Below are 144,179 nucleotides of genomic sequence, written 5' to 3'. Positions count from 1 at the left end.
TGTCTTTTTACTTTAACACATTATGCCCTTGTACTCTATATCTGCATGTGTAGTGACCTTGTACTTTATCTAGTGATTATGTGTGTGGGGGGGAGAGATTTAACGCATATCGCATGTCTTGTGCACATGGATACTTCTTACTATTGCACTACGTAGAAAATTTGTGGTATTTCATGTAGAAGTGGTAATAGAACACAGAGGAAACTCAGATCATGTAGTATTCACACTCGAATATAAAGTGTGAATACAGCCTGATCTGCGTTTCTTCTGTGTTCTGTTACCACTTCTACATGAAATACCATCAATTTTCTACGTAGTGCAATAGTAAGAAGTATCCTCGTGCACGGAAGACAAGGGCGGTCTCATGTATACTATTACCAATTTATGCAGTTTCCAATGTCTTCCTTTGACACTAAATTTACTTTGTCAGTTGTCGATATTATTTCCTATTTTGAACTTATATCTAATGTCAAATTTGTTTGGCAACACATTTATTTATGTTCAGGTTGATTTATTTTTTCTTGGTTCTTTCTTCTCTTTTGCAAACTCATAAAAATGTCAGAACTTTAAAGCATTCTTGTCCAATAGTTTCAAGTCAATAGTTATTTAAGTAAAGAACATGTAGTACGTGAAATGTAATTCTTCAATTAACAAAATAAAAAAAGAAACCTATTGAACTTGAAACTGAACATAAATGGAAATAAATCAGGGTATTAACATTTTTGTAATGCCGTTGAAGACGATGCATTGCAATTTCTCGCTGGTAAAATAAATTTCATCAGCAGATAAAATTTTAATCAAATCGAATTGAGGTTAGTTATTCTCGTGTTTTGTCCACACAACACATATATGTATATCATATGTATAATGTACGTAACATCTAGCCGTTGTATACGTATATTATCTATATAGGTTTGGTATAGATTACGTACATTATACGTATATCAGTAGTTTAGATGTCCACCTTTGTGGTGTATATTATATATATATATATATATATATATATATATATATATATATATATATATATATGTGTGTGTGTGTGTGTGTGTGTGTGTGTGTGTGTGTGTGTGTGTGTGTGCTATGAGCAAAGCTTTACGTAGTATATTTGACATTTATATCAAGTAGCGAATAATCTGCTATGTTTTCTGTAATCGGTCACGAAAATAGTTTTGAAAGCCTACAAGTTGTCTAACAACATTTACATGAGTAGCAGTGCTCCCATCTATTGTACTTATGTAATAGGAACTTAGTGCAATAATGTAACAAGCAACAGACTATTACAAGCAATGGCGTCTGAACCTTGACGCATGCGCAAACTAGTTGCCATACACACGATCTATTTAACGTATATTTGCTACGGATAACATCCGTATATTTTATGTATGACTGTCTACGCCTTGTGAAAGGGCTAACACCGATTTAAAATATATAGATATTATACATGATAAATCTACGAAGCTATGAATCTATCTACCTATATAGGCTTATCTACCTATATAATATACGTAAGGTGTTGTGTGGGTGTTGTATTTCGATAACAATCCACGTTTTTCGTCTTCTGTATAATTGTATAACTTAAAATTTCAAAAATTTTACGAACCGTGGATTTTCCCATCCAATGTTTTGATAACAACACCACTTCTCAGAATTACTAGGTATGTCATCCACATATTGTCCGGTGACACATTTCATAAATTTATGCGCTTCTTGTTTAGATGAAGAGATATGAAGTGTGCTTTGCACATCCAGATTATCATGCGATCAGCTTCTAAATTTTCTTCAATTGATCCACAGCAGAAAAGGAAATAAATAGTTCTGCAGGTGTCTTATTGCTATCAGTATTAACCGAATTATTCACATATTTTGTATACTATTTAGATATTTAACCCACTCAGACTGACGCTCATCACATTATAATCGCACAAGCTGATAAAGTTCCCTGTTTCTTATTTCAACGGTGTCATTTTCTTGTGAATTTTGCGGTAAGGTCTTCCAATGTTTGATATTCCAGGGCTGTGATGTTACGGGGAATTAGCAGTTATGTGAAATTCTTTACAACATATTTTATAATTAGGTTATTTAGTTTCTGCACATCGATTACAAGTTTGAATGTCTTATGTAAAGTCCCGTTTTATTTTCTTCTAGTAAAGATATTGATCTTGCAAACGACAAACATTTTCTGCTTATCAAAATGTCAATTTTCGTGAATTTTATCTATGATCACATTGGGTAGACGTTAAAGCACTACCAGCAATTATCCTCTTCTTTGGGCATTCTTAACGAAAAGTATGGAATTTAAAGTCTCTATTGGTTTTATCGGCATTTAATTTTGAAATGAGAATTTCCCAATAGGAATCTCTCTTCTGTTGCTTCCGAACTTTATCCAAATCAATATCTTTTAAAAACAGTTATTATAATACTTAAAAACGTCTTTACTTTTCGAAACGATCTGTAGTTGGTTTAATTTTGTTGTACTTAACATCTCGGTGTTCTGAGGATTATTATCCAATTTTTCACAATCACATACCCCCAACTTATCCAGTTGCATTATACATTTTCCCGGATGTTAGGTCAATTTTTAGGACTGTTCTCAGTTGTCTTCGTCGTTTCTCCTTCGAACTGTAGCTAAATTTATTATCTTACTAAGACTTTATGAAACAGTTTACTCCACAATATTTGCTAAAGAGATTAGTCTGATACAGAAACAATACTTACAGTAAGTAAAGTATGACAAGATGAACTTAACATTGATATCGTTTGGCGATTCGTAGAAGAATATCAGAGTCTGTTGGTGAGGAAGAGCTACTGTAATCCTGGATGCGATTCCACATGAGAATGTGGAAATTCTAAGCTCACATCCAAGCAAGATTGTCGACAATTTAATTTTACGCATGACTAATATACAAGATTACGAAAGACCAAAAGGATTTAACGACATAAATAGAGACAGTGAGAATAAAAGAAAATTTCCAATAACATCTCGGATAAACTTTGGAAAGCTCATAAAGATGGATAGTACGGTGCACACGGATACAAACGATTTTATATTGGTACCACGACATAGATCAATATTCCGGCAAATACTCCGACCTACAAACTCTGGTATGTAACAAAAAAAGAAATTAGAATAACGATAGAAGTGGATATAATCGACCAGGAAATTGATCCAATCGTAGGGATTGGAGGAATAGAGAACCATCAACTGACACTAGTTAATTTTGCAATATCCGTTGCATGTTTTCATCTGTTTTCCAAGGTAACCGCATTGGAATGGCGACTATTGTACAAGGAGTAATGCTTTGTGTGGCTTTCCTTTCGACGATGTTTCACGAGATGTCGCAAATATTACGAAATACATGTCAAAAAGGGCGAATACTTTTACGTGGAGTTGCTAACATGCGCAGCAGCATGTCCTAGTATTCTGTACTTGCAACAGAGGTAGAATCGTTCAAGTGCAGTTGCGTATGTGCGAGTGGCATAAGGTGAAATCACTACCGTAATACAGAATCACGCCAAATGTAAAGTGAGATCTATCATTCTGAACGCAAAAGGACAGAATGTAGTTGACATCCATCGGGAATTGTGTGTTTTATTTACGGACCGACAGTGATGAGTAAAGGGAAGGTCAGACATTGGTGCAAAGAGTTTCGAAAAGGGCGTTCAAATGTTCATGGCGATGAGCATAGCGGAAGGCCTAGTGTCCAGACGAACAACCTAGTGAAATGCGTTAACAAGAAAGTGCGATCCAATCGTCAGTGCACAGTAACTAAACTCGCCAAAGAGTTTCCAGCAATGTCTGCGAAAACGGTGCATCAAATTGTGACTGACGAGCTGGGTTATCACAAACTGTCTGCGAGGTGGATGCCAAAAATGACAGACGCTCACAAAGCGCAAAGAATGATGGCTGCACCTGATCTTTTGGGCCACTGGGGGTAGAACGGGGATTACCTCTTTCCTCATACAGTGACCAGAGATGAAATTTGGATATCGTACGCCGCTGGAGAGTCGAAGCAGCAGTCAATACAATAGTGGCACTCTGGTTCTCCTGAAGTGAAGCAATTTAAACAAACAGCATCAATTGACAAAATCATGGCAACCGTGTTTTGTTACCAAAAGGGTGTGATTCTTGTGGAATTCTTACCAGAGCGAGCAATTACAGCAGAAATGTATTGCCGAACACCGAATAATCTGCGACGTGCCATCCAAAATCGGTAGCGAGGAATGCTTCGCTCTGAAGTCCTTTTGATTCATGACAACGGCGGACCACATACAGCTGCTCGTACTGTTGAGACAATTCAAATATTTCGTTAGAAACTATTTAATCGTCCCCCTTATAGCCTCAATATTGTCCCTAGCGAAGTGTTTCAACGATAGTAAAGTACTCGAGACATCAATTCTGTACATGTTGCACTCTCAGATGGCAAATTTTTACGCAGAAACCTGTGACACAAGACTAGAAATGTCTGGAGGTTCATGGTACTTACGTCGAAAAATAGTCAAGGTATGTACTTGAATATTAATCACAATAAATTTCTTCTTCTATCATTTTCTTGTTATTTTTTATGTCGTTTTTTTCTTACATTCACCTCGCATTAAGTTATTTGGAGATCACACACCCTTTTAAGAGGACAGGCTGGAGTTGACCATGTATGGCCGACCTCGCGGAATACTCGGACGCTTTGGATAGAAAGAAAAAGACTAAAAATCAAAATTGGCAGCGAAGGTAATGGTTGTACAGTCCGCAGCAAAAACCCTGCAACATGAGCATGTAAGTTTATTGTGAAACTACGTCTAACAGCGCAGGGAATCAACATAACGTCTAAGTGGCACGAATCACGCCAGGAGAAACCTCGTCGTACTTCTTTGCACACTTGTTTTGAAGCACAAGACTTCGTCTTTGCACAATAAACTTACATGCTCATGTTGCAGGTTTTTTGCTGCGGACTGTACCAGTGAGAACATAAGTATTAGTTAATTTCAAGTTGGGAAAATAAATAAACAACATATTAAAGAAGGTAATGAAATTGGGGATCCAAAGAGTTTAGTACAATTGATTACATGAAAAGTATGTCATGAAAATGTAGAAATGTTCAGCGGTTGAATAAAGACAATAAAAAATGGTGTACATGTTAAGATAACTCATAATAGTTATAGATAATCACTTGCGAGGATTGCACCCAATAGACACATATTAAGTGTGCTGGGATTAAGGATGAGGATTACGCAAAAATGAGCGATCCGAATGAGGAGTGGAGATACGGGAATTGCCTCCCATTAATGCGTATTGATATATTAGGTAATGAGGAACAGAATGGAATGGAATTTTCACTAAGTCAAAATTATTTAGAGTCATTTAGAATATAGGATGTTGACTACCCACAAGCGTCGTCGGATTCCACATCTAACCAGGAAGTGAAACAATGGTTGATGCAGAAATTTAATAAGATTACTTTAGATTTTCAGACGGCAGTTGAAAAACTACAACAGAACTTAACCAATCTACGTATAGAGTTTAAGGGACAACGTAACGAAGCTGTCAAAAGATTAGAAGATGTCATTGAAGAACTTCAAAGGAGAGAGAGACAACAAATAAGACAGAAACCTTTGAAGATCAGTTAACAGAAGTAAAACAGAATCAAGACATGACCGAACAAAAAGTTGAAAAATTGATAGTTGATGATTCTAATCGAAAGAAGGAAAATTATACCACACGAAGAATGAATCTGAAAACTTCTGGTAAGAAATACAGAAAAATTTTGATAAGTTGCATGAAAAAATGAAACTGACTAAAATTGAGAGAAGACAACCTAGAAATTCACCTGAACTGGGCCCTATTTTAAAAAGGATCATTAGAGTACCAATGGTTATGAGTACATCTCATCTGGTGACCAACCGTTCATGTATCACATTGGAACCTAAAAAACTAATAATATCATCGAATTAACGAGAAAAAATGCAAACTTATATAAAATATATAGTCATTGTCAAAAGTCTGAGCATACTACTGATATTTCAGAATTTTCTAAACAAAATACGTAGTATCCATAAAAGCTTCTGTTTGTTTGACTTGTTTATCAAAATAAACATCATTGATGACATAAGAAAACGAAAATAAACTATCCAATTTCCATTGAGACAAATTCATTGAGGAAGTTTGCGTTCATTGAAGTGTCAACCCTGAGCCTTGATAAGAGCTTTACAAATCCCAAGCATTTGTTTGATCAATTTATTCAACTTTTGCGAAGCAATGTTCAATATTTTTTGCTGGAAGGAGTGGTTTCTTTGCTGCAACCCTACTCCAAGATCATAAATCTCCAGGCTTCCGTCGTATGTGATAGCGATTAAGAACGACTCTTCCATATTTACAGGACAGTTAAACGTCTATTCAGTTTGCACGTAGTTCTAATAATCTCGTCCGGGCCACTGTAGCTTAGTGGTAGAGCGTTCACCTCTGATGCATGGGGTCCCTGGTTCGATTCCAGCTCGCGCCGAGTAAACTTTGTGGTGGACAAGCACGGTGTGCGTGGGTTTTCTCAGAGTTCTCCCGTTTCCTCCCACTTTCTTCATTCCACCATTTCATTCATTTCTCATAATCACCTTCTTCTTTAGCCTAGCTAGCATAAACGTCGGACGTAAAACTAAAAGATTTAATTTTTCTAATGAATTTGTCCTTACGAGAAGTTGTTATTTCTGGACGACTAGTTTGTTCCGGGAAATATTTACACCAGTTTATGGCTGTCTTTCAAGAATCCGACGCATTGCCCCGACTAATATCTGCAACTATTGAACAATTGTTCGCACAGAACAGCTCTCTTTCCTCAAAATAACAACTTGAGCGCGTGATTCGATACTTAGTTCACAGTTTTCCTAACGCATTTTATGGTACTTCTACGTTCTTTAGACTAATTTACTAATTCATGCGAGTGAAAGCACCACGATCGCATGCAGCACATTCACACTCACCTTTATTTATGTACGATTGAATAACACACACACACACAATTGTTTGTTATAATAAACAAATAACTAGTGATAAGGGTTCATACAAACACAATGTGAGTGACAAGAAGAAGAAAGGAGTGTTCAGATTCTGCAATTATATATATATATATATATATATATATATATATATATATATATATATATATATATATATATATATATATATATATATATATATATATATATATATATATATATATATATATATATATATATATAGCAAGAGGGTGGTCAAAAGGACTTCCTGAAGACAATCATGATATCGATGGCTAGGAAATCGAACTCAAAGAGATGTGAGGATTGTTTAACTATCAGTCTCATATCACACACAGCAAAAATTTTGCTTCGAATTCTGAACAGAAGGTTGTATGGACGAACAAATGAAAACGTTAAGAAGAAACACTTTGGGTTCATGAGAGGTAAGGGCATAAGAGATGCAATTGGATTATTAAGGGTGATCGGCGAAAGGATTATAGAAAAAGGGAAAGAGGAGTATGTGGTGTTTGTTGATCTAGAAAAGGCTTTTGACCACGTGAATTGGGAATTGTTGGAAGTTCAGAAGGTTTGTTGAAATCGAAAGATCGAAGACTCATAAGAAACTTACATATGAACCAACAAGTACATGTTAGACTCAGGGAGGAAATAACAGAGGAGAGTGTAATTGGAAGCAGAGTTCGACAGGCATGGTGTCTCTCGCCAACAATATTTAATACCTATCTACAGGGTGTTCATAAAGTAACTATGCAGTTCATAACTTGCTGTATTTTATTTTCCAAAAGCCATATTAAACAACTGACATTAACTCGAAATTAAACTTTAATGTCATGGAAGTTATAAGAGATGCTGGAAGTGATCCCCTTGCACTTGAAGGCACAGTTACACACGTTTTCGCATATTCTTGCAGACTTTATACAACATGGCACTGCATAGTTAATTCTGATCACGCCATAGAAGAGTTAGTGGAAGAGAGCCTACATAATGAAGCGTGCGTAGTCCTGGCCCCCCACCATCACGCAATTCTTCGAAAACAATTTCAATCGTTTCTACTTCGTTTGCTCCCATTTGCTCCGCAGTAGCTCCGTTTGCTCCCTTACCGTTAACGAGAAAATGGAACCTTAAAGTGGGGGCCAGAACAACGTCGTCTCAGCCCCCTCACCCTACTAAAAAAATCGCTGAGGGAAACGGATGGTGGCATTCGTTTGTATTTCGTTTGCTCCCATTTGCTCCGCAGTTTCTGCGTTTGCTCCCCTACCGTTCACGAAAAAATAGAAAATTAAAGTGGGGGGCCAAAACAACATGCTCCCATCCCCCTCCCCACCCAATAGCAGAGAGAAACGGATGGTGACATTCGTTTGTACTTCGTTTGCTCCCATTTTCTCCGCAGTTTCTCCGTTTGCTCTCCTACCTTTCCCGGAATCATTTGCTACCATTTGCTACGCAGTAGCTCCGTTTGCTCCCTTACCGTTCCCGAGAAAATGGAAATTTAAACTGAGGGGCCAGAAAAAGGCAGTCCCAGACCCTCGAATTAAAAACAGTCACACAGAGGAACAGATGGTCGCTTTCGTTTGTACTTCGTTTGCTCCCATTTGCTCCACAATTTCTCCGTTTGCTCCTCTACCGTTTCCGGAAAAATAGAAATTTAAAGTGGGGGGGGCAGAACAACATGGCCCCAGCCCCCCCCCCAACCAATAGCAGAGAGGAACGAATGGTTACATTCGTTTGTACTTCCTTTGTTCCCATTTGCTCAGCAGTAGCTCCGTTTGCATCCTTGCCGTTCCTAAGAGAATGGAACTTTAAACTGTGAGGGGCGAGAAAAAGGAGCCCAGGAACTTCGAGGGGCCAGAAAAAAGTGATCCCAGCCCCTCGAATTAAAAAAATCACAGAGAGGAACACATGGTCGCATTCGTTTGTATTTCCTTTGCTCTCATTTGATCCGCAGTTTGTCCGTTTGCTCCCCTACCGTTCGCGAGAAAATAGAATTTCCAACTGGGGAAGCCAGAACAACATGGTTTTAGCCCCCCACCCAAATGGTAGAGAGGAACGGATAGTGGCATTCTCTTCTAATTCATTTGCTCCCATTTGCTCCGCAGTATCTCAATTTGCTCCCCTGATGTTTCCGACAAAATGGAATATTATACTGGTGGTTTAGGAAAACGTAGTCCCAGCACCTCGAATTGAAAATAATTTCAATGAGGAACAGATGGCGGCATTCGTTTGTTCTTGGTTTAGTTCGCGGTAGCTACGTTTACTCCCTTACCATTCCCGAGGAAATGGAACTTGGAGTCTAGAACAAAATTGTCTCAGCATCCCACTCAAATAAACATAATAACATAGAGGAGCGGATGGTGGCATTATTTTGTACTTCGTTAACTTCGATTAGCTTCCCAGTTGCTTGGGTTGCTCTCATATCGTTCTCGAGTAAACAGAACTTAAACACGTGATCTCAGCCACCCTCACAACTTATATAATCGCACAGGGGAGTGGATGTTGGCTATATCTCGTTTGTTCATATTTGGTTCACAATTGCTCTGATTACTCGTCTACTCCACTTGTTGTTAAGAAAGAGGAATTTTCAAGCGGTTGGTGTGGAAATGTGATCCCAGTCCTCAACCTCCTGAAAATCGGGGAATAGTAGGGAAGAAAGTGAAACAATTCCAGAGCAATTCGGGGCAAATCACGCAAACAATTATTTCTTACAACAATTTTTAGGAGAGCAACCCAAGCAATTGGGAAGCTAATCGAAGTTAACGAAGTACAAAATAATGCCACCATCCGCTTCCCTATGTTATTATGTTTATTTGAGTGGGATGCTGAGACAATTTTGTTCTAGACTCCAAGTTCCATTTCCTCGGGAATGGTAAGGGAGTAAACGTAGCTACCGCGAACTAAATCAAGAACAAACGAATGCCGCCATCCGTTCCTCACTGAAATTATTTTAAATTCGAGGTGATGGGACTACACTTTCCTCGGCCACCAGTATAATGTTCTATTTTCTCGGGAACGGCAGGGGAGCAAATTGAGAAACTGCGGAGCAACCGTTCCTATACCATTGCGTGGGGGGGCTAGAACCATGTTATTCTGGCTCCCACAGTTTAAAATTCTATTTTCTCTCGAATGGGACGGGAGCAACCGGATAAATAGTGGATCAAATGAGAGCAAAGGAAGTACAAACGAATATGACCATGTGTTCCTCTCTGTGATTTTTTTTAATTCGAGGGACTGGGATCACTTTTTTCTGGCCCCCCGAAGTTCCTGGGCTCCTTTTCTCTGGCCCCTCACAGTTTAAAGTTACATTTTCTTAGGAACGGTAAGGATACAAACTTAGGAACTGCGGAGCAAATGGGAGCAAATGAAGTACAAACAAATGTCGCCATCCATTTCTCTCTATCATTTGGGTGGGGGGCTGGGACCATGTTGTTCTGACCGCCCCCCCCCCCACTTTAATTTTCTATTTTTTCGGGAACGGTAGTGGAGCAAACGCAGAAACTGCGGAGCAAATGGAAGCGAACGAAGTACAAACGAATGTCACCATCCGTTTCTCTCTGCTATTCAGTGGGAGGGGCTGGAACCATGTTGTTCTGGCCGCCCACTTTAAATTTCTATTTTTTTTCGGGAACGGTAGGGGACCAAACGCAGAAACTGCGGAGCAGATGGGAGGAAACGAAGTACAAACGAATGCCACCATCCGTTCCCCTCAGCGATTATTTTTAGTTGGGTGGAGGGCTGGGACGACGTTGTTCTGCCCCCCACTTTAAGGTTTCATTTTCTCGGGAACGGTAAGCGAGTAAACGGAGCTACTGCGGAGCAAATGGGGACAAACGAAGTGCAAACGAATGCGACCATCTGTTCCTCTCTGTGACTGTTTTTAATTCGAGGATTTGGGACTACCTTTTTCTGGCCCCTCAGTTTAAACTTCCATTTTCTTGGGAGCGGTAGGGGAGCAAACGTAGAAACTGCGGAGCAAATGGGAGCAAACTAAATACAAACGAATGTCCCCATCCATTTTTCTCTACCATTTGGGTGGGGAGGCTGGCACCATGTTGTTCTGCCCCTTCCCCCACTTTAAATTTCTATTTTTTCGGGAACGGTAGTGGAGCAAACGCAGAAACTGTGGCGCAAATGGGAGCAAACAAAGTATAAACGAATGCGACCATCTGTTCCTCTGTGTGACTGTTTTTAATTCGAGGGTTTGGGACTACCTTTTTCTGGCCCCTCAGTTTAAACTTCCATTTTCTTGGGAGCGGTAGGGGAGCAAATGCAGAAACTGCGGAGCAAATGAGAGCAAACAAAGTATAAACGAATGCGACCATCTGTTCCTCTGTGTGACTGTTTTTAATTCGAGGGTTTGGGACTACCTTTTTCTGGCCCCCCAGTTTAAATTTCCATTTTGTCGGGAGCGGTAGGGGAGCAAACGTAGAAACTGCGGAGCAAATGGGAGCAAACGAAGTACAAACGAATGTCACCATCCGTTTCTCTCTGCTATTGGGTGGGGGGGCTGGGACCATGTTGTTCTGCCTCCCCCTTTAAATTTCTATTTTTTTTCGGGAACGGTAGGGGAGCAAACGCAGAAACTGCGGAGCAAATGGGAGTAAACGAAGTACAAACGAATGCCACCATCCGTTCCCCTCAGCGATTATTTTTAGTTGGGTGGGGGACTGGGACGACGTTGTTCTGGCCCCCCACTTTAAGGTTCCATTTTCTCGTTAACGGTAAGGGAGCAAACGGAGCTACTGTGGAGCAAATGGGATCAAACGAAATACAAACGATTGAAATTATTTTCGAAGAATTGCGTGATGGTGGGGGGGTCAGGACTACGCACGCCATAATGAAGACTTAATTTCAGGAGGAGATAGAATGATTAGGTTATACGGTTTATACATGATATGGCGCTTGTTGCGGGATCTGAAAATAAGATCAATAAGATATTAGAAAACTTCAAGAAGGACTGCGAAGAATGAGGAATGAAAATAAATGTGAGAAAGACAAAAGCCATGGTAATTGGAACGAAGCAGTCGGTGTCAAATATAGAAGTAGGAGGAAAGAAAATAGAACAAGTGTCTCGTTTTCGATACCTGGGGAGTATTGTTAATAATGATATGAAGTGTGAACGTGAAATAAAGGCAAGGATAGGAATGGTGAAAGAAGCCTTCAGGAAGAAGAAAATACTATTTAATGGGACATTGAATAAAGAGTTCAGAAAAAGAGTCATAAAATATGGAGTATTATACTGGATGGGTCAGAAACATGGATATTACGCAAAAGTGATGAAACATGACTGGAAGTTATCGAAATATAGATGCTGAGAAGATTGAAGAGAATTAGCTGGGTCCTGCGGAAAACGAATGAGAGGGTGTTGGAAATGGTGGGGAAAAAGAATAATTTTAGATATTATTAAGAAGAGGAAGAGAAACTGATTGAAACGTTAGCTAAGAAGGGACTGTATCATAAGGACGTGCAGGAAATTCAATTGGTCCCCTACGTATTATCCACTGGTCTGATACGTTTTGACCCAGATATATACTTATGATAGTACGGTGGATCACCATCTTGTTGGTAATAAAATCTGTCATTATCGTACATTGCATGAATGGTAAGGAAAAAGGAATCAGCAAGCAATTATAACAAGTACAAGCAGAATGTTTTATTTAGTTTCAGATTTATTTAGTTTCCTAAGGTTAACGATCTGGATACCACCATATAATTACTATAATATTCTTTTTAATTCTCTTTATGCCTTCATATGTTGGACTCTACCATCGAATATACCGGGACTGGTGACGTTGTCCTGTAATTAAGTTCTCTCGGAGGCGATAGAGTGTGGTGACTTCGATGTTACATAACAGCTTTTAAAAAATCAAACTTTATTAAATGATTTAGAATGTTATTCTATCGTGCCTTCCATGTGCAGATTAACAATATCGACGCCAGGCCCGTAGCCAGCCCAAAAATGTAGGAGGGGGCGGTGGAAATCAGGAGGGACACAATCCAAACATATTATAGTTCATCATGAAAATTTTAGGGGCCAATAAAAATTTAGAGACCCAGTCTCCCGTGCACCCCGTGGATACAGGCCTGTCGACGCATAAAGGTAATGAGTTAGTGACTGTTCACATATATTAATATGCAAAAAACTCTGCTCGACCTTTACTTACTTAAAACTCTCAGTCTATAAGCGACTAGATATGTTTGGACAGTTCGAGCCTGAGAGAGGTAGCGAGCAAAGACAGGCAAGTAGCAGAAAGCCTTAGAATATTGAGGAGAGCATTCAGTCAATATGACTTTAAAAAAAAGTTACAAAGTGTATATACTGTATGAAGTTAGAGAGTTTATATTGTATTTAGTTGCTCTTTTATGGACGATTACGAACGTTAATGACATTTACATTGACTGTTATCTCTATCTTACTGTTTTAAATAGAGACGTATACACATAGTGAACTCCCTAAAATAGCATGACCAGATTTTAGTGAGTAGAAAAAACGGGACACTTTGCAAACTGGCAGGATTTGACAACCAACTTAATCATTGTTCTGTCATTATTCATCCCAGAGAAGAAGATGCCCCTAAGTCTTCAAAATAATCGTGAAGTTTTATTTATTTAATATTATTCCAATTTTAATTTTTACATTACCAGTTAACAATTAGCAGGAACCAAGATAAGGCGCATCCACTGTCACTCAAATGCCATATTTTTATATGACTGAATTCCTTGTAGAAGGCTTAATTCCTCTTTTTTTTAAAAAAAAAAAAACTGTAGAAGACAATACTACAAACATCTTTAAGACGGCACTTATGATTATACAACGTAACTACTAGCAGAAACGAGACAGTTATCATTTAAAAAAAATGACATATTGCATCCCATTTAGATTTTTCTGGGCACACGAGGCAACGTTCTGAAAAGGGGATAATCAAATTAAAAAACGGGACGTTTGCAAAGGTGGATATAGCCTCAGGGCTAGCGGAGCCTAGGTCCCCCCCCCCCCCAGTTTTTTGAGTGACAAAGATAATTGAAGCTATTGCTTGTAAACTCATAGTCTGAGTTCTGGTGGCCCCCAGTTTTTACCTTCTAGAACAGCCTCTGAACGTCTGGTAAACTTACCTTAGAATGAGTACTACATTAGAAGCAGATTTTACTCTCATTTTATTTTTGTTCCAAGTATTGGCACGCAGATTCTTAATCAGCAGCCATAATCTTTTTAATTTCTTTCTACAATGTAATAGGCAAGAATGTAATCCATACTGTATAAGATAGTATGGAAAATCTCTGTCGTAAAGCTTATCAAATTTCCTTTTCATAGAACATCTTGACTTAGTTTCTAATGTAATTTAAATTCAGTTTGAATTATTTTTCTTCGTTTCCTCCTGAAGTATGTTGAAAATATTCCACAAATGGTGAGAAGACTGTGACATTTGTGTGGTATAAGATATCGTCTCACTTCCATTGGGATTGTACACTATTCAACCAACTGGAAAATATATAGCAACAGCTCAGTGGATATTCCAGGATGATATATGGCCTTTGCGTCCTTTTGCAGCATTATCTAGATGGAAGATATTTTTTCTCATTCTCTCTCTTCTTAAACTCTCTTTTGGAAAGTACTCGAAAGAACTGACTTTCCTCTCCTCTGTGTAAATGACAGAATTTTATGTTTTAACTTTAGTTTTATTTAAAAAGAAAGAAAGAAGAAAGAAATAATACCAGTGAAGTGTTTTGGATGATTTTGTCTACTATAAATCTACAAACCAAACGTAGTTTTATTTTTTATTACTTTTTTATGTATGTTTCTTATATTGACATATTATGATTAATATCTACATGTTTCTTATAAATCACAATAGTATAATATTCCAAGGTGCAGCGAAAGGAATAAATCAGCAGTATTGCCAATTTTGTCGCATAAAATAACAAACCGCGTATCATCTTTATCAGTGTCGAACTGAGAGCTATAGGGCCCCGGCAGGAGCATCATTTGGAGGGTCCCATCTTCCCTTTCCATGTAACATGTAGGAGCCTCACAAAGTACACTAAGTTTCACCTTCTTAATTTGATGCGATGGGGTGGAGGGTACTTTTCTTCATAAAGCTGTCAGTTTCATTTATGCGGGTAATGGGCTCCCAGGGTGGGGACCTGTTCTCTCTCTTTATGATGTTGCAATAACTTTACGAACGACTAACAAAGGGTCCCATCAGAACTTATAAAAGTCAGTCTCATTTAGGCGTCCATGGCGACCCAATACACATTTAGACAATATGATGCTGGGATCCCATTCTTCATATTGTTGAAATATATTCTTACTACGCCACAAACAAAGGACCCCAAACAGGACTTTATGATACTGTTAGTTCCATTCCAATAATGGGTCCCCAAGAGTACAGTCAATGCTGGGGGCCACTGTATATCGGGTGATTCCGTTAGTCCGTACCAGGCCTTTAAATCGAAAACGGTCCGAGATATGTACAAACTGAAAAACACGTACCCCATTAGTTGCAAAGGACAACAGAGCGAAATAAAAAGTTTCGTCCCAGGGTCCCCCGCAGGGTCCCAGACGGGGTCCAACTCAAAATTGTCAAATGGAAAGAGGGGTCAAGTGGTATATAGCTTGAAAGCTCTTGTAAAAAGAAAGAAGCTACAACAAGTCCCGATTCTCTACGATCACCCTATGCAAAATGGCGGCGGGTCAAAATCAGGAGCGTCATTTCAGATTTTGCTTGGGGGGGCAAAACCCCTCGATATAAGTAAAATTTCGCGTTTTTCACTCATTTACTACTACTCTATTAATACAATCTATGTAAATCTCAAACTTAGGGGGGCAAATGCCCCTCCCTGCCCCCCCTAAATGACGCCCCTGAACAAAATGTCATCAAAATGTGCATTGAAAACAATATGGCCACCCCTATAAATCTGAAACGGGCAGCCAGACGGAAAAACTGAAAAACAAGTGTCACATGATGTTCAAAGGACAACAGATCGAAGTAAAAAGTTTCGCCCCAGGGTCCCCCGCAGGGTCCAACTCAAAATTGTCAAACGGAAAGAGGGGTCAAGTGGTATATCGCTTGAAAGCTCTTCTAAAAAGAAAGAAGCTACAACAAGTCCCGATTCGCTACAATCACCCTAGGCAACATGGCGGCGGGTCAAAATGTCATCAAAAGTTGCATTGAAATGAATGTGAAAAAACACATATTCCACTGGAATTGACGGTAAAATTGCTGCACAGTGCCGGTACCCCTGGAGAGTTGTGGTGTTCATCATAAAAACACATCAGCGAGTGGTGCACACAGCCGAAATATTGAGTCAATAACACTAGTCGGTCGGGAGAAAACAACTGTTTTCACTTTGCTTGCACAGAATTCTTCGAGATGTGGAACGAGGCAAGCATGCTCTACCAATGTTTCCTGCATCTGTTTTGTAAGAGGTCTGGGTTTCTTCCCAGATCTTGACCTTGGTGTCCGCACAGGATGTGTGTTTGAAAGCCCTTTGTCGGTAGTTGGGATGTTGCTTCTTAGGGTGGCCTCTCCCCTCCCAGACCTCCGACACTATGGGATCAAGGAAATTGAACACTGTATCCTCCCGACTGACTAGTGCAACGGACGAAATATTTCGGCTGTGTGCACTACGCGATGATTTGTTTCTATGATGCACACCATAACTCTCCAGGGTACAGCAATTATACGGAACATTCCCCTGGGACATGTTGTTTTGCACCATTTGCCCACATTCAGTCCAGAACCCAAAACGGCGGTATAAATAGATCTGTATTCTGGACTTGCCGTGTGCTATCCAATGACGTATAAATCTTGCCAATCCCCGAGTGTCACACTGCGACCCTCTCCGCGTTATTGTGTTATTTCCGTTCGAGATTGCATGTTCCCCCCAATTCCCGACCTAGGTTTGAATGATGTCACAGCCTGGTTCGTCTGTATACCTATCTTAAGCTCAGTGTTTCTCAGTAACAACAGGCGAATAATTGGATTGACGCAAGGTTCCAGCCCTGTCCTTACCTGCCCTTTTCTTCCCTATGTGTCGTGTAAAAGTGAAATTCATGAGACATTAATGTCGTGAAACGTATAACTTCAAATGAAATACCGAAATGAATAAACATACACATCTTTGATAACGATTACTGCAACTGGATTGTGCTGTTTGCTGGTTTATGTTTGTTGTACAAAACATACGCCTTTCAAGAGGAACAGTCGAAGGCAACCTTGAATTGAAAGGCACGAACGTGAGGTACGCTGGAACACAGTTTGTTCCAAGTAAGTTGAGCAGGCTTTGGTGAAGGGTCGTTAGTACGAATTGTAGTGAAGTATTTGTGCTGTGCAAAAGTAATACACACTACGAATTGAAGTGTGTATGTATGTGGGGGGGGGATGAGAGAGAGAGAGAGAGAAGGCTTCCATTTCATTGTAGAAGATGGCACGTACTACACTAATATCGTGTGTTAGTGCAGTGTCGGCTAAAGATAGCATTGTATTGGAACAATGCCATATACGAACGGGGAGGCATTTGACATGTTAATGGTGTTAGGGGAATGTAGGCAAAACTATAGAGCTGCAGCCCGAATTTATACCGCAAGGTTCCCACAGCGACAATCAATTTCCCATAATGTACTTCGACGGTTAGCAAATCGTCTGAAACAAACAGGGCGCATACCTCCTCAATATGGGAGTCACAAACATGCATGGGCGTCTCTGGCGGGGGGACGGGGGGACGCGTCCCCCAATATTTTGAAATACGAAATATTCAATATTTTATTTTAATTTAATTTATTTAGATACTCACTAGCAGTTAGATCATTTCCTTTGATGTCCCCCCCAAATTTTACATGCCAGAGACGCCAATGCAAACATGCTCCAATTGTAGATGACAACGATGTCGTTATTGATGTTTTGGCTGCTGTCGAAGTACGTCCTAATGCATCCTCAAGAGATAATGCCCGGGATCGCGGAATTAGTCAAACAAGTGTATGCGTATATTGTGGAAGCATAAACGCCACCCTACACAATGCGCATTATTGGGCTGCGGAGAATCCGCACTGGACACTACAGATCGACCGACAAAGACGTTGGAGCATCAATGTGTGGGGTGGTATCATTGGAACACATGTAATTGGGCCCTGGTTTATTGACGGAAATTTAACGTCGGCTCTGTTCCATCAATTCTTGACAGAACATCTACCGCAACTGCTGGAAAACATCCCACTTCATGTGCGGCGTAATATGTGAATGCAATTGGATGGTTGTCCAGGACAAGCTGTTCGTATATGGACTCAACAACCAAGAGATGGATCGGATCGCATTTGAAACTTTAGGTCCCGTCTCCATATAGCGCCGCTGCTGAAAAGGGACGTTGAAAATCTTAACAAATAAACAATCAAACAATAAACAATTGTTATAAACGTACAATTGAATGATACTGTAGTGCACGAATGTGATATCTAAATGAATTGGTTTAACTCGTTAAATTAAATGTAAGTCCTGTTACGGTTTCGTTTTCTCTTCGGGTACCCAAACCGCTCGTGTTAACGGATTCCAAAATATGTAAACAGAACAATAAACCATCTTCATATTTTATACCTTGTCTTTATTCCTCCATTTAAAGTTACATCAAGATTGTCTTCGTGTTCATTTTGCTAGGTCTATAAGGCGGGGACGTTATTACAAAATAATAATCATAACGTCATACTCTTCTCATGTTAATTTTTGCTTACAATGCAACTGCTGGAGCCTCAAATCTATACGCCTATTCCAATTTAGCACACCAGAGTAGATTAAGTGTAGAGAGAACCGGGTACGATCCTTGTGTTCAGTAGCCGATCTTGAAAGTAAAAACTGGAGAGGGAGGGGGTGTCCGTATTTTGCCATGTAAAATACGTAATTTGGACTGCGTTTTGGTATTTATGACATTAGTGATTTTCTAGTAACGCAGCAAAATTGGGGGACCAAGGCCCCCGACCCCAGCCTAGATTCGCCACTCTTTGTTCAACCATTCTGAGTGGCTTTCTTCAGTTTCACAAGTTGAATGCCAAGATGGTACCTCTATAAGCACTCTGGCCGCAAGATCGCCTGCATTTGTGTCTGAACTTTAGTCGTCGGATGTAATTAACTCTCATAATGTAAACAGATTAAGATGTCCCAAATGCATTATTTGTTGAAACTGGGTGGTGTGAAGAAATAGTCAGGTGCAAATGAATTCAATGAGTGAAAGAAACTTTTACAATGAGTCCAAAATGATCTATACGAAGAGCTTTACGTAATTTGGAAATGTCAACACTGTGTGGTGTGTTTTGCATAGAAAATTAAATATGAAACTGTACATGTACAAACTACTGTTAGTGCAAAAGTAATACCCTCAAGACAAAGACGAGCGATTCGAGTTTTGTTGTACATTGCTAGCCATTGAATTGTGAATTTAATAACGTTTTGGACGAGGCAACATTTTATACAAATGGGAAAATAAGTAGCACAATTATAGAATTTGGGCAACATAAAACCAACATAACATTGTTCAACATGAACAAGATTCTCCAAAGGTTGTTTTGTTGTTGTTTTGTAACTGAAGAGCCCTTCCCTCAGATGTTGCTGAACCTAAATGATATTATTATACACTGAATAAGAGAACTTTGTCTTCAGTTAGACGAGCCACCCTCCATATTTTCAGCGTGATGTTAGAGCATATTTGAACGCAGATATAAACTGTTATTGAATTGGTCGTGGTGGATAAACTGACCCATGTGTCCTAAAATGATCTCTTGTGATTTTTATGGGGTTATGTAAAAGATTTTGTGGTCCCTATATATCCTCCCCGTACCGTAATCGTCGGTGGACCACCGATGGGCAACTAGCGACATCTCGCCCAACAATGGTGTCCCCGCAGCGACCATCCGAGGAGGCCCAATTTCGCTTTGAAAATTATACCACCAGCGGCAAAGACGCGACAAAACACCAATGAAGCACAAAATTACCAAATCTGAACTCTCTAAATTAGTTTTCTGAATATCTTATAATATACCTCCAGTTAGCCCGCTTGAATTAAATGATATCTAATTTCTACATACGTCTCCTTTAAATCTGTACTATCGTCAAACTACTTTAGGTCTGCGCCTTAACATCGCGATACTGTATGAATAATTGATTAACCGAAACAAAAGTTTAAGAAAAAGAGCAAGTTTCTGATTATCTTACTATAAATCTCGAAATACCCAGTCAACTCTAAACAATATCTCTAAAAATTTCTCACAAGCACCTCTTTAGATTATTATCCGCATGCTGAAATTGCTTGGAAGAATTCTGAACATTCTGAATATTAGCCATAACATTCTGAATATTAGCCATAAGAGTAGCATTTTGAAGTTTTGGACATAGATTGACCTTGGTTTTCATCATGTTACTACGACTAAATTGTTCGCTATCTTTCATGGTTATTAAGGATCAGTATGTGCCCCTATGATGGGTATAAGGTGGGCCAACCTTGTGCCTCCCGTGTATTAAGATGGGTGCTTATATTACTATACTTATGTATTTTCATTCATTCATTCAAATATGTAATATTCAAATATTTTCCATATTCTTGCCGATCGAAGAACGGACATTTTAGCGAAGTTATAACGAAGACTTCAATGTTTTATAAAACAGATCTATTAGTTTAAAGAAACAGCTCCCACTACTTGTACCCAATCAAAGTCGTTATTTAGGTGAGGGGGAAAATGGCCCCTACTTAAATTCATGGAGTTTTCGTATAAAGTTATCACTGTATAGATAGTTTTATAAAAGTTTTAAATTCATTCTTTAGTTATATGAAATATGACTATTTACTAGTAAAACAAAATTTCGTTTCTAGCTGAAATTCTAAAATAAATTCTTTTAAGTTACTTCATCTCTTGATTTTGTTACCAGTTTTAATCTTAATACCGTCTCATTAAATAGGCTGGATACAAAACCTGTAACAACCCTTAAAGATCATTAAGTGTGCAATTTATTGCAGCAAAATTACGAACCTCCCTTTTTTCAGAGCTCTTGTCTGCACATTCATCAGTGCTGTCATCTACAGAAGAGTTGTACATGATTCGTTTACTCTCCGGGTGCTCAGTCGATCTTTATCTGCTGCTGGAAAGTCCTCCGAGAAGCAAGGAAAACAACAAGTTGCAGCTCATTTAAGATGCGCAAAAAGAGTTCAATATTTTCTTATAACAAAAGTCTGCTTGAGTATAAGGGTTAAATTCAGGTTCTGAATTCGTTGATATAAGGAATTTACAACAAAAGAACGCTGAGAACGTACTAATATTGTTCAAGTTGCTACTATCTCATCAAAAAGTACAATAAAAATAAGTTCTTATTTAACTTTACGTGTAAGTAATTACATTTCGTTACTAATGTTATTAATTAACTAGAATATGAATATGAAATACAGTATACTGGGGAATATAAATATGATTTTCGCCAGAAGTGCCCATTCCCACAAGGAATTGGACGCAACCTCCCAAATTTACCATTCTCCCTCTCCAACTTTACTTACGTATTATGTCATCCAAATTTACTATTCTGTCCACAAATCTACCATTATTTCCTGAAATTTACTCTTCTCCCCAAATTTAACATTCTCCTCCGAAATTTACCTTTCTTCCCACAAACTGACCTTCCCTCTTTTTAAATGTACTATTCTCCCCCAGAAACTTTCCTCTCCCCTCAGACTTACCATTCTCCATTCGATTTTACAATTTTCAATGAAAAATTATGGCTAGGGATGGGCACGAGCCGAGCTAAAACTCGACTCGACTCGGAACTCGATTCGAATTCGACTCGAGTTTCGAGTTGAGTCAAACGTAATTTTCTCGAGTCGAGTTCCGAAACGATTTGCTCTTTTTGAGGTCGAGTTTCGAGTCAAGTTTGATAAGTGGCTCGCCCGTTTAACTCGTTTTGAAATCATGGCCCGATTAGCAGTGGTGGTTTCTCTTAATGTTTGCATGTTTGTACAAACCTCCTTCCAATATTTTCAATTTTTATTTATGATAAATAACTTTTTTCGTTTTATTGTCAACACCATCTTTTCTTTAAAAAGTGCGTTTGAAACGGGGCTGGCTAATAGCTATCTTCTTGGAGAGGGGCTTTGACAAACTCCCCAGCTGGGCCACTGTGGGGATGCGAGGATCCTAATAGTGCCTCATAGAGAGCTATATGTTTCCAGATCTTTTGCAACCAAGTCTACCAACAAAAACAACTTTTCCAAAACAAAACGCTTTGGAACTGGAAATTCTCCACCGTCTTTCCCCCTGCAATATTGGTTGACCCGGTTCTCGCCTGAACGGGAATGGTCCGCTCTTCCAAGTCATACTTGCACCTTGCCTAAATGCGAGATTGTCAAGTGGTCGTTAGCTATTGGTTCTGTCAACCAAGTAAGGTCAAAGCAGCTATGGAGACAGAGGCGACCTCTTGAAGAGTGAAGACAGATTGAGGGTGTCAATATTTTATATTCTCGTGTTTGAATGGGTAGAAATTTGGCAGCATAGAGAGAATGTTTTCCTTTCCATATGTGTATGGGTAAATGAGAAAGTTGGAGAGCAATTTTTTTAGAAAAAGAGCGTTAATGGAGGAAGTGGTGAGATTTTAAAGAAGACTGCAAGCCCTGTCCTCAACTCGACTGACCAATGTCCTCGCGTCTTTCTTCACTTTTCTCTTCCGCCTACTATCATGTACGCCTTTGGCTGCTTAAATAGCGGCTAGCATACCTCTTACTAAAAGGTCTTTGAGAGGAAGTATTTCGATCGTTTTTTTTTTTTTTTTTTTTTTTTTTGCGTAAATTAAATCACACCGGAAAAAATCATGTATTTGAAGTCAGACGGGAGTTACGATCAAATTGTCGAATCTGTTCGTAGTTTGTAGTGTTGTGTGTTTGTGTGCGTATGTCGGTGTTTATTGTTCATCGGAATATGGTTGATGTAATTGCATAATTACGTGTCTGTCCCTGATATACGTGAAGTGACAATGAATTTTCCTGGGGGAGTTGCTGGACTTCCACCAGGCACCTCTCCAGGTGGCGGATAGGGGAAAGCCCACCAGATATGGTGGGTACTGGAAATTTCCGGGGTTGACCAAAAACAGCACTGCTTCCTTGTAGTTAGTGGAGAGATCCACAAAGACTAGGGGAAGAGAACCCCGACAGAAAACGCCTGGTCCTCCAGGTTGGGGGTTGTGCATAGTGCTAACGACCCAATCACAGAAAAATATAATCCGTTCAGAAACAGAAACCAGAGCCTCGGAAAAATGGGAAGGATTCAATCGATAGGACTAAGAAACGGAAGAAGGATCTGAGTATAGCAACATGGAACGTCCAATCAATGTTAATACCAGGTAAAGCAGAAGAAATAGCACGAGAAACAGTCATGAAGGACATAGATGTTATAGCATTTCAAGAGATAAGATGGGCAGACACGGGAAAAATTATTAACGAAAATTACACTATCTACTACAGTGGAACACAAGGAAAAACCGGTCAGTTTGGTACAGGCTTTATGATAGCTAAGCATGTCAGAAATAACGTACTACAATTTACACCCATAAACGAGTGATTAAGTAAACTAAGGATGAAAGGAAGATTCAGAAACATCACCATCGTAACAGCACATTCCCCAACAAAAGACAAAGACATGGCAGTGAAGGAAGACTTCTACGAGAAACTAGAAGAGACGTGTAACAGGATTCTCAGATACGACATAGTACTAGTAATCGGAGACTTCAATGCAAAAGTAGGAAGAAGTGATGCACGAATCAAAGTTACAGGAAAACATTCACTGCACGAAGAAAGTAATGACAATGGCAACCTACTCATTCAGTTTGCAATAGAGAACAATCTCACAATTAAAAGTACATGCTTCCCTCACAAGAGAGTACATCTAGGAACGTGGGCGTCACCGGATGGCACGACGGTCAATCAGATAGATCATGTTCTCATTAACAATAGACATTCATCTATAATGGACACAAGAAACTACAGAGGATACAACTGCGACACAGATCGTTATCTGGTCAAAGCTAAACTTAGAGAGAAGATATATATGGAATTGATATATATACCTTGTCCACCACAAAGTTCACTTGGCGGGAGCAGGGTTTGAACCCATGCACCAGAGGTGAACGTTCTACCACTGAGCCACCGTGGCCCGAGCCAATACTGAATTGTACTCATAATGTCAGTAGCGCAGAATTGTTTGGTATGTTTCAGCATTCATGTTTCCCTGAACTAAAACACGAGAGCCAAGATCTCGAAAAAGCAGGACCACACCATGATGCCACCTTCGCCGAATTTCACTCCGGGTGCGATACAGTCCTGTAAACAGCATTCTCCGTGCACACCCACACACGTCCATCGGATCGTCTTATCTGGTAGAGCGATACATCACTCCACAGGACGGATTTTTATTGTTCGTGAGTCCAATGGCGGCGTTCCTTGTACCACCGTAAACGACGGGTCGCGTTGTTGGCTGTGATACATGACTTGTGAATTACTGATACCATGGAAACCAAGTGCGGTGATCTTCCAGCTGATGGTACGATTGCTTGCAGCGCTATCGGAAGCTAATCGAAATTCCTGTGCCATCATCTCCAATGGACTTTTCCAGTTTCACTATACTAGTTTTCAAGCATCGACGGTCATGATCTGTTAATATTTTTGCTTTAATGGGCCTAGGCTGGCATGTCATAGCCCCCTCTTGCTTCCATTTCATGATAACATCACTCACTGTCGTCCATGTATCTGAAATTTGTTGGAAATCTTACGTGTCGAATGTCTAAACTTGTCGGCTCCAATGATCATCCCTCCTTCCACCTCACTAGTTCGTGCCGTTTGTCCATATTGACTACTCTGAACCAACAACGTCTTTTATAGGTTGTATGACGTGTATGAATGATCCCAAATATTTTTTTAGGGGTGTCCGGTCACGAATAGCAGCATACATATCCAGTCTGTTACAAAAAAAAAAGCACCACTTTGAAAAAAAAAACAGATGTATTGTTAATTCTGACACTATTTTATTTTATGTTTATTCTCACACTATTTGTAGGTCTTAACCACATTCATATTGAGTACAGACACACCAAATGGAGAGCATCTGAGCTACTGTAACACAAAATAATGCTCTGATTCTCCTCAAACTTAAAGGTTGTTGGGAACATCAAGTAGATACCAGTATGTCACGAAATGGCTTTTTTTTAAATAGCAAATGTAATGAAACCTTTGCAGTTGTTCTGAGTGATGCTATTTTTTGTGACTAACTGTATATATATATATACGTGTGTGTATGTGTGTGTGGCGTTAAACCTTCATGGACATACACTAAACGTTAAAATTAAGTGAAAGAGATATTTGGGGAAAAGAATGAAAGCCTGGTGCAAGAACATCAGTTGGATACCCTACCAAAGACGGAATATTAGTTTTATTATATTCCTTTAATAGATATCAAATAGACATGGTACTTCGGCAATTTATTTGTCGTTAATCAGGAATAATGTAGTTAATCGTAATGTAAACAACTAACGTTTAACGTAATCGACACGAAAAGAATGCAAAGTCTGTTGTGCATAAGTGACTAACGAGCGTGCTTTCTGTCCTTGTGCTTCAGACCAAACCAAAATAATCAGCCAAACGAAAATATTAATTTTACTAAAAATAAGAAAATACTATTCGAACTTTTTCGTATTTATACCAGATACTTTAAATATCACCATCCGCTTTTCTTTACCCAAAAGTACTGTAGAACGAGATTTTCACAATATAAAGAAAACATGACAGCAGTTATACCGCTGTTAGCTTTAAAGAAAGTAACGAAAATATATATCCTCTACATGAGTGGAACGGTCATGAACTTCGTGACCCGATCATGAAACTTCGTCACCAACACAGAGAACTAGAGTGCATTTTCAAATATAAATCTTTCCTGAAAGAGAGAAATATATATCATAGTGTTACTCCTGTTTGGACGCTAACGGCCGACGACGTCCATATTCTTTGTTCTGCAGCCATTAATCCATTGGGTTTGAACTGGTCCTGGGTTTGAGTCTCTGGAGGACGACCTATAATTGTGGCTGTCAACTTGTTCTTACCCGTGGTTCGAAATGCCCGGAATTTACGTATGCAACATAGTACCACTACGGAACACCTCCAATCATACAAAGAAAAAATACATTACCTGGACAACGATCTATTGGCAATTCTAGTTAAAGGAAATAAAAACATGGCACACAAAAATTTCCAGATTACCAACATCAAATAATAATACAAAATTATTTAACGACTTCCTATGAAATGCTGTTTTATCATAACTGACTTATATAATTTCACGTTTTCACTTTTCATACTGTTCCACACTATTCTCCAAGGGCCAAGGGAGGGGCATCTTCTACGGAATTGTCTCCTGGTAAAAATGCAATTGTAGATAAGAATTCTCTTACAATATATAATATTCTTAAGATGCTACTTACTTCTGAATTCACAGTACATCACAGTTGGGTAACCATTAGACTATAACCCAATCCTAGAATGATGTTTTCGGCGTGCACTTCATTATGTTCTATAGAAGGGAACAGCAGTATGCTTTGTTCTGTGGCTACGACGAACTAAAGGGATTTGGTTTCTCATCAATGTTCACCAACAGATTTTTTTTTCCTTTTGAACATAAAAAATACATCTTTCCCTATGTTGTTTGTATTGTCGGGGACAAAAGAATATATGGAACCAGGACGGGGTGACAAATCAATTCAAAATTAAGCATAAAAGTTAGGGTTATCGTAAGAAGCTCCACGGCGCCGCTATCATTGGTTAGCATTCCATGAACCAGTTCCAAAACAAACGAAGCCAGTACTGCACCAGAAGAAGGCTCTCCTTTGTGTTTGATGTACTGCTCGCGGCATCGTACATCGGGAACTGCTACTAGCTAGTCATAGCATCAATGTAACTGTGTATTGTAAGCAGCTGAGCCGTGCTCAAGAAAAACTCAAAACTTCTGAATCGCAAAGGGGTCCTCCTGTTACATAACAACGCTAAGCCCCACATGGCGTGGATCCAGGACACTATTCTACGCCTTGGATGGGAAACACTATTGCATCCGCCATACTCCCCGGACATTCCACCATCCGATTATTTCCTGTTCCGTTCCTTGGATAATCACTTTAGAGGACACCAGTTCAAATCTCTAAAAAGAGGTGCAAAATGCACTTGATACCTTTTTCGCTTCACTGCCCACCAAGTTCTACCGCGATTGAATCTATGGCCTTCCAGAAGGTTGGCAGAAGGTCGTCGATGCTGACAGGATACTTTTGATCTTCCAGGTACGTCTTAGGTGCCATATTGATGTTCGAAGGTGGTGGTGAAAAAGCGATAGAACTTTCTTGGTTACCTTTACAACTGTAAAGTTAACAGTTATGTAAATTTGAGTTTTATCTAAATGCAATATTCTTCTAAGGTACGTATACACATACCAAAACCAACTTCTTTTTCTGACATGACCTATTTCGAGTCAACTTACGCATAATTACATTTTCCATTCAACATACGGACTCCAATAGGAGTGTATCGCTACTCAAAGTTTCTTTTTAGTGAGTGTTTGTGAAACTTCAAATTTCTTGTGTAATAAGTATCGTAAAAGCAATCAGTATCATGATAAATATTCTGCTAATATTGACAGGTCATTTGCCAAACTTGGGATCGTCTCATTCACTATGATATTCCACTTCCTACTCGCTTTTATGTAAGGATAGCCCTCTTTAATATCGCCCATTATAGCAACGTTTCTTCCCCTTCATCATTCACGCAATACATTAGCAACACAATTCCCTCTCAACTAATATTGTAGTCAGTTCCTCTTCTTTTTAGAATTCTCCTTTAATATGGCGTTTCGCGTGCTCTTTGCGCGTGGTTCTGAGTTCGAATCCTATCAGGAATACCTGCCTCGCATATAAACCACAGTAAATCTCGGAGCTGAAAATTCCAAATTATCCATCGCAACATTCCAATTCCGTTTCGTTTCTCGATTCTACTCCATACACCCATTTGGAAAATGTCTATTTCCACACACACCCTTTTCATCTTTCTGAGCAACAGGATGCAGCATTGCATACCAAACATTTCATAAATTGAGTTGGTTGTGAGTTTAACGTCCCTTTCAGCAGCGAGTATATATGATATCGGACCTACTGATTAACGTGGAATGAGAACCACATAAGATTTCATAAATTGTTTTCGTCACTCTTCATTCAGCCACCTAGAATATGATTCTCTGGTAAGAGATTCTTTCTACACATTTATCTCGTTCGCATTTCATATTTTCATTAGCAACAGTAGCTACATATACTAAAAACTAGTTGCCTTTTCTACTTTATCCTCTTCCTACTTACGTACAGTGTAAGATAAAAGTAACTTTCCTTCTAAAATCGTTGTTTTCAAATAGAAATACCCACAGAAAAATGGTTTAAAAAAATGCGAAAAGTGTAAGACCTGACGAACATCTTGATTATATCGTGTTGTTTGATGTTTGGTTGTTTATTGTGTATAAAGCAGTACTGCTCTCGCTTTGCCGATATACAGACAATATATCACAGGATGAAGCACCCCTTCACTTTGTTGTATTGGTGAGGAAATTCCTGAACCAGCGTGACACAACAAATCATCTGACCTAACACTATGTGATATTTCACTTTGGACTATCCTGAAAATTAAGAGTGTTGCTCACAAACAGCAGGATCTGTATCAGTTGCTACAATTGATTGAACTGATGAAAGAGCGATTGAATGGTAATCAAAAGTTCTATTGTCATCCGAAAAAATGGCTCTTTACTTCGAAAAGATTTCCTAACGCAATGTGCAATAAAAGGTTAGAAATGTCCTTTTTATTTCTGATTTTTGAGGAAAGCGAATTTTATTCAACTCTGTATTTGACACGGACAGTTTCTTTGACGACTTTTAAATCTTCAAATTGAAAATTTTCTAAGCAAGTTCAAATTGGCAAAGTATGACATTCATGGTATACCCATTTTTTTAAAACAAGCGGTATATTGAAATTTTCATCAACAGAAATATAAAACTGTTTCATTAATTTAGTTAATTTTCATTTAAAATTAATCGAATAAACGTTTTTATTTCTTTTTAATAAAAAAAATCAATGTATTTATAAAAGGACAAAATCGTTTCCCTCGCACTTTGTTGAGACGCCCATAATAACATGATCAGTTAACATTTCGTATATTTCATGCAACATGCTACATTCCACATAAAATTTGCAAGCTGATCATGTAGCTACTATACTGGACCAATGGCAAAGTAAAATACATTAGTAAGCATTTATAAGAGTTCAAAAAAAAATCTTAATTTGGAAGTTACTCACTACTGCTCTAGAAATACCTGGACTCTATTATTTCGATCTTCTTCATAGATCTACAGGTCAAACAACCAAGATATACGCCTGCCAATGAAAGAACAATCTTCAGCGATCATCGGAAATACTCTGTTTCCAGAAATATATGCGCTGCACTTCTATTTCAATGCAATGAGAGGTTAATTCGGCCCACCTAATACAATAAGAAGAATAGAGATTGCCCAAATATGTCATTTATTCTATTGGCCGAAAGTTGTATGTCAAAACGTTTGTTCTTTCAGCGTCAGACGTATGGTACTCAATTGCACCTACAGTTTTTTTTTTTTTTAATTAGATTTACTTTTTATTAATATCTTGTTCAGCCAGAAGATTTCAATCTAAATAAAATTCCTGTATACAAATTGAAGGTTATGAACAATCAAAATTAATGAAAAATGTAAAAAATTTATTTACAAATATATATATTTTACACTCGCATACAAACTCCTTCACTGACGAAACTCTGCCATAAGCAGCACTCTGTTCCCTGACGTTAACTATTGCCAAATCTTTCCGTACTGACTGAAATTTTATTGTTAATGTTATCAATAGTGATTCTCAGTGTACATTTTGGTGAAAACACCAAGAAACTTTTTTTAAGGAATTAAGTTAATTATGTAAGTCCCTTGTTTATCCAAATTACCCCTAACAAAATTCCAAGTTTGGTCCTTCGTCCTAATGTAATACGATTCGAACATGTGTCTTTCCACGACTGAAGATGTATTGTGTAAGCTTTTCACATCTTTAGTTACATATTTCAAACTCTATAACAGCCATAATAAGGCTAAACCACTTTCTTTGGTGCCTCCATTGCGTTTCTTAATTCTACTTCCTATATTTCTTTTGCTGATATATGTATATTACAATTATGTACATCTCACTTTCGTACCAAAGTTGACCAATTCATCTACAAAATAGTTTCTATATCCTGTAAGCGACTTCTCTATTATTTTGAGTGATTTAAAGGAGACCTTGAATCCGTACGAACGTGCTATCTTCTTAAATCTGAAAGTTAAACTTTTCCAAAAGAAATATAGGAACCTGAATTATCTCCCTCCTATATGCTGTCAACAGCTTCAGAACTTCTTGATGATAATGAATGACTGAACGGTGATCTCTACTAATTTTTCTCGTGTGTTAAATCTTTATCTGTACACAATATCCTTCGATCACTCTCACACGCAAAAATCCATTTGCGTTAGGTCAGGTAACCTCGGCGGGCAGTGAAAAGGTCCCAGCAGACCAATCTACCTATTGGAAAATTAGTAATAAAGATATTGATGTAGATTATGCGAAGCATGCGCTGGCGCTCTGTTTTGCTAGAAGATTGATGACAATCGAATTCCTCTAGCAGTCCTGGCACTTCATCACTAGGAAGTGCGAAATAAGCTGCATCGGTCCAATACGGAGCAGCGCAACAGGACCAATAATCTCATTATCAGTAATCCCAGGTCAAATACATATCGAAATGCGTTCTTGACAATTTGCCACTGTGATAGCCGTAGGATTTTTGACATTCCAACGATGTTCGTCAAGACTGTTATTGGTCCATTTCGGATGAATGTGGTTTCATCGGTGAACAATATGATTGTGGTTTCATCGGTGAACAATATTACGATTAGCCTATACCATGTCAAGAACTGATGCTCTGCAATTTACCAAAAACCGTGCTCAAATTAGTTCATTTCTTCCGAAGTTACTGGAAAGTAAACATATGTGAACGGAAAGAAGTGTATTTTTGCTGGTGACTCTATAATTTGAAATTAGCACCGGTAATTGAATAATTTTTCGCAACTACATTTGTACATATATACTTAGCGGAACTACCGTATCCAGTACTTGAATTAATGTACATTACTGTAGCCAACGTGACAAGTCCCACGGCAACACATGCATTCTTGGGGAAAAAGCAAGGTATATTTTCATATTATAGAACAGAATTTTATGATAGGGTTTTTGGTTAAAATCAGTGTGCAAATAAATTTATTGATATTGGACGGGAAGGGGGGGGGGAATAAACTGTGGCTCAACAGGACACAAAGTCTGAAGGGATATACAATAATTCAAAATGACACAATGATCCCCCTTCTCCAACACACAGAAATACTCTGTATGATATCTGAAATTTATTAAATCAATAAACTTAAAAATAATAACCCCCTAAGTTAAATACAGTCCATATATCGCCTGGTGCAGCCATTCAACCTTTCTCGAATGTGTTTAAATATAGGCTAGAAAGTATCTTACATTGTGTGTGTAAAAAGTAAAACTTCTGCAAATCCATACATGACTTCGTTGAACGTAGATAGCACAACGTCGTCAATTAAATTCACTTCCGACGACGAACGTAAAGGTATGCGGATAGAATGCAAGTTACAACTATACACACTATAAAATAGTTAAACTCGGCAACGGTGAAAACATAAGAAAATAGTAGGTTATGTATACTGTGGTGATTGTGAGTATAAAATTAGAAGAAGCCAGACGTAAATAGTTTACATCTTTCATTTCGGTATACAACCAGCAAATTAACTTTACATGAAATGACAAAAACTAATGGAATTTGACAATATATTCAACACGGAATGGGAAGAAGGGAACAGGCATCCCTGGTAGGGATGATTCAGTTAGTTCCTTTGACGGAGGGGGCTGAATGGGAGGGGACGGAAAATGTCCCTAATCCCTCCCGGTCATTGGCACTTTGGTTAAAACAAAGTGTTAAAATTTCTTCAGAATATTTTTTTTTTTTCCTGAAACTGATTTCCAGATTCATCCATCTAGTACAACAAAGTGCATCTCTAAAACAGTTTTTAATCATCTTTACATTGACTTTCCACTCGAAAAAAAATTACAATGGAAACATTTACGTCTTAGAGGTACACATCACAGTCTTTTTCACTTGCATCACATCACCTACATTACTTGTAGGTACCTTGAAGTTTTTAACCATTATATTCAGTAGTATAATCCAAACCGGGGCTAACCTCCGTGGAGAGTTGAAATAAAAGTAATGTTGTCTTTGTTTTGCAACTGATAATCCAATTGACCCTGGAATAAAAAGAAAAATTTACGTTATTTACTCTGGCAATATTTCCCATTCTTAATAAAATAATCAAATAATAATATATGTATTCCCTTATCTCTTACCAGAGAAGAAGTCAGGGTAAACCGGAAAAAAAAAAAAAAGCTTAGCAACAGCCAGTGCAAGTAGTTCTCCCATGGCTTTTCATCCGAAAAGGACGAGTTGAGAAAGAAACAGAGAAATACTGTTTCACCCTGGTTTTGGGTTGTAAATAATAAAAAGCACTCTGTGCAAAATGCGCACGGTAATTATAATAATGTAAAGTTACATTATCTTAGCATTATACATCAAATCCGTTATTTGCTACCACAACCCTAGCCTTGCACAAATCAACCGTGCATCTCTCACACTTCAACTGCTTCTCTCTTTTTCATGTTCCAAGTGCCATATGCAGATACAGCGGGGGACACTTCTAAATGGTACACCTTAGCCGTAAATCTCCATATGGCTGTACCATTTAGAAGTGTCCCTCGCTGTACAACTAAATGAACAAAGAAACAACTTAATAGAACTATATAAAATGCAATAATAAGGATTTTATATGAGCAAGAATTCGTACTACTAGCCTTAAGTGGTTTCACGTTACAACATATAGTAGTAAAAAGAAGGGTGACTAGATTGACAATCGAAAAGTAGTAAACAAATATAATAGTATACGATAGTTTACTGCGTCGGCAGTACACATTTCCTTATTTCAGTTAACGTTAACCTTAAGTTACTCATTTGTTTTTGTTAAAAAGAAAAGTATTGAACAAAAGTATTCCAGGAATTCTACACAACTAAATGCTTTCGATGAATGACAAAGTGGTTTATTTTTATGAACGTAGAGTTAAATTTCGGCTAAAGACTTTTCTTTTAAATCGATTTACGGAGCGTGGGATTATTTTAAGGAGTGAGGGAAAATTTAGACCGGCACGAAGGACTTCTATTTAACTTGGTTAATCACTGTCGTAAGTTGAAAAAAGAAACCCTTCCTACCTTACCGAAATCTCAAGTCCTTCTCAGTAAAAACAATAGATTGCAAAACAATGGTTTGTGATTGTTTTCCTTCCCTAATCTTTTGAGGAGTATTAAAAAACACAGCAGTTCACTATTCAGGAAAAGAGTGCCTGTGATTTAAAATGTTGTAAATAAAGAATGAACCATTAAAATATTGCAAATAAGTTAACCCAGAACATTTCGCGAACAGAACATTTTTAGAAAGAAGGACATTTCTCTATTTTCTAGGCGACTTGACAACACGCAGGACAGCTCTTTGAAAACCAGTAATGTACTGCGAAAATCAGTATGTCTGGTCACCTTGGTAAAAAGTGTACCACTCCGCTCATTTGACATGCTGGATATGGAGAAAATTTTCATCGAGTAGTGATCTCCGTTACATTGCATTAAATTACTAAATATTTAATACTATTTTTTTGACTTTTCAAGTGACAAATAGAACAACTTGTTTATTTTCAATTTCTCTCTAATTTTTATTTATGCAAAATAATAGCACTTTGATGTGAACTGAGATTTCTGACCTGTCTAGTTCTCAAGACAGAATTACTTACGTCACTTAGTACCATCCCAGTGTGACTTGTAATTTACGCAAGACATATGTATTGTGGGGTGCTGAAAAGCTCTCGGTCCTCTCAACTTGCTGAAACTTAAGAATTCTGTTCTCTGTAATAGTACAGCGGCCCTCCACAGTAGGTTAATGTGTAATGGCTTACAATTCTAACATATTTTTTCAGGTCATGAATTAGGTCATGTCTGTAGGAAGTGAATTTGCAATTAGCTCCGAACTCTCACGAAGTTTCTGTTCCTGCAGAAGATGCCAGACGAAATAAATGGATGTATGAGACATTGTATAACAAGTATCCGTTATAGGTCTTCAATAATGACAGCATTTGAACATGTTGATCGTGTGCGAGATCAAATCAACCACTTCTGATTTTAACACTGATCGCTATGGGGTTGAAACGGTACTAGATAGAGAAAGGCGGTTTCCTGGAATGATTAAGCCCCTCAACAATATATTTCATCTCCATCCTTAAGCCTCTACTAAAACTGGAAATAGTACAAATTCATTTCTACTTTTGGTTTCAATATTGATCTACATAAAGCAGAAATGCTGAGATATAGCAAGAAGCGGTTTTAAGGAATCGATTTAACGTTCTAAGAATAATAGGTACCATATTCTCTCTCAACTCTCTATTCAAACTGGAAGTGACAGAAATCAACTGCTTCTGGTTTTAATGTTGACTGTTATACAATGAAAATTGCAACAGATAGCGAGAAGTTATTTTCCATAATCAGTTATGCGTTCTATGGATATATTCCACCTTCACTCTAATCTCTCTACTAAAACCGGAAGTGGTATAAATCTACTATCTCTTTCGGTTTAAATAATAACTGAGAAAATATCACATCATACAAACCACACTCATTCACGTGACACTACTTGTTATATCTATCTATCTATCTATATATATATAGTTTTATTTCTAAAAATAAAGGTGCCGGTACGCTGGACTTTCGGTTTATAATGATTAAAAAGTTGCATACCTTTCAGGGTATAATAATTATTAATATTAACAACAATAATAATAATGCCCAGCAGCGTATCACTGAAGTCTCTTAAGTAAAAACTCTTACGTATATATATATATATATATATATATATACAGGGTGCGGCACGTAAAACCGGCCCGTCGTAATACTCTGGTATATTGTGTTTTTGGCAACACTTAAATAATCTACCTTCCTACCAAGAGATGGCGTGTCGGGGTCTGATCGACTTACGTGACCTGCAGCAGTCACGTGCAGCCGCAGCCAGTGAAACTTGTCGAAACCAGTTGAGAAAAAGGCCTCGTTGTGTTAAGCCGGGTGAGTGTCAGTGTGTGATAATGCCGTATTCGATACCCGAACGTGTTGCCATTGTTGAAGGGTTCATTCTCACTGGATCTTTTGTGAAAACAAAGAATTTGTTTCGGGAGAAATTTCCAGGACGTTCTGTGCCAGCAAAAAGCACCATTCAGGAATTGATTGAAAAATGGCGGCGTACAGGATCGGTTCAAAATGCTCCCAGGAACAGACGACCATCTGTCTGCACACCTGAATTAAAGATGCAGGTGGAGGAGATAATGACAAGAAGTCCTCGAAAGTCAACCAGGAGATTGAGTCAACAGGTTCATGCGAGTGAGAGAAGTTGCTGACGTGTTTTAAGGGGACTGAAGTTAAAACCGTACCGGATAAGTGTTGTGCAAGAACTGAAGGAGCCTGACCTGCAGAAGAGGGTGCATTTCTGTTCATGGCTGTTGAGCAATGTTGCCAGTGGTTTCTTGGATCCACTAATGCTCATCATGAGTGACGAGGCGTGGTTCCACCTGTCTGGGTACGTAAATTTCCAAAACAACCGGTATTGGTCGACAGAAAATCCACACGCAATCCACCAGGTACCCTTACATGATGAGAAGATTGGCGTTTGGTGTGCCATTTCCGCCACACGCGTTATTGGGACCATATTCTTTGAGACGACAGTGAACAGTGACGTGTATATGGGAATCCTGGAGGAGTTTTATACACACTTGACCGAAGAGGAGCGTCAGTTATGTTACTTTCAGCAGGACGGTGCAACATGCCACACATCAGCTGGATCATTGTCCCTTGTGCATGAGATGTTTACACCAGAGAGGACAATCAGCAAAGGCTTGTGGCCCCCTCGGTCACCAGACTTGTCCACGTGTGACTTTTACTTATGGGGACTGTTAAAGGGAAGAGTATACGAAACAAATCCACACACAATTGAAGAACTCAAGACCAGGATCCAGGATGTCACCAATAGCATTACAACACAAGAACTGACAAGGGTATATATGAATCTCCTCAATTGTGCTCACATGTGTGTTGAAGTGGGCGGAGGACACTTGCAGCACCTGCTGTGAAGGTGAGTAGTCATATTCAATACATTACATTTCATTTTGTGTTCACTTTACGGGCCGGTTTTACGTGCCGCACCCTGTATATATATATATATATATATATGTATATATATATATATATATATATATATATATATATATATATATATATATATATATATATATATGTAACGATGTTTTAAAAATGTCTGATTCTTACATCTTAATTTTATAATACAATAAACGTAATGATAATCAGTATTTCTTAGTGATTTATTTCTTGCTTTTTTTATTTCTTCTTTTTGTAAACGAGTAAAAGTAAGCTGCTATTGTTTGTTTTTAAAATGCATCAAGAGTTCCACAAATACTGAATTTCAATAACAACACACATACAGTACATTCTTCACATAGTGTTCTTCAGAATACTAATCATGCTATCAAGGTATTCCACAAACCTCTACTAAATTGATGAATAAACTTTACGAAAAAAAAAATTAGGGGATGTTTTCACTTAATCCTCTTCCTAGTAATGAATAAAAACAATTAATTGGATATATTAAAATAGGAACAAAGCAAAGTCTCCTCAGCGGAGAGAGTGCAGAGGTGGAGCCCCAACAGAATTTTTGTACTGGCTTTCAGTTTAGTCGAACTTCAGCGACAAACAAATTTGTTAGGATTATTTCGTTGTCTCGAGGTCAGTCTATTCAAAATAGGTCGGTTCAGTACCTTTATGGTTTACATTACCCCGTGAAAAGGAATGAAAAAAGGGAGATGCGAGGACGTGCCAGCGAGAGAAGGGCCCAAATATTTCTAGTCCCTGAATACAATTAACTGACTTCAAGAAGGAACAAAAATTCGCAACTCTTTCTGTTGAAAGGAAAAAAGGAAAAGGAAACAATATAAACTCTGATTTTCAATACAACTATATATTTACTATTTGACATTTTCGAGTTTCTCGTCAACCTCTTTTTAAGACAGAAGAGAAAATATTTCGTTCTCATTAAAAAGGTGTCGGTACGCCGTAACTGTATATAGACAGATATACGTGGGTATATATTCAAAATATAGATTTTGAGATACAAATGGACTAGACCACAAACAACAACTATTATTATTTGCAAACACATACAGTAGTCTCTTAGTTGCATAATAAAAAAAGAATAAAAGTCGGCGTTCCAAGTATCTCTTGTAGTTGCTCATTTTGGCTCAACGCGTAAGTCATATTCAGTTAAATATTAATACTAACAAATATCTCCATGTGTTAGTATGGACAATATTTTGCGTTCTTCTTTCTGCATTTTCATTTAGAATTCGTTTGAATTCGAAGTTTTGCACGTAATTCGAACGTCTCGTATGGGCATCTTAGGGAAGTATCCTCACCCCTTTGTCTTCCATTCCATCTAAAAGCGCTAAAATACGTTTTTAATTATTTTAGGTAAAAATTCCAAATTTCATGTCTTTAATCTTAAGGGATTCCTAGATATGGATATATTATAATAATTTCAACCACTACTTCTCTTCTTTACACCTCTTTTCTTTCCTTCAAGGTCAAATATCACAAAACGCTGGAACATGTATTTAGTTATATTTTAAGTAAACAGTCCAAATACCAAATTTCATGTTTATCAGGGATTACGAAATATGGGCATATTATAATAATTTTAATCTGTTCTTTTTTCTTGCTCACCCCTCCTCTTCCCTTCTAGATCAAATATTAAAAAATATGATTAAAGTGTCTAATTATTTTAAATGAGAAGTCCAAATACCGAATTTAATGTATCTAATCTTAAGAGACACCAAGACATAGGCATCTTATTGTAATAATTGTCACTCTCACCCCATTTTCCTTCTCACAAGTCCATGTACCAAATTTTATTTTTCTAACCTTCAGGGATTCGGAGATATGGACATTTCAATATAATACCTACTACCCCTCTTTCCCCCCTCACGTCGAGTTTCCAGAAACGGTTTGGCCAGACGTTAACCACTCATTCACTCATGACTTCTCCTTTTATATAGAGAAATAAATGAAGTAAAACATAATGATAAATAACAAAGACCATACCAACGGATTGTGGAATAATAGCTACTTAAATGGAACTGAATAGGATGATAAAAATCTTGTGGTAAAACAAATGAACGTACAAAGTGTATACCAGATTACCATACAATCCAATCCTACTGTATTTTCTATAATATTAACTTGAGCATAACGATCAATAAATGGCAATTAGTGGAAACATGTTACAAAGGTGACACAATCAACTTTTAAAGATAAAATAAAGTAAAACAAAGAGTCATTTTCTTTTGTTATAGATAGTTTTGTTAATAATAGAGACTACACTTACTGTATAGTTTTGTTAATAGCAGAGACTACACTTACCATATATCGTGGTGACGTTTAAAAGTATAGCTAATTCTGAGTGAGAAAAATAGAGAACTAACATAATATGATAATTACGCTTTATCATCTTAACAAGATTTGATACACTGACACACATCACCTAGTAAACCATTGCATCCGTAAATAAAATAAATAAATAAATAAATAAATAAATAAGTAAAAACTTTTATTAGTCATTAAGTCAGGGTGCCAATGGCGACCAAATATTTTGGTTTGGAAATATGTATTTACTCTTTGTTTGCCTACACAAAAATGGCGATCAAACACTCCGGTTTGGCAACTCGAATCAGCCCTGAAATTTAGTGCTCTAAATTAACTTCTTTTACGAGATTTTTCTGTAGTTGAAAAATAGGTTTAAGTTGTTATCCTCACTAGATTCCACAACCAATCCAATATGTATTCAGTTTGCTTTCGAACCTTATTATTTATTCATTACTTGTTTGCGGTTACGTAAGATTTTTTTAAATATCTATGAAATACATATTTATTCATGGTGTACCACAGTGTGCGAATTGAAAAATTTTCCCAGGGGGGGATGAATTTCACCCATATGCGCACCCAGTCCTCCCACACACACACACAAACATATATATATATATATATATATATATATATATATATATATATAGTGTGTGTGTGTGTGTGTGTATGTGTGCGTCAGGGGGGGAAGTACAAAACAGTTGAGATGTGACATCTTCCATAAATTTTTACTCAAGTAATATTTAGGTTAGCTACGCAAAGTAAGAATTGTTCCCTTTTTCTATCTTATCTTTATGACCATTTAAAAATACTTCAGAGGGGGAAAACGTTATCCCTACCAGGGATAAAATTTTTCTTCTCTAGGGTGGGAAAGATTTTTGTCAGGGGGGGAAATCCCTGGCATCCCCCCGCCAATTCGCACCCTGGTGTACCACTATATCCCTTATTCTCAACAACCGAAACACAAGAATTTAATTTCTTGATACAAAATCTTATTTAATCGAACAAAGTTAGTTACTCGAACAACTGTAAACTGACATGCCTTTGCAGTACGTTAATATGCGCTATTTTAACCTTCCTATTCATTTTTTATTGACGCATTGCCTCTAAAATTAGCAACTGCGAAAGAGCTTGGAAGGCCAGCACGATTGCTTATCTTAATTATAATATGAAAGGCACCTTAATTATGCCATCTTAATGAAGAGAAAGTATTGATACTCTATTCACTCATTCATCACTCTCGAATTCAATACAACTTTACAATGTTTCTTACCATTAATTCCCAATCAGCATCATTCACTAATACCAGGATGCCCGGCCGCCTAGCAAAAGAAAATTAAAAAAAAAACTTCAATATTATATGCTCACACGATGTACAGATAACGACAATGAAACAGAAGAAGTCACAAATTAAGCGAAAGTGCAAACACTTTTAGACTCTGAGGGCAAGAAACTCCATCATTCTTCTATTGAAATGGAAATATCTGTTAATGAATATAATTGACAAATATTGTTTTCTATTTACAAAAATTATGAAGTATTTCAGTTGCACTAGATTTCATTGTTAGAAGATTCCAGAATTGTAACCTTTAGTATTTCTTTTTTTTATTTTTTTATTTTTTTAAATTTAATTTAATTTTTTATTTTTATTTTTTTTACAATAAGCCAACCACAAACGGATTTCACCACTTTCATATAGGAGCCATCATGCACACCTTTATATAACTCATACATATCTAATCAAAGGTATTCCCTTACTTTCAGACAAAAACCACACAGAATATTTTTGGATCCCGCACAAATCTCAACTCATTCAATTCAATTCATTTATCTTCTTTACTACGTAATTCATTTCTCTTCTTTAAGCGCTATATTTCCTCAACAATATTGCACACTTCTTTCACTATTTTAGTCGTCTCAGCTTCAAGCTCATTTAGAAAGATCTTTATTTTTCTGTCTTCAGGTTCTTCTGTTTTTATTATTTATTTATTTATTTATTTTCCTCTTCTCGTTGTTGGTTTCTTGCTTCTGCAAAACGAATATGACCATTTCGTGTAAAATGACTTATGGACAATTTCTCAAGACAACAGAAGCTATTGAATCGTACACAAATCTGCGTGCTACTATAGTTTGTTCTTTTAATTATCTGCTACACATTCCGTGTTGATTGAAAATCCTTTTTTTATATTTGAATTTACATCAGAAAGCAATTAAGAAATCAGAAACTGCAGAATCCCTTAAACCTACCGATGCCAAATAACGCGCGCATACTTGGCCCTTTCATGACATTCTAGAATTGCACTCTTATGTTCATCTGCTACTTTCGAGACTTTATTAAGACAATTATCAAAATCCACACAAAATAATCAGGGTCTTTCAACAGTTGAATTAGTTCACTTCTAAAGTATGATGATAATTTATAAACTAAAGTGTATGCTAGTTTGTCACGTTGAAGCTGCATTTTCCCGGCACCTCACTGTCTGGGAACATAAGTTTGAATACTTTTGACATCTTTAGTACGCATTAAGGTATAGTAATTCTGCTTTCGTAATTGAATACGCCATAGTAATTCTGCTTTTGTAATGCTACCTTTTACTACGAATCCTGTAAACTACTTTGTGTCATTCTCGAACTCGTACCCCACTTGCATCGTAGAATAAACATTGGAGCAACATTATCAAAATCACAGGAATTGCATATCATGAAACTTCGTTACTTCCACAGTAATTTAAATCGCAAATTCTAACCATTTCTTTTTCTTTCCTTTTATTTCACTACGAACTGCGAAATAAACCTAGTCTTTGTTATGTATTTTTGGAGAGGGGTGCTAGCAGGGGTGGCTCTATGGGAAGTATGCCCTTAAACACCCGAAAGTCTTTATTCTCATCCCTCAAAAAATCCATTACAAATTTTTTTTGCATCATTTTTAATGTCAGAATAATTTTACAATAAGAATAAATAATATATATTTTTTAAACTTATATGAATGATTAAATATGTGCCTACAAAATTAGTTCAGGTATCCACTGAGAATTGTCCAACACATACGCTGACCTGCAACTATATCAGCTATTTTTTAAACTCATATAAGCATTTCAGAAATAAACCTTCTTACGAATTAAAATATATTATAATGAAAACACAGAAGCTTACATGCGAGTAACTGTATTCCAAAAATCCCTTCATTTGTGTAATAAACTACCTTCACTTAATTCAAGACAGGAAACTCCGATGAAATCGAAACTACTATCCATTTCATAAAGATAGGCCCCTGACTTCGCGGTGCTGCCGTGACGTCCAGTCATAACTTATATTACATTGTCGTACCTCGTTGGAATTGTTGGAATGTTGTCTTTTCAATACTTAAGACATACAAATTTTCTTTGTACTGTGTAGTGAGAAAAAAATAGAAATTAATGAAAAAGTGCGTATTTTTTCGTACTTTTTTGGTAAATCAATGTTTATAGGACTATATCTCGGAAAGGAGATAACATAAAATAATTTCCTGTGCACCATATGTAGATGCATATGTTACCTGTAAGTTCTGAAAATTTCATTACTGAACACGTAGTAGTTTTCTTGTTATTCAGTAAAAAGTGAGACATCATTATCTCTGAATTGCTGCGGTGTATTAACAATCTTAAAAAACTTTTAGAAAGATCTTAAAGTAGCTTTTTCAACCAAACTGTTTTGACTTGTTTTAAAAGATAAACAATCACAAATATGACATTATGATTTTCTCAGCTTTGCGCCCTTCGCTATCGCAGTTTATACGGAGTGCTACGTTGCCACATTTTCCTGGCGCGTATACACTCTCAGACAGACGGGTAGCTATTTAAACTTGTCACGCACACTGTCCGGCACTTTTTAGATATATTTTTAAAATTTTATGTCTCCACAGATTTTAAACCAATTTCTTAGAAATTAACAGGATATACAGAAAATGTGCCAAATGTTCAAAATTAGAAAAGCGAACTCTTATTTTGTTTGGATTTGCATGTGATGGTCTTCGAAACTTTGTTGCTTTTTGTCAGTTTTTCACTTACTGCACGCAGTACAAAATACACTTGCACAGAAACAATTACAAGCATAAACTTTATTATATGATACAACCTTAGTTGATATGTAATATTGAGTTTACACTTCACAGAAGATCTGTTCCACCACTTGACAGACATACTAATAGCTCTTGCGTAGTTGATTTGTAAAAATCGCGTAAAGCTGGCTTCCGTGCAAGGCTTATGTGAAAAACTAGTGTAAAAAGTTCCTGGTTTTTAATTAAAGTAACACGCTTTCATTTAGAAAACAAAGATTTTTGTTTTAGTATTTTTTCTTTTTCTCAATCTGCTGTTTTGCGTATTGATTCATAACTTTTACTACTATTCCTGGGAGAGCTCATGTAGTTTGGATTTCACGTTAATCAGTAGGTCGACGTCTCATATAGCCTCACTGCTGAACAGGACGTTCAATTCAAAATCAATTCAACTTTTTTTTAAAATATAAAACTTCATCGGTAAAAACAGCTGAAACACTTTATATGCGGAATACTCTGTAGATAACCCAGCATTTTGATCAATTCCCGGGATACCACTAAACAGGGGTTTTGCATTTACTTGAATTTTATCGCTCCAAGCTACATCAGAATCTGTCTTTGAATAGGAACGACACGTTTTTTTTTTTTTCTCTTTCCCGGCGCAGCCGCAGGTTCACTTGAAACAGAGTTACTATCTTGTTCACTCCCGAATACGCCACTGAGCACAGAATAATCAATGTCATTACTATTCATTACTAACTCATAACCGTCTGAGTCGGAGTCATTCATCAGTTCTGCAATTTCATTATCGCTAAAAATTTTACCTCTTCTTTTTGTAATACCGCCGCTCGTAAAGGAATATCCATATATCTATATATATATATTAATCAAAAACCACGACATATACTAAGGAAAATATAAATGCCCATTCGTCCGTCTCATTGCAATGAACCCATATGGTGTGAGTGATTGTCTAAGTTTTTGACGCCTACGAACCGAAGGGAAGTGTTGAAGGCGTAATCAGTGCAACGTGATTAGACGCAAATACAGCCCTCGTCACCTACACATTGCATAGTTTTCTTTCGTTGAAGGAAAACAAAAGACCCATTCTGTGTTATTGTATACATTCGGCAGGGGAATTGATCGCAGAACTTGGGTGAACACGTGATTGCCAAGGATACATTTCTTTTTAACCTTTAACATGTTCGTAAGCTGGAAAGTGTGTATACTGATAGATCTTGAGGTAAAAATGGAGCCATTGTTAATAAGTGTACAGGAAGGTAACAGGAGCAGCGATGAGTCAACAAACCCATTACGAAAGTGAATGAAGTAAATAGATTAAGAGATGAGTTTTTGGATGTTTTACTTCAACGTTTTATTTCGATTAAATTGAGATGTGTAATGCATTATTATTATTTTTATGATGTTGTGAAAGGTTATAATAAATACTTTTTCCTATTACATTCTTATGAAGTAAGCTTCGCGCTACAAGCTTCCTGAACGCGACAACACTGCACGACAGCGTTGCCGCACTTCCACTTACTGTATGCTGTTTCTTCATATAAGCGCGGGGAATTTAAAGATTGGGCTGCAACATGGCTCACCGCTTAACGCAGAGAACATGTTGAAGTAAAAGAATTTTTTTAAAAAACAAATACTCTACAACTAAACCCTTTTTTGTTAATAGTTCCAAATATTTGGAACACTAGGCTTCCAAATTTTCGAGCAGTGTTTTGTACGTTTCTCTAACTACCATGGTAAAGGAGATCAGAGCGTCGCACATTTGTTTTAATTACACAAAAAGTATCAAGTGATGAAAATTGAAATTCTCACAACTTACAGTTAATGGATGCATCTACATATTGTACACAGGAAATTATTTCACGTGATCTCTTTTCTGAGATATAGTACTATAAACATTGACCTACCAAAAAAGTACGAAAAAATACGCACTTTTTCATTAATTTCTATTTTTTTCTCACTACATAGTACAAAGAAAATTTTTATGTCTTAAGTATTGAAAAGACAACATTTCAGGAATTCCAACGAGGTACGACAATGCAATATAAGTTTTGACTGAACGTTACGGCAGCACCACGAAGTCAGGGGCCTATCTTTATGAAATGGATAGTAGTGGAAACGAAACAGGAAAAAGGTTAGAAGTGAAAAATGCCCAAAGCTCCAGACCATACGTTCATCACACACCGTTACTAGAAAACTGCCACATAAAAAAACAATCACTCAACCACATTTGAAATGGTCTTAAAATTTTCATTTTTAAATGTTCTTTAAAATCTCTTACTTAGCAAATTGAAATTAACTGACTCTTAGCAGAATCCTGAGGTTTTTTTTTCTTTCTGATTTCTCAAATTCTCTGACAATTCTCAGTTTTCTAGAAGTGTCGCAAGCTGGTCATACATACGCCATCCAAAAATGCATATTTCAGTAATATGTAACGAGTGCGCAAGGGATTCCACCCAGGACATATGTCCCAGATATGCTCCCAACAGACTTTTCAGATACGATCTGATTTAAAAGGTGGGGCCGAAGTAAACGAAAGGTAAGCTTGACAGCAGTAAACACGTAAAGCATTGGCAATAAATCTGAAGTGTTAGGGACTGTCAGTTTCATGGTTTCTCATGTTCGGATTAACGTGAGCTTATATATTTCTCATACCAACTATGTTCATCATCAAAGAAGAAAACAGGAAAACAGAGGTGGCAAGATCACAGTAATACAAAAGAATGTTAAAAGACTATAGAATAGTATAACACTAGGGTGGGTCGTTTTGCCACTTTTTTTTTTTTTTTCGGAACGAAATGTAATACCTGGCAAAAGTGGCCCACCCACATGGACATTACAAGTATAGATTTTTTTTTTCAAATCAGATAATATCTTCTGTGAGAACTATTGCCTCAAAGTTTCAAAATTTCACTGAAAATTACAAAAAATACCAAAATTGTTCATGAATTTTAGTTGTTAAAGTAAACATATTTTTGGATTTATATCTGCCAGATGCTATGAAAAATGACATTCAAGTCTCAAAATGCCAGTTATATGCCCCAGAGGTGGGATAGGGGTGCCTCCTCTGGGACCCGAAAAAGGGGGCAAATTCAGTACAATCAAGCGTTTCTACAGCTATTTTCGTCCTTGTCTTTTCCTTCTACTGGTGGTTCATAGTGGTAGCAGAGCATCGTTATTTTTCACCATGACACTCCCACCCCTCCACCTCACAATACTGCAACGCCCTTCTGTCCCGATCTGCGTAACTCAGCGTCACTATCAGGAACGAGCCGGATACGCTTCAAATTGGGCGCCATTTCTCAAGCGCTATATTTGGTTACTGTTGCCTTCAGCTTATATGAATTGGCCGTTACAGATAATAGTTTGCTAAACACTATTTTCACAGAAAATTCTGTATTTCTTTTTTAAGACAGTCAATCTTATTTATTATATCACAAAAATGACTTCAGTGACAATGAAGCAGACCTTGAAGAGAAAGCAGAGGAAAGCTCTTCTGAAGAAGGGACCAAACCCAGAGACAGAACATCTAAACCGAAGCTAGATTTGACTGAAACTGCTATGATTGCTCAGAGATACAATGCAAACGAAAGGGCTGCGGCACATATAACATCAACTGTGCTTCAGTCAGCTTTAAAGACTGGAATTATAACTTTTCAACAATCTAGCAACATAACTCTGCTTTTATTGTGGACAGGAGCAAAATAAGGCATGCGAAACTTAAAGTCGCTCGGAATTTAAAAGAACATTCTAGAAATGATGATCCCACTAAAAGCCTATACTTTGATGGTCAAAGGGAAGACAGAAGAGCACTTATCACTTGTGGCTGAACCTAACTCTCAATACGTTGGTAACGTGACACCATCCTCTGGCTTTGGCCATGACGAGACCGCGGCTATTTTCGAGTACATCATGAACCAAATCGAAGGTGGCTTTGATGAAGTTGAGGTTCTTGGATGTGATGGAACAAACACTAACACTGGTTGGGAGGTATTCGTCGAAAATTAAAGGAACTAACAGGCTATTTGTTTCTTGCATTTTAATGAACTGCCTTTCCGAGCTCTGTTCACGAATATTGGCGCTAATTCAAGCCCCTATTCTTACACAGGTCCCATAGGTTCAAACCTATCTGACTGTGAAAAGCTTCCAATGGTGTAATTGAAACCAATAAAATGTGACTTACCTCATCATAGTCAGAAGAGCTCAGAAAACTCAGTAAAGACCTGTGATACTTATCTCAAGTCTCCCATTGCTAATGGTCCTTGTCACGTCTTTGAGAACTTTCACAGGTCTAGATACTTACCAAATGAATACCAGGCTGTAATCCGTTCATCCATTCAGACGAATGCATTTCTCGCACTCCCAGAGAATGTTCTTTTCGCCATGATAACTGATGGTCTACTTGCTGTCCGACAAGATGTATTACATAAGATTCTTAGTGCTCGAAAACACGAAGCAGAGAATCTTCATAACACTATTAGATATAATATCATTTCCAGACTGAATTTTGAGGCGAAAGATAACACTGAAATGATCTTTTGGGAAAGCACTGATGTTTCAATAACTGTACCAACAGTTCTAAAGACGGTATCAAACAAATAGCCCATGGACAAACTTTCACTTTCTAACAACACTGTGCCAGAATAGTCCTCCACCCGCACGATGGCAGTAGAACGGATAGTGAAATTAGTCACTGAAGCAGCCTCCCGAGTATGTGATAGTGATGCTAGGGACGGGATGATCAGGTCAACCTTACTTTCTAGGCAAGCTGTGTCTAAATTGCAATCAAAGTCCCAATTTGTGAAAATTGTTCCTGACAGTGACGAATTGGTTAGTTCATCCATCCCTATATATGGTTGGTTGGTTGGGTAGGGCTGGCGGAGGAGCCTTAGGTGCAGCCACATCCACGTGGTAGACGCTTGAACAGGCTATATGACCAGGTGAGCGAGGACCTGCAAAACCGCTTTAATGTACTGAATTTGCCCCCTTTGCGGGCCCCAGAGGAGGCACCCCTATCCCACCTCAGGGGCATATAACTGGCATTTTGAGACTTGAATGTCAGTTTTCATAGCATCTGGCATATATAAATCCAAAAATATGTTTATTTTAACATAACTAAAATTCATGAACAATTTTGGTATTTTTTGTAATTTTCAGCGAAATTTTGAAACTTTGAGGCATTAGTTCTCACAGAAGATATTATCTGATTTGAAAAAAAATCTATACCTGTAATGTCCATGTGGGTGGGCCACTTTTGCCAGGTATTACATTTCGTTCCGAAAAAAAAGTGGTAAAACGCTGCACCCTAGTATAACACCTTCCAGCAATTTGTGTATGTGTATTCTGGTAATGTTAAGGATTACAACATTAAGAGGACTATTTTCTTCAGGTATCAATTTGCGCAGGAAGCGTTTAACAATTACGGTAAAAGTGTATATATATCTACTTTGAAAATTTTTGTACTCTCACTGTAACTGGAGTAAATGAAACTACATAAAACAGAGATGTTCATACGCTAATGAACACTAAAAGCAAAGATTACTCCAACGTAACAGTGCCTTCCACTAGCGTCCCAGATTTGTAGAATATGGAAAAGGGAAGAGTTACACCAAACGTTAATGTTTACAGGAAAAAAGATATGGTTATGAAAAGTAGTACAGGTACACAATATTTTTACATTACAAGGAGTTTAATGACCCATAAATGATGTAGCAAATTCGCTAACTTCATCCAAACCACTAATTGAGAACTATTGATATAAAAACTACTTTTGTCGAAGCAGATTTAGTAAAGAACACAGATGAAACTACAATACGTGAACATGGTAATTACCTGATACAATTCCATGAAAATATTAATTACTTACACAGTTTCACCTTGGATGAACAATTCTGGTCTTTCTTTTAATAAGTTATCCTTGATCCAGAAAAGAAGTTTCTTAACTGTCCCTGAAAAAATAAAAATAAAAAAAATACTTGCTATGTGCTTCAATAATAATAAAGATACAATTCACTACAAACTACTAATAAATCGCATCGATTTAAGCGCTTGAGATCAGTTACAGAAAACCTCTTTTCTCTTGACTTTCCATTGACACATAAGCAATATTAGTAAATATATTTCAAAGGTTTAGCTATGATCATCACAGCAAACGCAAAAAAAGTTACAAAAAGAAAGTTACAATAAATTACGGAGTATGATAAAGTCGCATACAAATAAATATTTAAAATTGATGGCTACTGGAATATCGGTAATTGTTAATGTGAACCGGAAATGGAGTTATGTCAACATAGACGGTTTGACAGTGGGTGGATTTAAGGGTGTATTACGAGTAACACACCAAAAGTACGTGCCGTTTTGCCATAGTTCAAAAACTAATACGGCTAGATTAATATAATTGCGCCTTAAATAACCTTGGTCTTTACAGCTTAACTGTGCAAAATTTCAAGCTTTTATGTTCGTTTTTAATATAGCCTATTCACCTGTGAAAGAAGCCTTTCTTTATACCAACCTGAAATGACAGATTTCTCTATAGAGGTGTTTAATAAGTGATTTTATCTACATGTTGTGGAAAAAGTGTCGATATTCATATTCCAGTTGAAGTACGCCTGTTGGGACAGTTCTTGCTAACCATACAATGCAGACGTAGACACGGAAATTTACGGGGAGGGGAGGAGGTCAACTGAAGATCTTCCAAGGTCCAGAAGCTAAATTTTTGCAAAAAAACCTCCTGTAGAGGCCTCTCATGGACAGGTTAGCCACTGAAGATATTTGTAATATTATGGGATTCTCTCATTGCATCACGGAAACAAATTTGACAGATGACCTGAAGTTGATAAGGTCGGTTCACGTTAGGGCCCTCGACAGCTGTATGACGAGAAGATTGTCTCCCGGATACAAACGTCGAAGCAATCTACAATTCATTCTGTTCCCAGTGACTTCTGTTTTTATTTATTTTTTTTTTTTTAACCGAAGGATTCACTGCGAGGCAAAAGTTAAGTCTATAAATGCCCCGGAAGTATTATTTTCCAGTGTCTAAAACATACCCCCGAAAAAGATTTCTCCGATGCTTTAGATAGTAAATACAAAGATTCCAATGGTATGTAGATGTGAAAGAGAGTTGTGTTGAAAAGTGACGACAAGATTTCAGTAAATGACACGTACTTCTGGTTTGCATGCTGTGGGTTAGAAGTATCGCAACTACCGGAATGGTGGAAAGTATGTTTTTTTAGTGACGGGTGTTGGAATGTTAAACTGGTATTGAATGTAGATTTCTGTCTTATCTTTGATGGACACGTGGAGTCTTTCAAGGGACTCGTTCCTTTAATGAGTGCGCGGAAGTTGGAAAACCTTACAAAAATGATGTTGTGGTGGATCTGACTAAGTGATATGTATGGGATAAGCAAGACTCAATAATTTCTGTAGAAAATAGAGATTAGCATGATGTGTAACAGAGTTCAAAGTAGAGGATATTAAGTGACTCTTTTCTTGTTTCTGGTGAAGTTTTCTGCATGAATGAGTTGTTTGCTGGTAAGTCTGAGAGAACCGGTTTGAAGAGGATCTTATAGAGCTAGTTGCAGAGGAATGATGTGGTGCAACAGATACAGATCCCCGAATGGTTTAGGCAAAGATACAGAATGTTTTATGTAGTGAGAGTGGGAGCTCTTGAACTAAAGGTATTGTATACTGTTGGTAGCTTTGATGGATATGTCAGTCTCGAAACGTCCAACCAAGGAATGTGTCTGCATGATTGGAGAAGGACTAGGTGCCTTTGATTGGATAGCTGTTGTTTAGAAACTGTAGAAATAGTTTCAGTACTGATTCGTCTACGAGTCGATGACAGGGGACAGATTGCAGTGATGAATGGGCACTTGTTGCTCCGCGCATTCTATGAATATGTTGCTGTATGATAGAGCAATGGGAGTGCTCTTGATTTCGGTCACACTAAGTAAGCTGGAATTATCTGGGATTTTTTGAATTTCCTTTTTTAAAAGGTTCAGGACGTTTTTAGTAATGTATCTCAAGGGCACTGTGACCGTGGATAAGTGTGATATTGATGTACAATGAAGTTACATTCACAGAGACTAAGAAGGTAAGTTCGATGGAAAGCTAATAATGAATACGTAACGATCTTTTAAAATATGATAAGAAAGCCTGGACGTGTAGTCTCAAGAAAACCAAAGGCATGTGATATGGGAATAGTAATTCTAAAAACATGGAGCTTCCTGGGTTGTCAGGTTTGCAGACTTTAAGAGGAAGAGAAAATTTAGGAGTAGCGTGTGTCTTCGAAGTAGGATGCAAGATGATGGATTGAGACAGGCCCTCGATGAACCATGATTCATTACGTAAAACTGGACTCTAATGAGGAAATCAAAGTTGTCTAGACCAATGGTTCTCAAACTTGTTGTTACCGCGACCCACGCTAAATATTAAAAAGTGTTTTGTGGCCCACCTACTTTTATTCAAATACACATGTCATTCTAAGTAATAGTGGTGTATTTCAAACCAATTAAATTTTGTAAATCGTATTTCTGATTTTTAAATAGAAAGGTAACACTATTCCCAACGCAATGTCCTACCCCGTGACAGATTTTGACTCACCCATTCTCTTTCCACTCTAACCTAGCATCACTACTGACTCTTCACCAGGGCAGGGCTCTGAGTAACCACTTCCTCTTCACTTCATTAACAAACCTTCCAATTTTCATTTCCTGTATGGTACTTACTTAACAACATACGTTTCTGCATCAAAATAAAATTTTCATAATTAAAAGGACAAACTTCTCGCGACCCACGATAAAAAAAAACTATCCACGACCCATACTTTGAGAAACACTGTTCTAGACTGCTGACAGCTATCTGCGAAAATTCGAAGTTCAATATCATTTATTGAATGATGTATAAAAATTTAGAGGAGCAAAAGTGAGTACCTATGATTTATATTCTTCTAAGAGTTTTACAGTACAGTATTTATTTTTATCCTGGTAATACTATCACTTGATCGGCAGTCAAACATGGTGCCCATCTAAACATTTCACCCTTACTTTTGTATTCTTTATTTTTCTCTTCTTTTCTCTCTATTTCTTTCCCTTCATATCTGATGAAACTTTTTAGCGAAAGGAGCTATAGTATACTTTCTAGTATATGTGATTATATTTTCACTCCTTATTTGCCATTCATTTTCTTCTCTTGTTTAGGGATTCCTTTGACCTTCGGAATAGAAATAAATAAATAAATAAGAAAAAATTATTATAGAATAAAATGATAATTCACTAACAAGGGAGGATCATGAAGTGGCTCCGCTGAGATCCGAACGAGACAATTGTATTTGCATTTGAAATATTATAATTAGATGAATTCCAAAGTTATACGTGCCACCGGGCGGAATATCGTGAGTTACAACATATTTTGTAATGTATAAGCTACAAAGCTGACAAAATAGTTTGAACTGGGCAGGCACGTAGCCAAGGGGAGGGTCCGGAATCCCACTTCGAGACCAAAAATGAAAAAATTAAGGAAGGATGAAACAAAATGAAATGAGAAAAAGAAGGATCAGCGTTAAAAGTAAAGTAAGTAGTAAAAAAAAAAAAAAAAAAAAAAAAAACCTACAGGAAGCTTTTGGTTACTCTTTCTTATGAGGAGATTTGTAACACTTGCAATACATGGTGGCGAGGTGAGCGAGATATCCTGGAAAAGTCAGGGAATTTGAAATTTCAAGAAAAGTTACGGAATTCTCAGAATTTCTGCTACTAATCAGGGAGATTTCAAGCTTCCGAAAGCATAGTTCTGTTGTGTAACAGCGTGGACATTTTTTATCATAATTTTTCGTCATCACATCCTTGCTGTATCAAACATGTTATTTCAAAATCAATTTTCTAGTGCTCCTTTACCCTGTCATTAGGAACCGACAGTAGCTGACGGAATAATAAAAGCAAAAATTTATGTGGAAAGAAAGTTGTGTTAGCATTTGGTTCAACAGGGAAAGGAACGCAGATATTGTAAAATATTTTACAAGACATTATTGAGTATGTACTTTTTATAATAGTGAATATGTATTTTTTATAATAGTTGAGGTTATAATGAAAGGAAAATTGTTATATTTGAATAAACAGAGGAAGGGCGTAAATAGTGTAAAATCTTTTGCAATACGTTTTTTTATATTATTTTACTCGAGATTTCTTCATAGTTTGTTATTAAAATACTTACCAACATATCCTCATTTTATTGTCCTAACAAACCAATATACGTCGATAGTAAAGTAGTTTACATCGATAATTTTAAGGTTGCCAACTCTTTCATATATATGCATACTAGCAGCGTTCACCCCGCTTCGCTGCGGTCACCCCGGAACGCAATAAACTTTGTTACTTAGATAATTTTTACTTTTTCGCTTTCAAATTGCAGTAAATGTTAACATTATAGCGCCTGTCATTTATGTTAACCCGCCGAGTGACACGGTCATGCGGGTTGCATATAAATACGTTTATTTTTATACCTATGATGAACTAACAAAGGATTTGTACGTTATGGACACTTGAATGGTCAATTATCTCAAGACACTGGTAATTAAAAATTAAAGTGATATGATAAAAACCATCTAGGGTCCAAATCCTAATAACCCCCCAAAAATGAAAGAAATTGGTTCAGCCGTATTAGCGTGATGAGCTAACAAAGGATTTGTGCGTTCTCTTTTATATAATAGATGGCAGATTTTGTTACGACTTTACGGCTATTATGAATGAATAAAAAATGCTTAGATTTAGAATATTTTATTTTACAAAACATCGACAAAATGATTGTAGAGTACAGAGGGTCTTATTTACAGCTATATTTTTTACACCTTTGGCTGCAGCCTAATAGATATTTTAATGCATATTTTCAAGATGCATAAAAATATTTTGAAATCCCTGCCAGATTAAAGTAACATTTTGGCGCCATTTCTTTTAATTACGCGAGACATAATTCCCGGATTAAATCAAATCAGGAGACGGAATGTATTTTATGAATGTATGTATATTGGGATTCCAAATACTGTTGCCAAGAAAATAATAATATACAAAAATGTAGTTACCTGTGTTCTAAATCGTATTCCTTATTTAAAATATAAACTTACATGGCTCCTTCTCTATCTTCAAGACTACTTCATGTCTTTTAACTTTATCGAAGAGTAATTCCGCACCTCCACTGAAATAAATACAGAAAAATTGATAATAACAATGAAAGAAAGTACTACTTGATTATGTTTAAAGATATTTTTGATACGACTAGTTGAACCCAAGGGTAATATCGACTACCGTCATATATATAACTTCTTATGATCATTATGCATTCCCTTAAAGATGTACGAAGTGTGTAATTTAAAGATTAATTTAAAAGATCAGCAGTTATATTACACCGTTGATATATTTGTGAGAAGTTATTGAATAATATTCCAAATGAAGGCAGTTTAGAATTAATATGGTTCTGATTCAGGCTTACTGGATCAAACTGAGTTTAATGTCCACTACAGCATGGCTATAATTAACTCATTATTTTAACAATAGTTATAATTCTAATCCATTTAATGGAAACAACTGGAGTTGGAAACACGTCAGATGTCTGAGTTGGCAAACATGAGGCGGCAACAACAACACCAGGTAGTTGTTGGTGGTGTGTTAGTGTAAAAATCCGTACTTTGTGAGAAGAAGTAGAACGACAGTGCAATGAACAGAGCAGACGGTAAGAGTGTAAAATGGGCAAGGATGTTATAAAATAGAAGATCTGCCCATACAACAAAATCGTGAAGCCAAACGTCACAGCTTCGCCACACCTACTCTGCCCATTCCGCGCCTCTAAGATCGCAATGATTCGAGCCAACAATCATGGCGGAAGGGAGAGTAGCCAATCAGACGATGTTCGTTTTTTTTTTCTTTCTTTCTTCATTGAGTTCATATGATGAGGATACGTATGGGCAGATCCTCTATTTTATAACATCCTTGAAAATGGGCGACTTTTCTGATTTCCAAAGAATACAAATTGTTGGCGGTCGGTTATGTGATAACAGCGTGATGAAAGTGGCAAGTCTGTTGGGAGAGTCACGAGGAACAGTTTCCAAGGTCGTGGTGCCCTAGAAACCTTACGGCAAAAAGAATAAAGTGGCCAAAAGAAAACACTCAAAGACAGGTCCCGCCAAGCATTAAAGTACATTGTCACTCAGAACTTCGTGCGACAGAGGTGTAAATGATGGAGAAGCTCAAGCAGCATCTCCAGGGTATCTACTGAGTTTCATTTTCAAAATTTCCAGTATATTCAGTATAACTATCAACAAAATTCCAGTACCTAATATAATGATTTTTTTAAAAAAGTTCTTTAGGAATAATAATAGGATGATTTCAAGTTTGTAATTGTTTCACCATTAAAAGAATATTTTATTTTAATAAATTTAGTTAGCTTTGATTTTTTTGAAATACAATGATTTTTTAACATTTTTTAATAGGCCTTCCAACTCCCCTCACAGCCCTCCATTCCATCCATTGCTTTAAATGTCTAATTACAAAATGTATACAACTCTTGGTTTGGAAAAATTACAATTTCAATGGATATAAAATTGTTTCTAAGACTAATAAAACAATTGCAAAAAAGTATTGTTGACAAATTACCAGTTTCATGATTTTTCTAGTATGTGGACCAAAATTCCAGTATTTCCAGTATCAAAATTACATTCCAGTATAATTCAAGAATTTCCAGTATCAGTAAACACCCTGATCTCTCACAGCCTGCGTCGACAATTACAGTCAGTTGCGAATTACATGACATGAACATTTTGTGCCCTGTTGCATGGGCGGAACTGCCGATAAGGAACCATAACGCTTTAGCACGACGCCAATGGTATCGCGAATATACAACATGGACCGCTAGTGACTAGAAACGTATGATATGGTCGGATGAGTCAATGTTCACCTTATTTCAAATCACGGGCGCCCACAGAAGTATATGATCTGCAGTCTCTCTGTCCAAACCGTGAAACATGGTGGTGACTCTGAGATGCTGGGGCCGCAATATCCTGGTTTTGCCTAGGTTCTGCGCTCACGCTTACCGGCTGCATCACTGCTAGTATTTATATCGACATTTTAAGAGAACATATAGATCCTACGGTGTGCAGATGTTTCCAGGCAATAACGTCAATTTCAGGATGATATGCGCCCATTCACACAGGTGGGGGTGTTAGGGCGTAGTTTAAAGAACATTAGAATGAAGTTGAAAACCTTTCCTGGCTCGCCTAATGCTTGGACCTGAACGTAATTGAACACCTGTGGTTCGCTTTGGAGACGAAAATCCGGCGCAATTTGCGTCTCCAACTCTCTTACGGAACTGAATGCGGAATGGTGTAATATTCCACCTGCCATCATTCACGAGCTGTGTGACTTCATTCTACGTCGCATCAGGCCGAAATATGAAAAGATGCTATATTAATTTGGCAAACTGTACTTTCTTTAGGTGTTTTCATTGAATTGATAATTATCTGAATATACATAAATATAAGAATTCTTCTTCTTTTTTCTCTATTAGGACATAAAAAGGCAATTCAGATTATCCAAAAAAAAAGGGGGGGGAATACAGGAATGGGCACAAAAAAGAAATTGTATTTCATTATTTTTATTACTATAGTTATAGAACAGCAGCAAAGCCACACTAAACAACCAAAGTGCTGTATGCCCAAGAATATCCTATTAAACGCCAAACGTTTCAGTTTGCGCAGTTTGCGCGCTACGCCAAACCTAATAATAAAATCACGCTATTAGATGTCACTAATTGAGCTGTCACTTGCCTGTGTAATGAAGTCGTTGAGTAACTGAATAAACACGGTATAGAGTTTGGGGTGAACGGTGAACAAAGGAAGATTATATATATATATATATATATATATATATATATATATATATATATATATATATATATATATATATATATATATATATAAGCTTCTTGAGAAAAAAAAATGTGTTTTTCGGGTTAAATATATATGAAGCGAATTGATTGCATTCGTGCTTTTTAGTGACAACCTAGCAGCACAAATTGGTTTGTATTATTTGGACATTCTTAACTTGTAATGCTGAAGAAAACCTAGTTCGGGTTAACAGAATATATATATATATTTGCACGAACAATCGTTTTCATGGGATATCAGATTGGCAGCATATTATCAACCTGTACATCGTTATTTCCTAATGGACCAAAGAAATAACACTCTAGAATATATTAGGGACTTATTTAAAGCCTGTGAAATAATAATATAATGTTGTCCCCATATTCTCTATCTGCATGTAAGTTTGTCTCCGTATTCATAATCTCTACGAGAATCCGATCACTCAATGAAAAAACCAATTCTATCTGGAAATTTAAAACAAATAATTCCACATAACGTCACGGACGCTCAACGATATCATCGTTAAACTTTGTCCGTGATTGTACTTTTAGTTCAATATTCTTCAAAGGACATTCAACGAACAGCGAAAGGAAATGATGGATATTTCAAAACTAAATTGTGATTAATTAATGAATTCTTTATGTGTAAAACTGCTATGTAATTCCGTCTTTGAAATCGTTGAAAAGCACTGAAGTCAGCTAGCTTTCACAATCAACGTGTAAGATCATGCATTGATAAATATAATGACGTAAGTGGATTTCAGAGGTTCACGTCTTTACATATTTCACCTAGCATCGAAGAAATATCAGGAGGAACACCTTGTTACTAGTGTGTTATATTATTCATCTGGACGACATCAATAAGCAGAAGGTGTGTACCTGTTTCATATTTGTCAAACCCTAGTCATAAGTCAGTGCTTGGGAAGTTTCAAATAGACAATACTGATCAAAATTACACACATTAAAAACATTCCCCACAAATCCTATTCTTTTATTTCAACCGAAAAGATTAATCACGTATATTGGTGTACAAAATTATCGATGTTTAGAGTATTAAGAAAGTTTGGTTATCACTATGACACCTCTTGCATACGTCCCGTTCTATGTAAATCATAGATTACTCATAGCATAACCGCAATAATACCCTTTCCCAAAGCCCCTACATCGGGGACGCGGCAGAAGTCCTAAAAGGCAGAAGTCCTAAACGGCATTAGACTTAAAATGCACAAGTCCTAAAAATTATTTCGATTCACAAGTCCTAAATGGCAGAAGTCCTAAAAGGCAGAAGTCCTAAAAATCATATCGCGGCAGAAGTCCTAAAAATCATACCGAGGCAGAAGTCCTAAAAGGCAGAAGTCCTAAAAATCTCTTGTGGCGCTACCATCGCGTCCGTAAGAAGAATACTGTCAATTTGTTAGTCAAAGTTTTAGATATACTGTTTCATATTACAGAACCTTAGTTCTCACAAGTTATTTGTATAAATACATATTGTATCGTTCTGAAATAATAAATAAATAAATAAATAAATAAATAAATAAATAAATAAATAAATGAAGCCTATTGTCCTTTCTTACTCTTTCCATGATATATTTCTATGTTGACAAAATTTTAACTTTCTACCAAATGTGATTCCCAGATCTTTCATAATGTCTGTTTTTCTCTATTTCCACACCATTGATTTCATATTAGTAACATAATATTGTGTTTTAGTTATGTACGTCATAAATTTTGCTTTCCTTGTGTTGTTTTGAAGTAAATTATTTTTACACATATATTTCTTGTACATAAGTCTTTCTATAGCAAATAATTGTCATACTCGTAATTAACTACTCCTGGGATACGGCTGTTTCGGTGTAGGACGTTTTGGTGGAGGGCGTTTCGGTGTACGGATTGCTCGGTGTAAGGACGTTTAGGTGTGAGGCTGGTTCGGTGTAAAAGTTCTAATGTTTACACCGAAACGTCCACTCTTCAAAATGAAAATTATTCGTTAGGGAGAAATAAATTCACGAAGTAGAATATATAAATTAATAAATAAAATAAAAATCAAATGTTTCTGTAATTGGCAAGGATTGCTTATTTATAGTGAGTCCCCTCGCTTCACTCTATGTCAGAGCTTCTTATATCCTGAAATGTTATAATTATTAATTGATTGGGAAAACGTTTTACGGTAATGATATATAGTAAAAAAGTGTGTGATGCATAAACATTGTGTACGCCACACACACCTTATTACGGCAATAACTGTGCACAAATCGCAAAATGCTGCACAATCTTTGAAAGAAAATTTTCAAACACAGGTGGTTTTTCTTCCAATAACCGCTTTTATATCATGCATACCCAATAAGATTAGCAAATCTAGGAAAAGAAAACTGATTATGAATCAGTGATGAGATCTTAATTATATTATTACGGAGATGTAAATTCATGTTATAGTTGTAGAGAAGGACAGTGTCAGAAAAATGTCTCAAGAAAATTTTTAACGGCCTAAAGAACACAACAAGAGGCTGAATCCTACCAGTTGTTCCTGCAGAAATTGTTTCTATTATGAGTTACTCTTTTGTTCTTAAAATAGGTCAAAGTTGAATTGTGACCACTCCAGGAAACTAATAACAAAATGGACTTTGCATTAGACGCTTGAAGAAAAATCTCTTGGAACCATGATCTCACAAGACTTGATGTTAATTTTTCCGGATTTGATGCTTTTACAAGGATATCTTCAAATTTAAAGAGGTTGTGTTGGACTATAAGACCAAATGTTCCATTGTTTTCCTACAAAACAATTAAAAATGGTGATAACAAAACACTATTTGCAGAAATTAAAGGCTGTATGATGTAGCTACGAGTCATAGAATTTACTGACTGTACCACCCTTTCTACTGTTTGTGTCCCTGTAAACACTAGAGTACGTCCCGTCTGCATTTAAAAATTAAACCTATTGATCAGAGTTATAAATATTTTATATTCCAATATGTGTTGCCTCACATTCGCGACAAATGCATTCGCATTGGCTTCTAACTTTTTGGCTATAGATTTAATCAAACGTCCTGTTAAAATAAGTACAAAAAGGGGTTTCAAATCAGTCTGCACCTTCTCTCAGTAGCCCCTGCCAATTATAATTGTTCTTGGCTAACTGCAGAACATTTCAAACCAGAAGACTATTTGTAATTGTAATCATCATATTGGATCCGCCAATTTGAATTTTGTAATTTCAACGTCAGGTTCTGAATCACCTGTCCTAAAACCTCCTTGACAGTAAGCTGGTCGTATCATTTAATCTTCTATTTTAATGATTGCTTTCTGTTTATGCTTGGAGGCCACCTCTAACGTTCAAAGAGTGGTTTCTACCCTTAAACCCGCACCATTGCCAAAAATAAAATTTAAAAAAAGTGACGATTATTTTTTGATATTCTACAAGTATGCAAAGTTTCATTCAAATCAGTAAATTACACTTCCGTAAGTCTCCTTGTTAGTGCTGTTCAAATGGAAAAAATGAAATGAAATTTTGAGTTTTACGTCCCACGGTTATGCCGGTTAGGCTAAAGGAGACGGTGATAATGAGTAATGAATGAAATGGTGGAATGAAGAAAGTGGGAGGAAACGGGAGAACCCCGAGAAAACCCACGCACGCGGTGTTTGTCTGTTCAAATGGAAAAAATAAGTTAATTGGCGGATATGAAGTCAGAACAAAGAAAAAATACGCCGATGTTACGAAGAGACTGAACAACGTTTGTGAAAATTACAAATCTGACGATGTGATTACAGTCTTAAAAGGAATTGTGTACAATTTTATATTCTTAGTTGAGTGATTCTATGTAATTATAATTTTTTCAACAAAATTCCTTTGAGTTGAGATGAGTTGATTCTGAGTTTAACGTCTCGTTCAGCAGTGAGGCTATATGAGACGTCCACATACTGATTAACGTGGAATCCGAACCACATGAGCTCTCACCGGAAATCGAACCCGGGTCTCCCACGCCAAAAATTCCTTTGAGGAATTATTCAGTTTGTATATATTATTACTGTGTCTCAGGAACTTTGTACAATATATTTATTTCAATTTAGAAATAATGCTGAATATTTTGCAGTAAATTTGATTATTATTCTATAAAACTCGCCTATGGGCATCTCTGAATAGAAATTATTGTTGCGAATGGATTGGTGTTGTATTATCATCCTGTCTCAATAACAATGAGACTCAATAACAATGTTAATCAGTTTACACTATTCCAGAGTGGCTACACTATGACACTTCATGCCTGTTCATTACAAGCATATGATTAATGCAATCAAATATTAGGCTATACACCGAAACGTCCTTTACAGCAAGTGTCCTTACACCGAACCGTCCTTACACCGTAGCGTCCGTACACCAAAACATCCGTACACCGAAACGTCCTACACCGAAACATCCTACAGCGAAACATCCTACACTGAAACGTCCTACACCGAAACATCCTAAACCCTTACTCGTTATCATTATTAATAATAATTTTAGTGTTACTAACATAGTTGTTACCGTTGGAATTTAATACGTTCATATTGGTATTGTGGCAACTACTTAGTACTGAAATGCTTTATCGAATATTTAAGTCTGTAGTTTGTAGCAGGGTGGCCATAGAAGTTAATGGTTTATAGCCCATAGTGCGTCACTGAAATTTTAGAGGATCTTTGAAAAGCAACTTAATTGAAATTAATGAGAAATATATATTTAAAATACATTTATTTAATACAAGAACATTACGTTTAATCAATTCCGCAACCATGGTTGAGGAAGGGATGTATTAAAGTACGAACCATTGAAATAGTGCAGAAGCAATAGCTCAGTTTTTTAGAAATATATATATAAATGAAAGTATATTAGAATGTAACTAACTAGACTAGAAATGAAAGAATCTAACTATATATATATAAATGGAAGTAACTATATTTGTAACTTAACAACACTTGAACCACCAGACTGATCTCGACAAAAACTTTCAACATAGATGAGGTTCGGGCCTGAGATGGTTTTATCATTTCACTTTGAAGGTGCAACTTGGAGGAAGGAAGTGCGGATATATATTAAAAATTATCGATCTTAGTGTCGAACCCATAGTTTTCGGGGTTGCTGAGATAAACACTGGCATCTCCGATGAAGCTTAAATTCTAATTCAGCACTGCAACTTGGGGGAAGGAGAGGAAGACAGGGTTTGAAAAAACCCGGGTTTTTCTGAAAAAGCCCAACCCACCTGGGCCCATATGGGTTTTTTCGGGTATTTTCGGGTTTTATTGGGTTTTTTCGGGTTTAATTGGGTTTTATCAAAATATTTCAATGTCTTTGGGATAAAAGTGTTAAAATGTGATGTATATTTCACGATTATCATTGTCACAACTTGCGACAATTTTCTATTCACTGCTGTTTTGAAAAAATGGCCGCCATTTTGAAATTTTACGTTGGATCATCGCCAAAATATATACAGCTAATTTAGAGTATCTCGTGCTTTTACTCTAAAAATTTCGACTTAAAAGACCGAAAATTGCGTTTTGTAGCGTGCATATCCGCTATTTTCAAAAAAATAAGTCACTATTTTGAAATTTTACGTTGGTATGCCGCCAAAATCTATACAGGAAATTTAGTTTGTCTCGTGCTTCTACTCTGAAAATTTACACTTAAAAAACTGGAAGTGATTCCCTGCAGTAAGTGTGGTACAAGCAGACGAACGAACAAATACAGATTGAATCATCCCAGAAGCCTCAGTGACGTTTGCCAAATATGAACACCAAATAATTTAACAGCGTAAAATAAATTGCTTTTATTGTTGAAGTTCACTTTCGATACCTTGTGCGATCAATTACGGGAATTTCCCGAGCACTTGTTGCAAGAGGGATCTTCCCAGAAAATTAATTTAAGACCATTAAGAAAGATATAATTCATATTTTATAAAATAAACTACTTTTGGCTTGCTGGGGGCTCTGCCCCCAGGCCCCCGACTTTGCCCGGCCTACAGCCTTGCATTTCTTATCTATCGCCCTTTGCATCAACAGTGAATTTCGTGAACTTGCTCTTCATATTTCCTGAATCTGCCTATCTGGGGGCATCGTTCCCCACACACTGTCTTTGCTCGGCCTACGGCCTCGCATCTCTTGAACCCACAATTCTATCATTTCTTTTTTTATTTCAACTATTTAAAAGATAAGATTTCGTATCCCAAGAAAACGCCCATTTAAATAACAAGGGAATTTCTTCACCCTTTAGACCCCTAAAAATATTTAAAATATTCACTTTTGGCTATTTTCCGTCGGTTAGTCCTGGAATGCTATAATCATGCGAAATTTCATAATTCTAATCATGCCGGAAGGGCCTAAACATTTTGGGGTGTAGAAGACGTCCCATACAAATAACATGGGGAAGATTTTTCAATTCCCCATAAAACCACTCTATGGTTGGACATTTTTATTTCTGATGTTTCACTTAGGTAACGCTTACGAAAACGTACAAGCATACCGAATTTCAAGACTTTATTCCAATTCTAAGTACCTAAAAGATAAGGTTATAAGTTTTTTTTAAAAAAAAAGCCCATTTAAATAACATGGGGAAATTCTTCATCCAATCTTTAGACCCCCTCAAAATTAAAAATATTCACTTTTGTCAATTTTCCTCTGGGTTTGTCCCGAAAAGCTACAATGTCAAATTTAACCATTGTAGCCCTACAGGAAGTACTCAATAATTTGGGGGGTGTAAAAGGTGTTCCATATAAATAACATGGGAAAGATTTTTCAGTTCTCTATAAAACCACTCTAAAGTTGGATTTTTAAATTTCTACTGATTTACTTAGGTACTGCTAAGAAAACGTACAAGGATACCGAATTTGAAGTTTTTATTCCAATCCTAAGTACCTAAAACACGAGATTATAGACCCAAAAAAAGGCCCATTTAAATACCATGGGGAAATTTTTCATCCCCTTTTTACACCCCCTAAAAATTAAAAATATTAACTTTTGGCAATTTTTCTGTCGGTTAGTCCCGGAAAGCTACCATCATGCCAAATTTAATCATTGTAGCCCTACAGGAAGTGCTCAATAATTTGTCAGCTCATGTAGTTTTATATATAGTTAGGGTGTTTCAGAATGTCTTAAATGAAATTAAATATCTTCCAGCATAAAATACATAGTTTTATTGTTGAAGTATTCAGTTCCGATGCTTTGTGCGTTCAATTGGGGGAATTTCCCGAGAACTTCTTTCGGGACGTTTTTTTTTTTTTTCCTCCTCCCTCGAAAATGCAGCTCCCTTTACTGTACATCAAAACTTCCACTAGTACGAAAGTTCGAATTCAACACTTGAAATACCTAGTAAGCGGTACGTAGTTTGGAGAAGTTTTACGCTTTTGTTGGTGTTGGTTCTACAGAATTCTTATTTGAAGAGTACCTACAAATAACTGCACTGAACTGTTGTTGTTGGAAAACTAAACTTTACTGAAGAATACTTGTGTTACCATCAAAGGTAAGAAATAATACTAATAGTTTTACTAATGCACTACATGTTTACTGGTAGTACCGGCATCTATGGCTTTAAACGCGTCAAACGTATGAGGGACAACGTCCCTCGGCGTCGCCGAGTTGGCGAGCACACTATTCACGGAAAGTATTTTCTAAAATATAAAATTGCATTTTTTTTCTTTCAAATAGGCTACAAGCATAATCCATACATTAATTTGTTACTTAATTATCTCAGTCTAAGGTAAGGTTTTTTTTATTCATTCAGTGCATTCAGAACTTTATAAAGGTCTTATAAAGGGTTGAATGTTGTGCACCTTAACGGGAAAGCATTCAATTCGCCCATGGAAAGTCCAAAATCTGATAAAAATCACTTTCAATGTGATCACCTTGGTTGTATCAATAATATATTAACAAAAAGCTCAAAAACCCAGATGGGTTTTAAGGTGGGTTTTTTCAGGTGGGTCCAACCCGAAAAAACCCGGTGGGTTTTTTCGGGCTGGGCCCGCTTGGGCAAACCCTGGAGGAAGATGTATAAAATGATCGAAAATGACCGATATTAGTGTCGAATCCCTAGTTTTTAGAGTCGGTGAAATGACCAGTAACATTTCCGATGCACTTTAAATCCAAATGCATCCCTGCAACTTGGAGGCGGATATATATATATGATCCAAAATGATCGATACTAGTGTTGAATTCATGGTTTTTGGGGTCATGAGATGAACAGTGACACTTCCGATGACATTTAAATCCAAATTCAGCACCGCAACTTGTGGTGGGAGAAGATGTGGGTATATAAAAATGGGCGAAAATTGTCGATATCAGTGTCGAATCCATACTTTTCTGGGTGGCTGAGATGAACAGTGACACTTCCGATGCCGTTTAAATACAAATTCAGCCCCCATTATTACTCCTAAAAGGAGAGGATGACATGTAATAGTAAGTGAAAATGACTGATACTAGTGTCAAACTCATAGTTTTGGGGTCCCTAAGTTCACTGGTGACAGTTTTGATGCTCCTTATACAGAAATGAAACTATTCTCCCCGTGTGAAGAACGGGTATTCTGCTAGTCTTTAAGAATAACGAACGGAAGTTTCACATGTTAAATTCTTTAATATATTTGTCGCTGCTCAAATTTACGCACTTATACGGTGTATGTGTGTATATGTAAAGAAAATCCTTTCTCTTTTTGAGTTCTTCGAAAAGTATACAAATAATAAAGAGGTATTTTTTATCAGAAAACTAAAAAGTAAAATTAAAAGATGTTGCTTTTTTGCTTTTAATATATAAAAATCATGCTCCCCTAGAAAAATATGCAGGCTACACCCCTAAATGACTATGTAGTAATTTCTGCAAAAATGGCACAGGGCCTAAAATTTAGGTCTAGTGCCTATATTTTTAGGACTTGTGCCGTTTAAGACTTATGAATGTCACCCACTGTATTGCATAATAAATGTTCTTTGCTCAATTTTAAATTTACTGCGTTCTTTATGTATACAGTTGGTATTTAATGTTCACTCGTGAAATGTCTAGTGAGCTTTTGTCCTAATTAAGTAAACTTCGATGGATTTTTATCCTACTCTTAATAAAATACGCTCCGCACAGTATATATTGCAATTCTGAATGTTTGCTTGGTTTCAGAAGTCTGGTAAAATATGCTTTTTAAACATTTTTTATTATTTATTTATGTTTGTTTTAGGAATTTGTCTTGGGATTCTCCTCCATTCGAAAGAAACAAATTTCTTAACTAACTATGTAATTAATTTTTAGAATGAAATAGGTTGTATTATGTAATTCGTGTATAAGTGCAGAACAGATAGTGATAATAATAATCTTAGTAGTACAAATATAGCTGTTACTGTTGGAATTAGATACGTTCGTAACATTATTGCCAACTAGTTGCTGCATCGTCCCAATTTCGTGTGGTGGTGGCGAATTTCAGAACTAAAGCAAGTGAACGAAAAACGCACAAGTCCTAAATGGCAGAAGTCCTAAAAGGCAGAAGTCCTAAAAATCATATCGCGGCAGAAGTCCTAAACGGCAGAAGTCCTAAAAATCATACCGAGGCAGAAGTCCTAAAGTGCAAAGTCCTAAAGTGCAGAAGTCCTAAAATTTAGGTCTAGTGCCCATATTTTTAGGACTTCTGCACTTTAGGACTTCTGGATGTCACCCCCTACATCTTTATTACAGTACACTTGTACGATAACGGTTCTTATAAATACAAGGAAGATTCACTGATATAAATTCTAAACATTAGTTCTTCGCCACATACATACCTATTGCTACATAAACGATAGCAATATTAGGGCAGGTTAACTTAGAGTACGCTACATTTTGCAAAATTTACAGGTACTCTGCGGCACTTAATTTAGGTATGTTCTAACGGAGTAATATTTCTGTACAGTATACAAGAACTATATTTTATTTTATGAGTGTAGCGTTACAAGTGTGAAATCATCGTAAGTTATATAGGAACTCGGATTACAAAAAAAAAAAAAAAAAAAAAACTTTTAAATGCAACATACAAGCACTAACATGCCCTACTCTACAATCCTTAACGATAAAGCTGTCCGACAGGAAGAAAAGTTGTTTTCATTACTCTCCCTTAAGCAAATGTCCATGGGGTATCACACACCTACACCGTACTGACGCATTCCCGCGCGCACGTTACAGCTTCGCCCTGCCCTGACTCTGTTCGATAGCATTCGTGTTTTCTAGTAGCCACCTACCATCTTTTTCTTACATTTTACTTTTTATGGCACATGTCCGGAAGACGCATTTATATGCAAATCGTGAAAGAATTCTAATTTTTAACAAATATTTCTAGTGGTTCTCTTTAATTTTATCTATGCTAAGATGGATTATAATTGTTTAACGATTCTTTCAAGTAGTGTACTTAACTTGCACGAATACAATATAATAATAAATAATATAATTAAAGCTTTACATTTATAAAATAAGATCACCTGAATTCCAAAACTAATTTCAACACTTCATCGTCCGCGGCCATACTTCTTCTTTTTCTATGTCGTCACAGTCTGTGGCCCACAGAATATAATGTTTTTAATTTCTATCATTATTGTGATTTATGCAAGTAGAACGAATGATCATAAATTAAATTTGCATTTCTCACTATGACGGTACGGAGTATTATTTTACATTTGAAAAAAGAAGGAAATTTCGTGGTTAAAAGCATAATTCAAAACCCATTATGGCGGTTAAAAAGGTTAAGCATATTGGTCAATGTTTTATTGGTTATGGAATCACAAATTTAATCAAAAAACATGAGCGTCTGTGATTTATTCTGTGCTTAGCTTCAATGCAAGCTTTGTAATTCGTGTGTAGTTCATACACATTGGAAGATTTTTATTTCAGTTGCTGCTTGAAAATGTCGAATTTGCAGTCTACGTTAGATTTAAGGGTTAGGAAGTTACTCAAGAAGAAAAAAGGTACGTAAAAAGTTGTTTTCAGAATATTCCAAAGTACATATCGGGCACGTAAATTTACTTTTTTGGGAAATAATCTGTGCTTATGTTAGGTGAATTAAGCTATGTAGTAATTGAGAAAAAGTGTGTAATTAAAAATAAGCATCTGGTCAACTCAGATATACATGGCATCAGGTAAAGGTGAACTGTTTCATGCTAAAGAAGCATTCAAGAATATTATGAAGAACCTTAGTGATGATGTGTCAGAGGAATTCCTGCTTTGGATTGAAGAAAAGTGGTTGGATTCAAGCAAGTTAGATCGTATTTTTAAAGGGGATTCTCTGCTCTGTGAAATTGCTGAAAAACTCAGGGAACAGTTACCGTTCGAGGCAGTATTACCTTCTGAAAACATTGTACCACCATCTGTAGGAGAGAATGCGGATTGTGCTACGGAGCATACAGTTCACGTTGATGCCTTCTTGTATGATGATGATATGGTCGACGAGCTTTGTGAGCAAGGCAGATTATCAAGAAATGTGTGTAACAATTGTGGTTCTACAAACACCAAACCCATAACATATATTTCGCATTCAGCATCGAAAGTAAGATTACGGTACATATTTAAGGCTCTTCTCCCTCCTCTTGAGGGCCAAATTATAGTTGACGTTGGATCTCGGTTAGGTGCTGTGTTATATGGAGCATATGTTTACAGCAAGGCCACGAAAATAATTGGTATTGAAATGAATAGTGATTTCTGTAATTTACAGAGACGTATTATAATGAATTACAACTTCCAAGACAGGATTCAAGTGATTGAAAGTAATGTTTTGAATTGCAAAGAGATTGTTAGTACTGGTGACGTAATTGTGTTGAATAATTCATTTGAATTTTTCCTACCCACTGAACAACAGGTTGAGATATGGGAATTCCTGAAACAACATGTTAAACACGGAGCATTCCTTGTAACAGTGCCGTCTTTGTTAAGTGTTGTTCAAAGTCTGAAACTGAGCGTGAACTTATCTGAGTGGGTTGAAGAAGTGCCCTTGTACAATACTCATGCACTAGGTATTTCAGACTGGCAGACGGAAATGGATGAAGTAAAGTTGTATCGAGTGTTATAATTTCGAAAATATGAAATTCCTGAAATAAATAACATAAATTTGTATCAGGTTCGAACATCCACTTGTTTGTTTCATATTGTAATTTCCAAATTTCCTTTTTTTTTATTTTATTTTATTTTATTTTATTTTTTTTTTTCATATTTAACGTAACACGTTTGAGGCATATGACAAATTTATAAAGTTTACATTAACATATGAGATTGATGTTCTGGTACAAAAAGTAGCATTGCCGTGCTATGTTTACAGTGCGAAAAACACACATCAACCCTTGTTAACTGGTCAGTCTGGCCAATGTTTAGTTGGTGGGGCTTCTGATTTGTTTGAATCGAAAAAATGTTACAATTTCGCTGATTTCTGTTAATATAAGTTTAAATATTTTCTATTAAGGTATTTATTCCGAAGTTAAACGGCCGCCTAGTTTTTGGCTAAAAGCGTAATATTTGGTTTCTTTCTGTACCGAAGTTTAATATTTAATTCACACAGTATTGCCGAACGAGCGTCAGCGGGTGAAGGCGGGTTGGAGCCCCGCAGGGCACGTTGTTTTCTGTCTTTATTACAGCTAAGTGATAAGGGAGATCTGTGTTTTAGAACCTTGCCACCATGCTGGGTATGTTACTTATCATTACATTGAACATTGTAACTTTCTCGCGTTTCTTTACAGTTATTTGCTTACCACATTTTGTACGATTTATTTTTAGATTTATTAAGCCATGACTTTTACTTATTTGGTCTAGGAATTAATTCGTGCGGTTGGTACGCACACATTGAAGCTGTAGTACAAACACAAAATACATAAATACCTTAAGAAAAATATTGTCCATCGCTAGCCACCACTTTCGCCCATCTGTCAGGCAATGTACGGATTCCATGGCGAAAGAAGTCCTCATCCTTGGAAGCGATCCAGTCAGAGACCCATGTTTCGATATCTTCTGAAGAAGTAAACCGCTGTCCAATCAAATCGTTGTTCATGCAATCGAACAAGTAGTAGACCGAAGGAGCAACGTCTGGTGAATACGGCGGGTGGGGTAAAACTTCCCATCCGACATTTTCTAAATAGGTTTTGACCGGTTTTGCGACATGTGGGCGAGCGTTATCATGTTGAATAATAAGTTTATCATGTCTGTTCTCCCATTCTGGTCGTGTTCTGGCCAGAGCTTGCTTCAAACGCATTAATTGTCGTCGATAACGTTCTCCATTCATAGTTTCACCCGGTTGCAGCAGCTCATAGTACACCACATCTTTCATATCCCACCATATGCACAGCATAACCTTTGCACAGTGAATATCTCGTTTTGGTTGTGATGGACCTGGTTCACCTGGTTTCACCCAGGCCTTTTTTCGTTTAGGGTTCTCGTAATGGATCCACTTCTCATCACCCGTAATAATTCGATGCAGAAACCCCTTTCTGCTCTGTCGTTGAAGCAGCAATTCGCAAATGGTTTTTCGTCTTTCAACGTCTCTGTCTTTCAATTCATGTGGAACCCAATGTGACATCTTTTGAATCATTCCCTTGGCTTTCAAGCGTTTGGAGACTGTTGTTTGATCAACGCCTAATGCTGCTGCAAGTTGTTCCTGCGTTTGACACGAATCCTGCTAGAGCAATGCTGTCAATTCTTCGTCTTGAAATTTTTTTGGCTGTCCAGCTCGCTCTTGATCTGCCAAGCCGAAATCACCACTTCTAAACCGTGCAAACCACTTCTGACACGTTCGCTCAGCTAGAGCAAGGTCACCATACACTTCCACCAAAATACGATGACTTTCAGTCGCACTTTTCTGCATGTTAAAGTAATGCAGCAGGACACCCCGCAAAAACACTTTATCAGGCACAAATTGCGCCATGTTCACTTAACTACAAACTGGTGTTGTTGACGCTTTAATCCACTGCCCTATACTACGAACGATACGCGATGACAGGGGTTTGCAACACATGTGTGGATACACGGAACTGTGGGACGCTCCGTTCGTTGCGCCATCTCTTGTCCACCCGCACGAATTAATTCCTAGACCAAATACTTTTAATAGATTTTCCTGATTATCTTACTGTTTCACAAACTGCCATAATGTTACCTCATTTCCAGGGTTGTGTGTCTGTATACCTGCAGTCATGTTTACAAAACAAATGCTCATTACATTCTCACAATCCTACCATTTAATCTTGCTCCAAGTAGTTCTCTCCGCTTGCCAAATAGTTCCATGTTTAGAAGTGCTTATATAAGAAAATAGACACAATTTTCGCACACCTTATACATTATCAAGCACAGCAACAAGCAAATTATTAATTCTTGCCGGTCAATTTTTAAAATTTTGCTAGAAATGCACGACGAACTTTGGAACTTAACCCTCAATTAACATTTGTCTTCATCTATACATTTGCCTGGCTTCATCTTAAACCAAAGTCTTTGCATCTTGTGAGCGTCATGTCAGATTGAAACTGGAGGGCTAGAGTGAGGTGCATCCATAGATTGGCGCATTGGCGACGATGGGTACACTTAAAAAAATTTCTATGTTTCATATTTTTAAGTATGATTGCGGTTCGTTCTCGTAATTGAAAGTAGTGTCATTTTCGTGTATGCCCAAGAATACCTATACCTGATTCTAATGTAAACTTCACTCTAATAGATTTATTAAAATTGTTGTAGTGTACTTTCTATCACACAAAGATCTAAAACAGGGCGTAGAAATTCCAGTTGTCATTGGCGACCAAACTCTCTGATCTGACTATTGGACTGGACCTGAATTGTGATTCCCTGATCCAAAAAGTGCAGAACAGCGGTACGAAAGTTTATTCGTATTACTTTCGAATTACATCTATAATTCTTGAAATCGTAGCATAGTACTATTACCGATACGTGAACAATTTTTGTTCCTGTTGTCGTCAGAGTAAGAGGAATGGTACGGAGAGTAGTTTTGGTCTTCGAGAAGAAATCGAAGCAGACATTCGTAAATGAAGATGAGATTTCGATGACACTTGTAATTTGAGACGGTATCGAGACATGGATTCAATATATTTTATTCTCTTTTCAATCATTTAAGTTACTCACAAAGCATATTGACAACGTATATCGAAACCTAATTTTGTAAAGCAAACGAACAAAGTTTCATCCCCCGAACATTATTTTTCTACGTAGTTCAGCAATTCTCCAGGGAAAGATATGTCTGAAAATTCATACTGTTCTAGTACAGTTGCTCATGTAGGTAATAGTACGGCCAGTCCAGAATAAAGTAATCCTGTTATACTAAAAATTCAACATAATATTTAAGTAGCAGAATACAAAAAATTTATGTCTCTAGTTTGTATGACAATAGTGGAAGGTCAGTGTTACCAAAGAAAAATAAGGTTGATATGAAAACGCTGGGTGGGATAGATATTTATTTGTTTCCTTACGAAACCGTATAGTGGCAAGCAGTTTTGTTAATGGTTGCTTCACCTTGAAGTTTTAGAAAATTGAGGCGAGCTATTGTGAAATTTACGCCCTTTAAAATGATCTGTCTGTCCGTGTCGCACCCGGAACCAAACTTTACTAAAAGTTTTGTTTAGTCGAAAACAAATAATTTAAGAGCAAATTACATGAGAATGAGTTTTAAGACGTTTCAAACCTACATCAGTGTCTTCTCTCTCTCTCTCTCTCTCTCTCTCTCTCTCTCTCTCTCTCTCTCTCTGACGATACTGTTAATTGTAAAATAAGGGTTCCGGGTGTGACATCTTGGTTCTATGCGCTTTCTTTCTTTTAATTCATAAGATTGGAAAATAATTTGAAGTCTGAACGACATAAACATTCGAAATAAACCCAACCGTGATTTTTGAGGGTATTCATTATAAGTGTTTCATATGGATTAGCTAGGGATGGATGAAGATTTCAGGTCTCGTTCGGAATTAAATTATTGATAAGTTTCAGAGCAATATGAATGTAATATAGGTTAGATGCTGGGTTCAATTCTGTACGGCAGGCTTACTGAAAGTAGCTTTTCTTAAAACTTGTACATCACAGCAACTTGGTTCTTCTTCGAAGCTTCCCACGGCAAAGGATCAGTTGACGGGACTGTTAAAAGATCAGTTTGGAATGCTGTTCGTTCAGAAAAGTGCAATGTTGGTCACGCAAATTCTAATGAGAGATGTTTGCTGCATTCTGGTTGCGAAAGAAGAAATTCAAGCCTGCAAGGCAATACTCAACGAACGCTGGAAGAATCTGCACCTAATCGAAAGTTTGAAGACGCTTCACGTGTTGACAAAACCTCCCTTACTGTAGGAAGAACTATTAGTTCCCCACCCAAAACCCTTGTTGTTTCCTCTCGTTCTTCCATCAGAGATGTTTCGACTTTGGACCTCGCAGATGTCTACTCAGATTCTAACTACGAGTCAGGCGATTAACTTGAATCTTGTTCCATTCCTTCAGGTGGAACATTTAGACGTACTACTTCGGTAGTTCGAAAATAAAAGCTTTGAATATTGAGATTTGAAACCTAAAAAATCTTCATTTTTGAATTAAAAATTTTTGATGAAGTTACTGATGTTCACCTTCAGTTTTTTGTTTGGATAGAGGTAGTTTCAGATCTGAGAACCATATATATGTTTTTGGTAGTTTCAGATCTGTGTGCTTTTTGTCTGTTCGTAAACAGTGCAATTTTTCTAAAATCAGATATTTTCAACCCAAGATATCTCAGAAGGGACACATATAAGAAATCCCACATTTGCACAAAATAGACGATAGTTGTGTAGTAACAGTGATTACAATTCCATCACTGAAACTTTTATTAGTTTCTGAGTTATTATATTTTTCATCACTGACACGTAATGTCATTAAGCACTATGATGCGTAGATTTAAACTTGTAGAAAAAGTCAAAATAACACAGTAGTAATGTTCATTAACAAAATTACGATTAATTTATGAATCAACTTTTATTTTATTTATTATTATTATTATTATTATTATTATTATTATTATTATTATTATTATTTAATTTTCCTACTACTGCTACGACATCAGTGATGTAAACAGTTGACTAATTTCTGTACAAAGGTTTTCACTAATACTGAAGCTATGACCTGTAGCAGTTTTGGATTCTGTTTGTGTTAGTTTCCATGTGACCTTACTGATTGGCACCTAAACTTTGTTATTCTTAAGAGATCGGAAAAGAGATTCTTGAGCCATGAGGATGGAAAAAGTGAAGAAAAAGATCGTTATTTTCCTGACTGATATCTTCAGTTCTTCCAATCCACCATTTCTCGTCATAACCGCAGGCTACTGTATCATTTATTCTCTCCCATGACAACATATTATGTCCTGGAAGTACTGAAGTACTGCAGTCAGTAAATTTTCCTGATCGTAAGTACTCATAACGTCTGATTTGGGTTTTAGTTAGAGGTACAAATCTATGATATGACCTGGTATTGACAGTTCGTTTACAAATAGCAAACCTCTTCTCCAATGTCTTGTTTGATTGCATTTCTTCTGATGAAACATAGATAAACTGTATGCCTGACATATTATCCACATAAAACCTGTACATGTGTTAAAATTTGATTGTCATATGGCCCCAGAGCAGAACAACAGGTGACGGTGCGACAATGTCGCAGAAAGAAAATGCGGGCTGCACAAAGATTGGCTTACCGCTAGACGAAAATTTCTGCCTCAGCAAGATTGTCTACACTGTAAATAAAAGTTGCAGAAAGATTTTCTTCTCCATAAATAGAACACGATTCACAACACTTCAACGTTTCATAGTTATGATAATGTACCGATAAAACTTGGAAAGCACGAAAGGAGAGAGTGAGCGATGAATACAGTCGCAAGTGCTACAGTGCATGCAGTCGAGTCGAGACCCAAGCGGACAGCTGTCCGGTGCCGGGATACTTGCTGAGCCATTGCGCGTTGCTTGGTAGCGCTGCCGTCGCGGTTAAACGTAATTGTGATACTTAGAAAATGGTTACCTCAGGACGGTTTGTGAAAGCTGGGGGTTTCTAGCAATATGATTAACCTCCCTATAGCCAGTGATTTTTCGTTTGAGAAGATTGACACAACTGACATGTTGGCTTAATCCAAATAAATGGACCACCAGCTCGTTACAAGGGAACAGGAAATTTTTGAAAATGGCTTTATGTCAGAAACATGGTGGTCAATATCAGCTATTTCGAGCCTAGTTCAGGAGACAAATTAATGTCCAAAGAGGTGCCATTCAAAGTTAAAGAAGGATTCAAGGAGACTTAAATTCATCTCGATGGTTTAAGATAAAAAAAAAAAAAAAAAAAAAAAAAAAAAGTTTAGAAAAATAGAATTGTAAACACTTTCTTGTTTTTACGCACTTGAGAATTTTACATTATAATTTTATTACGCCATTACTAAAATGCTTGCAGGAAGTTTTTTGAATTTTTCGTAAGTCGTCGCAGAAAGTTGAAAAGTGTTCTGCTTTGGGATCATATGGTTGCAAGCTTTCCTTGGTCACTGCTTTCTTTGTCATATCACGAATCCCGTCATACGCATTTTTGCCATGTGAGGATGCAAAGAAATTCCACTTGACCTCAAAATCAGACTTTTTTCATATTGGCTACTGGTACCATCACTAATATGTATGGTCCAGTATCGCATCAAGCGATTTCATTCTGTCATCAATTGATTCAAGATTAAAATATGTCCTTCAGTAGTCTGATGTTTTTAGTACTCTAATATAGCCTATATTTTACCTCCAGTGCTACTTTCTTAACTACTTTTACGAAGTACTTTTGAAAATATGTGTATTGTAGGCCAAGTTGTCGCTTATTATACGTAAGCTCTTGCAGTAAATCTTGTCATCTTTCCTGTAGTAAAACAAATATTTCTTGTGGACTGGACCAATGGAAATTCTTAATTTCATCTTGTATGATTAAAGTGAAGTTCTGTGCGAAATCACATAAGGTTAAACAAACATTTGCTAACTTTCCTTTAGGTCTTTCAAGTATTTCATCTGAGCTTTTGCAATGAAGTGATGATTTTCCAAAATTATCAGTTTCTCAACTAATTCCGCAACGAATTCATCAAGGGGCATAACTTTCGTGATCAGTTCTGCTCGATCAGTACCTACCCACTGCTTGAAAGTAACATCATCTGGAAGATAATCGCTGTCCCTGTTTAACAGTTCCAAAAGAAATTCCTTTTCTGGCTAGAACTCTCATTTATCAAGCATACAGAGTTGCATAGGAAAAGTTGTCAAGTGTCTCCACAGTTGGCATCAAATAATTTCCTTCTATCATAAAGTGGTTCAAGTTTAAAATATGTTCTCCAGTACTCTGATGTTTACAGTAGTAATCTAATCCTTACTTAAAATAAACCATTCTAATAAAACATTTTGTACCATTTCAGTTCTATTGACGAGTGTCTGTGTTAAACTGTTCTAAATAATTGATGCGTATTCTAATTTGTATCTCATCAACAGTTTATATGCAGTATACATGGATCTGGTTGACAAAAAGCAGGCCACTGATTAAACAGATAACCAATCGTTGTCTTCGCTTCGTTACACATATTCTGTACGTGTTCATTGAAACGTAAGGAACTGTCAAACATCATTCCAAGATCTGTTATAGTATCAACTTTTCTAGTATTTTGTGTATGTCATACTCTTGGTTTTTTAAACAATTCATATTCATTCCACTATCTTCACACCACATAATAATTCTATTTAGGTCTTCTTGTAACTTATTATTATCCTGAATATTATTTACTGTTCTCAAAAGCTTGATGTCATCATAAAGTAAATATTAGAATGGTGTAAAACTTGGTAAATCATTAATGAAAATGTAAAAAAGTAATGGTCCCAGTGGAGAACCTTGAGGAATTCCGTTGCTAATAGTGGATGAGTCTGAGAAATAGGTTCTAGTTTTCATTTTATATGTTCTACCAGTCAAATAACTTTCAAAAATTTTAGGTACGAAGGAAATAGTCTCATAGTTGATAGTCTCTTTAAAAGTAGTCTATGATCTACAGAGTCAAAAGCTTTGCTCATGTCAATGTGTATAACATTTATCTACAACCTTTGTTTCCATGCGTAGTAGATGTAATCTGTTATTTCATAATTACCTTTAACCTGGCAACAATCACAGTTACCAGTGGATTTACCTTTATAAAAAACATGCTGTGATTTGTGCAATAATAATAATAAATCGTAATGTTTTGGGTCTGTATTGTGTTTTAATTTTTTTACACGTGGAAACAAATAAATAACTTTTACACGTGGTTAATAAATAACTTTTTTCTTCAATATATTAATATTTTTAGAGTTTGAGTTGGATATTCTGTCTATGTATACTTGTAAAATGTTTTGTTTATATACCATTACCTAGCAACCAGAGTTTGTGTGATGTACGAAAAGAAAGATGGCTGTAGATCTGAACTGAACTGTAGATGTGAACTGGAGCAGTATATCTTCTTTACATATCCCCAGGTAACCCTTAAGACTTAATGTGGTTGCTATCTCTTCAGTGAACCTTTTCAAACTCAAGTTTTCACGTATATACGGTAATAACATAAGAACACTTGAGTGTGTGTATATGAATTTCTTATTTAACAAAGATCGTAACTGAAAATTTTATGAACTCTTGGTTGGAAAAAGTGGAATTGTTGGTTTATAATTTTACTTCAAAATTCCAGTTAAGTTAATTATTTTCTCTTTGTACAGTTCTGCCCACTGGTCACAAAAAGTGGGCCTACCTTCCAGAGACTAAGTCCGAAAAATAACCCTGAATCTTCACGATTTCCCTTTAGGTCTAGCTCTTTTTCCTTGCATTTTTGCCAGTCAGGAGAGGATATTACAGTATGCATAATAATTTCGTTGTAGATAAACAAAATAGTTACAATACAGAAAATCACAGTAATTTTAAGTCGCAAATGTAATATTTATATTTTTAATCTAGAATGGTTAAATAGGCAATGTAGGGAAAATATCGTAACAACAGACAAACTACAATGATTAACCATCTGCTTCACGCGATTTGCTAAGTGTTCACTGCCAATTCGAGTGTCCCCAAATCATATTTTTGTCCAGTTACCTTCCTTTGAGCCAAAACTAAGGAGTAAATTCATGAAAAATCCCCTGAATTCAGCAGGGTAAAAGCAAAAATATTTGAAACGAGTCTGCTGTTTTCTGGTATAACACTGATTCATCTGACTCGTTTTTTGCATAGGAAGTTGAGAGGGAACTATATTTCAGAAAACAAAGTAAAATCACATTTTCTTTCAATGTCAGTATTATAACCTAGCAAAAAATAAACCAAAACTTTAATGAACTTTGCTGCTTCTTTCTTTTTTTTTAAACTGAACTCTTAAAACGATATTCTTGTTAGGAAAACAGATTATTTTCTGTAAACTCCTTCAGCAAGTAACTCTGTAATTAGTATCCAAAATAAACATACAAACACGATGAGAAAAATCTTCAAAATTATGAATCTTGACGAAATATATAATGATTTCTTTGTTACTTCTATCTCTAGTACGTGAGGTCCCTGGACTTCGTGGTGGACAAACACCATGAGCGTGGGTGTTCTCTGAGTTTCTCGTTTCCTCCCACTTTCTTCATTCTACCTTATCTTCCGTCTCTTTTAGCCTCAGTTGCATGAACGTGGGACCTTAAACTAAACAAAAAATATTCTGTTTTTAAATTGGACTCAGAAAACTATTTTAAGCTAAATTTCATGGTAATTCTGCCTTTTGTCAGGAAGAGAAATTGGAATTTTCAAAATGTATGAATAATGCTGATGTTTCATTATGTTAAAATAACGCATACGCATTTTAAATTAATAGTGTCAAACGACTGAAAGAAAGTAGGATTCTTATAATAGCATTCCTTATTAGAAGTTCAGTAGCTTATATTTTTGTAGGTCACTTCGCGTTTAATGACGTGCATAATGATCCCACTTTTGCCGATGAAAACAGAAAAGAAATTTTGCACATTTGCTGCTTGTTCCTTTTCTGAGGTAGACCAATATTAAACTAAAATCTACAGTTGCATTAATGTTTAACTTGACAGCTACCTTTATTTATTTGATTGCCTCAGACTGATATCTCTACATCCTATTGTAATGTCTTCTGCATATGACGTTGCTGCACGTGCTCAACAACAACAAAGCAGACGACGTATATCAAGAAACAACATGTGATCCGAAATAGACGAACGTCATTACCATCCCGAGGTTTTACGAGCACTCCTGAGGAGGGTATGTAAGACGCCGCAGCACCTTAGAAGACATCAGTCTGCTCTGAGACTGGTCACCATACCCATCTTCTCTTAGCTGCGACTGGACCCTGGGAGATACATATTTTTTTCTGTTGGCTGTGATTCTGCCCTGAGAATCTTTTATCACTCTCTCGTTGCTGCGCCTGAGTCCTGGGACATCCCTAATAACCAAGTACCAAATCAAGTTACTATTGGTTTTCGGACGATCATTAGAACTGTAACTACATTGTATCATAGTAAGAGTTCTATAATAAAATCGGTTGTGGAAGAAAGTTCAAATTCTGTGTACATTATTGCCGTACTAAATCTGCATCAACAGTATTTTTACAATATTTTCTTTATATTGCACAACTTAATCCAGTACATAATCCTATATGAATCCAAAATATAATTTGCAACCTTGGGATCATCCGAATTTAACATTCTAATATTCTTTCATAAATTCTCTAAAATTCTTTTTCTGCCATGAAATTATATTAGACACAATAGTAGTGTTAAAAGTAACTATCATAACACGGATTTGCGCATATATAAAGTAAACTTTTAAAAATAGTTTTAACAAACGTGAAGTACACACTTCACTTCGGTCTTTCTGCATGAACTAGCAAGAAGAGTAAAACGCTCAGTAAAAGTGATAAAATAGTCGATTGGTAAGCTGCACTGAAAATACAAAAATCATAAAATCCAAGATCGGTGGTTCAAACTCTTCCAGCGACCGAGAAAATGCATGGTAAAGGAATGGTATTAACGGTTGATGGTATGTCAGAAAAAGAAACATTTCATAATGACGTAATCTACATCAAGAAACATCTGCTTCATGCTAAAAGAATCGTCTACTGCAGGAACCAATAAATTTAACTGCTTTCAAAGTTTCATTGCTCTACGTTGTAACAAACGAAATGATAACAAGCTGCTGTAGAGTTGTTAACGAATGAAGAAAATATGCTAAATTACAATGTGTCTGTAAAAGATGGAAAAACTTTTTTTCTTTTCTATGGCTACTTTCTGTTGTTAAACTTTTTAGCTATATTTGCTTGAGGAAGTTATTTTTTAATATTTTATTTATCTGAAAATGTATAAGGGTGTATCCAAAAGTTCCAGAACTGAATCTGTAAAATAAAAGTTTCTTACCTTTGAAGTTAAATTTCTCCGTCACCTTCAAAGTACTCCCCTTTGGCATTAATACAGCAGTCGCAGCGTTTCTGCCGTGCTTGGAAGCATTTTTGGAAGTCCTTTTTTGGAATAGTGTCAAGTATCCGCTGCGATTCTTCTTGAATTTCTGGAATGGTGTCGAATCTTTGCCCCTTCATCCAAAGCTTTAGCTTGAGGAAAAGAAAAAAGTCACAGGGAGCCAAGTCAGGTGAGTATGGAGGATGGGGAACCACTGACATATTGTTCTTCGTGGTGGAGGTTACCGTTATGCCATTTATGTGGCCTTTTGCCATTTTCACGCAATCTTCTTTGGACGTCACAGTAGAAGTATGCATTGACCGTGCTTCCATGTCGGACAAATTCCCAGTGTATAGTCCCCCTCTTGGCCAAAGAAACAAATGAGCATGGTCTTCAATTTGCTTCTTTCCATGCGTGCTTTTTTTGAGTCTTGGAGACCCAGGACTCTTCCATTGAGAAACTGCAGTTTAGTTTCTGGGTCGTAAGCATAAACGGTGACCTCATCGCCTTAATAACGTTTTACCCAATGCCAAACAGAATTTGATACACACCCTTTGTTCTTCAACTTCCTCCATACCGCCCAGATAAGAAAAATCGCAGACGGCTAATACAACACACACACGAAAATACGTGCAACATTCAAACGCTTCCAATTTAAACCACGCTACTTGGCACACTGGCTCACAAGACAGCACCGCAACACATCCTAGCGGCAAACTCGTGAACTGCAAGCGATTTGCATGTTATGAGCACTGTCCTGGAACTTTTGGATACACCCTTGTATTATATGAAACTTACAAGTAGAAAATGTATTTAAATAAAATCACATTGTTTTGTAAAAAAAATAATATTGGAAAAAATAAGCATTTAAATAATTGAAATATATTGTAGTTCAACATTTTCAATTATTCCATCCATATATATATATAGATGTGCATTATGTATATAGTCTTATAAACGAAAGGATAAATAATAAAACATTTGTGTCCCTAAAGCTTTATGAGGAAACTAGCTAAAATGCAAGAATAGGTTTTTGGAAAATATGTGAACACCTTTCTTCATGCAATGTGCATGTGGAGAATTTTGCATCATGGACTTCTCTCCCGCCAACCTGCACCGGATTCAACCCTCAGTCGCGGTTCAGAACCCACGTTAATAGTAGGTCCTACCCTTCATAGCCTCAGTGTTTCATAAGTATGAAAAAATCGTGTCATATCAGGCGAATGTCGGGATTGTACATTTAATTCTTTTAATGTGTGGCTTTTTAAAAGAAATTGTAAACTTTCAGTTGTGTAGCTACTGGTTTAGTGCTATTCAGCTATGAGAAGCTTGTTTCCAAAACCTGCTATTTCCATTCATTGTGATCTTACAGGAAACCGTAAATTCTTTTCTGAGAACACAGAGTGCCTGTAATATACTTTGATTTCTTTAATCTACGTAACATTATTTGTTAGTAATGCTATTTTGAACTATATATCTACTCATTTATATATTTATTTTTATGTTCAAAATTTCGGCATAGCATATTTTCGAAATAAAATTGGCTCTTAGCATTCTTCTTGGAAATAAATATAATAATTTTTAGAATTTTTGGGAAATTATTATATTTAAAAGCCCTACTATTTTGAAAGGAAGATAAGACTATCGTAATACATTAATGTGTTGTTAATAACAGTAAACTATAGTTAATACAGAAATAGAATATTTTTCATATTAGGGTATAATCCTTTTTATGTAGCAAATTCGAAATGATTTTTCATTTCAAAACGTAAATTTTAAGCCTCTATTGGGTTATACTGTATTTTTTTTTAAAAAAAGTTACACTGTGATATAGGACAAAGTTCAAAAAAGATCTTCACGTACAATATTGGTGGTTTCCTTATCTGCTGACTCAGTTACTGCCTCAAAACACTGTTTGTAGGATTCTATTCCTTGTCACTCCAACCCGATAGCTGCCAACAGTTATTTGACATCATTGGCTTTTTCTGTTGGAACGTGACTGATTTCCTTGTGTTCTCTCAGTCGTAGAGGAGCATTAGTAAACTGGGTGTTCCTCCTCAAGATCGTGTAGTAGGTAGGACTTACCGAGTGTACTGATTTGAAGATGATTTCACCTGGGCAATCTAATTCCACTCCAATCACCTTTGCTTCTGTGATTTTAAACCTCTTTTCAGATTTGAGAAATTTGTTCAATGATGAGTTCCAATTTTGTACCATCACGCTTCGCCCAATAATGTGCAATGTATCAATAGAATGCACAATAACATCATAGCCTGTGGGCAGGATCATAGTGTTCTTTTTCGGATTTTTTTTTTCTAAGATTCCAAATGCCGGCATATAGGTGTGTCCCCTAACTGGGAAGAACCACTCATACTCAATGCTCTTTTTAGGCAAAATTTATGCAACACGAAACCGATTTTCAAATTGGGTGCCTAGCTTGAATACGCTAAGTATGTATGACAACACAACAGACAAACTCATATCGATCTTTGACGGATCTCACAATGTCAACAGCAGAAACAAATGAACGCATAATAAATAAATTGTGGAAAAGTTGTTGTTAGTCTGTGTTACCAATCTGTAAACAAAGATGTTTTAAGTAGGAATAAAATTAGTTAAAATTATTCACCACAAGTAAAACGCTATTCCTCTCAAATACGAATTTAGCATGTTTTGGAAATAGTCAATAGAGTTCTCGGAAAAAAAAAATATATATATATATATATATATATATATATATATTCCTTTTAGCCTGTTTTGAAAATAAACTGGTATTAGTAAGTTTTGGAAATAAACACGGATTTTACAAGCTATTTTCATTGGTAAAAATGTTTTGGGAGCAAAAATTTGTTGAAAAGTAAATCTAGAGCCAATGAAGAACAAATTGGCGTGCCTAACTCATTTTCGAAAAAAAAAAAAAAAAAAAAGTCATTTTGCAGTTTTTGTAAACAAGCTTCCCATGTGAGCAACACTGTTCGTGCATTTTCTGCAAAATAAAGCAAATTTTCAAGTGGTTCTTACTTGCTTGATAGCCTATACGTGGAAAAGAAAGTTGGGGATAACTCCAGCAATTCCCCCAGGGCCGCGGTGGCTCAGTGGTAGAGCGTTCACCTCTGGTGCTTGGGATTCCGGGTTCGATCCCAGCCCTCGCCAAGTGAACTTTGTGGTGGACAAACACCGTGTGCGTGGGTTTTCTCGGGGTTCTCCCGTTTCCTCCCACTTTCTTCATTCCACCATTTCATTCATTTCTCATAATCACCGTCTCCTTTAGCCTAACCGGCATAACCGTGGGACGTAAAACTCAAAGATTTCATTTTTTTCATTTTTTCCAGCAACTCCCCCCCCCCCAAAAAAAAAAAAGAAAACGGAAATTTTTCGCCCTGTACAACAGCCATAACTAAGACCACGAATATATACAGTACATTCAGTAAGTTCCGGGACTACATGGAAATAATACTTGATGATATCAAAAAAAAAAAAAACATTACCACGGTAGTTTTGTACATACATCCCTTCCCACACCACACACTCGTAGGACCGGTCGTTCAAGCTCTGAAACGCCCTAGGAAATTCGTCCACTAGAACACTATTCAGCACCGCTGTCGCATTCACTTGAATCGTTTCAGCATCCCCAAAACGCTCTCCCTTGAGAATAAATTTGAGTTTATTAAAGAGTATGAAGTCGCTGAGACCAGATCAGGTAAATATAAGGGATATTTAAGGACTATGACCTTTTTTTCGCCTAAAACGGGAAAGCGCCATCTTACACCAGTTTTCTTGTGCGCCAGTGTTTGGCCAAAGAAGAACCACATCTTTAAACACTTATATTCGCCTAACTTGGCCCCAGCAGACTTGGTACTCTTCCCTAAGATCAATTCTGCCCTTAAGGTAATGTGACGGCGATGCTGAACATTATTCCAGGGTACGAATTCCGTAGGACATCGATCTCGCGAGTGTGGCGTGGGAAGGAGTGTATGTAGAAAACTAACTTTTTTTTTTTTTTTTGCATCGTTAAGTATATTATTTCAAGGCTGTCCCGGAACTTATTGTAGGCACTGTGTAATATATCTTGACAATGAGGTATAGGAAATGTCTGTATCAAAATTTATTGCGATATCTTCAATAGATAACAGGGGAAAATATTTTCTCTATCTTGTCTGACAGTACAAAATTCGTAAGACATATAACAATAAATACTTAAAACAGACTGTCATATCTAAGAGACTTGTTTAGCGCTATTCACACGAGCATTCAGAATAACCCACACAGTTATCTTTCGCTTACGTAGATAATACAAACCAATACCAGCTTCTCAGAAACACACTATCTGTCACTGGAAAGCATCGTTTGAAGCAGAACCAAGAACGAAACAAAAACTTTATGATACAGGGAGGAAAGGTGAAACTATAAGGTTCATTTTTCAATATTTGTACATGAATTGTACAGCTCAAATACTGCTAACAAAGTGAAAAACTTTTTTCCCTTTATGTTGGCAAGCAAAGGAACAAAATAGTGCCATTTCCTTACAAAATACGTGACTGTGTTTCAAAATTAAATTTTAAGTGACGTCATGCATTTCATTTTGTTGACTGATATCCCCAAGAAATGAGAGGAAATAAATCTTCACTTTCAAGGAAGCACATATTTTCAAGAACATTTTAATTGATTATATATGTGCGTGTATCGTTGTATGATACATACTCGTTAAAAAGGCTAAATATAGGCCCTTCTTCCGCTTTCTTGCCTATTATTACAGCTGTTTTAATTTCAGTGTAAATCAGCTCGCGAGCTATATGTAGAATTATACAGAATTAAAAAAAAAAAAAAAAAAGGTTAGTCAAAAGTGTGCCCAGTTTTTTCTTACTCTGTCTACTCCTATAAAACTAAGAACTGGTAACACTGATGCTGTTTCTGGCGTTAACTGTGAATCCTGACAATCGAGACACGCTGGTTTTCCACTTCAAGATATCTTATGCCTATCTAAAAATATTTTTAAAAGATACGAAATGTACCTAGGTAGTTCAATAATTCTTCTATTCCTGCATTAATCCTTGTAGATCCTTGTTTCTCGTAATTTCCCGATGAAGAGAACAGCAGATTCGCGAAATATAAGTGGTATTTCTCCATGAGTGACCGGTAAGAGAGCGAAGAAGCAAGTAAGATTGCTAGTGAGAGGGCCCTAACGATTTTACCTGTTGATTTATGAAAATGGATGAATTTACTGCTTTTATGCATGAGAAATCGATTTAACTAAGTTCCAATTTGGAAAAAATTATTTCGAGAAACCCAGCAATTGTCTTGAAATAGAATGAATGTATAATTTTCGCGAAGATAGAAGGGCGGGGACGGAGAAACGGTTTAGGTAAATTTAAAACTCTTGTCACAGATTTTCTGAAGATAATATGCGTTTTATATATTTTCCATTTATCTTTTATTACGGGTGAAGATCATTCACTTTCGCTAGTTAAGGTATTGTTTGTTTGTTTGTTGACACGTTTAGACCTACAATTTAAGATTAAATTCGAATTACCGTCGTGCAATGCTTTCCCCGGAAATCGAACCAGAGATCACGGTCATTAAATGTGCCCATACTAATAATCTAACAAAATGAGGGCACTTTATCGTAACTTGTCAACTGGTGTATTCAGGAAAATATTTAGCAGAGTTTGTACAGCTACGATAAAAACACGCAATTTTAGCTGAAATCATTACTATACTCTTAACAGATCGAAATCTTAATAACTATTTAAAATTAATGTACGAATTTTACTAAGTTTTTTTCATGTACGACAAGATTTTCCTGAACATACATGCCAGTTGACGAGTTACTCCTACACTCGGAACGTTGTATTAAGGGGAATCAGGTATGGATAGAGCTAACATGGATTCAGAGTTCCAATTTAACATAGTCCATAAATACTTTTATTATATATCTTCAAGTCTATGAAGTTCTTTGGAAAAAATGACACAGTTTGCAATATAAATGCGGCTGTATCAATGGAAGGTTCTTGTTCATATTAAGATTGTAACGTAATATATTAATAATTGTAAACCCCAGAAAGGAAATCGGTTATTAATATAGGTTACAACTTTAGTATACCCAAAAGCTTCATCGGTATAGATGCATCTGTTGTTTATATTGAACTATTGTGCTTTTTTAAAAAACTTCATAGACTCGCAGATACGAGGGGAAGTCAAAAATTATCAACTATTTCGCCAAAAGTCTCTTTATATTGTACCTACGGTCTTCTGCCTTGATATAAGGTTATACTGTTGTGGTAATGCAAATTTATTATTATTATTATTATTATTATTATTATTATTATTATTATTATTATTATTATTATTGCAAAGAGAAAATGGTCGCTCTTCTTTCAGTGTCATTGGGAAAATCACTGTACCTTGTACTTTTAACTCTGAGCTCCCTTCGCAAGTAGTCTTCCAGTATAGGCCATTTAAATTCCAAACATGTTTAACATTATCTTTCCCGCGGAAATTTGATTCTTGAATTTCTTTTTTATTACTGTTATGGGTATTCCCACTCCATACTTTTTCTCTTACTGGCTCATGAGAGATCAACGGTTCATCTTCTGTGACGATTCTACTCTTGATTGTTGTAGCGGTCAAGTATGTGGTGGGAGTTGACGAACATCCTGCTCGTTCTTTGTGTGTCACGCTTGTTCGGCCACTTCCAAACTTTTATAATCAGTTGTACACACTTCTACGATGTAGAACAGTGTCCTCAAATTGAGTTGAATGTATCCAAATGAATTTCAATCTTTGACAAGCCTTTTTAGGCTAGAGAAATCGGGTCTTCTGTTCTTCCTTGACCCACAATGCCAACTGTGCGCTATGTTCATTCTGCAGTAGAAGAAGAAAAAATGAAACAGTTAAGATCAAATACCGTAGTATTACCAGAACAGTATAACCTTATCACATGTAAGGGCAGAGGACAGTGCGCGCAATATAAAGAGAATTATACCGAAATTGCTGATAAATTTTGCCTTTTCCTCGCATATAATGAAACGTATTTATGGCTCAAGGTAAATCGAAGCTCTAAATCTTGAACTACTCTTGTTCCCAGTTAATACTTACGATAAGTGTGTGTTACAACTAAATTTAGTATAAGTATTTTCAAGCTGAATCATAGTGTAATATGGATTTCTATTATTTATTTATTTTTATAATAATTTTTCCCCCACAGTTCCTCATGACTTGTATCCCACCAATGTATTTCAACAAGACAGAAGCCGTGGATGTATTTATGTCGTATAATCCACTGATATTTTACAATGGAGGTGGAAGATACACCTTCTGCTGCAGAAATAGATGTTACTATAAAGACTGAGCCAGAAGATGACGGCGATGAGTATGGTGGTACCCAGTTTATAGACACAACTATAAAACTAGAGGTAGAAGAAGACCATCCCATACCAGCTTTGACATGGTTAAAAACAGAAATTGCCAAGTGCGAGGAGACGCCAGACGAAACTCAAACACGAGACAACAGGTAAAGAAATTGATTGTAAGATCTTTGCATATTTAAAATTAAAATCTTAACTTGTAGCAGCTTTTCAGGACATCTCAAAAAACGCATCAATATGTTTCGAGTATCCAATTTTCGCCCATCCTCATGACAAATGCAAAAAAGAACACACACACACACACATATATATATATATATATATATATATATAAGCGCGGATCCAAGGGGGGTATAGTCCCCCTTGACGCTCAGGTATACACTGGATAAAATGGGCTTCAATCCTGCTTTACTCTGGATAAAACTGAAAACTATGGTTTAGCCCCTCCCTTGATCATACCCTGGATCCATATATATATAAGATAATGTTCATGGACAAATTATTATTATTAGTCGTAACACAGTACTAAGTAGTAGTAGTAGTCGTAACAAAACAAGGTAATGCACATTAAAACATTGTAACTTTCTCGAGTATCGTGTTTGAGATGATATAAGTATCAACGTGAATGTCAGTGTTTAATTTAGCTACATGGATTCTATTAGTCCGAGCGAGAAGCTGATGAACCATGATTTATTTATATATATATATATATATATATATATATATATATATATATATGTTTTTCAGCTGATCTTATATGATTTTGGGGCACTGATTTCGAATCCGATGAGTGCCACTCAGTAAACCTTGGTGAAACTTCGCAAATGGGGGGTGAAAGGGGGTGGTGTTCTCTTACTTTCCATGTCTTAAATTACTGGATTATCTCAGCATAGTTTCAATTTTCTCATATCCTATTGCCAGTAGAATGCTAATTCATGTATATGTTATAAATAAACACACTAGTAACCAATTAACGGAATTTGATAATTTTCTCACAAATGTCAGAGCTGCCAACTGTCAATAAAATGTACAAAAAATTTTATACAGGATATATTATTTTACAAAATTTTCACATAGAAAATATTAAGAACAAGAGAAGTATTATATATGTTCCAAATATACAGTCCTTAAACTCTCATATGAGCTATGAATAAAAGCCAGACAATCATTAGAAGGGAAATGCGGAAGTATAAATTTTGACTTCTAAATATGGTTAATACAAAAATAACACATTTGGAACAATTCAAATATATATTTCTTGTAAACTATTTTCAATCTGTCTCTTAATCAGTTGTGAATAACCTTAAACGTGTTCGTTGTGTAGAAATTCTACTTCCTCTCATACGTCATAGTTGCCAATTATCACGGAATTGTGCTTTCTTGGCATTTTGAATCGAATTTTTAGTGATAAAAACGTAAAAGTAAACCAGATCTATGCAAAGTATATGCAATATTTTTATTTACTTTTTATGTCACTTCGAATACGTTATAATCGTAGGAAAACTGGTTATTCGGTAAAGCTACAATTGCGACAGCGATATGAGAAAGGTTTCTTTCGTGAAATGGAGTAATAGTTTTCTTACTGTCTAATTTTAATTTTTCACGCAGTACAGCAAACGAAAACCAAATCAACTATGTTTTTCCAACAGTATCTGCATACTTACATATTGTTGAAAGCATTAACATGTGTCGTTTGGAGAAAAGAGAAACACGGTACAAAACTTTATCAGAATCAACGCACAAGAAAAGCAGTGGAGTCCTCTTCATCTCTTCTGTTTGTTCTGGTCCATTCATGCAATCACTTTGGCAGGTACAGAACGATGTGCATTTCGATGACCTTTTAAGGCAAGCATAACCACGTTATCATCCCGTTGTGCATGAGCAGCTAATTAAGTTTACTACATCCGGCGCTATTGGTGTAACTGCGGGCAACATACGAGGTACATATTCTTCTGTAGCATATGGCAAAAATTTCCATCCGAAATCTCTTGGATCTAGATCAGGAGGATTAATTTGTTCAGCTTATTTCCACCTGGCTGTCTGAAGACGAGCGCGCTTATAATGTTCCTGCAGTGCGCTAACAGGTGGAGGAAGCTTAGGAAGAGATGACAGACTTGTGATTGTCTTGCTAACCATCTTTTTCTTCCAGAGGAGCTCGTAATCCGTTAGTAAAACGGTTTCTCCAAGGCTGTATAACTGAGCAACAAATATATTACACTGCTCTGCTATTACACTTCCTTCAGCTTTGGGATTGCCAACCGCGTCAAGTGTGCCTCAAAACTTCGATAAAATGTTTAGCATTCGGCCTTTACCAACCCCAACGAGAGATAAAGTGGTATTCCAGCTAGTTAGAGCATGAGCTGCCGGAATGTTCACCATATACGGACTGTGCAGTCTTACAACTTCATTTTTGTCAATTACTTCTTTGGATCCAGCGCATTTTTCCATTACGATTGGTGAAGTTTGCGATATACAAGTAGCACCAGTACATCCTTATCGTCACACTTCAACCGTAGAGATTTGTCAGGAGCATGTTTAGCTTCCCTAAGAACTATGTGTACCATATTTACTTCAGTTTCTTCGTGTGTTGTTGGTTCACCCTCCGTCCTTCTCCCACTTTAATGGGGGATTGTTGTGGTTCAGTGATAACCAATCTATGAGATTCATCTATGCTAATGTCCATTTTGCCTTTTCGTATTTATTAAAGTCAATACGAACGCTCTTTTGGGTAAAGAAGTTGATAATGTAAGTTTAAATTGTCTTGGATTTCTTTGTTGTCGCTTCCTTTGTGTTGCTGCTTTGATGCTGTTCTCATAATATCTATCGAATACTACACGCAGAATATGGACTTGTTTGAGCTCGCTTTCCACCATTACTGTGAATGTCTTTACATATACTTCTACAGTAGCCGGATGTGTTGGCCATGATACGTGCCAGAGCATTGCACAACCGTCAAGAATGACAGTTCAATGGGGTCTTATTAGCGATCTTGTTGATTTCATTACGGCAAGTTTGTGTTGAAGTACCACTTTTGAAGTTTCGCATTTCATCATTCTCATTAAACAGAGCAGTTGGAAATGGAGCTAATTTCTGGTCAAGCACATCATCCACATTAATATCGCAACGTGGCACGAGCATGCCCACTGTACGAGCATAAGTAACACTGTGGTTAATTATCACTTGAGCCTAACTTTATTTATTCCGTAGTCAGCTGCTGTGTTCTCACTTTTACAGCATCTTGTACATTTAGCGCGTACACACTCAAAATTTGACCACTAACAATATTAACTAATCCCGTAGGTGAATGGCTTTTGCTATCAAGGGGGTTGATATATGTTGACAAAAATTCACGAATCTTCTCGCGACCTGTACAGTCAGCTTTGATACATAAACCTCTCTCCTCCTTGTGATGGAAAACTAAGTCCTAATTTTCCAGTTTCTTCACATCGTCCACATCTTTCTGAATTTGACCAGAGTTCATATGCAACGGTATGTTGTATACTTGTATTCTCTTCGAACAATAGTTGGTTTATAAATATGTACAATCCAGTTTATTTTATAGAGGAAGAAAAAGAAAAAATAATATAAGATTAATATATATATTTATTAAATATTTGGATGTGGTTACGTAACTAAGAACGATGAATAGAAGGTTGTCGTGGTAACAAACAAACAATATATAATGTAATGTTATACCCTCGCTGTTATGTTGTATGTGAGTTAATGTTTTACGAAGTTTCAAAAGATAATAAAAGATTTAACAAGGTAATTTAGAGTCGGTCAATTGTTACTAATTTACGAACTAGTGAGTTTGTGATTGATAAATATAAATTTTGTTATATAATAAATGGTGCCGGAACCCGGGATCGAACCAGGGACCTTGGGGTTGAAGTGTCTCGATCGGATTAACGCATCTCTGTTGGCTAGCATGAAGTCGTTCTCATAGTTAGCTAATAACATATTCTTAAAATCAGAGTATTTATACAAATTATGGCGGATAGCTTTAAACCATGTTAAGCATGGTGGCACTAATACATGCGGTAAGATTCTTAGAAATTGCGTTTTCTCAATCCCCATCAAAGCACACTAACCATATTTAGAAGTCAAAATTTATACTTCCGCATTTCCCTTCTAATGATTGTCTGGCTTTTATTCATAGCTCATATGAGAGTTTAAGGACTGTATATTTGGAATATATATGATACTTCTCCTGTTCTTAATATTTTCTATGTGAAAATTTTGTAAAATAAAATATTCTGTATAAAAATTTGTGTAAATTGTGATAGTTGGCAACCCTGACATTTGTGAGAAAATTATCAAATTCCGTTAATTGGTTACTAGTGTGTTTATTTATAACATATACATGAATTAGCATTGTACTGTCAATAGGATATGAGAAAATTGAAACTATGCTGAGATAATCCAGTAATTTAAGACATGGAAAGTACGAGAACACCACCCCCTTTTACCTCCATTTGCGAAGTTTTCCCAAGGTTTACAGAGCGATACTCATCGTATTAGAAATCAGCGCCCCAAAATCATATAAGATCAGCTGAAAAACCAGGTATATATAAAAAATCATGGTACAGCTAAAAATTGCATCGTCTCCCCCGGACTATATGTATGTACAAGGATAAATCAAAAAGTAAGGTGAAATTGCCTGTCAAACCCATAGTATTGTGTATAGCTAATTAATTCTTTTCCATGTTACAGGTAATCAGGTAATAGACGTGTGACGGCTTGTACAACATTCTATGTCCACCCGTCTGGTGCTGAGAGCAACTCAAAGATGGCGCAGCAACCGGAACATTACACCAAGGAGGAAGTGCGCGGTGTCATTCGTTTTTTCTGAGCCAAGGGAACCAAACCATGTGATATTCATCGAGAATTGGTGCAGGTCTACGGAGATAGTGTTATGTCGCTGAAACAAGTGTACGTGTGGTGTAACGCATTTGCAAGTGGTAGAAGTACTGTCACAGATGATGGCAGATGTGGCAGACCATCAACGTCCATCACCGACACGAATGTAGCTGTCGTCGATGCCATGATTCGTGAAGACAGAAGAGTGCGGTTGCAGGACATTGCCAATGAATTGAATATCTCTTATGGTTCCGTAAGCTGTATCGTCCATGACCAATTGGGCTTCACAAAAGTGTGTGCACGCTGGGTACCCAAGCTTCTGAGTAACGAACACAAAAACCAGCGAATGGGCATTTCCCTGAGCCATCTCACACGTTATGCCGACGAAGGAATTTCATTCCTTCATCGCATCATAACGGGCGATGAAACTCCGATACCTGTATGGACACCTGAATCCAAACTTCAGAGCATGACATGGAAACATCCATCGTCACCACAGGCCAAGAAATGCAAGACAATAGCATCTGCCCAGAAAACAATGGCTACTGTCTTTTGGGACCATCTCGGTGTTATTCATGTTGAATTTCTGGAAAAGGATACGACCATTAATGCAGACACCTACTGCCAGACCCTGGACAGGCTGAAAGCAGCCATACGGCAGAAACGGCGGGGGGCACTCCGAGAGGGCGTGTTGTTACTGCATGATAACGCACGTCCACATACAGCCGAACGGACCCGTACACACCTCCGCGGGTTCAAGTGGGAAATTCTCGATCACCCTCCGTATAGCCCTGATTTAGCCTCGTCGGATTACCATTTGTTCGGCCCCCTGAAGCAACATCTCCGTGGGCAACGTTTCCAGACACTGACAGAGGCACAACAGGCTACACGTACCTGGTTAGGAAATCTGGAACCACATTTCTTTGAACAGGGCATGGATGATTTGGTGCCACGTTGGAATAAATGTTTAGACAACTACGGTTCCTTTTTCGAATAATAGTGTGATACCATACTTCAAACATAGTAAAGCTTCATCGACGTATCTCTGTACGCTTTTCTGTAAATCAACAATTCACCTTACTTTTTGATTCACCATTGTATTTATAAGTTACATTTCTCGGTAAGAGATCAGATGCTTGTCAGTTATATCACGTCAAACAACTTATTGCAGGAAGGTACCACATTTTATATGTTCTATAATTTCTACGAAGTTTCGACTCTTTATTTTATTTGTTTTGCTTATAGTAATTTTACCTCTACTCTTTTATACGTGTTTGTTCTGAGAATGGGGGGAAAATTGTTCTCTGAAATATGTCGACGTGCGTTGTTGTTTGTTATCCTGGAAATCTGAGAAGATGGCCTACTATTTTGATCTAGTCCTGTCTTGTATTTAATTTCTTTAGTCTATATGTAAGCGCGGTCTTCCAGTGTTTGTTTATCAGGAATTGCTTTTCATCAACCTATACTATTTGGTCTAGGAATTAATTCGTGCGGGTGGACAAGAGATGGCGCAACGAACGGAGCGTCCCACAGTTCCGTGTATCCACACATGTGTTGCAAACCCCTGTCATCGCGTATCGTTCGTAGTATAGGGCAGTGGATTAAAGCGTCAACAACACCAGTTTGTAGTTAAGTGAACATGGCGCAATTTGTGCCTGATAAAGTGTTTTTGCGGGGTGTCCTGCTGCATTACTTTAACATGCAGAAAAGTGCGACTGAAAGTCATCGTATTTTGGTGGAAGTGTATGGTGACCATGCTCTAGCTGAGCGAACGTGTCAGAAGTGGTTTGCACGGTTTAGAAGTGGTGATTTCGGCTTGGCAGACCAAGAGCGAGCTGGACAGCCAAAAAAATTTCAAGACGAAGAATTGACAGCATTGCTCGAGCAGGATTCGTGTCAAACGCAGGAACAACTTGCAGCAGCATTAGGCGTTGATCAAACAACAGTCTCCAAACGCTTGAAAGCCATGGGAATGATTCAAAAGATGTCACATTGGGTTCCACATGAATTGAAAGACAGAGACGTTGAAAGACGAAAAACCATTTGCGAATTGCTGCTTCAACGACAGAGCAGAAAGGGGTTTCTGCATCGAATTATTACGGGTGATGAGAAGTGGATCCATTACGAGAACCCTAAACGAAAAAAGGCCTGGGTGAAACCAGGTGAACCAGGTCCATCACAACCAAAACGAGATATTCACTGTGCAAAGGTTATGCTGTGCATATGGTGGGATATGAAAGGTGTAGTGTACTATGAGCTGCTGCAACCGGGTGAAACTATGAATGGAGAACGTTATCGGCGACAATTAATGCGTTTGAAGCAAGCTCTGGCCAGAACACGACCAGAATGGGAGAACAGACATGATAAACTTATTGTTCAACATGATAACGCTCGCCCACATGTCGCAAAACCGGTCAAAACCTATTTAGAAAATGTCGGATGGGAAGTTTTACCCCACCAGCCGTATTCACCAGACGTTGCTCCTTCGGACTACTACTTGTTCGATTGCATGAACAACGATTTGATTGGACAGCGGTTTACTTCTTCAGAAGATATCGAAACATGGGTCTCTGACTGGATCGCTTCCAAGGATGAGGACTTCTTTCGCCACGGTATCCGTACATTGCCTGACAGATGGGCGAAAGTGGTGGCTAGCGATGGACAATATTTTTCTTAAGGTATTTATGTATTTTGTGTTTGTACTACAGCTTCAATGTGTGCGTACCAACCGCACGAATTAATTCCTAGACCAAATACATATTGAAGTTAATTCCTAAGTTTAAAGCTTATTTTTTATTTTATTTTGTCTAGTATTTTACTAAGAAGAATTGCGACGAACGCTACGGGATGGCCTGATTTTAGCACATGACTATATATTTCATTTCGCAAACTAAGGAATTTATCAGAAATTTAGTGCGTTCAAGAAATCTTAGTTCGATTAGGGCAAAATTACATGAGAGTTCACTTTTATTTTGTGCATAAGGTAATGAAAATTTGCATCGAATGGATACGGTACACAGTTCTTATAATGAAATGTTCCAGAATGATCAAACGAAGCGTAATTATACATATATATATTTTTAAATATGTTAAAATAATTTCTTGCTGTTTGGATAATCATCATCTCCTATCACTGTAAATGAGGATAGAGGTCACAATTCAAATTTAGCAGTAGACGCAATCAAACACTCTATACGATGCTTGAAATCGTAACTTCCTTCGTTCAAACGACATGTTCTACTTCTTTCTAAATATATTGTAGTGTAATTCTTATTGATTAATGAATAAAGTTAACTGAAATCAAATAAATATATTTGATTTCACTGCTATCTATTAAACCAAAAGTGTATCTTTTTTGTTTAAGCTGTAAAACTTTAATCCAGAATGTCATGGGTTCAAGTTTTGTTAAAGCTAAAATAAAAAATCTCCATAATTTAGGGGTAGCCACCTTTTTTCGTTATTTATTATAGGATTAAAGGCTATTTATCACTTTAGAAATTACTGGCAGTCTGCAGCTCACTAAAGGGAATCTAAAGCATTTAAAATGATCAATACAGACCAAATGAGAAACCGCGCACTACCTCTCACGGCTTACTGGTCAACGAGTTGGCCATCTCTCCCATAATTGAAATTGATGAAATATTAAACCTATTGAGTGCTGTGGTTTTCGAGATATTCGAATTTTTGTGGCACTAAACCGTATGTCGTTTCTTGTCAATAATAAATTGATAGTTTTTATTATATTGAAAGAGATCATTTATTTGTTTACTTTATATCTAGAAAAAATAACTGTTAAATAGTAGATTGTCTATTGTTTAAATGATACACATTAGGGATGCATTCGAGTCGAGTCGAGTCGAGATTTAAGCCTGTCTCGACTCGACAGTCTCTGTCTCGACTCGACTCGAATTCGAGTCGAGACGTCTCAAGATTCGAGTCGAGACAAAATGTACGAGTTAAAATATACGCACACATCAGCCAGACCATCATGACTACCTACCTAATTGTCAGTATGTCTACTTTTGGCATGGATAAAAACGGCGACACGTCTTGGCATACACGCAATGATCCTTGATAGGTCGCTGGAGAGAGCTGGCACCACATGTGCTCACTCAGGTCACCTAATTCCCGTAAATTCCGGGAAGGGAGGCGATGTGTTCTGACGTCACGTTCAATCACATCCCACAAGGGACATCACTCAAATGTCCGGCTCCAATTTCAATGAAACTTTTTTTGCTGATAGAAGGCATGTATGCATCATTACTTGTGATGACAAATTTTTGCCATGGTGCATGTTTTCTATTTTTTTTAATAACTTTTAAGAGTTGTGATGTGGTTATTAGAGATTACTACAGAAGTCCCTTACTACCCTTTGTAAACGGAGCGTTAATGAAGAAAAGTGAAGAAAACACGCATGTGGATACATATAAGTCCTGGGGGGAAGTCGTATGGTAGATATGACCTTGATGGCAGCCATCTTGAAATCCGCCATTTTGAATTAAGGTCAAGTTTTCAAAATGGGAATAGGGTAATATGATACATAATTTCGGGCTAGAATTTAATTAGAAAAATAATGGTAAGGTTAGTTTTAAGATACACCCATTTGGGGGAAAGTTACAGGCATATTAATTGTTTTTACTTACTGTGTGCGTAAGTCCCTTCTTACTTTCGTCTCAAGACCTGTAAATCGATCGCAACGGCAGAGCCCGGTTTCGCACTAGTGTTTAGAAATCTTTAAACTCACTTGCAATATTTGTGGATTATTGTATTGTATTTTGCCTTTAATTAAATTTGAACCCACTTCATGATCTTGTGTAAAGTATCACTAAAAGAGAATTTCTGTTTTTATGGAGAACGTAAGCATGGCAATTATAAAAGGTAAGTAAGGTGCGTATGTATTTATAAGAAAGTTTATTTTACGAGTCTTTTGTGGTTCCGCCAACCTATTCTTTAGTTGTTTTTTTTTTCAAAATACTCATATCTCATAAATAAAAGAGCTATTATAAAATCTCTTACCACTATTCTTTAATACTTATAAAATTTTATTTATTGTAAAAGTACTGGCGAGATATTTTTTATCGCCCACTAAAATTATGGTGGAGCTCCTTCGTGGCTAACGGTTAGCATACTTGCCTTTGGCGTGGGAAACCTGGGCTTGATTCCCGGTGGGAGTTCATGTGGTTCGGATTCCACGTTAATCAGTAGGTCCACGTCTCACATAGCCTCGCTGCTGAACGGGACGTTAAACTCAGAATCAATTCAACTCACAATTATGGTTTTTACTTGATTATGATGTCATTAGTTTAAACGCCCAACTGCCCAGTAATTATAAACATTGACTACATTATAAAATTGTAATTTGTGACGACTAAAATATCAGAAATTAAAGATTATTCTTTGAGTTTTGGAACATTTTGAAAAACGTGAAAAACTGGTACTGCACCGATACAACACACCTTTTGGATTTGTCATAACATGTCTTACATAGCTTTGGTTCGATTCTCAACACGGACTGCAACTTCCCGTTAAATTGTGCATCCGAAAGGCACTCTTTGTTAAACCTCGCTTATCACCGCTCATCTTAATAATATATATAACTTCACCGCGTAGCAAATGTTGCATTTCTCTCTTTCATCCTAACACAAAACAAAACTAACCACAGCTTTGACACGAAGGAGCTATTTCGAAAAGAAACAAGCTGTGTACCAAATGATAGAAGTATAAAGTATTGTTTTCTTTCCTGTTTATTGATATCAGTTGGTGTTCTTAATGAGTTTACTCATTAGTTTAGAAAGAGTATATATGGAATTTGGACATATGTTGTACGTATTCTCCTGAGAAATTGATGAGACCAGAAAAGTTATAAGGACAGATGGAATAGGTTTAAGCGCATCTACGTGACTTTATCAAATATTTATTCTCCATAATGGTACCACGCGGAAAACTTGGTATAGGCCTACTTTTATCTTTGCCTCCCTCTGTTAGCTGTTTCGTATCATATATATCGGATGGTTTTGTTATTTCTTCTGATCATTAAAACAACAATGGTACCTGTGTGCGTGCAGAAATGCAAAAGCACAAGGTAACTTCCTATCTGTTTTGGAAACAACAAACCCATTTCACGTGTTCGAGAGAAATTGAGCACAGCGAGATCGGGTGTTTACTCACGGTCAGTTCGCAGCAGGAGTCCATGGTAAAAGATTTGGCTATCTCGAAAACACTCGCAAAACCTTACAAATACAAAAGACTGCGCTTCAAAGAAAGTTTAGACACAGATGTTTCAATTTTCTTTTAGCATCTTTCTTCAGCAAAAGAGTCGGTTCATTGTATTCGAAAAAGGGAAGGGAGAAAGGGTGAATTTATATTTTATGTGGGGGTAACGTTGTAAGTAGTATAAACAATACATACCGCTTCCGACTCTGTACTGAAGCACTTCCTTTAGCGGTATATCACTAGATCTATCCTGACCCTCATCCCACCTCAAGTTGTAAAGTAGAAAGGGACAGAAGTATTCAACATGACTGCGCACTTGAGTTTCAGTTCACAATACGAAAACCAGTGAGCAAGTAAACAGTCTTTTGTGGGACCGTGTTTTACTTCTTGAATTTATTTTTGAACATTTCTGTGAATTCAACAACAAAACGCAGTAGAAATACGGACTAGTTTTTACTCCAACCATTACTTTCTCTCCAACCCAGGGATGACACATTTATGATTTCGTACTAGATTTAGTGATTTTACTATTGAACTAGTGATCTAGTACGTACTTTGGGTAAATAGGCACATTCTAGTGATTTTTTTGCATTTTTTTTCTGATGCAGACAAATGAGAAGGAAATGGTTCTTAAAATAAAAGGAAGAAGTATATTGCAGTTCAAAACAAATGTAGAAACCTTAAATTATTTTTTCTTTTCCCTCTGACTGAATGAAACCCCTGCTGTGTAACGACCTTAGGTAAACAACGGCTATCTTTGGTCCGCTACCTCCTTTTGTTAGCCGACATGAGATGGGTTACTTTTTTTTCTGGAAGAAAGTGAAGAAATAATTATCCAGTACATTTACGTTTTGTCAGGCACACAGGCGCAGTCTGTACTTGTTTCCTAACGAATTTTAGCAACATAACATAAATGAAACATATGTACCAGAAAATAGAGGCAGTACAAACGGAAATTTTCATCTGTGACACATTTGATGAGAAATATAGTTAGATGTCACGTGCAAGCACTCTAAACATGTCCTATCCTGTAATTCTATTCGTATGTTTATGTGGGTGAGACTGAGAAATCAAGAAACAATAATAACTGGTTTTCTTCCAGGGGAAAAATCTAAATGTGAAGGGGTGGTACACTGGGACTTTAATTGCGTCCTTTGTACAAGATTAACAAGTAATAGCAATTTTTTAATTTATTTTAGTTCTTGGGGAGAGGAAGATGGAAGCGAACCCTCGTAAGGACCTCTGCAAGGAAACATGAATACTATCCGCCACTGTTTGTTACATTACACAAAATAGTTTTATATATATATATTGAGTTTTAGTCAGGGTTTTCATTCTGCAGGAGAGGGGGGGGGATAGTAATACCTGACGAACATTTTCTATTCTCAGAGTGTTGCAATGATAGCATTTCCTCCATTATAACTTGGCCAAGCTAGTTGCATTATATGTAAGGATTAAGTTAGCCTAAAAAGCTTAAATTTCTATGGCTGTTTTACTCTGTAGCCATGTTTCTCATTTTCGGTCTACGGGACTCTGTGTCCGGAAATTTTCGATGGCTTCCAAGTCGGAAAATAAGTGTATCAAAGGCATATATATTATATCTCTGGTTATATGAGGCATGGATCTACAGTTTAACGTGGGATACCGGTAACAACTTCATGAGCTTCCACCGTAAATCGAACCAGAGTCTCCCGCGATCAAGGCGTATGTGTTAACCATACAGCCACGAGGAAATTCACATAAGCACACACACATATATATTGTTGAGTTGATTTTGACTTTACCGTCTCTTTCAGCAGCGAGGATATATGAAATGTAGACCTACTGATTAACGTGGAATCCGAACTACATGAGCTCGCGCCGGGAATTGAACCCGAGTCTTCCACGGCAAAGACGCGTACACTAGCCGCGGAGTTCACACACACACACAGAATCAGAGTCCTCACACACCAAGGGTGAGAGCTGTGCCACTGAGTCACAGCGGCCACGGGGCTAGGTCGAGTCCACTTTACGTTCATAGTTTCTTAGTACATAAATGTTACGATTATGAAATAGATTTTCCTTAATGAGCTGCATAAAAACAAAAGCTTTCGAAATGCATTAAACAATTAGCTCGATTTGAGTGTGAACTTAAAGTTATATCAGAGTGTAAATTCGGATACGCACCAAAGCTCGAAAACTTAATACACTATTTCTCCTATATAGTCAGCATGTATCAAGCAATCGTTCAGCTTTCATTTGAGAGGATGGAAATCGAAGGTCCCTGAACAACTATGTTACTAATGTGCGGAATGTATTTATCTTACAGTGAACTGCTTTGATTCCAAGTGACCTAACTCCAAAATTGAAATTTTCCAGGAGTGAAAGTTGAAGTTCAATATCTCATGAACAATCCATATTTCTTTTATGTTGGGAACCAAAACCATAACTACTGTATGTAGTTCATTGTTTTATAACTTAGTGTTTACAAAAATCCTTTAAAAAAATACCTATTCATAGAAGTGAATGGTACTTATCTGTACTAGTTCTTGGCATCCAAGCAGTCCATTTATTGTAATACTAGCTTAATATACCCATTCTTCGCATGGGGTCTGTATTTGGAAGTCAACACCTGTGGAAGTATCACCATTCATTTCAGTGACCGCGAAAACTATGGATTTGACACTAGTATCAATCAATATGGGCTATTTATACATGTCTCGGTATTCCTCACCCGCTGACACCCGGCCCGCATACAGTAGTAGTTGAATTTGCAAGTCATCGCTGATGGAAGTGTCACCATTGATCTCAGCGACCGTGAAAATATGGATTTGACACTAATGTCGATCAATTTGGATTACTTTTACTACATGTCTCGCTAAACGCCCCCCTGAGACCCCCTGGTTCCAATTTTGACAAAAACGCTTCGCCTTAGACTGGGACCTGGACCAAGGTATCCGTGACCAAACTTTGGTAACTCTCGGTCAACTTGTCTGGTCCCCAGGTCGGTCCCAGTAAACGTCCCCCCCGAGACCCCCTGGTTCGAAATTAAAAAAAAAAAAAACGCTTCGTCTTGATCTGGGGCCTGGACTAAGGTACACGTGACCAAATTTTGGGAACTCTCGGTCCACTCGTCTGGTCCCCAGGTCGCACACAGACAGACAGACAAACACACAAACAAACTCTTTATTTTATTTATATTAGATAAGATATACTATGTAAAATAGTCTCGTATCATAATATGTGATGTACAACAAATGTTACATTATATATTATCCGTAGCTCGTGATATGCTGCAACATATTAAAGCCTCAGAATAGTTGGGCAAGCGAATAATCCAGAAGTTACGTAACCCTTTTGCGTTCATGGGAACGAAAACACAATACTTATAACTATGCTAAATTACTATAGACTACCAACTGCTCATTCAGAGAATTTATGAAGTTCACTTTATCGCAATAGTTTTATACAAACTAGATTTAGACTACGGATAATAGTTTTATACAAACTAGATAATCAATTATTATTATTATTATCATTATATTTGCAGTACAACCAAATACAACGACATTAACTATTAGTTCTAATTAACTGAATTGATCTGAAAATTAAATCTTGATCTTTAAAGATTAACTATTAATTTTATGCGTTCTGTACCTTTCTGAAGGAATAAAAGCTGGAATTGGTTTCAAGGCTGTTTCTGAGTGAATACTTTCTTCAAAATAATATTAAAAATTATAGAAAGATTTTCGAGACATTCGAGTCGAGTCGAGATTTTTAAGAGCCGTCTCGACTCGAAAATTCGAGTCGAGAAATACGTTTGTCTCGACTCGTCTCGAATTTTACAAAGTGTGTCTCGACTCGAATTCGAGTCGAGTCGAGTCGAAATTCGAGACATGTCTCGACTCGAGCGCATCCCTAACACACATACTTGTAATAATGATGCACTAGTGTTTGTAAAAAAAGAGAAATACTCCACACCAGTGTTCACCACAGAGATAGAACAAATTTGGCATACACACATAAACTTTTTTACAGACTTACAATTCTTAGGTCCGTAGATTATTATTCTTGCAATTCGTCACTTTTCCTTTTGTCATTCGTTCATGACTTACTGAATGTTCCTTCAAATTTTCTAAATTAATCAGTTTCAAATAAAAAAAAATATCCATAAGTCAGCCATTTAGTTATTTAGATAATGTTAGCACGTGTGCTTTTAGCTTTAGCGCTTGTTACATTTTTAAAAATATTTTGTGATTTTTTTTAAAAAAAAAGCCATTGTACCAACGTAAATGGCGCATATATATATAAACATTGCGAAGTTTGCTTTAATATTCTGGGGAGTTTAAATGTTGTTTTGATAGAACATTATTTTAACCTTAAAAATATAGTAGAAACAGATTTAAGAACACCCAGTGGGAACTCATGGGTTCTGCCCAAACTTGGTACATAAGAAGATCATAGTAAGATTCCAACATGATCCCGATAAGACATCCTAAAGACATTACATTGAGGTTCAAATAGAGTACTCATTTGAATAGCACGTGCAGTCACTACGAGAGGGCCCACAAGCGGAAGTTCGGGCAAGCAGCCGGTCGTACAGATACCGAATGTCTATCACGGGTATTGCATCCCCCGTTCGTACATGATCTGCTAAAATATCGGAACTACATCTTTCCATTAATAATAAAGATGTTAATGGAAAATAAACATGTACATCTTTATTATTTTCCATTAAAATGCAATATCACATACTTCTTTTGTGCGAACAGCAACTTCCGATATTGTACGCGTACTACTTGTGGTAAACTCGTTTAATTTTTCACTCTATTTGTATTTCAATCACAGTACATCCCTGCAGCGGTTCTCGTTTCCTAACAATCGAGCAAACGTTGAGCACGATAGGTTAACTTTGATCCTCTAAATCTGACCACTATTAGTAATACCTGCTACCGTATCACAACCTGTCTTTTATGCGTGCCAACCCATTTCCCTGTAGAACGTCATATTTTTTCTACTGTTGTTCCTGTTATCTGTGATTTCTTTGACTCATTACAGATACAATGGGTGCAATTTCCAGCAACTTCATTTTGGACTTCTGCACAGCTAGATTGTGCATTTCGTCCAATGTGAGTCGGTCAGTTAAGGTAGTCCGATCACTTCTGCTATGGAAACCTCTGCGTCCCATCGTGTTTACCACCAATGAATACAAGCTTCTTCGTGCCTATATTGTTGACACACATGCTGGAGACCCGTGTGCTATTCCTGTTGCAAGCTCATTTGATTATGATCCCACGTTAATCTGAAGGTATCTCATATGGCATTTGATGCTACAAGGTATGTTAAACTTCAGACCATCAAGAAACAACCACCAGTAAACCACTGATCCGTCATGATCCATACGAGCGCTAATTCTGCGGAGAAGTCACTTACTTGTACAATAGGCGTTCGCGGAGTTTGTTCTAGCGTTGCAGATGCAGATTAGGTTCCACACACACTTATCGTGTTGTCCGACAACCTTCAAACAATTAGCAACATGCCCTCTATTAGAATTTTGTGCTGTGAATTCGACTTGAATTGAACGATATGTGTGCATGTAGGGTGTTCTTAAATGCATTTTCGCCAATGTGTATATATACGGGGTAGAAGGTAACTCAACCGAAAAACTTTCGGAATACAGCTAGATTGTGCATTTCGTCCAATGTGAGTCGGTCAGTTACGGTAGTCCGATCACTTCTGCTATGGAAACCTCTGCGTCCCATCGTGTTTACCACCAATGAATACAAGCTTCTTCGTGCCTATATTGTTGACACACATGCTGGAGACCCGTGTGCTATTCCTGTTGCAAGCTCATTTGATTATGATCCCACGTTAGTCTGAAGGTATCTCATATAGCATTTGATGCTACAAGGTATGTTAAACTTCAAACCATCAAGAAACAACCACCAGTAAACCACTGATCCGTCATGATCCATACGAGCGCTAATTCTGCGGAGAAGTCACTTACTTGTACAATAGGCGTTCGCGGAGTTTGTTCTAGCGTTGCAGATACAGATTAGGTTCCACACACACTTATCGTGTTGTCCGACAACCTTCAAACAATTAGCAACATGCCCTCTATTAGAATTTTGTGCTGTGAATTCGACTTGAATTGAACGATATGTGTGCATGTAGGGTGTTCTTAAATGCATTTTCGCCAATGTGTATATATACGGGGTAGAAGGTAACTCAACCGAAAAACTTTCGGAGGTGATTCCTTATAAGAAATGAAAGAAAAAAGTTCCAATGGACGTGGGTCGAAAAACGTCTCCTTTCAGAGTTATGAAACGCCGAATATTCGAAAAATCACGTTTCAAAACTCCCTGGCGTAGAAACTATAGGACCTATCCCAAGCGTTTTAAGGAATTACACAGGAACTAGTATGCGCTCTATCTAAATATCCATGTTTTACCATCCTCTGTTATCGGCGAAACGAACTTGAAAAGGAAGTTGAAGTATAGGGATACTCCTTTAAACACTAATGGTGCGTTCGTTTCGCTGGTATCGGTGAATTCTGAAACATGGATATTTAGACAGAGCGCATACTAGTTCCTGTGTGATTCCTTAAACCGCTTGGGATATGTCCTATAGTTTCTAAGCCAGGGCTTTTGAAACGTAATTTTTCGAATATTCGGCGGATCATAACTCTGAAATGAGACGTTTTTCGACCCATCCATGTTTTACCATCCTCTGTTATCGGCGAAACGAACTTGAAAAGGAAGTTGAAGTATAGGGATACTCCTTTAAACACTAATGGTGCGTTCGTTTCGCTGGTATCGGTGAATTCTGAAACATGGATATTTAGACAGAGCGCATACTAGTTCCTGTGTGATTCCTTAAACCGCTTGGGATAGGTCCTATGAAAGGTGGTAACCCTACACTCGCCTGGTGTTTAGAACTGCATTTGACTAGAAGTTTGAAGTAATTTGAGTGAACGAAATATGGAATGTCGTGTAAACAGATCCCGAAAAAAGAGTAAAACACACAGCTTTAAAGTAAAATAGTTTCATTTTATACTTGTGTATGTTGCCTAATATTAGAAGTGAAATCATTTAACGTTTTATTAAAATTATATAATTTATTTTATTCCTTAGCATTACATCAATCTCATCAGATGCTAACAAAGATGATAATAAACCAGAAAACAGTGTTGCCAACCAAGATGATAATAGACCAGAAAACAGTGTTGCCAACCAAGATGATAATAGACCAGAAAACAGTGTTGCCAACAAAGATGATAATAGACCAGAAAACAGTGTTGCAAACACTGAGAAAGGCAGCTGCAAAGCCAACACCACGAAGAAGGTTAGCCCACCGAAACCTAAGAGGTATCGTCGAAGAAAAAAGCAAGATGTCCAAGACAGCTATAGCTGTGAGCATTGTCCACAGGTGTTTCAGACACTGCGTGGCTATAAAGTCCATCTGGCAAGTCATATACGAAACAAACATTTCAAGTGTCGTTTCTGTGGTGAAATATTTAAACTAAAAGCCAAGTTTATTCGACATGAACGAAATCACACAGGGGAACGCCCGTTTGTATGTGATCTATGTAAGTACGCATTTATTATGAAAAGTCAACTAGTTTTACATATGCGTGTGCATACTAACGAGCGGCCGTATAAGTGTAAACTCTGCGATAAAGCCTTCAAGAAGAGTTGTAACTTACGATTGCATGAACTCACCCACGTGGAGAATAAGCCATTCATGTGTGAATTTTGTGGGAAATCATATCGGGACAAAAATGAACTTATAATGCATGGTCGCATCCATACAGGTGAAAACCCGTACACCTGTGACTTTTGTGGCAAATCTTTCCGAATGAAAAATGTTCTTATGGTGCATACTAGGATACATACAGGGGTTAAGCCGTATCAGTGTGCTCATTGTTCGTTGTCCTTCCGTCACAAATATCAATTGGATCAACATTTGAAGGGTTTAGTAACAGAATTGGCTATAGCTGCATCTGCTAATGACTCAATTCTTCTTGAGACAGATCATGCAGATACAACAGTAACGACAACAAATGATTCAAATACTACAGATCATGATAGTTCATAATTGTTTGTATTTTCTGAATGAATTATTATTTATATGTCTTTCCGTAAATTTTAATGATTTTGTTTCACAATAGTGGAACCAAGAAAATTGTCTGACTCATTAAAATTGAGGACTTTTCTCCATAAAGTTTTTAAGAATGTATTGTAATTTAAACTATGGCGAGGCGTTGATTACTAAATTGTTTACATATTTTTGTGTTGAAATATTATTTTTTACCAGCAGGGTGCATCCTAAAAATATTTATACGACTTCAAAATTGCAAAGTCTGTTTGTATTATACAAGACGATTCTTTTGGTAGTAGACCCAAGAAAACGTTAATACTTCAGCAAGTTGTTGATTTATAATTATAAAATGTGCGTTCTTAAAAACGTGGGACATTGGGAAGGGAGAGGGAAAATCGAGGTACCGTCAGGACAATGACTGGCTGGTTTCATGTCACATACTGCTGTCATTGTATTACGTGATACTAAAAGAGAATGGTGAAGGAGCGTGTATTTTTTATCTTTAGGAAAGCGCCAGTAAAGGAGAGGATTGCAAATTTCGTAACTAAGTAAAAGGGCGACAGGAAGGATTCTTAATATCCATGCAGATGGCAAGCCATCGATGACGGATCAAATAGTGGCATACGTAAAGCAATGCTTGCAACTATCACTAGACTTAAGAATTTAAGATGCAAAATTTTGGTTTAGAAAGGTGCGAAATTCGTGGAAACAGTAGCAAAACCAAGAGCTCCTTCATGACTAAGCGGTTAGCGTACACGCCTTTGGCATGGGAGACCCTGGTTCGATTCCCGGCGGGAGCTCATGTGGTTCGGATTTCACGTAATCAGTAGGTCCTGTTTCATATAGCCTCGTTGCTGAAAGGGCCGTTAAACTGCAAATCAACTCAACTCAATAGCAAAACTAGTTACATCATATATACCTAGGTAAGGACTCAAAGTTCACTGATGTATTGAAAAGTCTGCCTAAAACAAGTCCCAGAACACAATGTTATTAAAGCCATAAATCCAGAAAACTATTATGACATAACATTTAACGGTTCTTTTTATTTTTTCTTTCTTCAGTGAGGCTGCATCTCCGATCACTAGGTAAGGGTCGTGGTCATATGGTTAGCATATGGCGCGGGAGACCCGGTTTCAGTTGTCGGTGGGAGCTCATTTGATTTGGGTCCCACTCCAAGCTGATGAGCCACATCTTATGCTAAACGGAACGCTAAAATCCAAAGCAATCAACCCATCCAGTCACTATGTAAATATTTATGTGAACAAAAACATTCAACAATACGATTGGTGATAGATGTGATTAGTCAATTTGAGGTTGACACCTTCCATTATTATTTATTCAATAGCTTTCGCCTAAGAAGACTACAGTGAAGTGAAATCTAATGTAATGATACATCCTCTCAGTGTTCCTTATTTAATTGTTACAGAAATAAAATGCGGAAAAGGAACCAAAAAAGTTTTAAACAAGACCGCAAAAAGATAATGATACTGACAAAAGGAGCAAGCTAAACACTTAAGAGTGTTAATTTAATGTTGTTTTCTTTGCATGACAAACTAACTTGGGCATTTTAATCCCAAAAAGAGTAAGGTATAGCACCTAAAATTCCTAGCTCTAACAATTGCCAAAGAAATCTGCACGCAGTTTTTTTACGAAACTGGCTTGTCTTGTTCAGTTACCGCCGTCCGGGAATTAAAAGTCAACCAATCAGAGAACGCAAAAAAGCAAAGTTGAAGACTTACCGCGTTACTATTGTCCAGGAATTAAAAATACACTGGAAAGGAATGGCATATTGCAAAGGGAATCTCTTTTGCGAGTACTATGAAGTGGGCATAACATGGTAATCAAATAAAGCTCGATTTGACTTAACTGGAATGGAGGCACAAGAAACTTTATGACTGGATTATTTCGAAGTGCTTAAGGCCGTCAATATCTGACTTAAGTTTTTTTAACCTTAAAAGTATAAAGCTTATGCAATAAGCTACGAAGAAACTGGAAAACATTTGACGTGAGATTACTAGGATAAGGAGGACAGACGATTAATGGAAGTGGATGTGAAATTATTTTTTGTGCTCTTTCACCGGAAACTGAAGTTGGGATCTTGTGTACAAAAGACATACGCACTAGCCACTAAATCAGCGGGAAGGACTATGCTTCTCGTGGAGCAATATACGTAGTCACATATTCAAAATCTATTTAATACGGTAGTGTTTGAAATATTCACATTTTCTTGGGTCTAGTACCGAAAGAATCACCACCCTGTGATTCAGATGTTATAATTAAACATATTTATTTTGAATGTAGGAGTTTTAGTATTATTACATGTTATTTTAAACCTTTGGACTTAATACGAATATACTTATTTACACGAATTCAAGGTGTACACACAAAAAGAGGTCAAAATATTGTTCATAGTGACACAGGGACATTTCCTAGTATATAGATTTTATTTCGCTGTTAATAGAACTGTTTCCTTTCGTGGGCTGTGAATAACGAATACAGAGTAGAGCTAGGAATTTTAGGTGCTACACATTAATTTTTCTTTGGCATTAAAATGCCCAAATTACTTATTGTTGCAAGAGTAAATAAATAAATAAAAAAAAAAAACAGGGTATCTATCGGTCACGAAAGTCATGAAAAAGTCACGAAATTTAGCTTTATGGTCACGATTTTTTTTTTTATCTACGAATATAAGTACAGACTGGAAAATTTTATTGTATACAACGTCAAAATTCACCGCCAAAAATGTCTATTGTCGGCTTCAGACGCTACCAAATCTCAAGCAAAGCACGCTTCTATCGCGTGCATGAAAATTCGGCCTAATTCAAATTCAAATTTGCTCTTGAGACTGTCCTTCAGCTGGCATTATTGAGCAGTGGCGATGCAAGTCGCATCGCGTCGCCGAAACCACCTATGCATCTAACCAGTTGATTCAACTATGAGAAAACACCAATTTTTTATCGCTCCAGGGAACAGCCTTTGAAAGTAGAGATAAGATAAAGATAAGTGCTGAAGAATATAGAATATTAGTTTTTGAATGTTACGAAAATTTATGGTTTGCTAAAGAAAAGGTCACGAAATTTCATTTTGGAATTTTAGTAGACACGCTGATACAGAAAACACTCCTTTGTTTGGTTGCATTTTTTCATGCAAGCACCTTTTTCTGAATATCAACCTTTTGGAGTTTTTACAACTTTTTTCCCTTTCCATATATTATTATAAATACAAAGAACACGAAGGTGCGACATCACATTACTTGCACTTCGGTGTAGTCCCTTAAGTGGAAACCTATTGAATCCAAAGTAAAAGGAGGTATCAACATCAAATAGACCAATCATGGCTATCACCAATCGGTATTGCTGAATGCTTTTGTTCATACAAATATTTACTTAGTGACCGGATGAGTTGATTGATTGGTTGATTTGGACTTTAGAACCCCGTTTCGTGTCGAGACTATATGAAACGGACCTACAGCTTAACGTAGGGTCCATACTACATGAGCTCTTACTAAAAATCGAACTCTAGTCCTCCATGCCCAAAGTGCGTACGATAATCATATGACCAGGAACCTTCCGGAAATAGAGCATTGCTGAAAAAGAAAAAAGCATTGAATGTTAAACGTTATTTGTTATAACAGTTTTCCGTACTTTTAACTATCCTGAATTTCATTGAAATGTTATCCATATTAAGTTTTCTGAACTTGTTTGTGACTTGAATAACATTGTATTCTGCGATTTCGTATTGTTCTGTATCGGGAAGGTTGAAGGAATACATTGTTCAATTGGTTTAACTTTTATTCGTGTAAGGCCAAAACTCCTTCCACCCAAACGGTTCTTACTCTCCTTTTACACGAAGATGAACAAAGATGCAATTATCCTTAAAGGCAGCCTAATCGGGATCTCATAAGGGTGTTAAATCATAATTGTTATATATGTACAGGGTGTAACAAAAAGGTACGGCAAAATTTCAGGGGTGGATTCCTTATGGGTAGACAAGCTTTTTTTTTTTTATCTGACCCTGTCAGGAAATGCATCGTTACAGAGTTACGACCATTGAGCCGTCTGATGCTGTGAAATAGTCTCATTCTGGTCGCCCCTTAATATGACTTAATTTAAACCTCAGTAGCTCACCCCCTAATTAAGCTAGGGAGATAATTTTGGTATTAATGTGTTCCTAAAGGATGAAGCTTTCGACAGATATATATTTCATGTATGTGGAGGGTACCACGGTTGACGTGATGGCAAAAAAACAAAACAATATGTAGTTTCCCTCCCCCATCATCCGTGGTACCCCCCACGTCAATGAAATACATATTGGCGGAAAGCTTCATCCTTCAGGAACAGATTGGTACCAAACTTATCTTCCTAACTTAATTAGGGGGTGAGCTATTGAGGTTTAAATTAAGTCATATTAAGGGGCGTCCAGAATGTGACTATGTCAAAACATCAGACGGTTCAGTGGCCGTAACTCTATAACGATGCATTTCCTGACATATGGTCATATGAACTTTTTTGCTTGCCTACCCATAAGGAATCCACCTCTGAAATTTTGCTGTACCTTTCTGTTACATCCTATATATATAATTTGCATCATGCATAGCATTATTAAGTTTAATGGATATTGTGTTTCTCTTATTGCTGTTGATTTTCTATTCTAATTAACGCTTCGCCGTAGTGAAATCTAATGAATTTTACAACCATGTGATTTATTTAATTTTCTGTACTTATTTATTTATTTATTAGTGTAATATTATCTAAAATTAGATAATAAATATATTTTGATGGTAATGTTTATTAGAATCAATATCAGTTGTTTGCCTGTTTCATGATACAAAATAACAACATGAGTTAAACTGCTATCTGATCGTTGATTAGTGTATAAAATTAAATATCGCCAGTGTGTTGTTTTATTATCCAGTCATGCATTTCACTTTTATGTATTTTATATGGGTATAAGGTATCAATTTCATATTTGTTATACTACTTTACAAGGGTTTTCTAACAGAAGAGAAAACACCTGATCTTGAAGGAACTGTATGCACTGAATTCGAATATGCATTCAGTTTTTCTCCGTCACGTACAGTTTTCCTGCAACAGCGGGACTTTTGGGAAATTTCCTCAAAAATTTCCCCTGTTCACGAATTTCATAACCTAGATCTTGTCCCCTTACGAATAACAACATAAGAATTACACCAAAAAAATCTTGATTGATACTCAATGAAACCTCCAAGTTTCAGAACAATCTATTATTATTTCTAACGCTATAAGGAAACTTAAAGATAACAACCAGGGCCGAGAGTTGAACGGTGTTCACCAGGTTATGGTATATGCTGATGATATAAATTTAATAGGAGATGATAGGAGGACAATAGAAAGAAATGCAGAGGTCTTATTAAACGCTTCCAGGGACATGGGTTTAGAAGTAAATGCAGAGAAAACTAAGTACATGGAAGTGCATCGGGACCATAATACGGCAAATTATGGAGGCGTTAAAGTATTAAATTATACTTTTGACAAAGTGGATACTTTCAAATATCTAGGATCAGTATTAACAGACGAAAATCATATTCACGAAGAAAGTAAATGTCCACTAAAAGCAGGGAATTCGTGTTATTATTCAGTTCAAAATCTCTTGTTGTCGCGAATTCTGTCGAGGAATTTGAAGCTTAAAATATATAAAACGATAATCATGCCTGTTGTTCTGTATGGTTGCGAAACATGGTCGCTTACTCTGCGGGAAGAACATAGACTGAAAGCATTTGAGAAATAGATCCTGAGACGAATATTCGGACCCAAGAGGAACGGGAATGGGGATTGGCGGAAACTTCATAACGAGGAACTACACAATTTATACGGTCTACCAAACATTGTTAGGGTCATCAAGTCTACGAGGCTTAGGTGGGCAGGCCATGTAGCTAGGATGGAAGAAAGTAGAAACGCTTTCAAAGTCTTGACTGGAAGACCAATCGGAAAACGACCATTAGGAAGACCTAGGCGCAGATGGGAGAACAATATTAAGATTGATCTCGCAGAGATAGGAATACAAAGTAGAAACTGGATCCAGTTGGCTAAGGATAGAAGTCAATGGAGAGCTTTTGTGAACGCGGCATTGAACCTCCGTGTTCCATAGGCCAAAGAGTTAGTTCGTTAATTTATGCTTTCAGATCTCTGGATTTGGTGGGGAAAAAAACTATTTGCTTAATTACCACAAGCACAGTCATAAAATAGAATGCTATACAATTTACATGTATCACAATTTACAGTAAACAATAATACAAATGTACAAAAAAGTCACGAAAAAGCCATTAAAACTACCAGAATGTGTGAAACTTTTATTGAGTTATACAAATGTACACTACTTCCTTCTTTTGTAAGACGTATTGTATTCTTTAACAAAACCACGACAATAATCCCCCACCATTGAGGGATCCCATCGTCCCTGCTACCTTTCCTCCATTGTCGTCATGTTTTGGTGGAGTCTTTCCCCCTGTTCGTCGCTGACAGCACCTAGATTAACAGGAAAAAAGCTAAGATGAAATTGTAAAAAACTGGAATTTTAAAATCATCCTACAACCCAATTCTGTGTATTTTTGTAGCATGTTCTGTACGATTTCCCTGTAATTCTCCACTTTCTTATTGCCCAGAAAGTTGTGCACAACACAAATGCTGTCCAGGTCGCTAGCTCGGCACTGTTTAACTTGCTATCAAAGCTATCATCAAGCATGAGTTTCGTAATCTGAAGACCAACAAACACTCCCGCTGAATCTTAGCATCACTCAGGTTAGGAAACTTATGTCGCATATGCTTGAAACCTTCACAGTTATGTCCATGGTTTTGACAGAGTTCTTCATAAGTCCTAACTTTATATGAAGTGGTGGCAGTAGTTAGGATCTTATTAGGATCTACCAAAGGAGCATATTTGACGTTGCATTCTCCAGGAACGTAATTCACTCGAGGTTCCCAGTCTTTCACTTCGTAATGCTTGTCATCAGCTCGGCTATCCCATAAACATAAAAAGCATTCGTGTAACCGCACTGCAATCCTAATAAAATAGCAACTACCTTGAGATCGGAACTTATTTGCCAAGAATGATCCTTGTAATGTATGAGATTTAGCAAAATTGACATGGTGGTATAGGATTCTTTAATCTTCACTGAAAGCGCAAGTGGTATAGAAGGTTTTTGATTTCCATTATGTAAAAGAACAGCTTGTGGTAATGAAGCAAATCGTTTTTCCCCAAATCAAGAGATTGAAATATGGTGCAATGAACAAACACACAGTATACATATAAATATCTTTACTTCTCTAGAAATAATAAAGCGATTGTTCTGAAACTTGGAGGGTTTATTGGGGGGGGGGGGGTTACTGAGTATCAATCCAGGTTTTCTTTGGTGTAATTCTTGTTTTATTATTCGTAAGGGGACAAGAGCTAGGGTTATGTAATACGCGAAAAAGGAAAATGTTTGAGGGATTTTCCTAAAACTCCCTCTGCAGCGGGAAAACCGTACGTGCTGGAGAAAAATGGTATACATATTCGAATTCAGTGCAGATTGTTCCCTTAAGATGAGGGGTTTTCTCTCGTTACAAGAAAAAAAAAAAAGTTAAAATATGTTGACTAGTGTTATTTGCAACGTGTGCTTCGAAGAAGTGTAATTCAAGATGTATCAAGAAGTATGTTAAATCTAAAATTTATGCAAGTGAATATTTGGATAGTAATTGTTCTATATTTCCATAGGGCAGCTGTTGTCTAAAAAAGCATTTGTTACTGCCGAATCACAATATGTACTGTTAAAACATGTTTTAAGACTCTTCGTTAAGCTCACTCTCACTTTCTTGAATTCTAGTGAAAAACTTAAAATGAAAAACAGCTAAAATTTAAAACCAAACCTTTATAGTATCTACATAATATTATTATGTGAAATAACAATTGCTTTTAAAATCAATTTGAGTGCTCAATAGCGATAGTATACGTATTGTGCCTTTTGGTAGGTCCTGGTACTAATGAGGTATTTTTCAATTTTAAACTTGGGCCTGGAAATGTTTCTTCCACGTTTCTCGATTTTCACCTTCCTCTTTTAACTCCCAATATTTTCTTCTATTTGAGCACTTGTGTTCTTATTCCTATTCCTCGCTTTCCTTTGATCTTTCCTTCTATGGCGGTGTGAAGAAGACAATTTCTTCACAAGATATATCCAATCCAATTGGCCTTCCTACGAAAGATGTTGGCTAGAAGCGTCTTCTTCTCTCCTATTCGTTTTAGAACATCTTCGTTTGTTGTTTTCTCTGTCCATTTTATCTTTTCCATTTTCCTCCAACATCACATTTCGAAGCTCTATAAAATATTTCTTCTCGAACTTCTGTAATGTCCTTGTTTCTGAACCATACAGTCTAATGCTCAACGACGTATCTCATTTTTTACTTAAATTTAGTTATTGGTCGCTGAGTATATATATGGGTACTCTACAACACCTGACGAAGCGGCTTAACTCAAAACGCAAAAACACAGAAGTTACGGCACTTTAAACTTCCGATTTGAGCAATATCCCGCCAGACGTAACGCCCTATCTCAAGTTAAGTCTCTTTGTCAAACAGAGAAAATTTAAATTAAGTTTCAATATAGGCGTATTTCATAGCATTGCGGCAGTAAAAGAAAGGAATACATCAATCGTAGCACTTCAAGTCTAGTAACAGTAGTTCCAGTAGAAAAAGAAATGCTTTATTTTCTCTTTGCCGGCAAGAAGAAATAATACTAATCTGGTTTTGGTGTAGGTGTATATCATAGTATAGCGGTGGTAACATAAAGGAATGTATCAATCGTGTCGCTTGAGGACTAACAATTGTTCTCATATACAAAAAGGAGCTTTATTTTTTTTACTACTTTTTTTTCTTTGTTTTCAACTTTGATTACACATGTACTCTATCACATTGAACTTCATTTTGCGGTTGCTGCTTGCATTGTTAAGATGGATGTCTTGGTGAAGTGGGAAGAAGGCAGTTAAAACGTTGTTAGTTCTGAGGAACTTCGACCAATAGGAAGAGAAAAGGTCTCACAACTTGGGGTAGAAGTTAAATTTTACTGGCCACAGGACAGAACATGTTACAAAGGGACAGTTATTGAAACATGTGAATCTGTATCATCTGGTGAAGATGTACCTCTTTCTGTGATTGCAAACAAATTGGAGCGCCAACGGTGCGAAGCTGAGGACACGTCTACCAGTGATAGTTTCTCTGATGAGTCAATAAGTGATCCTGATGATCCTGATTACAATCCTACATCACGTAACCGTAACGTCTGCGAAAGTCGCAACTGCAAGGACGAGGTATTTTCAAGTTGTACCCCTTGCGAAATATTTCTTTGCTGGGATCATTTCATTAATGATACAAATTGTAAACACCACACTACCAAGCATCGTGTGTTATTTAAAAAGGGAAGTAAATTTGGCAATGCAAACAAAAGATTTTCAAATGCAAACACCAATACACGCGTTCCAGAAACAACAGCTTCACCTGAACAGTTTCAAATAGACGGTTCTGCAAAAGAAAACACGATTGCGGCTATTGTTCGAGGTTCGAAGGAGGAACGAAGCCAAAAGCTACCCGAACGAAAGGCACGAATATGTCAGTTCGACTACAGGAAAAGTTGTTCACAAAGAAGAGTACTAAGACCTTCATGCTCAGGTTGTACATCCAAAGGAAGAAAATGTTATTTGTTAAAAGATAATCAAACCAGAGAAAATATTTTGAATGCATATTGCAACACCGGAAATCTGCAGGCTCAAAGAGAATACATAAGCCAACATGTAGAAATTGTCGAAACTGCAAAGAACTACAAAGAATAAAGGATTTCGACGTACAAAAACCATGTTTTACTATCTTTCAGTAAAAGGTGAAAGAATAAAAGTTTGCAGAAAGATTTTTTGGACACACTTGGTATAAGTGAGCGCGTTGTTCAAACAACAATTAAGAATTTTCAAGAAACCGGCGTTTTGGAAGGCGACAAGAGGGGAGGAAGATATGAACATTCGAAAGAAGAGAAGAAGAAGAAACGAAACGTAATAAAGGATCACATAAATCAATTTCCGAGAGTGGAGTCCCATTATTGCAGAAAGGATTCCTTCCAAGAGGTATCTGCATCCTGACCTAACGATTCAGAAGATGTGGGAAATGTACAACAGCGACGAAACAGTTCATAGTGTGTCTGGGCACGTACACGAGAGTTTGGAAGGAAATGAACCTTGCATGTCGGAGTCCCAAAAAGGACCAATGCGGTCTTTGCAAGTCCTATTTTGAAAGTACTGTGGAGGAAAAGGAATGCCTTCAGAATATTTTTAACATGCAAGTGGCGGGGAAAACTGAAGTAAGAAAACTCAAAGATGAAAGTAAGAAAAGTGATTCCTGTCTTTAATTTACAGCAAGTAATGTCACTGACAATTTCTGATCATTCATCCTTGTTCTACAAGCGACGTCTGTCAAATTATAATTTAACAATTTATAATTTACGTACAAAAGAATGTCATTGCTTTTTATGGTACAAGGGAATCAGTGGGCGAGATAGCAACTTGTCTTTATCGCTATCATTATTCTTGATCAACAGAAGGAAAGCACAGTTCACCTCTACTCCGACAGTTGCATTGGTCAAATAAGAATACAATAGTGATTGCTGCACTAGTCAATATTAAAATCTACAAATTTGAGATTGAATTGCGATTTTTTGAACCACACCATGGACAGAACGAGGGTGACTTCACATAGTGCTATAGAGCAAGCAATAAAACGAACTGGGGAAATGTTCGTCCCTGCCAACTAGTACCAATCATACACTTCGCACGACATAAAAATCCCTACATTGTTCACACATTAGAAACTGAAAACTTTCTGCATTTCAGAGCCATAGCTGAAGAAATGCGTCTTTTCAGTATTAAAAAGACGGATGATGATACAAAGCTTACAGGAAAGGACATCCGTGAATTAAAATGTGTTAGAAGTTCGCTTAATGTAATTTATTTGAAAAGTCATTTGCAAGATTACAAGCAAATCTCTCTGAAACATTTTGACATTCAGCATTTAGCTTCAAGAGAGCTGCAACCATGTAACCCTACACCAGTAAGAATTTCAAAGGAAAAATACGATGACCTGCTTTCAGGACCTTTTCCTGTAATCAGAAATGCTGAGTACAAGCAATTTTATGTTAATCTTCTTCATTAATACAAATGTGTTTCAAAAATGATTATAATGTTTATATTGAAGTACTATTATTTGTAACTCTATGCACTCCTGTAGTTCTAAACAAAATACATGCACATTTGATTTTCAGATTACATATGCTTGTACGTATCTCATGTTTATCGAATTCAAATGTAATAATTACGGGCAGACATAGTGACGTATCTCTGAAAATTATAAAATTACTCAAATCCAAATGTAGGTAGAAGAATGAAAAACACGACGGATACATGGCCCATCATTATTTATTCTTGGTACCAAATTTCATTCTTCTTAAGATCTATTTAAATTACAGCTTCTCAACAAGAGCTCAAAAACTATTTTTTGCTCTCCTGTAAAATTGACAAAACTTGTCAGCCAACCGACGATTTATAGCACTAGACCAACTTCTTCCTAAGTCGAATGTTGAGCCTGCTAGTTAAGAGTGATCTTTTCTTGTTTAATGTTCCTTTGGTTATAGCTATTCTTGACCTGATCTCTTTGGTGCAGTAAGCATCTCTCGTCAAAATACTTCCCAAATACTTGAAATTAACGACCTCTTCAAGTTGTTCTTGCTCCAAGGGCGCGTTTCCACAGGATACTCTTATGACTAGATATTTCGATGTTGATTTAATTCCATATAGTTTTCCAATGTCAACTACTTCATCAATCATCATCTGTCAAGCATACATTACGCACCCAAATTTCTGGTTCACAAGAAAAGGCTTAGAGACAGTTATTAGTTTATTTTAAGGTGAGTATAAGGACTCGACTATTGTCACAGATGGCAACACATATCCCCTATCTTTTTTCATGTATTTTGTAGGGAATGACCAAGGTCCGTCGACCCTACTGTTCCTTTCCTCTTTTAAGGTCGCGTCATAACTACCCTTCTTGAAAAACCGAAGATGCAATAAAATTGTGACGTCACGGCGGGAGCAAAGACAGCTTTCACCCAAGGCCCTTGTCATTCACCCTTGTTTGTTAGTTTGATTTTTCGAGTGAAGTGAGTGATTCTTATTTTCCTGTGTTCAGAAAAATTAATTGCTGTAGTGTTCGTGTTACCTATAAGTATGCCGAATTGTGCGGTAAGTACTTGTCGCAATAATAGCAGAAATACGAAGGGTTCCGACGTTATTTATCACGTATTTCCCTCGGATCCTAAACTGCGGGAAGTTTGGCAAAATAAATGCTGTCGGAAAGATATGTTTAAAGTTGAAAACGCTCGCGTCTGTTCCGATCATTTTATTCCCGAAGCTTATGAACGTGACTTAAAAAATCTGAACTTCTAAATATTCCACAAAAGAAAAGGTTGAAACGAGATGCTGTGCCTTCAATGAACTTACCAGTGTCGTATGTGAACCACGTTCCTGTAAATAATGAAAGAAGTAACCGTACAGAAGCTAGGTGCTTAAAGAAAAAAACAATTTGTCAGACATTGGGGTGCAGTCAGATTAAAAAACTTTTGTGACTGAAATAAAAAATAACTCCTTGTCTGTGTTATCTTTCGTTTGTTTTGTGGAGAGTGAGGGGCATAAACTTAAGGAAGAGCTTTCTTATTTGCGCGAAGAGAACGAAAAATTGAAGTGTGACATTAGTATGTATAAAGCCGAAATAATAGATTTGCAAACAAAGTTAAAAGAATCGGAAAGCAAATACAATAAAGAATTTCTTTCAAAGGCCAGTTCTAAAACAGAATATGTCGTGGTCGTTTCAATAGAGTGGTTAATAAGCGGGTGGTGGGTATATTACGAAAAAGTTTCACGCCGGGTCAAGTAAATGTGTTAATAAATGGTAAGAAAAAACTAAGATGGTCTGAGGTAGGTATCATTCCTGCATTAACACAACGCGCCATCAGTGACAAATTATACAATCATTTGCGGTTAAAAGTTCGGATCCCCCTACCCAGTGTGTCAACACTTCGACGTTGGGTGCAAAAGTTACCGTTTTCTCCTGGTATTCTTACCCCAGTTTTGAAGATTTTGACGGAGCAAGGGCGCTACTTAAAGAGTGTGGAGAAATATTCAGTGCTTATGTTTGATGAAATGAACGTTAACGGGCGCATGTGCTATGATCAGGATGATGATTTGGTTTTGGGCCCCCACAGAAATGTCCAGGTGGCTATGATTCGAGATTTGACAGATGCATGGAAACAGCCAGTGTATTATGATTTCGACAAGACTATGAGTAAAAAGTTACTCTTTGAAATCATATCAAAAGTTGGAGTTTCTCGATTCAAGATAGTTGCAATTGTTTCCGATTTGGGTGGTGGCAATAGGAGGCTGTGGAATGAGTTACAAATAAATGCAGAACACTCATATTTCATGAATCCGGTGACTGAAAACGAAAAAATTTGGGTCTTTGCAGATTTGCCACATATGGTGAAATTATTGAGAAATCATTTCGTAGATAGTGGCTTTGAACTGAACGGTGCAACTATCGAGAAAAGTCTTATAGAGATGCTCCTGAAGCTTGATTCTTCAGAATTCAAGCTTTTTTCAAAATTAGACTGGCATCATATTATGTTGCAGGAAAATGATAGACAAAGGGTTGCCCCTGCAATGGAGCTGTTTTCCCATCATACGGCTGCGCTTATTAAATATTTAATGCCAGAAAATGAAACAGCATACAGCTTCTTCCAGCTTGTAAATGATTTTGTTGACGTCATGAGCTCTGCTGTTCCCATTGATTCCACCAACGAGCTTAAAAGTGGTTTTGGAGTACATTTTGAAAAACAAATTGGAATAGTAAACCAAATGGAAGAAACAATTAAAGCTCTGAGAGTAATTGGTAAAAACAATCTATTACCTTTTCAGCACGGTTTACTTGTGCCTATCAGTAGCCTTAAGGGACAGAACTTAAAGACCCGTTGGATTCACGTATGTACTCACAAGAAAATTAAATCATCAAGACGCACTGGAGAATTTATTCTCTCAGCTTCGTGGAATGGGACATTTCTATAATCATCCTCTTCCAGTAGAAGTTAAACATAGATTGCGCCTTTTAATATTAGGATGCCGTTTACCACAGCCTACAAGTGCTCCAGTAGAAGCAACTGGAGATGATATCATGACAAAGTCACTTTTCCGCGATCTTATAGAGTCTTCTGGCTCTGGAGAAATTGTATCGGAAAATGAAGGCAGGAAAGAAATGTCAGATCTCAGTTTGGATGAAGAAACAGATGACATAATTTTCACACGGAGAGAAGAAACGGAAGCATTAAGATATGTGGCTGAATACATTGCAAAGAAATGTAAGAACTTTGGTGCTACAAGTCATATGAATTCTCATAATACAAATTTAGGATGGATAGAAGTCGCTTCGCGTGGTGGTCTCGTTTCACCTTCTTCCGGGTGGATGGAATCAATAAAAAAAATGTGAAGTAATATTTTGAAAATTTCATAAGAAAACCGTGAATCGAAAAAAGAATGTGATTGGCCGACTATTTGTTCTCCTAAGGAACACACTTCGAAATGAAGATCCAGCTATATTGAAACTATTCGCCAAAGCTAGGACATTCTTCAGAATTCGGTTTTTGAACAGAAAAACACGGGAACTTCGGAGGAGGAATGTTCTTAAACGAAGACAATGGATGCAAAGCTGTTCTTCAAGTGCTGCACAATGATAAGGTGAGTACGTACTGTATCTGTATATAGTTTTTATTTTTTCACATTTTTTAAATTTGTTTTCCTTTGCAAATCGCTACGCTCGAACATTGGCTTAGCACACGATATCTGTCCCTGCTTCACTGCGGTGACGTCACAGTACGGCTGGAGAAAGTAGCTACGCAGAAACAACGAGTTATGAAGGGATCTGTAAAAGCGCGGAACAGTAGGGTCAACGGACCTTGGGGAATGATGATATTCACAATAATTGAATCAACTTCAAAAGATGAATATTCAGATCTCCTTCAAAGACATCATTGAGAATAATGGTACACTTTTTGATTACTTCATGTTATTCATTGTCCATTTCACTCAATTTTGCTCTTCAAAAGCTTGCTTTCAACAAGCTAAATATCACAAAAATTCACGGATTATTCTCTGATTATTGATTCAGTTTTTCTCTAGACAATTTGAATATTCATCTCTTGAAATTGATTTAATTACTGTGAATATTGTTGCTTCCTACAAAATACATTAGGAAGATGGAATACGTTCTGCCATATGTTGGTGATCAGCTCTCCTTTAAAATCAGAATCAAAGTTGTACAATATATATATATATATATATATATATATATATATATATATATTAAGTGGGGGGATGAGCTTAACGAAGAGCGTGATGTTGAGTTAACCCCTTGCAGTTAACTCCAGTGACATCCATGAGGATGTCATGAAAACGTATCCTTTATTAAGGGTCGTATTAATCATGAAAGTCATACAAGGAACGAGTTAGTTCTAGTGTTTCTTCTCAGGTGACAGCATCTTACTCATCTCCGGTCAGTGTTGCCAACATGAAACAGCATAAAATCCCTTCAGAACATCAAAATTTCCCTTTCTCAGTCCAAATGTTCAACAATGCAAATTTTTTTTTTTAATCAGTAATGTGAATGCTCTCCTCTAGTTCCAGTTACCTCCCTTACGGGAGATTAATATAAAGGAAGTCCCGGTCTTAGAGCCCTGTGGACTGTTTCACTAATGTTGTTTTAAATGAAAATTGTTTGAAATAAAATTATGTATTAAGATGGCTAGTGTCAAAATGGCTGAATTAGCCTGTTTTAATTATAATTGTTTTTCACACTGTTAATGTAATAAGGAAGGATAAGCGGCGCATGAACATGTTGAAATTAAATCACAGTATATTAAAATTGTAACAAATAACAAAATTGTCAAAAATATTGAAATGTAAATAATAAAAATTGAATAAAAACTGAGAGCAAAGCTCCCCAATACTTAATGTTTACAACGCCATTTCTATGAATGCTCTCCTCGCGCATGCATGTGTGTGTCTTTGTGTGGGTGTGTGTAATTTATACACAACTTCCTTTTTGGATAAGTTTATATATATATATATATATATATATATATATACAGAGGGTTGATTAATTCGTGTGTCAATTTCATTTGTTCGCTGTGCAAAAGTGCTATGAGGCAGTGCTTAAAGTGAGCCGGTTATGCATCCGAAAGTTAGAAAATCGACCGGTATGGCATACCGGTAAAAATAACATATTTAAATTGTAATTTGCATGTAGAAACAAAAAAAGATTTTACACATAGTACGATGTTAGCATAGAGTCAACAACTATGTTTGTACTATCAAAGATTTCGTTGCTGCTGCTTTGAAAAGTTAATAATAGTTCCCTATCACCCTATTCAATGGCAGAATTTGTGCTCTTGATTTTTTTAACATTTGTGAGAGCTATTCCATCCCCCCTCAAACAATTCTAACTTCCGTACTACCCACCTAAAATGTTTAACCTGGATCCGTCTGTGGTATTGACAGGACTTTTTTAAATTCAAAATTATTATTTTCATTTTGTCTGGAGCTCTGTGTTTACAACTATATAAGAAAATTAGTGTTGACCACGAGGCGAGACGAGAAAATGAAATGAAATGCAATCTTTGAGTTTTACGTCCCACGGTTATGCCGGTTAGGCTAAAGGAGACGGTGATGATGAGAGATGAGTGAAATGGTGGAATGAAGAAAGTGGGAGGAAACGGGAGAACCCCGAGAAAACCCACGAGCGCGGTGTTTGTCCACCACAAATCGAGGCGAGACGAGACCAGAAGAAGTTTTTGAAAATGGAAATGAAATTGGAAAGAATCATTAAATATTAGATACTAGAGACGAGACGAGATTGCCTACAAAGCCTTTCAAACGAGACGAAAAACCGATAAACATATATGTGTTTTCTTGTTTTAATCCACTTAACGGTCGCGTTGGATCACTATATTATTGTAAATACGATGTTTAAGTAAACGTACCATCCGTGTTGTTCCACATTTAGATCGCCGATATGATCAAGCAAAATTTTTACGAAAGCATACCGCCTCTGCTTCTTTCCTCACTTCGTAATCACTATTGCTCAACAATCAGTTTAGATGTAGAAGTCTAAAGGCTAGTTCAACAATAGAAAGCCTAAGCCTTGCAAGCCGTTTACCTTTTACACTTTTATATTTTGATATTCAAAAGTTTTTAAGTTCATTCAGTTTAGAGAAGGAAAATTCAGTTCCTTGCGGAACTAGAGCCTTTTTATTTCGAGTGTGAACCTTCTGGTGCTGCTGTCAATAGTATGTGCTTTCCCATACCTCCCTCGAAAGAGAAGAGACAAGTTGATGTAGCCGAGACCCTTCATTTGTTGGATGCGGACAGGATTGTTACATTTAATTATTTCACGGGCTTCGCTATGCACCGATTGGTTAACCATTCTAGGTAGTCTACGAACTTCACTCGCGAAGACCGCACGACTGAATGACAAATTGGAGACAAAGTAGAAGAAATTCACTTCTTTCCCCAAACCAAAGGGAAGTTTTCCTCCATAAGAGGGATGGCGGGTGTGAGGTCAAAGTATGTTTCACAAATTTTTCTCTCTGCAACAAGAATCGTTTAGCTATAAGCGCATTCCCCTTCGCTCCATCTACATCCGCAGAGTACGAACGGCCTGCCAGGTAGGACCAGTTGCCTTTAGAGAAATCGGTTTCTTAGGCATGAACGAAGAGTAAAAGAAAGTTATACGAGTAATGACAGTGCATTTTGGGGTCCCTTTTTTCCGTAATGGTTTGCGTAAACGCAACTCAAATTTTGTGTTTGACAGTATTTTGCGAGAATTGGCAGAGCTTTATAATTACTTGTATCATTATTTGCGTTACGATGCGAAGGCTCTTACAGACTGAGCCTCCTTCATTGGCTAATCGCCTCTTTCAACGTTTTTCATTGCTAGCACAACTTCCATTTACTCTGGTGAGTAGTGTTACAACCTATCCAAAGCATAGGTGTAACTGGAAGGAAACTAGGCTCCCTAGCAAGTACTCATTTTTCCAAAGAGGAAGAGCTATTATTATTATTATTATTATTATTATTATTATTATGAATGTACAGGTGTTATGAAGGGTTAGTGGTAGCCCTAGCCAGCAAACCAGTATATACGCCACTGATGATAGTGGAGCGTGAAACATTTACATATTAGTTCTCTCTCTCTCTGTATATATATATATATATATATATATATATATATATATATATATGTGTGTGTGTGTGTGTGTGTTCATATTTGTGCCATACCGCCACCTCATCTGATGTCACTTTAAGCACTGCTATGAGGTAAAGCCGTGCAATTTGGTATAACTTTAGACGAAGGACATAAGTTTTGTTTCGCCATAGGAGCATGTCACTCGTACTAAAGATTGAAGAGGTATAGGGTCAAAGGTCGAATTTCGATTTTTTCCTTATGGGATTGCAATGGTAAATTCTGAAAGAGCCTGAGAAAACGTAAATCGAAGTGATAACAAAGAAAAAGCTGTATGGTATAATTCTATGTCGCAAGCCGACCAAATATGCGTCAATCAAGTGTCATGGTCAAAGGTCACTGTCAGATCAAGGTCACAGGTCACATTGAGAACCCATTTGACACGATGAGGTACAGACATTGCGTTGTTTTCAATGTATTCAAATGGGTTCTCAAGATGACCTGTGACCTTGATCTGACCCTGACACTTGATTGACGCATATTTGGTCGGCTTGCGACATAGAATCATACCATAGAGCTTTTTCTTTATCATCATTTCGATTTACTTTTTTTTTTTTTTTTTTGCTTTTTTCAGAATTTACCACTGCAGCCCCATAAGGAAAAAAAATCGAAATTTGACCTTTGATCCTATATCTCTTCAATCTTTAGTACGAGTGACATGCTTCTATGGCGAAACAAAACTTATGTCCTTCATCTAAAGTTACACCAAATTGCACGGTTTTGCCTCATACCACTTTTGCACAGTGAACAAATGAAATTGACACACGAATTAATCAACCCTCTGTGTGTATATATATACAGGATGTTAATGAACTATACCGACAAAATGTAAGAGGTGATTTCTCACATCAAAATAAGAGAAAAAGTTCATATGGACCTATGACGAAAAGTGCATAGTGTCAAAGTTAGGGCTCTCCAAAATCGCGAAAAAGCTAAATTTCAATAGGCCCCATTTTGAATTCCAAAAACTGTGGATGGCGGTTCTTATCAGCATAGAGGAAGCCAGGCATACACAACTCAAAAGTGCATATTTCATCAATTGCCAATAAGTGTAGAGGGTATTCCCTACAGGGTGTAATTCTCAGATATGTCCTGATTTCAAGAAGGGTCAAAAGTAGGCTAGAGGTAAACCTTGACAACAATGGACATCTAATGCTTCGGAGGGAAGTCGGAAGTGTTAGGAACAGAGAGCTCCATGTTTCTTTGTGTTCGGAGTAACGTGTGGTGATATGTATTTCCTCACGGTATATTTCACGTTTTCTTCACTTATAAGCGTGAAAGAAAATATCGCACCATGCGTTTTCCCGAGTACGAGAGACCGTGCTGCTGACGATTCTTAACACTTCCGACATCGCGCCAAAGAATTCCGTGTTCACTGCTATCAAGGCTTATCGTTTGTCTACTTTGGACCAATCATAAAGTCAGACCATATTTCAAAATTCGGTTGATGGCATGTCTAGGAATTTCACCCTCCAGGTAATAATCCGTACACCCATTAAACATTAATGAAATATGCATTTTTGGATTGCGTATGCGTGACTTTACACTGATAAGGACCACCATCCACAGTCTCTCGACTTTGAAATACGGCCTCTTGAAATCTGGCTTTTCCGCGATTTTGGACAGCCCTAGCTCTTAAACTATGCACTTTTCGCCATAGGTCCATATGAACTTTTTCTCTTATTTTCATGTGAGGAATCACCTCTTAAAAGTTTGTCGGTATAGTTCATTAACACCCTGTATGTATAATATGAAAATCTGGTATTACTGTACGCACATAGGAAAATGAACCTGAACGCAAGGGGTTAATAATATTTCATGGTGTTCAGTTTTCCTTATTTTAATCCAACTGAAAATCTACAGTCAAATGATGAACCGATTGTAACCGCCACTTAAATATATATATATATATATATATATATATATATATATATATATATATATATATATATATATATATATATATATATACTGCAAGAGACTGTCCTTTTTGCTTGATATATTTTTTCAAAAATATCGTCAGAGATTTTCCCATTAATACGATGTCTGGCTAATATTGGTATCCAAACGGATTGAGAAGAATTCTTAGGCAATTTCCAAATTTGATCCTCGCCATAGTGAACATAATTTGCGTACCTTCGTCTTCGTTGTTTAACATTTTGTATTTATTCTTGATTGCAAGTATTCTGTTATCAAGGTAGGTCACAATCGCAAATTTAGTTGCTTTTATGTATCTGCTAATCTTTGTTTTGATATAAGACTTACGTTCGTTCTGTAATATGTAAAAAGCCTTTTACTTAAGCACCCACTGGTAACGACACTCTTGACCGTAGTCGTTTCAATGACGATTTGTCATCTTCATCAGTACAAATTCTTATAGGAAGACAACGTTACATAATTGTTGAATTTCCTTTCATGTCTAAACCGAAGTATCCTTCCACTGTCCTTCTAATAAGTGCTTGTCTACCATGGAAATACATAAAATCTTAAACGGGTAAAGAGTACCATAGTTCTAGGTATCCCTTCGTCCTACATTTGTGCTGCCGCTGCTTTGTGTGCGTTCTGTATTTCAATTTAAACGAAGTGAATGTGTTTAAAGATAAAGGAAGATATTTTTATCAGTTTTCATAGATTATACGGTAGTTTGTTCTTATGTAAATTGTAATTGTATTCCCTTTAACCTTGGTGTATATTTTCTTTACAGAAAATAACTATAATATAGTGTTCTTTTGTGATTAGTGCAAAAATATATATTTAGTATTCTGTGTGAAATTCAATCCATTACATAGTTTTTACGAATGAGTGAAATCGAGTATTCATTATTCTGGACTGAATAGTCTATAAGCGTTTAGTACTTGGGTATAGATCGACTGCATTTTCATCGGGCTTCATACATACATACATACATACATACATACATACATACATACATACATACATACATACATACATACATACATACATACATACATACATACATACATACATACATACATACATACATACATACATACATACATACATACATACATACATACATACATACATACATACATACATACATACATACATACATACATACATACATACATACATACATACATACATACATACATACATACATACATACATACATACATACATACATACATACATACATACATACATACATACATACATACATACATACATACATACATACATACATACATACATACATACATACATACATACATACATACATACATACATACATACATACATACATACATACATACATACATACATACATACATACATACATACATACATACATACATACATACATACATACATACATACATACATACATACATACATACATACATACATACATACATACATACATACATACATACATACATACATACATACATACATACATACATACATACATACATACATACATACATACATACATACATACATACATACATACATACATACATACATACATACATACATACATACATACATACATACATACATACATACATACATACATACATACATACATACATACATACATACATACATACATACATACATACATACATACATACATACATACATACATACATACATACATACATACATACATACATACATACATACATACATACATACATACATACATACATACATACATACATACATACATACATACATACATACATACATACATACATACATACATACATACATACATACATACATACATACATACATACATACATACATACATACATACATACATACATACATACATACATACATACATACATACATACATACATACATACATACATACATACATACATACATACATACATACATACATACATACATACATACATACATACATACATACATACATACATACATACATACATACATACATACATACATACATACATACATACATACATACATACATACATACATACATACATACATACATACATACATACATACATACATACATACATACATACATACATACATACATACATACATACATACATACATACATACATACATACATACATACATACATACATACATACATACATACATACATACATACATACATACATACATACATACATACATACATACATACATACATACATACATACATACATACATACATACATACATACATACATACATACATACATACATACATACATACATACATACATACATACATACATACATACATACATACATACATACATACATACATACATACATACATACATACATACATACATACATACATACATACATACATACATACATACATACATACATACATACATACATACATACATACATACATACATACATACATACATACATACATACATACATACATACATACATACATACATACATACATACATACATACATACATACATACATACATACATACATACATACATACATACATACATACATACATACATACATACATACATACATACATACATACATACATACATACATACATACATACATACATACATACATACATACATACATACATACATACATACATACATACATACATACATACATACATACATACATACATACATACATACATACATACATACATACATACATACATACATACATACATACATACATACATACATACATACATACATACATACATACATACATACATACATACATACATACATACATACATACATACATACATACATACATACATACATACATACATACATACATACATACATACATACATACATACATACATACATACATACATACATACATACATACATACATACATACATACATACATACATACATACATACATACATACATACATACATACATACATACATACATACATACATACATACATACATACATACATACATACATACATACATACATACATACATACATACATACATACATACATACATACATACATACATACATACATACATACATACATACATACATACATACAGAAAAAGCAGCACAAATTTAAAGAGGCAGATACGCAGTGGAAGAAGGACATTTGAGGAACTGTTTACACATGAAAAGAAATTCACCATCATTTAATTGTTCTAATAAGTTGTTTTCTTAAAGAATTCCTACTGTTAAAGATGACAATTCGTCAGGATCCTTACGTGAGTAAAATGCTTTCTTTTTTCATATCCACTGTGACACCACACTGCAGCATATCATTCCACACTTCTTCTTTAGTCGGCCTCATGCTCGTTTCCATTCACTTCCACAGCATCCACTCGATGAATAACGTATTCCGAAGGTCGTCTTACATGTTCAAACCATCAAAGTTTACTGGTCTAATCTTTACTGTTCCTCGGATTTAAGGTTAAACAGTGAATGAACAGTATTACCAGCAGGTTTTGGTGAAGTTGCGAGAACGTGTGAGAAAGAAAAGACCCCCTCTTGTGGAATAAAAATGAATGGATGAAACAAATGCTCCTTCGCATACTGGTTTAACCGTTAGCAGTTTCTGGCAGCTAAGACGACTCCAGTGTTGGAACACACCTTATTCGCCGGACTTGGTGATTTCTTTCTCTTTCCGAAAGTGAAATCCGCTCTCAAGGGAACTCACTCTTAGATTGTTGAAGAGGTTAAACAGAAAACGTCAGTGGCATTCAAATCGGTGACACCTGAAGTTTTCCACGTATGATTGAACAGAATAGTTAATTTCAATAAATGTGAGTAGAATTGTCAAAATGTGTTATACTACGATCTCGATCTCGAAGAGTTTCACTTGTCCATCTGGTAGTTGAAGAGGAATATGCCATTAATCACATTTCGTCCCATCGCTATTGTTGCCGGATTTCTTGTTCTTCACGTAGCTTCTCTGTTGTCCTCTAATCACAAACGCCATTTGGGTTTCCTCAATGCTTGACCATCTAAGTGCTTTCCATATTGCTTGACTTTGGTGATTTATTCCACAAACTGTAAGCAGACTATATTGATACAAGAATTCCTGGGATCTACTGAATTGTTATTTTTTTTCTCCAAACATAAAATTATAGGCAATTTATCACAAAATAAAATGCATGCTTCAATCCACTTCGACAACAATCTGTCGAGCAAGTAAATATCGATATAACATCTCAAACTGAAACTAGAAACGCATACTTCTTACTTCATGGACATTCTAAAGAAACAAAATAGTACTGATTTATTTATGAAGTTTAACAAATATAATCATGTAATTTACTTATTTATTTATTTATTTATTAGAAATTAGAAAGAAAAAGTACTAATTATCTCGACCAATTAAAACTGCAATGATTCCTCACATTTGAACCGAAGGCAACAAAATGCTATCAAAATACAAGGCGATATTGGTGTCAACAATATGTTTAAACAAAAGTCATGATATTTGCATTAAAATATACAAGTACACTTTAATTCAAAAACATCTATAATAGAACACATTTTGTCTGCTCGGCAAGCAACAAATAAATAATACATAATATGTAAGCTTCACACAACTTATTGAGTCAATCCATACAAAATGGTCCAGAGTAGGTTGCTCTACCATCTCGGAAAATTATAGAAATTGGAGTGTGATGAACCTTGTATATGAAAAGGTCAACAACACCATTCACGTTGTCGTATGTATAAGTGTTCCTGAATGGCGGCCATCTTTGTTGTCGGCGGAGTGTCATTTTATGCATTTGCAAGTCTGTACGAAAACTACAGTTGCTCAGGACGTATGAATCAGACGAACACAAAACAAAAACTAATGTTTACAGGAGAGAATGAGGTACACGGAGAATATATATTTTAATTGTTCCTAAATAAATATCCAATCCACTACCGCAAACCAGTACATGAAATCACTAGAAAAAGTACGGAAAAATGCACATTTAAAGCGGCTTTTCTGTCGGAATGGCATAAAATGTGTGGGGGGGGGGGAGTAAAGGGGAGTTTGTAAATGTTGCACTGAATACTATTACATGTAAAGATTCAGCAGAAATATCCACAGCTTTGATACTACTAGTGCTGTAGATTTATGGGGAACCGAAAGTGGAAGTTTGTAATTTTGATGACATTTTTGGGCTTAATATCTCAGGAGGGCAGTGCTAAAAATTGCTGCTTACGCTACAAAGTAATTCTATATGTGAATAAATTATTGCGCGAAAAAAAAAAAAAAAGAATCAGGACTGATATTACATGGAGAAAAAAGTGTGGACATAGTAAAAATGCGACAAAAGCACGTGTGTGACGATGGTATTCAGAGTTAATTATTACTGACTGAGCAACAAAGCAGTACAAAATCAGGTAACTACAGTGTTTCCTTTGTACACACCCCTGCCTAACGATGATGTATCTCTTCACACAATTGAACGGAAATCAGATGAAAGCGACCTGTGGCTGTTGTCAGTTCCGGTGGAGAAAGTACATTCGTCAGAGGAACCCAAGCAGTGACACTATCCTTTTTCTGAAGCGACCTGAAAAATCTGGAAATGTCAGGAAATTTTGTATACTGATGACATTAATTTAAAAAAATATATATTGAAAAATGCCCATTAAAACACTAAATAGTGCGAAATCTGTATGTCTATTTCTAAATAAAAATTTGTACTAACCAAAGTGTAAGCGAAGGGAACATCTATAATGTTCTTGAGTAACTCTATAACAAGAAAATAGTTGTAGCTGCCAAAGCTGAAAAGGTAAAACGTCAATTTCCCAAATTGTGTGTTTCAGCAATAAACGAGAAGAAGGAATTCGAATCATTTAATGTATACACAGATAGGTTAAATGTATTTTATTGCAATCTACTAGATAACTGTGAATTCATTGATTTGTGGGACATAATTACAGTGTTACTTGTCCTTTCCCATGGAAATACTTCCGTTGAGAAGGATTACTGTTAACAATGACATGCTGGTGGAAAATATGCATGAAGAATCTTTGGTGAGTTTACGAGTTGTTCATACTATACAATGTGCTGAAGGGCCCCTTGGTATTTATATAAACAAAAATGCTACATATGTACACTCATGTCCAAAATTATTGTCGCATGTCTATAAATATGTTGTTCTAGGAATATAATTTGATAACGAATTCGCCCGGTATTTCTTATAATGTTACTACGTGTATAATTGGCAAAGACATGTATGTGGTAAATTTCATGTCAAAAGAGCAGCAAATAAGAACAATAAAACGAAAATGAAACTTTCTTGTGCATTTAACAATACTTTGTTCTATTCATTCTAATTTTCGAATTTATAATTCTTTTCCTATGAAATTTGCTACGAACATACATTTCCCGATTATACACATAGTAGCGGTATTAAAAGTACCCTGCAAAATCAATATTAAATAGTATTCTTACAAGAAGACAGTTATAGATATGCGACAATAATTTTGGACATGAGTGTACGTGGATCATATGCACGTTATGAAGAAACCATGCAAAGGAAAAGCACAGAAACCACTACAAACGAATTAAAGAAATAAGGAAAATAAGTGCATAGCTGATCAGATTACCATTTTAGAAGAAAGAAAAAGAAAAAAAAAGCAAAACTTTGATTAGAAACTTCCATTGAATGCAAAATTTGGAACATGAAATTGAGACCTTGAAAGCACTCTAATCATAAGTTTATTTTATTGTAATGAGATATATCAAAGATTTCAATCTTGTTAATTGTGTATTTACAAAAGGAAAAAAAGTGAATGGAAGGCAGTGGGTGGATGTTGTGGAGAGCTTTCCATGTATTCATTGTTTGGTGGAAAGAATTGTCTGGAAAATAATAGATCTTGCCTCGAAAACCTGGAATTGTCAGGGAAAATTGATTTTAAAAATCCCTGGCAACCCTGGATAAAACACTACATGCACATCCCTGTCCACTGTACTGATGTCATCAACTTTCGCAACCCACCATTGGTCACCATTGATACAAGCAATACTCTCCTTGCACCTCATGTTAGTGACACGAATTTTGCAACGTTGAAATCCTGAAATTCGTCACGTGTAGGCGTAACATAATAGCGTAAGGTACGTTCAGAAATGAGAGTAAAACTATGGAAGCTTCTTGTGCCTGGAATGGGCTGACAACTATCAAATCGCTCTTTTAGTTCGTCTGTATGTTGAGACACGACTTCCGTGTGAACAAAGAAATACATGATACCTTTGATGTTTAACCCGGACTTCCCGAATGCAACCCAGTGCCCTACCAATAGAGCTACCGGGGCTCGGTATATATCCATCTATGCTATATAATGCAACTTTGTGAACACATTAACTTCCGTAGCTAGGATTTGATTTCAATACTTGACTGATACATTGGGTGCTTTAATACCGCAGTCCAGTGGGTGCAAGGGGGAGCTATCTCCCATATAGACGTGGTAATGAGCATGGGGCTAGAAAAACGCCACTCTCAAGCTTTTGCACAAGTGAACACAAAGGAAAGCGAGTCTAATTGCTGAACTATCGTAGTTTTTGAGATCTAGCATGAAACATATGCAAATATTTAAGTTTTTCCGGGCTATGACCATCGTCACGCACGTACTTTCTTTACGTTTTTACCATGTCCTCACTTTTCTCTCCATGTAATATCAATCCTGATTTTTTTTTTATTTTTTTTTTTTATTTTTTATTTTTTCAATAATTTATTCACATACAGAATTACTTTGTGGCCTAAGCAGCAATTTTCAACACTTTGCCCTCCGGAGTTATTATACCCCAAAAATGCCATCAAAATAACAAACTCCCCCTTTCGGTTCCCCATAAATCTACGGCACCAGTAGTATCACAGATGTGGATATTTCTGCAGACTCTTTATATGCAATAATATTCAGCATAAACTTATGACCCCCCCCCCCCACACACACACACACTTTGCGCCATTCCAACATACAGCCCCTTTAAACGTGCAATTTTCCGTATTTTTTCTGGTGATTTCATGTATTGGTTTGCAATCCTGCACTTTTATTTAGGAGCAAAAATATATATTCTCCGTGTACCTAAGTCTCTCCTGTAAACGTTCGTTTTTGATTTGTGTGTCTGCTTAGTACGTCCTGAGCAACTGTGTAGTTTTCGTAAACGCTTGCAAATGCATAAAATGGCACACCACCGACAACAAAGATGGCCGCCATTTAGGAATAATTGTACATATGCAAACATGACTGGTGTTATTGACCTTCTCATACACAAGGTTCATCACACTCACCTTTCTCTCATTTTCGGAGATAGTCGAGCAACCACTTTCACCATCTTTGGACTATTTCAGATGGATTGACCCTATTTTAAAAGTGATTTTATTATATACTTATGTATGGACATCAGTAAAGCGAAAACTAACGCATTAACAATTACGTTTCGCTGAATTTTTAATGATGATAAGGAACATATTACAAATACCAAAATGCTTTACATTAAATGCAGCATATTGTACCTTCATCCTGGTTAGATCAAGAGGAAACACTCCTTCAAAAATATGTCTTCAAAATAGATTATTATTCCTAAAATCACTATACTTCTGAAAATGCACAAACGATATTAAATCACGTTAAAGAACGTCGTAATTAATGTATTCTCTTAACAGTTTTCAAAGAAAAACAATGTAGAAACAAAACACACTTATCACAAATATGGCGACAGTAGTCTGTATGATTTACTAGCATTCGCTTATTCCACTTCCAAATTGTTTTTTAAGATCCACATAAAGGTCTGCAAGTAGCCAAAAGATTACTCATCTTTTCAATATACAATTAAACTTGGTTATAAAAACATTGGTTTCTGTAACATCCTCGTCTATTGTGTCAATAGGATCAACCAATTTCCCTTAACGCAAGTGTTATCTTACTTTGCTAAATACGACATTCACACACGAATCAATTTCGCATATAAAGTCACTGCCACATTCTTCCTGCGTTATCATTCTTAAATTTCAAAGGATTTGTCTGACACTACACTAGTTGTCCGTCCACCTCCTACCCTTCCTCATAACCCATGGTAGGCTAACGGTATGTTTACTACCTTACAGTGTGTAAGTTTTGTTCTCTAACCAAACCTACAGTAGAGTAGCAGTGATTAGAAAACTTACACAATGACATGGCTATGAAAAGAATAGTTTTAAGCTTTGCACAGATAGTAGAGTGACAAAAGAGTAAAAAGAGATGTGTGTCCCGAATTTGGATTAGTGAATTGTTCAATACAAACGATATGGAAATAAAATACAGCAAATTAGATGAGTATTAAAAAAGTTAATATTAGATCTGTAATGTAAGTTCGATCGAGTGGTCAAGTACTTAAATCATGCCCCAGCTTCAATGCCTGATACCTTACTATTACACATCTCGGTTATAACAACACTATTTTTAGATCCTTTTGCTTACGTTATAGCCGAGTTCAACTGTAATTTCAGGAAGCGAGTTTTCGCGTAATAGTTCAAATTTAAAAGACAGAAGTTAAAATTTGTCCCAAAGCAATGAACAATCTGAAGATATTCCGGTCACTTTTTATATTGTATCATTCATTGTTGAAAGCACTCTTTCCACTAATTAAAACGTTTACCAGACTCGCGATGGCGCAGTCAGTAAGACATCTACCTACCAACTGGAAGGACCGGATTTGATCGCTGGTGGGATTAGAATTTATTATCTTGTTCTGCCTTTGTCTAAATGTGACTCAGGGACTTACCAAGCCTCTGGCAAATAAGCACTGGCCAGGGCGTGGTGCAGGCAACATTATCTTCTCTATGTGCATAAGAGTTTTCTCTTCTTTCTTTGACATTACTTTTTTTTTCCGAAATCGGTAAATTTTCAACAAGAAACTAATGTGGTCAACATCAACAGGTCTCGTATCAAAAGTGACCATAAAATGTTTCCTTAAAAGAGAATATTCACGGTTAATTCATTAAATAAATACGTGTTGTTACAGTTTAACGCAGCTATATGCAACAGCCTGATTCGTTATTGAAAATGAATTTCTCAGATGATCTCTTAAACTGAGCTGAAAGGTTTTCTTGGATAACCGATGTCCACCTTGAAAATATTCTCTGCGTTTGAACATACAGTGTAGAGTGTAACACCGAACATTGACAGACTGGTCAGATATTCAAATAAAATGGTAAATAAATAGATTTTTCTACTTTTCTTTAATAAGCAAATATTTTGGTTACTGTTATAAGTTTTTGTGTTCCAGTGATAGTGTACGACGAACGATTTTATAAATTGAATATGACTATTCAATTCTTGTGAAAATGTACAATTGTACAGCCCTCGTACGGCCCTCGATGCCAGTGAGTCCTCTGTGATTAGTCCACTCCGTCTTGCAACTTGCACATGCCTGGTTTAACGGACATATAACAATCCAAAGATCCCATTGAGTTGAACACAATTATATAGGTGAGTGTAAACCCTTATGCGTAGCTTTCGACTTACGATTACCACGCCACCTATTAAGATGAAACTGACTCTGAAGTGTACACTACTCAAGCTTCTCATTATGATATTAGTGAGACGGCAGTACATGGAATGATTAATGAGATATACAGGGTGGTCCGAAAGTGGGCGTACCCCTAATTGGTGTTTTCTAACGGTTTTAGGTTTTACCCACATTTGTTGGGTAACATTGCTTGGCATCAAATGGTATCAAAGACACTGTTGTGATACAGCAGCATGAAACACCAGTGCACTTCGCAATTCACGTGCGCCATTACCTGAATCAGACGTTTCCTGGCCGCTGGATTGGAAGAGGTTGTGCATCTTCACCAGCTCCCTTTGCCTGGTCTACAAGAAGTCCCGATCTGACGACACCAGACAATGCTCTCTGGGGTTTCATAAAGCAACAAGCAAGAAACACTCGATATCACACAACGCAGGAATTATGAGCAGCTGTGGAACACGCCTTCACCCTTGTGACTCCAGAGTATCTCCGCAAAACATCTGAGAGAACTTGGCGCAGAATTCAGCTGTGTTACGACATGGATGGTGATCATAACGATCTTTATAACTCTTAAGACTCTTTATGACTTCAAGGTAACTGCGTACAGACATTCTACCATAACTAACACTATACTGTTGAAACTAAAGAGGGGGTACGCCCACTTCCGGACCACCCTGTAGCTCAAAGTTATGATCAACTCTTAACCTTTACATTGAACTGAAGAAAATGACATACTTTTTGATGTGTACATTTTGAAGGTACTTTGTGAAGGTACATTTTGATGTGTAAGTAAGGAGAAAAATGAATTTTTGTGGCATTAAAAAAGAATGTCCTCCGTTGCCAATATGATAATTACAATTGATAAAGTTATTCTTCTGCTGTAATACAGTGCAGCCCACTTATAACGAACTCAGAAATAGCGAATTATTGGATATTACGAATTTAAATGAAATTCCCGTCACATTGCCTATTTAAAACATGGAAGAAATGACCGTATATTATGAACAATATTTTTCGTAAAGACCGCTTATAGCGAAATATTCAGAACGGGATCATGTTTTCTTTTCTTCTCCCTGTGGATTATCAGGTACCGCAAAACTGGCTTTCATAGCTGTTGTCGCTGTGCAAGCCAGGCATGCTCATTCCCCCCCCCCTCACTCGGATGACAGCAGAAATCGCCCGGGGTGCAGATATTTCCAGCAACGCGCGTCCACCACAGTTCAAGGTCAAGGTTAAAAATAAATCTCGATTTTTATTGGAGTTCCTTGTGTTAGACGTGGAGAGAAAGTGAGGTGCATTTTTCGGTAGCTGTTAAGATAGGAACACGCTGCAAGTTGATTTTTTTTAAAACTTGTGTTTGTGCATCACTAGACTGAAAGATGGCAAACGAAAGCAAAGCCATATCTCTTCAGGTAAAAGTAAATTCCAAAGAAGCGGTTACCATTACGATTTGGAAAACTTGCAACGCTTTATCTTTTCGAACACAGCAAAACGGTGCCGGACAATACATTCCGGTCATTTGAGGAAGTGGAAGCGGTTGTGCTACGAACAGCGGCAGCAGACACACTTCAGAAGAAAATTACTGACTTCTTCAACCGTGGTTGAACAAGTAGAAAAAACTGCAATATGTACGATAGGCTAGATAACAATCCAATTAATAAAATTATCTTCAGATGTAATGCTATACTGCTGTATACTCATTTTAAACATATCTGCATATTATCTAATCCTTTGTTTTTTTGTTTTTTTTTCCATAATTCGGAAAATACGTACATGAGTATGTTTATAACGAAGTTCGGATATAAAGAACTCATTATGTTGGTCCCTTGAAATTCGTTATAAGTGAGCTGCACTGTATATTAGCCTATTTATTTGTTTATGTGCTACATATGAAAGTATACTATTAAGTAGTAGATTGTAAGGTTTCATTTCTCCTAACAGGAACACAAGTATTACTTGTAAATAATGATAGGAAGGAAATATCCGAATATTTTAGATTCTTCTATTGAATGCCAAGTGCAAACGAACATTAATGAAAACTTCAACGACGTGGATGTCTTTAATGAAAGTTTACGTTATTTATAATCAAATCATAATGAAACCCACATTGGCACTTATGAAATAACATGGGAAAAAGTTAATAGTAGTTTTAACGTGGTTCTCTTTATTCTCCCGTGTGTCCTCATCGGCGACTACAATCGATTATCCCACAAATTATTCAGAGGTTAAGTAAACGATCTTTCTTTCAGACCGGGGCGACCTTGGGAATAGAGACAAAAAGAGGAAATGGGAGTACTAGGAACCAACTTGATTTAATAACACTGGAATCTGGAAAACTTCAAATCAGAAACTTTCGACATATACTCGATGTGGAGGACCATTTCTTTCGGACCCTAGCACTTATTTGTCTTTCTGCCCTGTTTCCCTTCCTGCTGAACAGTATTTCGGAACATACTAGACCACTAACCCATAATTATGATACTGTGCTTTGTTTTCTGAGTTCAAATTGCTGAAAATATACTTATACTTTTCTTTCGTAACTAAACATATGAATAGTTTGGTAATTTACTACGCACGGACCATCCCCAGTGCATGCAATCTTCTTTATATAACCACAGAAGTTTTGTATTTTTATCCATAGATGGAATTAAATAAATGAGCATCTTCTTTGGTGAATTCGAAATTTTTATTTCAAAATAAAGTACGTTTCAAATAACCTAGTTTTCAAAACAGGTTGATGGTAAGTTTCCTTCTCATCTACTCGAATTTTCAATTACAGAAAATCATTGTCCTTTATCACAAATTATTCCCAGTTCGAATCTTTAGTTCAGAATAACTAGAATAATCAGAATGAATACCGTAGTTCTCTCTTCCTCATGAAAATGTATTTATTCTACGATTACGTTTTATTTCTAGCAAATTTTCTTACATGTTGCTTTATGAATTATTATAAAATACTTATTTTCTTTAGTTTCAACACTCAAATAACAGACTTGGCACAAAATATCGAAAACAAACTTTTCTGACATTCTGAATTACGATATATATACAATGAAACCAGTCCACATTGGCAACTGTTTGTCCAATATTCGTAGTATCTCTCAAATATGACCATGTACAAGGAAACGACAAACTAGACCAGTTTATATAATACCACATTTCGTGATGACGTACAGCCGAATGTATTTTCGTTTTATGTATTTATTTATTCAAAATTTTTGACCAGGTCTATTCTTCATTAAATAATTCCATTTGATCTACGCGATGTCCAAAATACTTTACTAATGGTAATCCGAATCAGACACCTACATCAATTTTTAGAGTTGTCGATGTCCGTTCTGTTCTTGTATGCAACTTACTTTTATTTCTGGAAAACACTCGCAATAGATTACTATCGCGAAGATGAATGGGTGCACCGTAGAGCTTCGGTGGTAGTTCACATGTTGACAGTGAACTAGTATAGACACCTACAATACGCACTAGGTGATTTAGGACACTGTTCATTTCAAAATACATTTATTTCTTATTAAATTGGTCACTCAGGTTAAATTTCGTCAGTATTTAACTGAACTATCCGTAGCCAACATAAACTGGTTTCACTGTATGTTTTTTTTATACTGAACAACCATTTCTTACTTTCATACCATAAATATAATTTATATCAGGGTTTACTTTCCTTGGTCTTTATGAGCGAAGCACAACATATGAAACTGAATATATCTCAACCTTTCCACGCTTCATTACTTTCACATATTTATTTGATTACATTTTATTAACAATAATAATAGACAGTGAAATGCGCACACGTAATTTTGACCCGCAATTTACGTGTAACAACATTCGTATTTTTAGAAACAAATGTCCAAGGAATGTTCATACTGAACCATCAGGTTCAAATAGATTAATCTTAATTATTTGGTGCCATAGTTCGTAATCCATTGACACATTCAATGTTTTTCAACAGGGTTATCGACTGTTCTCATGACTCCTATCCCTATTTTTCTGCCTTTCTAGATGAGACTTGATTCAGAACTGAAAAAAAAAAGCCTTTGTAAATATAGCCACGAATAAGACACACGGTAAAGCAGACGTGAAGAGACTTGCTTAAATACATTCTAAAACTTTCGAAACGGTTCAATTTTCTGTACTTAATTTCATTTATCCGATAAATAAAATACTTAATTAGCATTTTGTGACAATCCTGTGCGAAGAAAATCACTATCAAACCTTTGCTCAATTCCAATAATACTTTCCGAACCTGTCATTATTGCCCCTTAAGTACCAAACAATAATGTAATAAACATGTGTATATATAGTTATAAACATGTACATTATGATAAATATATAGTTATGTACACATTTGTAGCCACTCTCTTCAGTGTAAACATCGTCGTATATACCGTATCTTTTTTTGCAATTGCATGAAACCAAGTTACAACACAGTGAAATATATTCATTAACTAAGAACACAAAAGCATTATCAACATGACTTCATTTCACACAACTGCTGTTAATTAACGAAGCTTCAGCTACTGTCTGTCCTATATACGCACACTGGGACTTGAGAATCGCCCATTTATCGTCGTAAATTTTTTACATGGGCCTCACTTTAACTTACGTTCTTTTACAAAAATATAACAAAAGAAATCAGTATAACTTTTTCCCACTAACTATCACTTCAAGTGTTACACCGAAGTTATTCACATCACATGTTCGATCACGACTTTTTTTTTTTTTTTTATCTTGCTACAGGACTTCGACGTCGTCTCTGAAAAATAAAAAATAAAAAAATAATATTAACATCTGTTCATTAATACAAGTAAATTTGTCTGTTATGAAGAATAATACGTGTTACGAAAGAAAATTCATAAAAAAGGAATACAACTGCATTTTCAAGATCTTGACACTTGAGTATATTGGAAAATTTAGGACTCAGCTGTAATATAACATTAATCAGGGATTGATTTACTAGTAACTAAGCTCTTACATTACAGTTCGGCCAGATGGCTTTTCGTTGAGTACTTTTTGGCTAGTACATAGACTCCTATTGCTGATATTTCTGACTTTCTAGACCTCTCAGTCAATTACCTCTAAATTCCAGAGGAGACGCTGTCCCACTTCTAAAGGACGAACTACCTGTGCCACTGGGTCTAGTAGGGAACTATCATGTGCATAACTTTGAAACTTTGTATGAACTACGTAACCTATATATATATATATACACTCCTTAAACTCTACTCTGAGTACGACAGAGATTTATGAAATGCAACTCCTAACGGGAAATGGAAAGTTCGAAAATATTTTTCCCTCTTACTATGTTCTCGAAACAGTTTGGCATACAAAATTGAAATTTTCTTCAAATATTTTCATTCAACACGGAGTTTTACAAAATACGATCCTAACGCGAAAAGGAGTTATATATATATATATATATATATATATATATATATATATATATATATATATAGGGTTTGTCCGGGAAGTAATAGGACTGATTTTATTCCGCCATGACTGTACTTCGGAGCGTGCGCGCACCGACTGGATCCGGTAGAGGGCGTTCCTAGCTAACGAACGAGCGGCTGGTCAGTTGTCTCCGAGCACACGGAGAGTCAGGACAGGCTTTTTCGCGCGACGTGTTTCTGTGAGTGGTGCAAGCCGAAAATGCAGCGTTCGTTAGAGCAGAGGTACGCGATTAAATTCTGTGTTAAACTCGGTAAATCTGCGACAGAGACGTTTGATATGATCAAGCAGGCTTACCCAGATGATGCTTTAGCAAGAAGTGGTGTGTTTCGGTGGCACAAGGCCTTTTCGGAAGGCCGGGAAGAGGTCGCCGATGAAGACCGTGCTGGAAGACCGACTTCGACAAACACCGACAATGTGACTCGTGTGCGCGAAGTTTTGAACTCAGACCGTCGACTAAGTATTCGTTTAATTGCCCAGATGTTCAATTTACCAAAAACTGTGGTTCATGAAATTGTGACGGAGCATTTGAACATGCGCAAGGTGTGCGCGAAGATTGTCCCAAAAGTGCTCACTGACGACCAGAAATTGCGGCGAGTGGAATTGTGCCAAGAAAATTTGAACATGTGTGAAAGTGACCCCCAATTTTTGAATAACGTAATCACAGGTGACGAATCATGGATCTTTGAGTATGATCCCGAGACAAAGAGGCAATCTTCCGAGTGGCACACGCCGGCGTCTCCTCGCCCAAAAAAGGGAAGAATGAGCAAATCCAAAGTGAAAACGATGCTCATTGTCTTTTTTGACATCAAAGGCATCGTCCACCATGAATTTGTTCCTCCTGGACAAACTGTCAACGCCAAGTTTTACGTGGAAGTGCTCAAGAGACTCAAACGAAGGGTCAATCGGGTCCGACCAGACATCGGAGCCGACTGGAAGCTGCACCATGACAACGCCCCAGCTCACACCGCCTTTCTTGTGAACAGCTACCTGACCAAGGCCGGCATCCCAACGCTTCCGCAGCCGCCCTACAGCCCAGATGTGGCCCCCGGACTTCTTTTTGTTTCCTCGCCTGAAGCGCCCGATGAAAGGCAAGCATTTTGAGACGACAGAGGGGATCCAAGCAGCTTGCACCGCGGCTCTCAAGGCTATTCCGGAGAATGACTTCCGTGACGCCTTCACTGCTTGGAAATCGCGCTGGCAGCGCTGCATCGACG

At 36.7% G+C, this 144,179-nt stretch overlaps 4 protein-coding genes across 8 annotated transcripts in view; 2 read left to right on the top strand and 2 right to left on the bottom strand.

The window, feature by feature from the left end:
* Nucleotides 1-29,788: 29,788 nt before the first annotated feature.
* Urm1 (Ubiquitin-related modifier 1) lies at nucleotides 29,789-67,321 on the bottom strand. Of its 2 annotated transcripts, XM_081764880.1 has the most exons (5): nucleotides 67,170-67,315; nucleotides 53,938-54,008; nucleotides 48,691-48,772; nucleotides 40,044-40,092; nucleotides 29,789-32,451 (listed from the first exon to the last, which is right to left on the bottom strand). In XM_081764880.1, exons 1-5 carry the CDS (start codon nucleotides 67,211-67,213, stop codon nucleotides 32,383-32,385), a joined length of 315 nt encoding a protein of 104 aa, XP_081621006.1. In that variant the 5' UTR covers nucleotides 67,214-67,315; the 3' UTR covers nucleotides 29,789-32,382. The 2 variants fall into 2 exon arrangements, with proteins under 2 accessions (XP_081621006.1, XP_081621007.1); XM_081764881.1 differs by lacking the exon at nucleotides 40,044-40,092 and having other exon boundaries at nucleotides 67,170-67,321.
* Nucleotides 67,289-111,423, top strand: LOC145690208 (uncharacterized). 2 transcript variants are annotated; one of them, XM_081764879.1, is made up of 4 exons: nucleotides 67,289-67,652; nucleotides 77,065-77,165; nucleotides 87,328-87,633; nucleotides 105,673-111,423. In XM_081764879.1, exons 3-4 carry the CDS (start codon nucleotides 87,416-87,418, stop codon nucleotides 106,634-106,636), a joined length of 1,182 nt encoding a protein of 393 aa, XP_081621005.1. In that variant the 5' UTR covers nucleotides 67,289-67,652; nucleotides 77,065-77,165; nucleotides 87,328-87,415; the 3' UTR covers nucleotides 106,637-111,423. The 2 variants fall into 2 exon arrangements, with proteins under 2 accessions (XP_081621005.1, XP_081621004.1); XM_081764878.1 differs by lacking the exon at nucleotides 77,065-77,165 and having other exon boundaries at nucleotides 67,291-67,652.
* Nucleotides 67,814-68,749, top strand: LOC145689223 (uncharacterized). The gene has a single exon (XM_081763361.1). It carries the CDS (start codon nucleotides 67,814-67,816, stop codon nucleotides 68,747-68,749), a length of 936 nt encoding a protein of 311 aa, XP_081619487.1.
* Nucleotides 111,424-131,311: 19,888 nt separating the features above from the next.
* Nucleotides 131,312-144,179, bottom strand: part of LOC145690207 (phosphatidylserine lipase ABHD16A) — a 162,309-nt gene continuing 149,441 nt past the window's right edge. For all 3 annotated transcript variants that reach the window (XM_081764877.1, XM_081764876.1, XM_081764875.1), the window contains exon 13: nucleotides 131,312-142,270. In XM_081764877.1, the coding sequence (XP_081621003.1) occupies nucleotides 142,241-142,270 (30 nt within the window). In that variant the 3' untranslated portion in view covers nucleotides 131,312-142,240. The remainder of the gene's footprint in view (nucleotides 142,271-144,179) is intronic.

The sequence above is a fragment of the Thermobia domestica genome, chromosome 7 (genome assembly GCF_964235325.1).
Source record: "Thermobia domestica chromosome 7, izTheDome1.hap1.1, whole genome shotgun sequence".
Taxonomy (NCBI): domain Eukaryota; kingdom Metazoa; phylum Arthropoda; class Insecta; order Zygentoma; family Lepismatidae; genus Thermobia; species Thermobia domestica.
The sequence above is the reverse complement of the archived record's forward strand: the minus strand, read 5'-3'. Positions and strand labels throughout refer to the sequence as shown.

What these genes read in the sequence shown, in the direction of transcription:
- Urm1 (XM_081764880.1), bottom strand. Translation starts at nt 67,213, where the DNA reads ATGGCCGCGGACGATGAAGTGTTGAAATTAGTTTTGGAATTCAG. An exon ending in GAAGATAGAGAAGGAGCCAT is followed by an intron (nt 48,773 to 53,937) that starts GTAAGTTTATAT and finishes TTATTTTTTCAG; the next exon opens with GGACAGTTAAGAAACTTCTT. An exon ending in ATGCTGATTGGGAATTAATG is followed by an intron (nt 32,452 to 40,043) that starts GTAAGAAACATT and finishes TTTTTATTCCAG; the next exon opens with GGTCAATTGGATTATCAGTT.
- LOC145689223 (XM_081763361.1), top strand. Translation starts at nt 67,814, where the DNA reads ATGGCATCAGGTAAAGGTGAACTGTTTCATGCTAAAGAAGCATTCAAG.
- LOC145690208 (XM_081764879.1), top strand. Translation starts at nt 87,416, where the DNA reads ATGGAGGTGGAAGATACACCTTCTGCTGCAGAAATAGATGTTACTATA. An exon ending in ACTCAAACACGAGACAACAG is followed by an intron (nt 87,634 to 105,672) that starts GTAAAGAAATTG and finishes TTTATTCCTTAG; the next exon opens with CATTACATCAATCTCATCAG.